The following is a 144,179-nucleotide window of genomic DNA, read 5'->3' as shown; positions in this document are numbered from 1 at the left end:
TCCATTTCTTTGTGAATGAATGGCCATTACTTAGCTCCCAGAGGACAAAAATTTTCCTATCTAGAGCGTGATTTTTCATTGTTACATGACACATTCATGAACCTATGCCCAAGGAAATTGGTGCAAAATAACCCCTTGTTTGACGACAGTGAACCATCCTATGCATAATTACTTGTTAGATTTGACCCTTCGATCAACACAGCATGGAGTCAAACGACCTTGATCCTTGATAGCACTAATGAAAGTGAGGAATATCCAAGCATAGGACACACCACCCCTGTTGAGATGTCAAGCTCAACATGAGTTGACACTCATGAGGTGCCTGCACGATTGTTCTCGACATTTACATCACTGGCGGGTTTGGTAGAGCTGGCACCGACATATCTTCACCAAAGATTCTACAGTTGGACTACACTGACTAGTCCACACCTATCCACTCCACTTAGCGTGTTAACATTATGGATCACTTGTATATCCTCTAGTATGTGTATTAGTCACTTTATCTTCTTTGTAGGCCTCTTTTGTTTTGTGAAGAAGAAGAAGAATTTTCAGCCTCTCACCTTGTGTGTTCTCTTCTAGGGTTTGTGTGAGCGTGTGTGTGTGTGTGTGCTTGTAAGAGCTCAAGCTCTCTTCTCCCCTGCATCTTTTCATGGTATCAGAGCCTAGTTCATGGTAAGAGTTGAGTGGAAAGCAAGAGAAGCACAGGAAGCGGTACGAGGGTAAGAGCTTCATCTACTCTTTCCCCTTTGTGTGGCTACTACACCCTTGTCGGGAGCTCTTCAGAGGCATTGACAAACGAACTTCGATTGAGGAGATTTCTTCACGACGGGAGCGAAGCTATAGGGCAACTATTTTGTCCTTTGGATGATATTTTTCGGCGAAAATGCATTTTGGGTGCATTTGGACCTCCGATTTTCTATTCGCGCATTCAAGGGCACTGTGGGTAAGTTTTGATTCTCTGCAGAACTCTGTTTTTTGAACTGCAAGAAGGAAAATTGGTTGTGCAGACACTGTGTGTACTGCAAAGAGGTTTTGAAGTTGCCATTGGGTGTATATATGCAAATTGAGGTTAATGGTTTGTGACAATTTGGGTGTAGTATAGTACTGTTTTGCAAAGAATACAGTAGTTTCTGCAGGTCAAACAAGAGTGTTGTTTTTGGTGAGTTTGTGTTACAGACATAATGTCGAATGATGGAATTAACCAAATTGCTGGAGAAAATCTTAAAACAAGAACAACAGTCCTAGGATTTACAATAACAACACATAGGTGGAAGAGGCCAGTTTAGAGGTAGAGGGAGTCAAAGAGGTCGTGTTAATTGGCAAAGGTAGCATAATGATACACGAGGCTATTTTTATTGTGGTAAGCCTGGACATGTGCACGAAGATTAGTATAAGAAGCATAATGACATGCAAACTGGAAAAGTGCAACAAAATAACTATGCATCCTCTAGCACAAATCATGATGATAACGAGAGGGTGTTTGTTATGCAACATGTAGTTACTGTTGTGTTTGGAAATGATATAACAACATGTAAGGATGATGTATGGCATGTTGACTCAGGTGCTTCAAACCACATGACAAGTCATGGTGAGTGGTTCAAGGAAATGAAGAATCTTGAAAGACCAGGTTTTGTTGAAAAATAGAGGATGTCACTGCTCATCTAATTGCCCGTGTTGGATATGTGCCATTGTGTATGTAAGATGGTAAGGTGAAGTACCTTGCAGATGTACTTCATGTTCTGAACGTTACAAAGAATCTAGTTTTTGTTGGCCAGATGATTGAGCAGGGTTTGAAGGTCCAGTTTAACTCTGATGGTTGTTATGTAGAAGACTTAAAGATAAGTGCAGGCTAGTTTGCAAAAGGTAACAGAGTGGCAGAATGTTTACATGAGAGAGTTGGGCATATAAATGTGCAAAGAATAAAGTCTATGCAGAGACTAAAGAAATTGTGACAGGGTTGCCTAAGTTTACAGTTGAAGGTATGCATAAAGTATGTGAAGCATGTGAATTTGAAAAGCAAACAAAGCATGTATTTCCACATGACAAAAATGTGAGCAAGAATGTACTAGATGTGCATTCAGATGTATGGGGTCCTGCAAAGGCTATGTCTATGGGTGGTTGTAGGTACTATGTAACATTTATTGTGAAGACCACACGAGGAAAGTGTGGGTGTATTTTATGAAGGAGAAGAGTGAAGTTTTCACTCATTTTTAGAATTTCAAAGAGATGGTTGAAAAGTAGACAGGGAAGCATGTGAAGTGCCTAAGGTCAAATGGAGGGGGAGAATACTTCTCCAATGAGTTCTCTTATTTCGGGAAGAATGGAGTTGTTGAGCGAAAAAATAGACACGTCGCTGAGATTGCGCGAGCATTGATGGTAGCAGAGAAGAATATGCTGCAAAGCTATTAGGCTGAGGCTATGTCTACGACAGTTTATATCATGAATAGGACTCCTACTGCAACCATACATGAATAGGACTCCTACTGCAACCATACATGATGTAACACGAGAGGAGAAGCTTACTGGTAATAAGAAACTTGATTTGTCTCACTTGAAAGTTTTTGGATGTATTGCATATGTGCATGTGCTAGATGAGTTGCGTACTAAGCTAGATCCAAAGCAAAAAAATATGTGTTTATTGGGTATTCCCTTGAGCAAAAGGGATATAAATGTTATAATCCTACTACATGTGAATTGAGGGCAAGAAAGGATGATGTATTTCATGAGATGAGTAGCTGGTATGCTACTGAAAAAGATGTTATTGGGATTGATGTAAGTGGAAATGTGGTTGCACATAATGCAAGTCAGCAATCATAGTCATTAAGTGGACCAGAGAGTCCTCATGTAGTGGTTCCCTTGGTGCGTCATAATACCGATCTTGGAAATGTAGTTCGTACATCACTTAAATGCAAAGAGAAAGTCGTTGAGCCCCTTGGTATGTCTGATATTTCTACAGGGCATTCTCTCGTTGATAGAGAGTCTAGTGGCTCGGAGATGAGCCTTGATGAGGAGCTTGGGATTCCAAAAAATGAGGACACTTGGTGTACAGAAGGCTTTGGAAGCCATGAATACAAAGTTTCAAAGATTTGGTAGATTCAACAATCTTGTTTAGAGGTTGACTTACGATGGTTATGTGGCACATCACTATGCTTATATGGCAAAAGTTGTGCAGCTTGTAGAGCCCACATGTTTTGATGAGGCTATTGGAAATGTGTATTGGCAGAAAGCTATGGATTAGGAGATGGACACATTGTATGAAAATTGTATGGAAATGAGACTTGAGATTTGGTGCCATTTCCTGAAGGCAAGAAAGCTATTGGATGTAAGTGGGTGTATAAGGTGAAACATAACAATGATGGTAGCATAAGCATGTACAAGGCTAGATTGGTAGCCAAAGGATATGCGCAGACACATGGGATTAATTATGAGGAGACGTTTTCCATGTCAGCCAAATGGCAACTTTGAGAGCTGTGATTGCGGTGGTTGTAGCTAAAGGTTAGTTTTTACATCAGATGGATGTAAAAAATGCATTCTTGCATGGTGACTTGCAAGAAGAAGTGTATATAGTCAACCACCTAGTTTTGAGGATACAGGTTATCCAAAGCATGTATGTAAGCTTCATAAGGCCTTGTATGGGCTGAAGCAAGCTCCACAAGCATGGCATGACAAGATTGCTGAGTATCTTATCACTATTGGTTTTCATATGATAGATGTAGATCACTCTTTGTATGTGCACAAGAGTAATAAGGGTATTGTGATCATCATGATCTATGTAGATGCTCTTATTGTTGGGGGTGACAAAAGAGATTGAGTATGTGAAAAGTATTCTCAAAAGGAAGTTTTGAGATGAAGGATTTGGGAGATCTGCGCTACTTTTTGGGCATTGAGGTCATTCTCACACCTAACGGTATTTGGTTGTCAACAGAGACAGTATATATTGGACATGTTGTCCAAGTATGGGATGGTTGGTTGTAAGTTGATTTCAGTGCCATTAGATCAAAATGGCAAGCTTAGTGTGCGGATGCAGGTTATGTGTTGAAGGACCCCACTATGTATAGGAAGATGGTGGTCTATGTCATGATTAGCAAGACATATTTGAGCTACACTATCGGCTTAGAGAGCAAGTTTACGTTCCACGCAAACCACATCTTGACAATGTGTGATGCACACTTCGATATTTGAGGGCCACTGTTGATTATGCATTGTTTTATGGAGCAGGTGTACCATTTAGAGCTATATGGGTACACAGATGTAGATATGGCAGGTAGCATCTCAGACAGGAGATCTACTAGTGGATTTATGTTTTCATTGGGGAGTTCTACAGTGACATGGAGCAGCAAGAAGTAGCCCACAATTGCCTTGTCAAGTACATAGGTAGAGTTTAGGTGGTAGCGTGTGATGTAGCTTGGTTACGCAAGCTACTTGTTGATTTGGGGTTGCACGTGGAGAGAAAGGTTGTCATATATTGTGACAATCTTAGCAATATATAGTTGGATAGGAACCCAGATTTTCATACACGGATGAAACACATTGAGGTACATTATCACTTCATCAGGGAGAGAGTCTTGGTAAGCGACATTGACTTGGTCTATGTCAGCACACACATGATTAGGTTGCTGACATCTTCACAAAGACCATGGGAGCTGAGAAGCTCCATAGATTTTGAGATATGCTTGGAGTTCACAAGCTGGAGTTGAGCTTGAGGGGGAGTGTTGAGATGTCAAGCTCAACATGAGAGCTGACACTCACGAGACGCTGTGTGACCATTTGACATTTACATCACTAGCGGTGTTAGGAGTTTTTCTGAAAGGTGTTTTGGGCTTGTGTACATATGGAATGCATGGCGTGTAAAAAAACTTTGCCCTGAATTCCTTGGCAGATGTATAGAGTGAGTGGTTTTGCAGTGAGCTGGTATGCGTGTTGTGTTTTTTAGGAGCAGATGCTGGAGATTTTGGAAGTTTTTATTGTAGCAGTATGGTGTGCGGTGTTGAGATATCGAGCTCATCTAGTGAGGCGGTGGACACTGATGACCCGCCTGGGGGATAGGCCCCACACTTACACCACTGGCATGGTTGGTGAGATCTTGGGTGATATGCGGCCAGTGGGATGACAGGCTATGTGATAGCCATTCTAGAGACTGGCATAGTTATAGCGCCAGCTCATTTAGTCGGGTTCACACTATAGAGAACCCGTGTATGTATTGGTTGAGTACCTTTCATATTATGAGTACTCTTATTCTTGTATATGGTGTGTTGAGTGTGGAGTAGAGAAGAAGAAGATTTTCAGCCTCTCACCTTGTGTGTTCTCTATTAGGGTTTTGTGAGTGTGTGTGTGTGCTTGCAAGAGCTCAAGCTCTCTTCCCCCCTCATCTTTTCATGGTATCAGAGCCTGGTTCATGCTAAGGGCTGAGCTGCAAGCAAGAGAACCACAGGAAGCGGTATGAGGGTAAGAGCTTCAACTACTCTTCCCTATTGTGTTGGTGACTACACCCTTGTCGGGAGCTCTATGGGAGGCACCGGCAAACAGTCTCTGATTGAGGAGCTTTCTTCGCGGGAGTAAAGCTATAGGGCAACTATACAGTTCTATATGATTTTCGGGCCGAAAACGCGTTTTGGGCGCGTCTGGACCTCCGTTTTTCAGAAAGCAGGCGATTTCGAGCACTGTGGGTAAGTCATCGATTCTCTGCTGAACTTTGTTTTAAGAACTGCAGGAAGACAGATTGACTGTGCAGACACTGTGGGTGCTGCAAAGAGGTCTACAGTTGCCATTGGGTGTATGTATGCACATTGAAGTCACTGGTTTGTGACATTTGAGAGTACTACAGTACTGCTGCAGGAAATACAGCATTTGTGCAGAAAAAACCAGAGTGCAGTTTCTGGTGAAATTGTGTGTTTGGCAAGATGTCTAATGATGGCATAACACAGATTGTGGCTGAGAAGCTGGATAAGAATAACTTCCATGCTTGGAGGTTCAGGTTGACAAATTTCCTGATGGGAAAAGGCTATTGGGACTACATAGAAGGTGAGCATGAAGAGGCACTGGAGATACCGGATATAAATCCGACTGCTGCAGATGTGAAAGAGTTTAAAGACTGGAACCAAGGAGCCAGGAAGGTTATGTATTGGCTCTCCATTAGTATACAGGACACCATGATTGGGCACATTCAGGATGCCAAGTCCCCCAAGGAGGCGTGGGACACCTTGGTAAAGCTTTATGAAACAAACACCAAGGCACGTAAGATACAGTTGAAGAATGAACTTCATACTGTGGAGAAAAAGAGCATGTCTGTGAATGACTATGCGCTGAAGATAAAGGGTATTGTGGAATCCCTTGCATCTATTGGTGTGTCAGTAGATGATGATGATAAGGTGGAAGTCTGTCTACGTGGTCTCAGGCCACAATACAAGGCGTTCAAGACGTCCATTCAGACTCGGGAAAACATTCCCAACTTTACAGATTTGGTGTCTATGCTGATTATTGAAGAGAAGAGCTTGGGTGAAGACCAACAGTCTTCACAAAGCAAAAATAGTTCAGAGCAACAGGCCTTCTACACGAGTTTAGGAAGAGGACGAGGTAGAGGAGGCCGTGGACGTGGTCAAGGAGGTGGCCGAACAGGTAATCAGAATTATGGTCAGCAGCAGTAGCAACAACAACAGTCCCAAAATCAACAACAACAACAACAACACGCAGGTGGAAGAGGCAAATTCAGAGGCAGGGGGAGTCAAAGAGGCCGTGGAAATTGGCAAAGGCAATATAATGATGCACGTGAATGCTATTATTGTGGTAAGCCTGGACATGTGCAGGCAGAATGTTATAAGAAGCAGGCTGACATGCAAAATGGGAAAGTGCAGCAAAACAACTATGCATCCTCAAGCAGAAATAATGAGGACAATGAAAGGTTGTTTGTTATGCAGCATGTCGTGAATGCCATGTCTAAAAATGTTGATGCAGCACAAAAAGATAATGTATGGTATGTGGATTCAGGCGCTTCGAACCACATGACGAGTCATGGGGAGTGGTTCAAGGAGATGAAAAACCCGGAAAGACCAGGTTTTGTGGAAACAGGGGATGACACTGCTCATCCAATTGCCCATGTTGGAGATGTGCCATTGTCTATGCAGGATGGCAAAGTGAAGTACCTTGCAGATGTACGTCATGTACCAAACATAACAAAGAATCTGGTTTCAGTTGGCCAGATGATTGAGCAGGGTTTGCAGGTTAGGTTTAACCCTGATGGGTGTTATGTTGAAGATTTCAAAGACAAGTGCAGGTTGGTTGCAAAAGGCAACAGAGTGGGCAGAATGTTTACGTTGAATGTAGACATGCTTGAAATGAGTGCTGCGATGTTTGCAAATGGTTCAGGAATTGTTGCAGACACAGACATTTGGCATAAAAGGATTGGACATGTAAATGTGCAGAGATTGAAGTCTATGCAGACAAAAGGAATTGTGACAGGGCTGCCAAAATTTAAAGTGGAAGGTATGCAGAAAATATGTGAAGCATGTCAATTTGGGAAGCAAACAAAGCATGTGTTTCCACGTTAACAGATATGTGAGCAGAAATGCACTAGATGTTGTGCATTCAGATATATGGGATCCTACGAAGACCATATCTATGGGAGGCTACAGGTATTATGTGACTTTCATTGATGACCACACAAGGAAAGTGTGGGTATATTTCATGAAGGAGAAGAGTGAGGTGTTCACTCACTTTCAGAATTTCAGAGTTTTGGTTGAAAAGCAAACAGGAAAATATGTAAAGTGCCTAAGGTCAGATGGAGGGGGAGAGTACTTCTCCAATGAGTTCTCTGAATTTTTGAAGAAGAATGGTATTCGGAGACAGTTCACATGTAGATACACTCCGCAGCAAAATGGAGTTGTTGAGCGAAAAAACAGGCACATTGCTGAGATTGCGCGAGCATTGATGGAAGAGAAGAATATGCCGCATTGCTATTGGGCTGAGACTGTTTCTACAGCAGTATACATCATGAACAGGACTCCAACTGCAGCCATACATGATGTAACTCCAAGAGGAGAGGTTTACTGGCAAAAAACCAGATTTGTCTCATCTGAAAGTCTTTGGATACATTGCATATGTGCATGTGCCAGATGAGCTGAGAACTAAGTTGGATCCGAAAGCTGAAAAATGTGTGTTTATTGGATATTCCCTTGAGCAAAAGGGATACAGGTGTTATAACCCTGCTACACGTGAGTTGAGGGTAAGCAGGGATGTTGTCTTTGATGAGATGAGTAGCTGGTATGCTGCTGAAAAAGAAGCTATTGGGGCTGATGTGAGTGGAAGTGTGGTTGCACAGAATGCACGTCAGCAATCACAGTCTTTGAGTGGACCAAGAGAGTCCTCATCTAGTGGGTCTGTTGATAGACCATGGAGTGGCAGGCTGCGTCATAATACCAGCCCTGTAAATGTGATTAGTACATCATGTAAAGGAAAAGAGAAAGTGGTTGAGCCCCTTGGTACGCCTGACATTTCTGCAGGGCATTCTTATGTTGATGGAGAGTCTAGTGGCTCAGATATGAGCCTCGATGAGGAGCTTGGGATCCCAGCTATAAGAACACCTGGTGTAAAGAAGGCTATGGAAGCCATGAATGAAAAACTGCGAAGATCAGGGAGAGTGAAGAATCCTGTGCAGAGATTTACATATGATGGTTATGTGGCACATCACTATGCATATATGGCAAAGGTTGTGCAGGTTGTAGAGCCCACATGCATTGATGAGGCTGTTGGAAATGTGTGTTGGGAGAAAGCTATGGATGAGGAGATGGATGCACTATATGGAAATGAGACTTGGGATTTAGTGCAATTGCCTGAAGGCAAGAAAGCCATTGGATGCAAGTGGGTGTACAAAGTTAAACATAACAGTGATGGGAGCATAAACAGGTACAAGGCTAGATTGGTAGCCAAAGGATATGCGCAGACATATGGGATTGATTATGAGGAAACTTTCAGCCTAGTTGCCAAGATGGCAACGGTGAGAGTTGTGATAGCAGTGGCTGCGTCAAAGCAATGGTCTTTACATCAGATGGATGTAAAGAATGCATTCTTGCATGGGGATTTGCAAGAAGAGGTGTATATGTTGCAGCCACCTGGTTATGAGGATGTGGGTCACCCTGAGCATGTTTGCAGGTTGAAGAAAGCCTTGTATGGCTTAAAGCAAAGCACCAAGAGCATGGTCTGACAAGATTTTTGAATATCTTGTCACTATTGGCTTTCATGTAGCCAATGCAGATTTCTCATTATATGTGAGACATGGTGATAGAGGAGTTGTGCTTGTTGTCATCTATGTAGATGACTTGATCATTACGGGGGACCATGATGCAGAGATCTTTGATGTAAAGATCTTGCTTAGACAGAAGTTTGAGATGAAGGATCTAGGGGAGCTCAGATATTTCTTGGGCATTGAGGTGATTAGGTCACCACATGGTATTGGATTACTGCATAGACAGTATGGCTTGGACATGTTATCCAAGTATGGTATGACAGGCTGTAAGCCTATTTCCGTGCCATTGGATCAGAATGGTAAGTTGAGTGCAGATTCAGGAGAGATCTTGGAGGATCCTACTATGTACAGGAGCATAGTAGGAAGTTTGATCTACATGACGATCACCAGACCAGATTTGAGCTATGCTGTTGGGTTGGTGAGTCAGTTTATGCAGGTTCCACGGAAACCGCATTTGGATGCAGTGAGACGCATACTGAGGTATGTGAAGTCTACTTTGCACTGTGGACTATTCTATGAGACTGGGATAGAGATATGTGTACATGGGTACACAGATGCTGATTGGGCTGGTAGTATCTCAGACAGACGATCTACGAGTGGCTTTATGTTTTCATTGGGGAGTGCTGCTGTGACTTGGAGCAGCAAGAAGCAGCCTACGGTTGCTCTATCGAGTACAGAGGCCGAGTACAGAGGAGCTGCTCTATGGCAGCATGTGAGGTAGCTTGGTTGAGAAAGCTACTTGCAGATTTGGGTCTATCAGTGGATAGACAAGTTGTCATTTTCTGTGACAACATTAGCAGTATACAGTTGGCCAGGAACCCAGTCTTTCATGCTTGTACGAAGCACATAGAGGTCCACTACCACTTCGTCAGAGAGAAGGTCTTGGCAGGAGATCTTGACCTTGTTTATGTCAGCACAGAGGATCAGGTAGCTGACATCTTCACCAAAGCATTGGGTACAGAGAAGCTCCGCAGATTCAGGGCTTCGCTTGGTGTACATGAGATGGAGTTGAGCTCGAGGTGTTGAGATATCGAGCTCATCTAGTGAGGCGGTGGACACTGATGAGGGATAGGCCCCACACTTACACCACTGGCATGGTTGGTGAGATCTTGGGTGATATGCGGCCAGTGGGATGACAGGCTGTGTGACAGCCATTCTAGAGACTGGCATAGTTATAGCGCCAGCTCATTTAGTCGGGTTCACACTATAGAGAACCCGTGTATGTATTGGTTGAGTACTTTTCATATTATGAGTAATCTTATTCTTGTATATGAGTACTCTTGTTCTTGTATATGGTGTGTTAAGTGTGGAGTAGAGAAGAAGAAGATTTTCAGCCTCTCACCTTGTGTGTTCTCTATTAGGGTTTTGTGAGTGTGTGTGTGTGCTTGCAAGAGCTCAAGCTCTCTTCCCCCCTGCATCTTTTCATGCAGGTGGTTGCCAAATGCAGGGCACCGACTCATTCGGAAGAGAGGCCGCCTTTGGAGCATGGGATAATGATCGTATTTTGGTAAGTTATGATGCTGATGATTCTGAGTTTGTGGGCAGCTTTTGTTTTGGAAGGTTGTGGGCGCCGTTGGTTCAGGGAAAATACAAGGAAAGGAAGAGCCCTTGTAGCATTGTGGTGGCCATCTTTGAGGCTTGAGGCTTTAAAAATAAAAAAAACATACACTAATTAAGTGGCCACCTTATAAAGGTCCACGTGGGGGTTTTGTTTGCTGCCACCTCCCTCGCCAGTGTGAAAGAACATGCTAGAAGGTTAATGAGGAGGCGTGAAGAGTTGGATGGACCACCGGATAGATGTAGGAAGACTGCCTTGCAGAGAGTGAGAGCAAAGAGAGGCGAGGAAAGAAGGTGAACGCCTCTGGCAAGAAAAGGAAAGTGTGTTACGTGGAGAGTGGCTGGGGGGCCGCAGAGAAGACAGAGGGGCTTTGGCCACTGTGCGGTTGCTGCTCACGACACACTAAATGCGAAGAGACGTGGGTGAGCAAGGCCCTGGTCAGTCTGCAGAAACAGACGCGTGGAAGAAGGGTGGCCGCCAAGGAGACGTGCTAGTTCTGTTTTGCAGGCGAAGACGGTTGGGCTGTTGGTAAGGGTACTGGACTATAGAGGTTGGCGTAGAGGCGACTGGGAGAGCTGGCGAGTATTGTTGCTACTACAGAGAGGCGAGGAGAGGCCTCGAAGGCAAGAGAAAGGTGAACCCGGGTCCAGAAGGAAGACACCTTGTAGAGGCGCTGCAGAGACCAGAGGTGAGGCATAGGCCTTGTGAGAGGGTAGCCTAAAGGTGCTGGAGGCCACCGCCTGGCAAAGAGCTGCAGAGGGCCTCGACGCTGGTGTGAGTGACGTGGTTGCTGATGGGGCAACTGAAACGTCGGCGTACAGGCCTTGGCGGTGATCGTAGCAGCGTGGAGCGCAGCCAGAGGTGTAGGCGAAGAGCTGAAGAAGGGTTAAAAGCCGCCTTGTGTACAGTGGCCAGAGGCGCAGGCAGGTGCAGAGGTAGCTCGGGGTGATTCGCTGGCCGCCGCAGAGAGAGAATAGCTGCAGGCATTGTAGAGATGCTGAAGGTAGCCGCCTTGTGAACAAAGAGGAGGCCTCTCGAGTCATGGTGCGCAGGTAGGTGCAGAGAGAAGAGCTGCAGTCAAAGAAGTTGTCGCCTTGCAGTAGAGGCACTGGGTGGCTCTGGTGATTCTGAAGAAAGCTGGATGCGCAAGGTTCATGAATTTTTAGCTGGCTGTGGCTGCAAGGACTGTGGTGCCAACATGTGAAGGTGCTGTAGAGAAAAGGGTGGCTGTGGGTATGTGTGTGACTTCAATTTTGAATGGCAACCTATGTGGGCTCTTGTCTATGTGTTTAATGGAAGGAGTGATTTTGTGGGTGGTTTGGGAAGGGTGAAGTGTGAAGAAAGAGTGGGTGTGTTGGGGATTGTGGTGCCCCATTGTCTATCATGGTTTCGGCTGCAGGAGAGGATACGTTGAGCCGCCGAGCTCCGGCCTCGATGACCTGGCCATTCCCATAGGTTGAGAGTGAGTTGAGTGTAGTGAGACGTGTGTGATATCGTCTCTGGTGCCCCCATATTGTTGTATTCCAAAGTTGCGAGGTGGAAGGCTATAGAGGCCTGGTGTTTGTTTCTTTTTTTCACCTCACAGCGGGTTCGGTAGCTAGCACCGACGTATGTTTGCTAGAGATTCTAGAGCTGGACTACACTGACTAGTCCACACCTATCTACTCCACTTAGCATGTTCACATTATGGACCACTTGTATATACTCTAGTATGTGTGTTAGTCACTTTATCTTCTTTGTAGACCTCTTTGGTTGTGTGAAGAAGAAGAAGAATTTTTAGCCTCTCACCTTGTGTGTTCTCTTCTAGGGTTTGTGAGTGTGTGTGTGTTTGCAAGAGCTCAAGCTCTCTTCTCCCTTGCATCTTTTCAACCCCTGACTTAGACACATGAGGATTAGCTTCCCAATGCATGGACAAACCTTTGACTCACGAGCCAGATCCAGGATTCCTTGCGCATTCACAAAGGAGTCTTGCCTTGAGATTGAGAAACTTTATCCTTGGAAACACACAATCAGAAGAGTCTCATTCCAGGGACACATGCATGGATTGTTAACGAGAGAGATCTGTCACACCTCTACTAGATCCTAGACCTGAGGTGGGGTAGGGCCCAAGTAATCCAATCCAAACTAAGCCAATGGTTTGGGGAGCCATGTCGACTGCCGTGATTCATACCAAGACCATAGGCCAGCACTAAGCCTAGGTCAAGAGCCATCTCACAAGGGTCTAGAGACCTCTTACCAAAAGAGAAAGAGCCCATCCAAAACATTCTAGCCAGCACATGGCACACATGTACAACCACTACCTGCCTTGCAGAGTGTGTCCTAGATACCATATGGATCCTTATTCCAAAGTGCACACTAGCCCACCACTGAGGCACAGTCCATAGAGGGGATACTATCCTCGAGGCCTAGCTCTTTCACCTATCATACCCCAACCTGTACTAGCCCCAGCTATGGCAGGACTAACACTAGAAATGTTGAGGATAACCATGGAAATAGGGAGAGGGTAGCTTCAGGAATTGTACCACTAGCACCTATATAGTCGGTGTAAGGGCTGAGTTTGGAAAGGAATAAACTGGTCCACATCTCCAAACTCATCACTAAGTTTGACGAATCTAAAGACCCCATACCTTATTTGGAGATGTTTGACTAGATTTTTGAGGCGTTTGGCTACATGGACGATCGGGTTAAGGTGAATGCCTTCGGCCTCACCCTTGATGGAAAATCTGAACAGTGGTTTGATCACTAAAAGGAGAAGACAAGGCTACCTTTGAAACCTTGAAAGAGTCTTTCAAAGTAGGATATTCAAGATAAGGAACTCGATGGATTTTGATTGAGCAGTTGCACAATGTAAGACACAAAGAGGGAGAATCCATCTGGGACTATATCAACTAGGTGAGATATCTTCACTCTCGCTGTAAATGATAGGGACAAGTTCTTTGACAAAATATTGATCGGTCAATTCTTAGAGGGACTTGAAGATGTAGCCTTGAATAACTCCCTATTGATCTGAGACATATCTCCTTTGAGCAATGCTGTAGAAGCACCATGGATTTCAAAGACAATTTCAAGGGAACTCATCCCAAGAATTGCACGAGGGAACTTTTGAAGCTTCCTTCAAAATCACAAGCACAAAATTAGAAGGAAAGGGGAAAGAGTCCTCTTTAGGAGCAGGTGGCATCTACATTAATGCAGCAAATGACCCAAATAATGGAGAGTAGGCCAAGGCCGTGAAGACCAAGTTGGGTAACCTCATCTTTACCCCAAGAGAGAGCTAGTATGGTTCGTGATTTGTTGAGCAAATCACACTAGTATAGAATGTCCACATTAAGACCCCAAACCACTCTCTACTGTGCTTACTGTCAAGGTGGGGCAATCATGAAACCTCAAACTACCACCAAAGAGCTGCTCAAGAAAGGGCTCTACCACAGGCCTTACTACCTAACCCGAGTTAAGCGCTCGCCTTGCCAGCCCCAACGCAACACAAATGCACCTCAACGTGGCCGTGAAGTAGCCCGGTGAGGAATCCTTAGGGTAGCCAAAGTACCCTTGCCACCCCTAGTCCTCCCACCACAACCACCATTACCCCAAGTGACCCCTGTGCATCAGTTGCCCCTAACAAAAACCTTTGAAGAAGGTGAGAAGGGAGAAGCTATCAAACCACACCATCTTCAAACCCTCTGAACCAAGCAACCCATCCCCACAAATCCTAAGTTAGTATGTGATGGAGTGTGAGCATATGTACCTCGTATACCTAGCACCAGTGATAGGGGACAAGACTTGAACAACATGTCTAAACGACCGCTTATGCAATGCTATCATTATGCTGGACCTCATCGAATAGCTAAATGTCTAATCAAGAAAGGAATGGCTATTACTCCTGTGTGAGTACTCCCACCTTAACTCCCTTATGCACAAGCTATGGGATAGACCATATGTACAAGGATTGCCCATTAAGAATGGGTACAATGGGGAAAGGAAATAAAGCTAAACCTAGGACCAACATTAACTTGCTGAATATATGGGATGGCTTCATCCACACAGTGCCTCTAAATGCCGCCACTGAACAATTACAAGCAACTAGGCACTCTTGAAAGAAAAAATCCATGAAGATCGGCAAGGGAGATAGTCATGTTATTATAAAATGTGGGTCTGACGAGGGGACAACTACCACTGTGTCATCTTCCTCATCTAGCAAAGAGAAGATACTACCATTCTCCCCTCAAGCAAGAGAGTGAATAGACCCCAGCTGACTACCCAAGAAGTTAGCCAAATATCTAAACCCAATCAAGGAGAAGAGAAGGCTGAAGGCCACTTAGGAGTTAGTCAAGGATTGCTAAGCTCGGTTGGAGGAGAAACCTCAAATAGTTCAAACTGCGGGAAGTTCCTTTATGCCCAACTTAAAACCAATCGAGGAAACCCAAGAGGTTAACAGAAGTCCCAACCACTAGGCACTTTGTGAGAACTTCCCTCGGGAGATAGACCCAAAAGCCACGACAGTCTCACACCAGATAGACCCTATTGCTATGTATTTTAAGAATTTGAGGGATGATCATTCAAGAAGAACGGACATTGAAGTTCATATCCCTATACCCTACACCTTGAAAAACCTAAGCATGAGAAGGGAGAGCTATATCCATGAACCAAAATATGGTGAATCTCCTCTTCTTATGTGGCTTTGCAGCATGCCTCCTCCTCCACTTAGGGATCAAGATGGTGTCGCTTTGGAGGGGGCATGGTTAGTGAAGGTTGTGGTTCACGGATAGTGGGAGGGATGGGGGTGCTGCCCTGGAGACAAACATGTTGGGGAAGATCCTCCCTGCCCCACCAACTGCATGGTAGAGGACTTTGGTAAGGAGCAAAGAGGCAGCCAACTTGCCTTGTGGGTTGGAGCAGACAGCATGGAGTCCCTTATGGAGTTACTCAGCCCAATTGTTGATAGTTGCTCCTTGATGGACGTGGGCAAGGGTAGAAAGTTTGCATTGGTTGAAGCAGTCGGCGGCCCGACACCTCGGACAAAGGAGAGTGCGTGGGAGGGCATGACCAACTCCCACCGTGTGATGTTTTGCCACTCCACACTGTCTTTGGTTGTTGGGCCTAAGAAGGCATCAAGCACATGGTGCATGACATTGCTATGGCATAGGTATGACTGCTCAAATTTGGGGAGTTGGAGCGCATCCCAGACTAGGTCAAGATTGAGGTGAACTGCATATGGAGTGCCCTTCGAGTCCAGCACCTACCCTGTAGCCTTGTTGGCATTGCTGGTTTGGCTATGGCAGTCGTTGCTGCTCTACGCTTGGCCTGCTGGCTGTGCGGTTTCTTCCTGTCGCCGGTTTGTGCTTCTAGCGTTAAACGCCTGTGTGTCGCCTCGCAACTGTTTGCCTAAGCACAAGCGTACTAGCCTTGGAATCCATAGATGCTAAGGAGGACGTGGATACCAATATAAGGGCAAGCATGGATTCACGATCATCGTCTCCAAGCAAGGGATGCTGAGAGCTCACGTTTTTCTCTAGCCAAAAACACATAGACTCCACTCTTTTATTAGGTAGATGCTCTTCAAATGTGCCCACTAGTGTCCCGTCACTCTTGAGTCTATAACTGGTCATTTTGGCTCCCCTCAACCCCGCCCATGCCTTGTCCGGATGGTCGAGCTCTCTAGACTCCAATAATTCCATTGTCATGGCATCAAAGTTAAAGAACACGTCGATGCATTGGAAGAGCACGCCTCTATTTTGCGTGATGAAGTGATAAGTCTCAAAGTTAACTTGAGTAAGATGAAAGCGATTATGAATCAAATGACTAACGTTTTGGTGTGCTTTGTGCCTCCTCACTACTTTTCGCTACTATATGGGACCACTTTTTGGGAGGTTTAGATGGCCTTTTGTATTGATATCATACAAACTCTCTTTGCATGATATACATTGGAGCACTTTTTGTCTCCTCACCTATTAAATTGCTATATGAACCAATTTTTTGGGGAGTTTAGGTTGCTTTTTGTATTGACATTCAAACTCTCTTTGTAATTACCTTATTAGTTAAGAGAACAAGGTTCATTAGTTGGCTGAATACATTTATCTCCAATTTCCACAAGATGGCGGCATTGATGGTCAAAGTGAAATTAGATCTCTTTCTCCCTTTCTTTGTTTGTCAGTCTTTGTTATTGCGTTGATCCTTAGCCATGTCTATGTAAATTAATGTGTATGCAAGTTTAAATCTATAAACTTCATTCTTATGTGCATCCATAAGTAAGTGGTTATAGTTTTTAATACACACATTGACACAAATATACACACATACACTTGGATAATATGTTTGTGTAGCTATGAATGTGTGGGAATAGTGGATGAGGGTTACTGACTTAGTGTTGTTCTCTAGGGTAAGATGGTAGCACAAGGGAAAAATGGATTATTTTAAGTGCATAATACTTCATGTTTAACATGGCTTGAATGATGTCATTTCTTAGATCTCACATGCAGAGCATGTTGCTCACACAACGTTACGATAGAAAGAACAATGCTTAGAAATCAAGTATCTAGGTTTACAGAAGGAAGGGTGGAAAATTGTCAGTAGGGGAGTACATGAATGTAGGGAGCATCATGAGGATGATAATCAAGCCTAGAATTTGTTAGTATAGACTTCTACAGAGGGAGTACTATTTAATCCAAATCAGTATATATTTGCTCATTTGGATATCACATGTAGAGCACATAAAAACATTGCTACACAAAGAATAGTGGTTAAAAATCATGCATCTAGGTCTACTAAACAAAGGGTGGTAGTTGTTATGTAGAGGATGAAGTGAATTTAGGGATGAACTTCACTGTAATAATCAAGGCCAGAATATGTCACTACCATAGAGAATAGTAGTAGATAATCACGATCAAAATAAAAATAAAGCATCTAGGTTTACTGTGTGAAGAAGAAGGATGGCAGGTGTTAGTAGAGAAATAAGTGCACGTAGGGATCAAATTGATAATAACAGTAAGGCCTGAAATGTGCTATGACAAAGTTCTATTGAGAAAGTAGTAGTAGTTGATCCATATCAAAATAGATTCACTCATTTGGAAGGAAATAGAGGTTCTTGCTACTCAACTTGTAGAGAGATGGTGTGCCGGGGTCAAGGGTTCCATGCCTTTCTTTTGCTTATTAATATCCTACAAGAGATGAGATAAGCCATCTAGAAACATATCCATTTGTTTTTGGTCTATGTAGTGTTCACTCATTGGGAGCTTTGGATTATTTTTGTAGTTTTTACCATGCTCAGTTATTTGCTCAGTTATGGAAAGAAGACATAAGAATGATAAGTTGTGGGGAAGCATTGTTGTGGACTAGGGAAGGTATCTTTGTTGTCCTTCGAGAATCCCCCTGAGACTATAAAATCTCTTATTCTTGATAATGATGCCAAAAGTAAGTTATTATACAAGCTTACAATAATACCTTAGCTTTTGTTTTGTTTGGTGCTCATGTTGATGAAATATTGAACAGAAATAGAGGTGTGTATATTTTTTGAATCCATGGTAGTTTGTATCATCATGTTTGAACATTGACCAAACACAAGAAGATAATCCACGATATGCATAGCTGTATGTGTATGACACATAATACGAGTTATAGAGTCATTAGATGGTATGCATGGGTGGGATCCTAATGTGTTAGCATCGTGCCATACTCTCCTTTTCTTTCCATGAGATACACGTCTCATATTAATATTGAAGTGTTCTCCACAATTGTCATTGTGAAATATCTATACAAAAATGTATATACGGGTCATGACAGAGCAATAGTAAGGATGGATAATCGCAGTGGTGTAGAGGATGGAGTTTGTAAATACTTGGATGCATGTTATGTAGTATCAGCACCATAGGCATGTTGGAGAATCTATGGATATGATTTACACGAGAGAAGTTGATATCTATAGATTGCAAGTTCCTATGCCGTTGCAAAATGACGTGATATTTCAGCACACTTATGACTTGCAAGATGTAGTTAAGGAGGATACTAATAATAAAACTACTCTTACAGATTAGTTTGTAACTAACGAGCTTCATGCCAATGCAAACAATTTGATGTATAGTGACTTTCCTTGCAATTGGGTTTGGAATAAATGCATAAAGAAGTGGACTATAAGAAAGATGGGTAGTACCATTGGCCGCATGTATAATGTTTCTCCATCTGATGGTGGCGAATGAGAGCATCATTTTTTGCATATCTTGCTTACTATTTGTAGAGATTTTAAGTCATTTGATGACTTGCATACTATTGAAAGGTCAACTTTATCTAGCTTTCAACATTACTTGCATAGCTAGAGGTCTATTAGAAACTGATGAAGAAAGGTTTACATGTATGCAAGAGGCTGCATTTCATCAAAGTGCTAGATAATTTAGATTGTTATCTATACCAATTTTGATCTTTTATGAGCTTGCATTTCCCAGGCGTTTGTTATGAAATGTTCTCATCAGATCTTTTAGAGGATATCTTCCATTGTTTATAAGGTACAATGGAAAATATTAATATTTGTTATGAAACATTCTCATCAAATCTTTCAGAGGATATCTTCCATTGTTTACAAGGTATAATAGAAAACATTAGTGATTATCAAGCTATGACAAAAAACGAGGCTTTGTTGCAAGTAGAGTGTATTCTTTAGTAGCATTGGCAAAGACAGATTGGGCAAGGCAAGAGTTTTGAATGGGTTGTTGCAAGAAGAGATAATGTTTGAATCCTATGCAATAAGCAAAAATGACCAATAAGATGCAAACGACTCTCAATAATTGTCAATGGGCTACCTTTAATCAGATTCTTGATGCAATTGATAGGAATTTTGGTGATGTATGCTTTCTTGATGGTCGTGGAGGATCTCGAAAGACCTTCCTTCGCAATTGCTTGCTTTGTTGAGTACGTGGAGATGGCCATGATGCTCTTGCATGTTGCGCTTGTGTGTGCTTCATTTGGTATCGTTACCTTGCTATTGGCTAATGGATGTATGGCCCACTCTTGATTTGAGATACCATTAGACCTAAATGCCACTAGCACTAGCAATATAAAGGTCAATAGCCAACTTGCAGAGGTGCTGAGATTGGCTAGATTTATAATTTGGGACGAGGCACTGATGATGACACATTGATATGCTTTCAAAGAATTAGATAGAACGCTATAAAATATAATGTCCAATGAAAAGCTCTTCGATGGAAAGGTTATGGTTTTCGGTGGGTATTTCACACAAATTTTGCTAGTTGTTCTAAAGGAAGGAAGAGATAACATTGTCAATTCAACATTGTGTCATTCAAAAATCTAGAGAGAGACTAAAGTGTTAAAGCTTACACCCACAGAACATGTGTGCTCTTTAGAATGCAAGTAAATCAACAGAGCGAGAATTTGCATGGTGGATCCTAGCCATTGGTAATGGGACTGTACACAGTGAAATAGAAGTAGGCGTTGCGATAATCCCTCCTAGAGTGCTTCTTTAGACAACTCATTGAATGGGTGTACATAGGGCTTTTGAGAGCTAAAGACTATGCAAGTTTTTTAAAGAGAGTGCTATCCTTGTGCCTTGAAATGTTAAGGTTGATGCTATTAATGACATTTCTCTAAGTGTAATGCTTATAGAGAACATGGAATACTTGAGTGCAGATTCTATGTTCGGTGCTGGTGAGAGTAACTTTATATATGTAACAGAATATCTAAATAGTTTTAATCTAGGCGTTAATTATCCTGCTCATTGATTGGACTTGAAGGAAAATGCTCACATTATTTTGTTATTGAATTTGGATCTTCGAAAGGATTATGCAATGGGACGAGATTAATATGTAAGCACTTCCTTTCAAAGGTTATAGAAGCAAAAATAATTATAGGTACAAATATTGGGGATAGGGTTTTCATCCCTAACTTTGATATGGGACAAAGACTGTTGCTTGTGAAGCTTGCATTTGCACCAATAGATCACAACAAGGATAAACACTATCAGTCCCAGGGTTATACTTGGTGACACTTGTATTTAGCCATGGACAATTATATGTGGGCTTTCTCACGAGTGAGATTTTCAAATGCTGTAAAAGTATTTATTTCGAATATTGCATCTTAAACTGACATGAGTACTTTCACCATTGTTTGCACCATGAATGTGGTGTTCATGGAGGTCTTGCAACAATTGGCTTTGACATATGAATGTAGAGGTAATTTGGTAATATTTTTTCTTTGGATTTGAAAAGAAGAAATTTAGGCCATATTCTTAGAGTGATACAGTTTAATTTTGACATTTCCTCTATACTTACAAAGTTTTTGGATTATTATGTCAAACATCATATATGATCAAAGGAGTGTACAACTCTCAAGGTTAAGGTGTTTGTATGGTTTGGTACACCTTACGTATATTTGGACCTTGATCAATGGATTATTACGTCAAACATCATATATGATCAAAGCAGTGTACAACTCTCAAGGTTAATGTCACTACAAGACAATGCTGCCATACACGCGTTTCATACACGCGATAAATTACGAACGCGTGTATGGTCGCGCTTGTATTTGAATAAAATCGGGCGCGTGTATTTTAGCATTTAACTTCGCGTGTATATTTGCATTTATCAACGCGTGTATAAACGCGTTTATATACACGCAGTAATACACGCATAAATACACGATAATATTCACGGGGTAATACTCGCTATTATACACGGAAAAATACACGATAATATTCACGGGGTAATACTCGCTATCATACACGGAAAAATACACGCCACTGTACACGAATTAATACACGCATGGCAGAGAAAAACTGAAAAAAAACTGAATTCCTTAACAAAATTAAAAACTATTTTCCTTAAACCATCTCATAGTACATTACAGTATACATCATTACACAATCCCACTACATGCATTTACAACAATGAAATATATTCAAAAATAAATCATGCATATGAGATGATAGAAATGTCATCAATTTAGAACATACAGTGACGGATTGGTTAGGGTTCGATCTCATCTTCAATAAGATCCATCCTTGTCAAACGATCAACATCAATATCCATTTGATCAATTGGTAAGGCTACGATTAAATTTATTCCACTATCGATATTCTGTACTCCATTGATAATGGTATCGATGTCCTGATCATCCTCATCATCATCACCATCATCCTCAATGGTAGGGTCATTCTCATGATCATGAGAAATGGCATGCTCATCCTCATTATCACGATCATCTCTTATTTCTTGATCATCGATCACAACATCTTCAATGGCATGTTCGACGTCATCTTCATTGCGGCTTGTTACATCCTCCATATGCTCCATATCAGTGAATGTATTATACATCACTTTGGAACGTGGTGCAATAGGGATGACGTACCACCATTTGATGTCATGCACCATTGGTAGATAGATAACCTACTCAAATACCCACAGTACAGTAATTAATTAGCATATCAAAAGTCAAGGGGTACGCGAGCTTAGATATATATGTACATGAAACACATTAGTAAAAAAATGCATACCTGCTCACATTGTTGTGGCAATACGAGCCTATCTTTCTTTGTTTGCCAGAACTTTGTAGAGTCAATAGTTACATATCCACTTGCATGGCGTTTTATCGTTGCATCAGGCCCTTTTTCCACCACGTTCATTTGCCATTTGACATCCAAAACATACACAAAGAAGCGACGAAAGTCAAGCCTAAATATGTCTTGGATTATGCCACAATAATCATCCATTTTTCCATTAGCTCCCTCAAAGCTACTAATGACACCGCAATCTTGTGTATTTCTCTTTTCATCAATTCTTTATGTTCGAAAATGCTTGCCTTCACACCATATAGCATTGAACATAGTGCACTGGACCAAAATAGAAGCAATATTTGTGTAAGCAATGTGAATAAATATTAAAAGAAAATCACTTACAACTAATGCAAAACATTAGTTCTATGTACCTTTGACATGCATCCTCGTGCATACTCCCATTCTTCCGCCGTGATATGCAGCCCCTCGTCACTCTCTGCTCTCTCCATTTCCTCATGCAACCAATCAACATGGATATCATTCGGAAGTGTTGCTAGATGCTTAGGGTACGCCTTCCGAGAGCCATGTTGCCTCCGAAAGAGAGCTCTTTCTGCTTGCCTTTTTGTCTTTGCATCCTCATATCTTGTAACCCATCTGCTCATCACATCACTATTAAGGATACAAGTGAAATTGAGATCATCAATCAATGTTCTGTCAATTACTTTACTCTGTCCTTTTCCTTGAGGCACAATAGAGGTCATCCTCAAGTCCTCTTCATTGCTCCATAGTCGTGGCAAAGAGCTGTCCACCTGACCAAGAAATTCTGAAATATATACAAGAGACTCTTGTATCAACCAACCCTCGGCCATGCTTCCTTCAGGCCTTGCACTTTGCCTCACAAAGTCTTTTAAGGTCTTCATGAAGCGCTCTAGGAAGAACATCCAACGTGCATGCACAGTACCACATAAAGCAATTTCGTCCACTAAATGCACAATGAGATGTAGTTGACTTGTGAGAATGGTTCGCGGAAAAGTCTCCTCTACCAAACAAACCACCTCCACTGCCATAACACGCGCATCATCCAACGTGGCTGGATCAATTGCTTTGGAACTAACATATCTGAAAAATAAATAAATAGTACGTTATACCTCATGCACGTTCATTTTGCAAGGTATAATGAAGGGTGATCTGAGCATGGGTTTTACATACCTCACAAGCTCGCCCATCTTATAAATACATTTTTTCAAACTCTTATTCGCACAATGGTCGATGCTAGTAGGTAATATGAACTGCGCACATAAGAGCACATTTATGGTTTATGGCATTACAAAATTTAATTTCAACGTACGTACAAGACTTGGAAAACACTTACTTGAAGCATCTTGTGCCAATCGTGGGACTTCAACCCATATAGTTGCTCAACGCCTCTTTTCTTAGTGGTTGTAAAGGCTCCCTTCAATGATCTCATGCATCCAGTGGGAGTACGCAAAGTGGTGATGGCCTGCTTTACCTGCTTCTCCTCTTTCTTCGCCTCGCTATGTCTCTTGAGGTGGGCAGTCTATTTTCCTTTGGAAGCATGTTTGACAATAGCCTGCATCCAATATCATCAATTATAATTAGTCTTAAATCCTAAACCTTAAACCACTAATTCAAATTTATAAGTTAGAATGCTTACTTCAACAATGCGTCAAGACTTGCATTGCTCCATCCATAAACTGTTTGTATATTAAGTAGTTCAAGGGAAGCACGTAAAACTGAGAATGTGCACCCGTCAAACACCGGTGTCGATGAAGCTTTATAAAGATGCTCTTGTTCCATATCATCGTCGTCCATACCTTTGGGATCATCCTTAAAAAGATTCCGCACCATATCATCAAGCACCTCCTCTTCCACAACTTCGTGGGGTGCAGGGCTATTGTCGTCCCTTTCCCACTCATCTCTGACATTAGATCCCGAAGCTCCAGCATCATCTCGTCGACGCTTTACGTGCTCTCGTCGCGCGTAGGGTACCATGTTAGGGTGTGGTACTGCATCCTGCTTCAATTTATCAAATTATATGTTACAACTCTATTAATTTAATTTGGATACCATGAGTCATTTGAATACCATCAATTTACATCTACTCACCTCTAAACCTGTTTGATTCCATTCTCCATACATGGAGATGTGATTCAAGGTAATTCGACGTGCTCGTACAATGCATCCTTGACATCGATTACACATACATTTGATCCGTTGTCCCAACCACACATCGCGATTACGATGACGCATTGTCTCATCTTCCCCAGAACTGCTTGAAGAGGTTGATGACATCCTGTGTACAAATCAGAAAACACAAACTCATTATATATTTTTAATGAAAGCACAAAAACGCGTGTATTCGCGCGGCTATCTCCTAAAACTTGCGTGTATAAACGCGGCTACTTCCTAAAAAACGCGTGTATTCACGCGGCTACTTTCTGCAAAACGCATGTATAAGCGCAGCTGAAATCATGTACACGCGAAAATACCTGCGTTGATAAACGCGAACATAAACGCACCCATAAACGCGATGGCATATTTAAACTGAAAACAGCCCGCCTTCCCCAAATATAGATTTTGAACTTAGAAATCAACAGTGCATGCGTTTTCGCCTGTTTTCGCCTTTTCCAACAGCAAGGAGGGAGCAGAGAAAGGAGCACACACACGGGAGAAGGAGGGAGCAGAGAAGGAGCAGAGAGGACTCACTTTTTCAGAGGTGAGTCACTTTGTCCTGTGCCTTGTCTCTTTTGTCAGATTTGTTTACTTTGCTCTTTGCTCTTTGGGTTTGTCTTTTTGCATACGATTGGGTTGCTGCATCCTGACAGGGGCGACAATGGCTGGTCCTTTTATAAGGACATTCTGTTTTTGTCGGGGGTCGGTCTTTTCGAGAAATTTTTTTCGCAGGTATCGATGAAGCTTTATAAAGATGCTCTTGTTCCATATCATCGTCGTCCATACGTTTGGGATCATCCTTAAAAAGATTCCGCACCATATCATCAAGCACCTCCTCTTCCACAACTTCGTGGGGTGTAGGGCTATTGTCGTCCCTTTCCCACTCATCTCTGACATTAGATCCCGAAGCTCCAGCATCATCTCGTCGACGCTTTACGTGCTCTCGTCGCGCGTAGGGTACCATGTTAGGGTGTGGTACTGCATCCTGCTTCAATTTATCAAATTATATGTTACAACTCTATTAATTTAATTTGGATACCATGAGTCATTTGAATACCATCAATTTACATCTACTCACCTCTAAACCTGTTTGATTCCATTCTCCATACATGGAGATGTGATTCAAGGTAATTCGACGTGCTCGTACAATGCATCCTTGACATCAATTACACATACATTTGATCCGTTGTCCCAACCACACATCGCGATTACGATGACGCATTGTCTCATCTTCCCCAGAACTGCTTGAAGAGGTTGATGACATCCTGTGTACAAATCAGAAAACACAAACTCATTATATATTTTTAATGAAAGCACAAAAACGCGTGTATTCGCGCGGCTATCTCCTAAAACTTGCGTGTATAAACGCGGCTACTTCCTAAAAAACGCGTGTATTCACGCGGCTACTTTCTGCAAAACGCGTGTATAAGCGCAGCTGAAATCATGTACACGCGAAAATACCTGCGTTGATAAACGCGAACATAAACGCACCCATAAACGCGACGGCATATTTAAACTAAAAACAGCCCGCCTTCCCCAAATATAGATTTTGAACTTAGAAATCAACAGTGCATGCGTTTTCGCCTGTTTTCGCCTTTTCCAACAGCAAGGAGGGAGCAGAGAAAGGAGCACACACACGGGAGAAGGAGGGAGCAGAGAAGGAGCAGAGAGGACTCACTTTTTCAGAGGTGAGTCACTTTGTCCTGTGCCTTGTCTCTTTTGTCAGATTTGTTTACTTTGCTCTTTGCTCTTTGGGTTTGTCTTTTTGCATACGATTGGGTTGCTGCATCCTGACAGGGGCGACAATGGCTGGTCCTTTTATAAGGACATTCTGTTTTTGTCGGGGGTCGGTTTTTTCGAGAAATTTTTTTCGCAGGTCGCGTGTACGAACGCGTGTAGGAGCGCGTGTAACCTGTCTGCAGAGTTTTTCCACGCGCATATACACGCGTTTTTTGCCGGGTATATACACGCGTTTTTTAACGGGTGTATACACGCGTTTCTGCAGACAGAAAACTGCGGCGTTTCAGATTTCATGGTTTGCAGGCATTTGACTTGTGTAATGACAATGTGTGAGTCAATGATGTACATGATGATGTTTGCTGCAGGTTCTTTATGGATATTCCAGGTTCTTCATCCGATCCATTTGCGTATAGCAATTGGTTGATGGAGATGATGAATCACTTTGGGCGCCAACCTGGTCCGGTTGAGCTTACAGAGTATATGTATGCTCATCCCCCTCCTTCCCTGCCTGGTGTCTATACCCCTACCGCGAGTATCCAGGGCACTCCAGTGCCGTCTATTCCTCCGAGTCCGACGAGACGGCATGCAGCTTCTCCTCTTCCACGTCCACCGAGGAGACATACCTCGTCCCAGACGCACTCACGTACACCCTCACAGCCACCATCACGTGCTCCCTCAGAGCCACCGTCACGTCAGGGCTCACAGCCACCGTCACGTAGACAATCTCCCAGTCGTGACTCCACCCGCAGCAGTAGGAAGAGTGGGAGTGGAGGATGCGGCGGGTGCTTTGGTGGGGGAGGTGGGGGAGGTGGGGGAGGTAGTAGGGCACGGGATGAGAGAGGAGATAGAGGGAGAAGAGTTAGAGGAGACAGTTCGGAAGAGGAGGAGATGAGAGAGATGGAGAGAGTGGTTTGCTATGATGTGACGGATAGGGGCGGGATAGTGATGGATGCGAGGGGGAGGGAGGTAATGGAGTACATGCGTGGGGTAGTATCAAACTCATATAGAAATTGTTTTATTAAATTTAAAGATCAAAATAGCCGATTAGTTGGGGAGGTGATAGAGGCTGTACACAGTCGGTACCCCAATCCCCCACATGCTACATTCTCGGATGTATGGGGAAGGACGCGAATAAGGGAGATCTTAAGTAATAAAAGATCTCACCTTAAAAAACTCGCGTACGATGACCGGCTAAATGTAGCTGCGGGTGGCTATCCTGCCGAGAAACCTGCCACTGCGCACAAACGCGAGTGGAAGGAGGCAAAGAAACGAGCAGAGGGTGGCGTGAAGAGCAGGCAGCATGTGGAGGCACGACGGATCCAGATGGAGACCGTTGGATCTTCGCATTTCGGATCTGGCGGCGTCGAGTCATGGGAGGCAGAGTTCGTAAGTATCCTGTCACTTTATTTGATTGTTTACTTAATTCATTGATTCTATGAATTGTTTTAATCTTACAAATTGTGTTGATTATGATACAGCGACGGGTTACGGGGAGGAAGCCCACAACCCACGATACTGCGTATGCTCGCCGGCATAGCAGACGTGACACGTGGGCCATCTTCAGAGCCGAGGGACGTATTACGGACGTGCAGTTTGAGTTGGCCATGAGACCATACGGTCGACAGGTACTTGAAAATTCGTAACGAATGGTTTTGGTTTATTGAATTGCATATATATATATATATATACTTATATACTATATATTACTTGAACAGGCACAAGCTGCTGATGATCCACCGGCCGCCGCTGCAGAGGGTGGACGTGAGCACTACTCCTCGGACATTCCGACCGATGCGAGCTCATCTGAGCATGAGGGGAGCACCGAGTCATCATCTGGGTCTGAGTAGTACTCAGATTTGTAGTATCACATTCCATATTTAGGATGTGATTGTATATATTTTTTTGTAAACTCAAGCCATGGGCTACTTCGAGATATGGACTCCCTTGTATACATGTATGAAATTTTGATAGTAATATTGAATTGATTGATCGATAGTATTACATTCATGGCTGTCTTGAATCGTGTAATGACAATGTATGCATGCATTCATGTCGTTCTTGTCTTAATCTCCCTCGTGCATATGTTCTTCGTGGATGGTCTAATGCACCAAAAACCCTAAACCAGAGAGTGCTATTGGGTGCTGGAATGCTGGAACAGTATTCAGGCACCAAATAGCACTCTCTGGATTTTTTTTTTGCTCTCTGTTCGCGTGTATAAACGCGTCAAAACTGCTAAAAATTGCGTGTATCTGCGCGGATACACTGGAAATTACGCGTGTATAAACGCGTATAAACTGGCAATAACGCGTGTATAAGCGCATCTAAATAAAAGAAACGCGTGTATAGACGCAAGTAAAAACGCGTCTGGGACATTGGGACTGAACAGGATGCGGCTATACACCCGTGTATAACCGCGTCTAATAGAATAAGAAGCGTGTATACTGGCGTGTATTAACGCGTCTGCAAAAAAAAACGCGGCTACACACCCGTGTATACGCGCGTCTGAGAGGTATTGTACATGCGTTTTTACACGCATGTCTCTGGCCGCGATTATACACGCGCTGATACACGAGCCCGCTACTTTTTTTCACAAGTCATTTTTAGCGGCTAAGAGCGCGGGTATGAGCCCAATCCCTTGTAGTGTGTGTTTGTATGGTTTGGTACACCTTGCCCATATTTGGACCTTCATCAATGGATTATTACGGCGGCAAACATCATATATGATCAAAGGAGAGTACAACTCTCAAGGTTAAGGTGTTTGTATGGTTCGGTACACATTGCCCATATTTTTTACTTGATTTAATTTTTGTTGTAAGCGGCCTTTATGAGCACGCATGTGTTATGAATCAAAACTTGAATTTGATGTGTGAAGAACCCTTGAGAAAATATGGGGACAAAACCATTGAGTCATTCGCAAACAAGGAGAGACCAAGCTTAAAGCTTTTGAGTTTTAAGCAAAGAACAATCAAGCAAACATCATGCCGAAAGAAGAGCCAAATGAAGGGGCTTCCCGGGAAGGAGGCCAATCATTATGGAAGATGGCATTTCTCTCACCTTGTGTTTATACCTAATCATTGTATTCCTACCCTTGTGTAAAACTATAGACTTTAAGCCAACATTGTAGCCTATGAGGTCACTGATAGACCACTCTAATAAACGACTAAATGTGTAGGTTCAGAGTGTGTATGGTGGTAGTAGTTTGTCACTTGAGGGGATAGTATGTATGGTGGTAGTAGTTCATCACTTGAGGGGAAGTGTTGAAATATCAAGTGATATGGGGTAAAGGTTTGGAGTAAAGGGGAGTGGTATGGTTACATAAGTCATTGACTATGGTTCAAAGGATTAAAGGGAGCCCAAAGATTGATGAAAGATGGTTACATAAGTCATTGACTATGGTTCAAAGGATTAAAGGGAGCCCAAAGATTGATGAAAAGATGCAATGGAGGCCAAAAGCAGGCACCTAGAACAAGTGGAAAGGGATGCTTTTTATGGGTGCTCACTTCTCAAGGGAGATGGTGCTCAAATCTAGAAAAGATTAGGGGTTGCTTAAGCAAGCTTATAGGCCATGATTAGTGCAAATTGGAGATAGTCACCCCTATAAAAAGGCACTCTATCTAATGGATCAAACAAGTGAGCCTTTTACTAAACCTCTTGTCATTATGCTCTAGTTTTGTTAATAACTCATTAGCCTTAATCTCTTTTCTTGCATTTCTTATATGTCAAGATGTTAATGCTGATCCACTTCTACATTCCTTAATCCACCATAGCCAAGATTTTATGGCACTATTTGATTCTACTTAAATGTATTATATCTTTTTATATATGAATCTAGTTTACAGTCATTGTATATGAGGTTTTTTGGTGGTCCTTATATAGGTTATGATCATACCTTTCTACGTGAAACATTTTGGTTACCACATTTTAGTATAGTCTATTATATATGAGATTTTTTGGTGACCACTATATAACTTATGGGGACTTTTGTACATGGAGCATTTCGGGGCACCACATTTTCGTATAGTTTTCAAATGTATATATTTTTGTATGTTCATTCAGGTTTCTAATTATCGTTTTGTGCTTTGTACATTTTGAGAGAGAGAGAGAGAGAGAGAGAGAGAGATTGTCAGAGATGGCGGAATTTATGTGAGAGAGTGGATTACCTATTGAGTTGGAGTAGATTTGTGCCTATGTTCAACCCATCGTCATGGGATGAACCCAATAAATTAGTAGTTTGGCTACACTAGAGTGAACATGTTGCATAATTTGTTTGAGGCTTGGTGATATAAGTCAAGTTGTGATCATTGATGTTATGATACCCATCATTCGTGTCCCAAAGTGTAAGCTTTGGCGGGACATTGGCATCGGATAGTAAGGAAGTTGTGAGATTGATGAGAAGAAGGTAGGGAGATGCATAGGCCAATATAAAAAGGGGCATGGAGATGTGCTGGGCAAACTCCAAGTCCGGCAAAATCCACATTCCACTTCGATGAGCTACATTTGAGTGGAATTGTGCCCAGTCCCTACTGGGTGAAGACTAGTAAGGCTACTCGTGTTCTTAATTTGTTTTGAAAATATTTACTATAAGAATCGTGTTAAAAAATCAAGTTTTAATTTAAAAAAAAATCACAATTCATGGTTGGTTTTTTATTTGTTAAATTTTAATATGAGAAACTCAGCAAGGTGGTAAAAAAATATACAAGCGCTAAAAAGAAAGCAAGCAGTAGCACTATTAGAGCATCTCGGGTTGATGGCCAAGGTCCCGTAGTTGGCAAGGAGTGGAATGCTCCACTAAAACAGATGTGCAGAGTTGGCGCAGCTAATTGTTGTCGCTGTTGCGGTGAGAGCTGAGAGATGTGGACGGTGGCCTTCCGTCGACTGATCAGCAGGACCAGCTCTACCTAATTTTTGCTATCGCGGTGGTGCAGCGCCGCTAATTCATGTAGAGGCCGCACGCACAGTGACGTGCTTCCGCGTTTGTACGACATGCACCTCCTGCATCATATTGCCCGTCACCTCTTCTACTGCAATGCTCCTCTATTTGCACTCAATTGGCCATGGCAATCGCCTGCAAGTGATCCGGCATGATCATGCTGAACAACGTCTCCGATAGCATCGTGGGCAGCCTCCACTCCGGCGCCGACCACCACCGGCGGCCGGGCAAGGTGGCGCGGACTCCAGCGGCCGGGCAATCCATCAATGTCCAGATGAACAAATGGGTCAATGTACAGATGAACAGATGGGTTCTCTCTCCTCTCTTTTTTGTGCTGTTCTTTTCTATTGTGTAGCTCATGTTTTGAGTTATAAAATAGGTGCAATATCTTGTATGTGCCACTATAACCCTTGTCTCCAGTCATGTGTTTGAAGCTTTTAATTCTTGCATTTTTAACCCTTTGATCGTGCATCTTTATTGTAGTGGTCTTTTCCACTCTTTAACTAACTTAGAATGGTGAATACCTTAGGTGGTCAAATTTATTTAATATAACATTAATGAGTATGTGTAGCATGATGAGAATTAGGATCAAGGTGAAGAGAATGTAGAATGCTACTCTCTCCCTCTTCTAATAAGTAATGTAAGTACAGATATGTAACAGTGTAAGAGAAAATCCATTCTAAGAATACTAAGAGTGATTTTACAATGTTTCATGTTATGTAACACTGTGACATTCAAAGCTCAAAAGAGAACAAAAAATTTCATGCACTTTTACACTCTGGGCCCTTGAGAACGTGGCTCAAGGCGAGGAGGAGGAGGAGGAGGACGGCAATCGAGCTGGCATGGAACGACGTGGAGGATCGAGAGAGCTCAGGTTGGCGTGAAAGGGTCGTTAACGGTTAGCCCACTAAATGTAAAATTTAATATACCAAGTCTTTGCCTTTCCCGCTTCTGAGGCACCGACCAGCAGCCCAACCGGCCAAAACAACAGCACAAACGGGGCCCCTCTTACCCAGCTAGACAGAGCCCCCCTTTAGCACACATCCCCTCCCATGGCTCCTTCAATATTCTCATCACTGCTCAAACCCTCCTCCTTGTCCACAGTGCCCACATCCCACCCGATCTTCTCTGCAAAGAACCCTCTATTGCATTTTCTGCTGCAGCCATGGAAGACCCACATGTGGAAATCCAAACCCCATTACTGCAGCGTGACAGCCAGCCAGCCTCTGCCATGGATATGGCAAAGGATGATCTTCATGTCGATTTGGATGATGATTATGACGGTGACTATGAAGATGACTATGAAGATGATGGTGATGATTATGACGGTGACTATGAAGATGATGGTGATGCTGACAATACCATACAAATAACTTGTGATCAAGTTGAACAGGAAGCAGATTTGCAGGCCCCAGGTAATGTTAGCCCCATAGAATCCTCTACTGCTGAAGAGCCATCTATTGAAAGCCTGGATTATGACCCCATCCATAGCACTGTCTATGCAAAGACAATGAAACAGCCCCAAATAAGGCGTATATATGGGTAAGCCAATCTCTCTTTTTGGCTGTTTGTGAGGTATTTTTGTAGGTTTTGTAGGGATTTGATTTGAAGTGTGACATCAAAATGCACCTCGTCGTTATGATTCGTGTGAATGCGGTTGTTATTGTTCTTACTTACAGGTATACTGGAGTCACGTTCACCAAATGGGCTTTAACTATACTCATTGGAATCCTTGTTGGTAATGTCTCCAACCTTTACAATCTGGGAGAATAAATGTGTTCTGTGATGTTCCTCTCTCTTAGTGAAATATGTCAATGCATATAATGCTGAACCATTAAGGGACAAGAGATCACGCAGTATACGGAGAATAAATATATCTCATCAAGTAGCTTATATTCGATACACTAGGACAGGAATACATTGAGAAGGCTTTCCAATTATGTAGACCTTGTAATCATTACATGGCTGCCTGCTGGTCCACCCAGCAAACTTACTCTCCAGCCAGCGTTGGCCGCCCCAATTGCCTGCCCATGGGCATCCTAGCCTGTCTTTTGCTAGCCTAGATTTTTCCCAACGAGGGTTGCTCTTCCTGATCTTGCCTACACCCTTCAAGGCTGCTGGGCCCTGCATTGGACCACAAACCAAGGTTCAAGTCTTTAGTGGAGATTAGGCTGGAGGTGCACATGTGACCTGTGTTGCATGTGAGAGTCAGCCAACAAAGTGGGACAGTTGTAAAAGAACCCTTCATTTCAGTGCATGATCTTATGTATGCCCCTATCTTGGGTCTTGACTACTTTTGCTTGTGGTGAAGCTGTACAAACAGTGGTAGCAATGGGGCTGTATAGTTGGATTGTACAGCTGTTGAAGAAGGGAGCTGGTTCCACTTTAGGGTATGTTTTCTTTGGAACAAAAGCCATTTTTATAGTACATGAACTGCCAAGCCTAGAACCAAATTTTGCACATACCGTATAGAAGTCCTAAATGTGGGGAGATGGACTTGACGCTTTGCTAAGTAGGATGTATGCTTGTGTGGGCTATGTGATTGTATTTGTGAGCGCTGTTCACAAACTGAGGATACACTGTTCTTGGGTTGCGGGGCCCGTTTGAGGGTCCGGATGGTTTCAGATGGGCATGGGGGCCGTGTAAGTCCTTACATGGAAATGTTGTAGTCTAATACAGTCCTAGCAGGATGATATGGTTGGTCATTTTGGACTGATACAATATATGGCAAAGCCCCACACCCATGTGCTCATGTAAATAGAGCTGTGATGGCTGATCTGAAATTGCTAAGATGGAGGCTGTGTGTATGATAGTAGAACAAACTCATAGTGATGATTGATGAGCTTTGTGGAGAAGGGGTTGTTGGTTGTGTATCTATGTAGATCTATATTACTATAGTCAGTTCACTAGGAGGGAGGAGTATTCAATTTTCGAATCCATGGTACCACCTACCTAGATGCTTAGAGTGGAACCGTGGCTGGACTTGGGCTCACAAGGGACCAATTACCACTCCAGGGTCTGCATCCTGCCGTGCAGATATGTCCGCGTGGCATCCAAGTGCAAGTGCAAGGTGCACATGACAATTGATTCTTACTATGGGGTGTTTCACTTGTTGTGCCTTTGGGCAATCCCAAAGGCAACAACACTGTGAATCTTGGAGGGTCCCACAACAACTACATGAAGCTGAAAGGTCTACAACAGCTAAATATGTGCCGACCGCAATGTTGAGGTGAGTGAGGAGGCAAAGAAAGAGGGTAATCTTTCAAGGCTGAAAGCTGTCTGAGAGTTGATGCCAGAAGTCAGAGAGAAAATTGGGGGAGAGGCCATCGGGGTGAGGCTGAGCCTACTAACTAGCCGTGGCAGTCGAGGTTCTATGGTGGCCCACCAAACATATCATGTGAATCCTGGAGGGTGCCAGCTGAAAGGTCTACAAGAGCTAAGTATGTGCCGACTGCTGCAAGGTTGCGGTGAGCGAGGAGCCAAAGAAAGAGGGTAATCTTTCAAAGCTGAGCTGTCTGAGAGTTGATGCCAGAGGTCTGAGAGAAAACCGGGAGTTGATGCCAGAGGTCTGAGAGAAAACCGGAGGAGTGGCCCTGGGTGGCGAGGCTGAGCCTACTACTAGCAGTGGCAGTCGAGGTTCTATGGTGGCCCACCAAAAATATCATGTGTACAAAGTGTTCCGCAAATCTTTTTGCCCCGCAAAGTCCAATTCAATGTTGAGGGTGTAGAACCAACAATCAATAGCTATAGCTGTACAATCAGCCCTGCTGAATCTGCAGTTTTTACAGCCAAACCCTGAACTGTATGACCATAACAGTAAATGTTGTACCACCATTGTACCAAAGCTGTACAACCAACTCCCGGTGGCCTCTGTACACGTGTTGGGACCCTGTCGTACAACTGTACGGAACAGAAGCTTGTGCATGCTGTGTTGTTGGAACGCCTTATACCTCTCCCGGATGCCCTGGATGAGCCCTAGATGATGGCGATCAGCTCGTACGTTTGCAAGAGAGTAGTCGGCTAGCCTTCCTCCAAGCTCTCAACTCTTGAATGCTCAAATCAGCAATAATTTGGGTCATGCTTTCTGTTGCTTTTCTTGTTTTAAAACAAGTGCAAGTTTTTGATAAACTGCTCCCCATGCCGGACTTTTAGGGGAGGGAAGGCGGCAGGCAGACGGGAGCCTTGTCAGCAACGCCCCCCCGTCCCATTGGTGGCAGTTGCTTGGCCTCCTGTGTGTGCGTCTGCCTGGTGGTCCTGCAGTTTCTTGGGCGCCTTGGACATGGCAGCCCTGTTGTCCTCTGATGAAAGCAAGGTGTGGTGCCTCCCATGTGTGGAAAGTTGGACAAAGGTTTTGCCTATACAAAGCAAGATGAGGGTCATGATTGAGCATTCAAGGTTGGATATGCAAGCCTCAGCTCAGATCAACAGTTTGCAGCCATATCTTAGCTGGTTCTAGCCCTTTGCAACTTAGGAGTAGCAAAGTGTATGGATCAGTAGTTAGCGCACAACTAGATCTACGAAATCATGGTACATATTCATTCCTATGGTACATCCAGTAGATTAGGTGACATTCTCTCCCATCTCTGTGTATTTAGTTTGCGCATCGATTTACATTAACTGCATCACTTAAGTAAGTACACTTCCACTTTGCATGCAACATTGGTGTAAGAGCTATTGATTGTGATTTAAGTGCAACCAATTTATTTTTTCTTGTGGATGTTTTATTGAGCTTCGAAGAATACCTATAAGAGCCACTTACAGTATTAGTGGATGGTCAAAACACGCTTCGGAAAATTCGTTGAGATGGGCACTATGAGTACTAGGGCACAGAGCAGTATTTTGGAGGATACTTTAGAGGATTGATCGCCTGTGGAGGCCACCCTAATCACCCCCAGCACTACACCAGCAGAGGTGAAACCCATAATGCAGAGTATGGTGAAGAGGTGGGCAATGTTCATGAACAAGTTCCCCCGGTGGGCAATGTACATGAACAAATTCCCCAGGCCCCACAAATGAACAGGGGGAACAACAGCATTGATGCATGATCGAATGCGTTTGGTGTTCGAAGCTGACAGAGAGCAGAGAAAATGCGATGCCGAGAAGGCTAGGCTTGCTGAGGACCTTGGGAGGCAAGAGGACGAGGCCCACTGAGGAACATCACTGTCGAGTTTTATTCCCTCCAACGAGTCCAGCAGGTGCCCTCAACATGGTAGAGACCCTTTGCATGGGTAGAGAGTGACCTGCAACTGCCAGCCCCCGGGTATCTGTCCAGGACCTCTCCATGAGAACATCTCCCTATTTTTATGGCACAAGCAGAGTTGTTGGAATATTATCGGAGGCCAAGTTTGTCACAGTTGAGAGTAATCTGCATTACAAATCTGCTATTTTGTGGAGAAAGCAATAATTTTAGCACTTTCTGGACCTATCTTGCATGTTCTTTTGCTTTTGGCATTCATGAATCACTACAACAGCCTGGCTTGTCCCAACACCTTATGATCTAGTTTTCACTTGATATAATTAGAGGAACACAAGCACATGCTCTGCTAGTCTACGTGTATTCCATAGGTTCACTTGACTTTGAATGTTGATATATGTACCATAAAATATTTATAACTGACAGAATACATAAGTCTAAAGATGTAGTGTCCATTTAGCCATGGACTCATGTATTACAGAAGCCTCAAAGATACGTCCTTTACATCTGGCTTGAAGCTATGATATTTCGTGGAACTGCTTCCATTGCTTAAGTTCTTCTGTTAAACCCTATATTTTGTAGAAATGGTTTGGTGAGCTTTAATTTAATCAATAATTAGACTCTTTTTTTAAAAACTTTTTTGTACTTACCTACCAAGCAGGATGCATGGCGTACGTCATAGCATATTCACAGGAGATTATAATAAATTACAAAGTGAGTGTTTCAAGATATGTCATGTAGTGTATGCTTTTTTCTGTGGTCATGAAGAACACATCAATCACCAACTGTGGTTCCTATGCAGAAAAGCTGGACACAGAGTACCATTGAGCAGGGGCTCTGGATTGCATTTATAGGTTATGCAGGTTTTGGCATGCTGTTGGTGGCTGTGTCAAGTTGTCTGGTCTTATTCTGGGCCCCAGCAGCTTCTGGTGGTGGGGTATGCAATGGCCTTACATCTTTCTAGGTGTTCTGTTCTTTTTAAAGTTAGTTCTGGCCCCTGGGCCTTCTGCACATAAAGATTCACACATTACAATCATCTATGGGTGCAGGTAACGCTTGTCATGGCTTATTTAAACGGGAACGAAATTCCTGATCTGTTACAAATCAAGACACTTGTGACAAAGGCCTGTAACACTCTCTTTTGTCTACGTGAAAGTGAGTACTTTTTCCTGTGGAGAATGCTCTGACTGCTCAATTTAAATAAAAAATTTCACTTGTGTCTTGCAGATTTTCGGAACTGTTTGTACAGTATCTTCTGGACTACCTGTAAGTTATTTCTTTTTTTGGGGATTTTTCTAATGGTCTCATTTAGTGGCTAGGTACCTGAAATACATGTCTCTTGCACTTAGGATTTCCTATAATGGGAGATTTGTGTTCCGACTATAGACTTTCTTTACCATACCAGGTTAACCAGTGACCGCTTGCTAGAATCAGTATTGATGCCACCTTTTTTTGTGATCAAGACCAAACCATACTCTACCTCCAGAAGTTTCCTTGATCTGAAGGTGTAAGGTTCACATTGCAGATTTGCACCAGTCAATTATGCTCCAGATAGAACGTACTTCTCACTTATGCAGACTGTAGGGTCTCCATTGAGGCCATGTGCATTTGAATATCTACATGAACCTATCTTGAGCTTACTCATCACAAACGTGAAGACCATGGAGGTCTAGAGCTGAATTTGCAGTACTGAATAGGAAACACCAAAAGGAAAATAAAAACCCTATTAGCTAGCTGATTGAACTTGTGATGTGGGGAGGTACATCAGCTACACCAAGTGAAGACTCCATTGGTTTTGGCTTGCAAAAATTCTCGATAAGGTTGCCTGTAAAATTTTATGGTGGATGAAACTGTGAGATCATTAGGCAAGGACTAGAGGACGTCTCATAAACTCACAAATCAGTAGAGGAAAACAAGCTAGAAGATGATACATAAGAGACTAATTTTACTGGCCTATTTTTCTTCATAGAAGGGTTGCAATTTATAGCCTTACGTAAAGGCATTTAGATCCTCTTTTTTCTCCTACATTGAATCCTCAACTCTCTTTATTCTTATCTCCTCTAATTTCTCTAGCTTACAATCCCCCCCTCTGGTATTTTATTACAAAGGGAGAATTTGTAAATATTGCTTGTTGGTGATATCCAAAGTTTCTAGTATAACATTATGAAAACAAAGATCAAACAAGAATGTCAGTGAAGTGGTTCCATTGTGATCTTTTGCCAGCCACCTTCTGGGGAAAAGAGTATCTCTCCCTCAATGGATACCTTGGTTCTCCTCAAGTTCTATCCACAAGCCTGTCTATGCCTTGGGAAAACTCTTCCTTGGGAAGGCAGCCTCGTTTAACTTTATGTCACAAGCCTTTCTGTGCCTTTGGTAATCTCCTTCTCTTCTCAGATAGCTTGTTTCTCCGAAGATTAAGGGCACAAGCCTGTCCATGGGTCGAAGAAACATGCTTAAGCAGTTCTAATAACATCTTGCTTTAGTTGAGGCCGATAATATGAAGGCTTGATGGCGGGAGAAACATGCTTTAACAGATCTAATGACATCTTTCTTCACTTTGAGGCCAGTAATACGAATTTGTCATTAACTTGTAAGCCTTATTCTAGGATGATTGGCATAAGGCGCTTCATGATGTTTCTTTGATCAACTTCCACTGAAAAAATATTTGGCTGAAGAAATATATCATGTGGAACACATCTTGTTGGGGTAATATAACAAGCCACCACCAGGGAATATGCTGCATATACTCGTGGCATGTGCCCTTTCAGAAATTCGATATAGTGCCTCAAAGTCTTTATCATCTAGATACTTGGATTCAAAACAAGCTGCAATGCCGATGGAGATAACAGTAATAAGCCTTAGTTTCGCTTGAGGAAGACAGCTATGAGCATCGACCACCACTTCAGGCTGAGCTCTCTTCAGAGCTTCAGTTTTATAGAGATCTGTTTATGAGGATTAATGGGACGGATTCATTGAGAGGCATATATATCTCCACATATGTCTCATGAAATGAGAATCGCCATCAGCCATCACCTTTGGATTGAGATGGCGAGAGCAGAGAGCATCTACAGACGGATATGCAGATCATGTAGCACTGAGGGGAGATAGAGTCAGAGGAGCACTACATGTTTCAATGCTTAATTTCCTATGAGATATGGGAATGCTTTCACCATCTCTTCAGGGAGGAGTTTGGGCCTTTGTCACAGGTGATGCATTACAAAAATTTGAGATGTTTGGAGCTGTACTTACTAGATCTGAGTCATCACAAAGATGATAGACTTGCAGCAGGTTGAGAGGCAGGACACACCACAGACATCCATCACAGATCCCCCTATTGACCCTGACAGAGGCAGGACACTACACAGACATCCATCACAAACCCCCCTATTGACCGTGAGATATAATCAGCCCATGTGACATCAGAGGGGACAGATTTCGGGTGAGACATCCAAGCCCATCATCAAGGTCCACTCACTCCTCATGCATTGTGCAGTCCCTTCAAAGATACAGACACTTTGCCTCTCAAGATCCCGTCCATCCTCTTGTCAGCTCTAGATTGGGACTACACTCAAGCACTGCAAAGCAGCACCTCCCAATGCAGTGGACATTTCCTCCCTGTATGATGTCGTCGAGGAGGACACATGATGATGAGTCCCATTCATCCGGGATATTCTTTAGTAGTATCAACGAGCATCTCCTCTCAGCTTGTGGACATTGATCCCCTCTACAGTATCAAAGGAGAGGATACATGAGGTTTTAATGCTGACTCCATTGTACGTGCAGGGTCAGTAGAGTATGCTGGCCTATTTTCCTTTCGGCAGTTAGTTTCTTTTTCATGTTCTTGACATACAATACTTTACTCATGGATCACGTGTAACATCTTTTGGTCTCATAGACTCTTTGGGTCTTTTGTAGCCACTGAGCTATGCAGAGCCTGACACCCCCGACATAGTGGCCGCCACCCACGCTCACATCACCTCAGGAGGATCAGAGGCATCATTTCCCACCAGTGCAGGACTTTCTCCCGCTGGCTCAGCCTCACTACATTGGGTACCATGTTGCAGCGCAGACTGCGAGATATTCTTGGCTGATTCAAGAAGGGAGGTACAAGACAAGGATTCATGCATTTAGGTACTGGAACAGCAAGATTAAACGAGATGTGGAGGATGTGGAAATCAGCAAACACCAGGTACTTGCAGCCGATGTGGAGCAGCTAAGGCTGCAAATGACAAGCTGCGGGAAGAGCTACAGACCACGAAATCTGACTGGATAGAAGTGGTCAAAAAACAGAGGCCCCCACAAGCTATCATGAATGAAACCCTGGAGGAGGAGAGATGCAGGAAGGTGAGGGCCCTACATGTGCACGTCCGAGGGTTACAAACAAGGGCATCTCCCAAGGCCTTACCCTATGCGAAAAACTCGGGATAGATGGTACCCCCTTTGTAGTGCGTGGAGAACCAGGAAAGACATGACATGTGAGAGGCCTCTTCTCATCCGCTTCCTTGACACCACCAGTTGACAGGCCTTCCTAGATTGACGGGCTGCCCTCAAGGGCACACAGAAATTCATGGGGGATGATTTGACTCTCGCACAGGTAGCACACCGTTCAGAGGCTATGGTGAATGTACAGGAGGCTTGTGAGGTGGGCAAGTGGGCTGTCTACAGAGATGGATGCATCATCATCACCGATCGTTGCCCCAAATAGGGGCATGGGGTCTATGAGACCACACAGTTGAGGCTAGATATATGGAACTACAACGGCACACTGTGTCTGACCCAAGAGGGATGAGTGAGACCCTCACAGGTAGGGACATCATCTTCTACACAGAGATGCACCAGAGCCCCGAGCGGGGACTGCCATACATAGCGGGTTACGAGTGGGAGTCAGCTTTCCGGGGTGAGACTCGCAGGCTTGGGAGGCGTTGCGGTCCTCGGACCTCCAATATGCTATTTCCCACCGAGCCACTCCCGTTATGTTGATCAGCATGGCTAGTCCCCTTTCCTACCACTCTACAATGATATCATGGAGTTCTCTTGCCTGGGTGAAGTCCTTCTATTGGGAGACTTCAATGCCAGGACTGGGAGCCGCGAGGTTCTTGTACTTGATTTGGATGACCCCGTTAGAGTGCAGGAGCTGGACATTAGTGTCACGGGCCTCATGAGATCATCACAGGACAGGAAGGAGATACTTCCTGGAGCTCAGAGTTGCACACGGTCTCGTTATCTATAACGGGATGCCAAGTTGGCGCCCTCCTTCATGAGGCTCTTTGGCTGTATTTTTGGCACTTTCTCCATCCCAACACCATATCCAAGCTTTCTAGTGTGTTTTCCAAGCTTCCAAGAGTGTTTCCAGGTGGTTTTCACTCTCCTACACACTCCCAATGACTGAAATTCAGCAAAACAGCCCTTATAATTGCTGTAATTTCCTGTCTTTTGGCTGAAAATCTTAATTTTAGCCTTCCTTTCTCAAGTGAAATCATAGGGGAAGCTTTCCCAGGGTTCCCTTCATCCACTTGAAGACTTTTGTCGTGAAGGATCACGACAGATTGAAGATTTCAACACTCCAGACGCTTCCACCGTGAAGACTTCCGTTGTCATCGACTCTACTTGCAATTGGTAAGATTAAATGCTCAATTATGGAAGCAAGTAGTAGGACTCCATGTTCACATACCCTGTGTAGTGCTCTCTTGTTCTACGTGCTCTTTTGCAGATTGTTTCTACCATGTGTGGGTAGAACAATAGAGAGAAGATGGTAGGGAACATGGGCACTTGAGAGGGTAGTGTGAGTTGCAGATCTTCACTAACAACCATATTGTTTGCAATACTGTATTTATATGCATTGGTATGGAAATCTGGTCACAAATGCCCATGACACTATGTACTTCATTCTCCCAAGATCAATAAACATTATTTGAGGGAGGGTCTGGCCGTTCCAGCTCATTGTGCGTCTCTTGTCAATTTAACAAATTACATCTTGTATTGTGCTTGTTGTCCGTTAAATCTTGGTGTATTGATTAGCATTGTGTTCAACCAAGCATTTCACACCAACCGATGGAGTTACATTGGTATCAGAGCATATGGTTCTCTTTCACTTCTATTGTGAAAGACGATCACCACGAGCACTAGCTATATCTACACTTTGAACACTATGGACAGCCGTACAATGAATGTTGAAGATGCCAACACAAGAGGCGGGGACAATGAAATGCATGCTTCCAATGCTTCATAGGAAGAACAAACTCGTGTGGTGCATACCAGGGAATATGAACATGTGGGACAGCCGTACCGTGGTAAAGAGAAAATGTAGCAAGAAGAGTTCATAGCCTTAAGGGCTAAACTTACTCGTATGCAAGTCCTTCTTTGTGCACAACAAAAAGAATTGAAGCGCTGCCGCTAGAATCCATTGGTACATGATCGTTTGAAGGCCAATAAAGATGAATCTTTTATGGATTATGCCATGGCAATGATAGCTCAAGAGTTGTACATGCAACTGAGGAATGTAGCACGTGCATAATTGGCTCGTACCGAGGATGCCTATGCAAAAAAGGCAACCATCCCACATGTCTTGGTATCCCTTATAGCTGGTTGAATAAGAACATATGTCTAAGAGGATGAATCCTCATGCTATTAGAGAGGAACCATTGGCCGACTTAACACCATTGAGGTGTATCTTATGTAGCTCTTGAACGATGCAATGTTTATGGCAGTGGTCATAACATATGTCAAATGCCATTGCCGGCTGAAAATGTGCATGCACAACACATGCAACATGGATTGAAATTTTCTGTTGATGCAAGTATTCCGCATATCTCTCATGCTACTCATGCCCTCGAGAGTATGATCGTGAAAGGAGAAGTTATGGACGAAAATGCACCAATGTGTGTTGAGGGGCCAGCCTTGCCTCGTGCTTACAGGGCACATGTTTCTATGCCTAATGCATCACCTTTTGTTTCTAAAATGATTCGAGTCTCACAGGGGCTGTCCCAATGGACATATATGTAGGAAAATATGTTGAGATGCAGGCTAATGCATCAAAGTCTCGTGCCTTCAAAGCCGGAGACAAATCTATGAAGTTTCATACATATCATGGGGAATATGATGCATCAAAGGCACTTGCTTTTATTGCCTAGTTTGATATTACTTTTAGTGATGAGGATTTCACTCAAAAATCTATGATCAAGCATGTAATCATGTTCATGAAAGGTACTGCTGCTTATTGGTGGCTGATTGAGAAGCTTTTCCCAAATCTTGGTAGATCATGGGAAGAATTCAAGGAGAGGTCTCTACAAGAAAAAGGCTTGTCAGAAGTTCAACACGTAGAGGGAAAGAGAGGAGAATCTTCTCCAAATTCAGTAGAAGTCTCTGTTTCTTCTGAATTTATGGACAAGCAAGTAGCACTCTTTGCCTCTTGTGGGTTAATGTTATACTGTACAGGGAAGGTTCTTTCCAGACATGAGATTAAGGACTGGCTAGAAAAGCAGATTCTACAAGCACCCGTGGTTAGAGAGATCTTCTATCTGAAGAAAGGGTAACTACAATGTTCTTCTAGCTCATCCCACTTGGGTTCCCAAGTTGCTTGCCAAGGCCCCGCTGTTTTTTATGAAAAGCTTTATCCATGTTTTACCATGGGACCCATGCTTCAATGTGGACAATGGGCTCATTAATGCTTGTCCGGTCTGGGTGGAATTTGTGGACCTTCCACCTTGGCTATGGCCCTCTATTGGAGATTTTGCGAAAGCTCTTGGAAGACCCCTGTTTGTTCCCTCTAATCCATCCCTTGGAAAGGGATCAAACAAGGTTTGCATTACTTGGGATAGAGAGGTTCCCACCCCCTCAGAAATGAATATAAACCTAGGTCAATATGGTAAGCTAAGAATCAGCTTACAATTTGGTTCATTTGTAGGGGCTTGTTTCCATTGTGGGAAATTTGGTCATTTTGCCAGGGACTGCATGAAAGCAAAAGAACAATTACAGGCTGGGCAAGTGCAGGCTAGACAAGTACAGGCTGGGCAAAGCAAGCACTTAACCCCAGAGCAAGGACAAATGAACAAGGAAAGGAAAAACTCTGATCAACATAAAACAGCACAATTTCTGACATTAGAGCAGACGTACTACAGGAGAAGAAAGACCTCTTTGCTTACCTATGAGGTTCCATCATCCAGCAGGGATATTGGCAAGATAGGAGAACAGAAAGGCAAAGCAAAGATGGTGGATAAGTTTCAGCCCCGCTTAGAGGAAATGGTAGTTAAAGGATTGAATGCTAGACATAAGCGGGATGCATTTTGGGATCACATAAATGAATGGGGACTGGATGCTTGTATGTTGTAGGAGCATAAACTCTATGGTAAGAAAGCTAAGAGGAAGCAGAGATTCAAGAGAATGAAGATTTTTTACGGGGGGTTGGAGTATGGTTACAGTGGGGTGATGATAGTGGTACATAATTCATGGAACCCCACAGTGATCGCTAACCATCCCTCGGGCAGAATCTTGGTTATTGAAGTGTCCAAGGGAGATGAACAATTCTGGCTAATTAATGTGTACGGAGCACACTCATCTAAAGAAAGAAAGGAGATGTGGGAATGGATTTGTGGTCTTGATAATCAGAAAGCATGGATCATGGCTGGGGACTTTAACATGGTGGTCAGACAGAGGGATCGGTTAGGGTCTAACAATGTAGTTCTGGGTTCGGAGAAAACCAAATGGGAAGAGCTTATTATGCAAAAGAGGCTGGTGGATGCTTGGGACCTTGGGGATTGGAGTTCTACACCGGGACATACATATTTCAGCTTGCAGTATATTTCTAGCTCTTCCAGGATTGACAAAGTTTATTTCAACAAGGATGCAGAATGGATCCCTCACACCTTTAAGGCATGGGTTGACCACGCAACCACTTCTTCTGATCACTTTCCCCTGAGGTGGGTTTGGGAGAGCAATAATTGCTGGGCTGAGGATAGATTGCCTTTTCATAAGAGGAAACTCATTGTAAATAATTCTCTTATCAGGGAAGATGCCATTGTGGATGGAACTAGAGTTGCAATTGCAAGGTTGGAAGTAAGGGCTTATCACGATGCCCAAGCATGGGTGAAATTTGTGGGAGAGATGCAATGCTTAATCAGAAAAGTGGGAAAGGACATTGCAGCAAAGAGGAGAAAAGAAGAAGAAGCACTGCGGGAGGAATGGGATGCTTTGATTTTGATTAGACAGTTCAGACCCTTGTCACAAGCAGAGTTGAGAAATTTTATCAAATGTAAAAGTATGTGGGAGGAGATAGAAAATAGGAGAGCTCAAAAAGGGAGATTATTGTCAAGAAAGTTGTACTTTGGTCAAGCTCAAACCCCTTCGAAATTCTTCTTCAAAGCTCTCAAAGAGAAGAGGGATAGAGAATACATCTCCAAGGCTAGAGATAGCAATGGTAAAATGATCTCAGGCCCCAAGGATTTGGTTGCGGCCTGGAGTGCATTCCTTGGGGATACTCTAAGCCTGAAGGAGGATGAGTCCACGGAAAGATTCCGTGCTGAAAATTGGCTTCTGGACATTATCCCTCAGGCAGTGGAGCTGGACCAAGCCAAATGGATTGAGAGGAACTTCCAGGAAGATGAATGCTTGAATGCTTTCACAGTAATGGGAAGGATAAATCCCCTGGCTGGGATGGCCTTACTGTGGAGTTTTTCCTCGAGTTTGTGGTCATATTTAAGGTTCCAGTTACCTTCATTGTGAATAAGGCCTTCAAGCATCAACAATTGGAGAGTAGTGTGAAGGAAGGGCTAATAAAACTGATTCCTAAACAGGTGGCCTGCGAATGTTTTTCACATTGGGGGCCAATCACCATGCTTACAGTCTTGTATAAAATCATAGCTAAAGTTGTGGCAACGAGAATGACTCCATTATTGCAAAAGGTGATTTCCCCCAGACAACATGGCTTTTATTAAGGGGAGATCCATAATGGACAACATATATGCAACCCTATTAGGGAAAGAGCTTGCAGAGAAGAAGAAGCAAAAATGCATCATGCTGCAACTGGACCTAGAGAAAGCATATGACAGAGTCCATTGGTCATTTCTTAGCAGAGTGCTTGCCAAGTTGGATTTTGGACCCTTAATCTCAAACATTATTTATGTGCTCAGCTTTGGTGCTAAGTCAAGTCTTATGCTCAATGGCTTTGTGGTTGGCTCATTCAACCTTAAAAAGTCGGTCAGACAGGGCTGCCCTCTTGCTCCATTGTTATTGCTATAATTTCTCATTCTTTGATTCTAGCTCTTGAGTTGGCAGCTGCTGAAAATCAAATAAAAGGTTTACAAGTGAATGATGAACTGCAGATGGTGATTCAATGCTTTGCTGATGACTCACTTCTCTTCTTGGATGCATCCAATGATAATGTTAGAAAGGCTTTGGCAATTGTACAAGTCTTTGCAGATGCTTCTGGCTCGAAATGTAACATTCACAAGTCAAGGTTAATGAGTTTAACCGAGGATAAATCCTTTGATGTAACCAGATGGGAATGCCAAGTTGTGAACAAGGCCAGATCTTTAGACATTTGGGATGCCCCATGGGAGTGGATGTTTCAGGTAAAGACATAGCGGACTGACTTATGGACAAATTCATAGCCAAATTTAGAGCTTGGGACAACGTATTTCTTCCCTTTCATTCAAGGGTAGTAATAGTAAACATGGTGTTGTTGGCATGCTTTCACTTCTTCACTCCTTGTATAGATTTTACAGCATGCCTTTGGAAGAGAGCTTTAAGCTATGCTAAAGCTTTTCTATGGAAGAATAAGCAGGGCAAGAGACCATGTTCCTTCTTGGCATGGCAGAAGGTGTGTAAATCCAAGAAGGATGGGGGAATTGGCATCCTAGACATGGAAACACATGCAATGGCGAGAATGCCAAAAATGTTGACCTCCTTTCTACAAGCAGAGTCAACCTTGGACTAGGATGCTTAAAGAGCTTTCTCTGAATATGACTGTGAGTTGGCAAGGCAAATGGAGGGGACTCTCTTGGATTGATAAGATCTTTTCCCATGCTTCTCTTGTCTTTAAAAATATGCCCTTTGCTGAATTTTTGATTAAAAAATGGAAGAGGATCATTCCCCTCATTCAATGGCAGGTATCTCCCAGAATCACGGAAATTCATTATTCATGTATAATGTTTGGTGGTCCCCAGTTTTTTCCCCCCCATTAGCCCTCATTGAGCCCAAAGTGAGCAAAAGACTCAACAACAAAGGGATAAACAGATTTGAGGATTTCTGGGATTGTCCTCTTTTGGGGTGGAGAGATGAGGATCAGCTATCTGTCATGTATGGTCTCTCAAGATTTGATAAGAATCATGTGCATGTAATTATTGGTAAGCTCAAGACGCTAACTATCAATACTTCTAAGCTTACGGAAAGGTGGATCAAAGATTGGGGGTGGACAGATGGACTTCCCCTTGGTCGGGAATCAATTTTATCAGATATTAATGCAAGAGAAGAGAGATTTTAAACATTTCAATACAATATGGAAAGTAGCTTGGCCGGACAAATGCTGGGAATCCAGATGCAAAAGAATTTGGGGATCCAAACTGCCAACACATGCTCAGACTTTTTTGTGGAGAATCATGGTTGGGGCTCTTCCGTTAGGCTGTAAGCTGATGATCACAAATATGGCCTCATGGATATGCCCAAGATGCAAAACAGCCATCGAGGATTTCAAGCATGCCTTTTGGGATTGCCCGGCATTAAGATCCTTTTGGACACAACTCTCTAAATGGGGGGGGAACATTTTTGGGCTGCAATGCACATGGTCCCATTGGGTTTTGGGTAAAAAGATTAGTCCAGCAGAGGAGAGTAATAGCCTTTTTGGATTTGCAAGATTTACATGTCTGTGGGAGATATGGTCTACGAGGAACACTCTGGTCTTTGTTAATGATGGCATGCAAAGTGTAGATCCTAAGAAAGTTATTTGTTTAGTGAAAGCTAACATTGCTAGTCTGGTGAGTATAAACAGACTGGAGTCAGTTGCAATGAAACTACTCACTAAGAGGATTTTGGATTGAGCAGTTTCTGTGGGTAGTTCTTCTCTTGATTGTTTGAGAAGACTATCCCACAATTTATATGTACTCTTTTCCTATTATTAATAAAAATACATCTTTACTAAAAAAAAGAATTCAAGGAGAGGCTCTATGCTTAGTTCTTGCCTTCCAATGCATTAAATGAGATAACAATGAAGTGGGATTGGGTGAAGCAGAATGAAGAGGAAACAGGGAATGCATATGTGCACAAGTTTTGGAAAGTGCTTTTGGAGGTGTCTCCATTTATGCGTGTTCCAGAGGGGGAAAGGAAGAGAAGGTTTCAATTGGGATTACAACCCGTGTACAAAGCGGGACTACAAATGTATCTTGGTCACACCTTACAACAACTAATCGCAACTGCCATTGCCACGGATGAGCAATTAGAACTCAAGTTGAGTCGATCCAATAAGGCTAAACCCTCATTTCAAGACAAAGAGAGGGCTGTCCAAAACCTGAAAAATAGTGGTCAGGCACCTAAAAAGGATCAAAACCAAGATAAAAATGGTCCAAAGGTTAAAAATAAGTCTATCAAGAAGCTGTCAGAATTGGTGCAGCGGAATACACACACATACACACGTAGAGAGAAAGAGAGAGATGGCGCAGAGAGTTGACGAACGCAGGTAGGGAGCGAAAGAGAGAGAAAATGCAAGGAGATAGAGAGTTGACGAACGCTTGACTTGATATAGCAATGAATAAGATTGAATTTACAATGGGGACAGATGCTCTTTATATATCCACGTGTAGAAGATGGCCGACCACCACCACACTTTGAGATACATTAATTTAACACCCTCTCTGTAGCTCATAGTGGGCATAGATGAACAAGCCAAGTTGATGTAGATGCAACCATGGACACCTCAGTACCGGCCGGATACCGAATACACCTCGAAAAATGCACCAAACAACCTGTCTCCTCAAGGAATGCCATCTTGAGCTTCAGCTGCCACATAGAATAATGAATTGCAGACAACTCCACATCCATGATCCTGAGAACACACACGTCCAAAAGATCTCCTGAACATTGAACTATCGACACATGACGCCCAAAATTCTCTGACAATGAACTAGGAACTCACCCCGTCCATAATGTTACCACAATGAACTGCAAACAAAAGCACGTCCATAGTGTTGTCAAGCCATTCTTCTTGCCAGATGCATGTGCTTTGAACTCCGTCACACGGTTCCAATACACCCAGAAATTGAACTCCGACACACGGGTCCAAGTCATCAAAACGGGAGCACAGACTGCCCCTCTCTGCCACTCACATGCCTCTCTCTGGCTGAAGCACGTGGTAGCATCCATCCACCAAGCTAGAATGCTGGAGCATGTGCCAGTGTAGTCCTTGCCACACCGGCAGACGCCGTAGCATCTCTGGTAGAATCACTGTCACTGTCATCCTCGTCAGCTTTGCCTTTGCCTTTCATTCGTCGAGCCTTGAGCTTTAGCTTTGGATTTGCAATCCCGAGCCAAATGCCCTCGCTTTCCGCACTTATAACAACGGCTCCTAGACTTCTTATTGGATTCCGATGCAGCATGTGCCGATTCTACATCATTCGGAACTCGAATCTTGCCTTGGGAAATGAGCACTGCTTCCTCCTCAATGAGAAAAGAGCTGAGATCATCAAATTCCAGCTTTTCCTTCGTGACTTGTAAGCGTAATGCCCTCGAGACCATCTCGTACTCCTCAGGCAACTTCGTAAGAACCAAGGCAGCTAACTGGGTACTAGTTAACGCACTATTCATAGCCGATAACTGATCATGGATAACCTTTGCCTTCATTAGAAATGACTGCATAGAGGTCCCGGCTTCAAACTTGATGGAAAACAACTGGCCGAGAAGGGTTACTGCTCGCATTGTTGAGTCTCGATCAAACATTCCTGCAAGCTTTGACCACATTTCCTTGGCAGTCTTTAAAGTCTGAATGGCAGGGGAAATTTCCTTGGTGAGAGATTCTGCAATCGCCGACATCGCCTTCGCATTGTGAGCATCCCAATCCACAAGAGATTTGAGAAACTCCTCCTCCTGAAGACGTGTGAACCGATTGCTATCCCTTCGGGGACGTTCCTCCGAGCCATCAACAATGTCCCATAAGCCTTTTCTGCTAAACCATAGCCTCATGATCAAGTTCCAATGCGCATAATTGTCGCCATTCAGTTTGTCGTCCTTGCTCGAACACGGGAGTCCCATCTCGAAAACTCCGTCCACCTCTTCTCAGTCGACCCGGTCTGCTCGCCTTGCTCCTTACTGCCTTCCTCTGCGCATCACCACCGGCGCTGCCTTGTAGCCGCTTGTGGTATTCACCCAAGCACTGCTTTACTCTTTGTTCGGCTATGCTGGCTGCTGCTTGCAAGAAAAAAACGCTTGTGTGCTCTGCCTACAAAAACGCGGGCCCTTTCAACACAGCTGCCCTTGCGCTAGACTGCACACCTAGCTCCAGCCGCCTCCTTGCTCACTTTAGTTGGCTGCTGCAGATGCTCGCTATTCCCAGCCTTCACCTTCCTCTTCGTGCGGAGTGCATAGCCGAGGATCACGAGCGCCTACTGCTCTGATACCATGTCAGAATTGGTGCAGCGGAATACACACACATACACACGTAGAGAGAAAGAGAGAGATGGCGCAGAGAGTTGACAAACGCAGGTAGGGAGCGAAAGAGAGAGAAAACGCAAGGAGATAGAGAGTTGACGAACGCTTGACTTGATATAGCAATGAATAAGATTGAATTTACAATGGGGGCAGATGCTCTTTATATATCCACGTGTAGAAGATGGCTGACCACCACCACACTTTGAGATACATTAATTTAACAGAAGCGTCCCTTCAAAGTTAAAGACTATAGTCTCCTGCTGAGCATAAAGAGTAGTATCTGAGCAAGGGGTTGTGGTAGCACTGAGCATATTGCAAAAGCATGCCCAAACAAGAAGAAACGTGATAATGTGAATGCACCAAAGCCCAATGTGCATATGGTTCCGATTGTGCAGGGGAATACTTCACATGATAGCAAAGACAGGGTTGTATGTAAAGCTTGGGAACAGCTTAACGATCAGCCCATTTTGTTCATGTTTGATGATTGTGTAACTGATAACTTCATATCTACACATATGGCAGCTGCTTTGGGTATTGAAGTGGGGAACTTGGGTCCTCAAATTGAAGTAGGGGTTGCCTTTGTTGGTAGAGAAGTGCAGGTTAGGCCAATTATTGGTAAGTTGCACATACACATTCAAGGCTATGGAGATCATGAAAACTTTATTGTAGTGCCTTTGAATGGTTGTGATGTATTCTTGGAAAGCCTTGACACTCCGCACAAGGCTTACAAGACCAATAGAATCATCTTTATGTATAAAGGCCGAGAGCATATAATTGATGCTGGTGAAGAGGGTGATACCATCCCCATTGTATCCTATGCACAAATAAGAAAGTAATGAAAAAGAGTATTTTTGTATACTTGATCTTTGTACGGGATCATGTTGAAGAAACTAATCTGCATGTAAACACTCTTAATAATGATAGATTGAAATTCTTGCAAGAGTACAGTGATTGTTTTACTAATGAGTTACCAAATGAGTTCCCACCCGTACGACCGGAAGATCGTTGCATTGATCTTGTGCTGGCTAGCTCACCATCTAATAGGCCACTCTATCGTGTGAGTGCATCCCAAAGAGAAGAGATTATGAAGCAGGTAAATGAGTTTTTTGAGAAGGGTTTGGTTCAGCCAAGCTCTTCCCCATATTGTTCACCCGTCTTCTTGGTTCAAAAGAAGGATGGATCATTTCGTATGTGTGTGGATTATAGAGCTTTGAACAAGCTCAACATTAAGAATCGGTTTTGGATTTCACGCACAGACGACATCCTTGACAAGTTGAATGGATCGGCATGCTTTTGCTGAATCGATCTCAAGAGTGTATCATCAAGTGCGTGTGGTGCATGAGGATGTACATAAAACTGCTTCCAGGACAACATTTGGGCTTTATGAGTATCTTGTTATGCCTTTCGGTCCTACAAATGCCCCGGCGACATTCAATAGAATGGTGGATCGCATGTTCCATGGATATAAGAAATTTATAGGTGTCTTCTTTGATGACACCCTAGTCTTCTCCAAGACCAAAGAAGAGCATAGAGCTCATTTGGCTATTGTTTTTAAAGAACTCCGTAAGCATAAACTCTTTATAAATGCAAAAAAGAGTGAGTTCTTCTTGTTAGAGATACACTATCTTGGGTATATTGTATCCAAAGATGGAGTGTGGATGGATCTTGCAAAGATTGGTGTGATTCAGAATTGGCTTGAATTGAGATTTGTGGATGGATCTTGCAAAGATTGGTGTGATTCGGAATTGGCTTGAATTGAGATTAGTGCATGAGATCTATAGTTTTCTTGGATTAGGCTCTTACTACCGTAGGTTCATTCAGCACTTTGCATGGATTGCTTCTTCTTTGCATGACTTGACAAAGAAGAAGGTTGTATTTAAATGGATTGATGTAGAGAGAGATGCATCCTTAAATTGAAAGATGTAACTACACATGGTCCAATGTTGATTATTCCGAATTTGCAAAAGCCATTCAATGTGGAATGTTATGCATCTGGAAATTGCATAGGAGCTGTCCTAAATCAAGAGGGACATGCTGTGGCTTACGAGAGCCATAGATTGCATGATGGAGAGAGCTCTCTTGGCATTTATGAGAAAGAGCTCTTGGCTATAATTCATGCACTAACCATATGGAAACATTACTTTCTTGGGGCTGATTTCACTACTATGAAGACAGATCACTAGAGTTTGAGGTAATTTTTTACCCAAACTAAACTATATAGTCTTGTGGGTTGACTACCATGAGTATATAACACGCATGTTCCTAAAAGTTGAATTTAGGCATGTTCATGGATTCATCTGGGTATATAATTCAGCCGTATTAGCGGACATGCATATTTCACATTGTGATGTTTCCGTCCGAGTTGCGGCCAGTTGATATTATGCTTATTCTTTCTATCTTTAGCGGTGCATCTGTCCTATCAACTAATTTGCTGTACTAGTTCTTTCTATTTGCTACTTCCCTTAGTGCTAGGCTTCATTATGGCCGAGTCTGCCCTACATCTTCGGAGGTTTGAGAGAAACTCAGTACGAAGGGCTTTGTGTGAGTATATACTCTTATGTGTGTGTGTGTGTGGAGTGCGTGTGTGAGAGCATATCTTGATATAGAGTTCTATACCCACTATTGGGCACTGATGACGTTAGTGGGGATACTATGCATAATGGAGTTGATGGTTATATAGTCTTGTGGATTGACTACCATGAGTATATAACATGCACGTTCCTAAAAGTTGAATTTGGGTATGTTCTTGGATTTATCTAGGTATATAATTCAGCCGTATTAGCGGACATGCAGATTTCACATTGTGAAGTTTTCGTCCGAGTTGCAGCCAATTGATTTTATGCTTATTCTTTCTATCTTTAATGGTGCTTCTGCCCTATTAACTATTTATTTGCTGTACTAATTCTTTCTATTTGCTACTTCTCTTAGTGCTAGGCTTCATTATGGCTGAGTCTACTCTGCATCTCCGGAGGTTTGACAGAAACTCAGTACGAAGGACTTTGTGTGAATATATGCTCTTATGTGTGTGTGTGTGTGGAGTGTGTGTGTGAGAGCATATCTTGATACAGAGTTCTACACCCACTATTGGGCACTGATGACGTTAGTGGGGATGTCGTAGTATCTAGTCTATACTATGCATAATGGAGTTGATAGTTTTATAGTCTTGTGGGTTGACTACCATGAGTATATAACATGCACATTCCTAAAAGTTGAATTTGGGCATGTTCTTGGATTCATCTAGGTATATAAATTGTCAGAGAAGCATATGAGGATGGTTAATTTTCTCTCTATGTTTCATTTTCAGATCTTGCATACCCTAGAAAAGAAGAATGTAGTGGCAGATGCATTGTCATGAAAGCTGTATGTAGCAGCTATCTTGGCTACCTCTCATGGAGACTTGTCTGCCATGCGTGATTTGTATCATACGGATGATGATTTTGTCACTATTTGGGCTGATTTTATGGTTGGTTATGCACATGTCTCATATGTGATCAAAGAGGGTTATCTTATGAAAGATAATTGCTTATATATAGTGTATTACATGAGGTAAAAGGTTTTGGATGAGTGCCATGTGCCTCCATATGTTGGTCATAGAGGCATAATGCCTACTACGCACATGATTGAGTTGTATTTCTTTTGGCAAGGTATGTGGAAGGACATAGAGGCACATGTACGTGCATGTATCACCTGTCAAAAAGTGAAATTTGATAGGCAAAAGGCACCGGGATTGCTTCAACCATTGCCTATTCCCACGTAGTCATGGGAAAGTATTACAATGGATTTCATTATGGACTTGCCAAGGAAATTATAGTATTTGGACAATTGTGGATAGGTTTAGCAAGAAAGCTCACTTCTTGCGGGTCAAGAAGACCATGAAAGTTGAGCACATGGTTAAAATATATCTTGCACAAGTGTTTAAGCATCATGGAATGCCGAAGTCCATTGTAGGAGATAGATATCCTAGGACTACAAGTCTCTTTTGGCGGGTCTTATTTGATAATATGGGCACCAAATTGGACTTCTCATCAGCTTATCACTCTCAAATGGATGGGAAAAGTGAGGTTGCAAATTCAGCCATGTTGGACCTCTTGAAATGTTATGTGGTGGAGCAAAAGCCTTCTTAGGAGAAGTACTTACCGCTTGTGGAATTTACATACAACACATGGTGCATGCATCTACGGGAAATGCCCCGTTTGAGATTGTTTATGGTAAGGTGGTTTTGCCACCCATTCTTCGCACAAAGGATAAGTATGCAAGAGACTTGGATATTGCCTTTGCTTAGGTACGGACAGCCATTGTAAGGTCACAAGACAAGCATAAAAAGGCCGCCGATAAGAATAGAAGGCAATTTGATGTCAAAGAGAATGATTGGGTATTGTTGAAATTTGAGAAATAAAGACTTAATAAGAGGCGTGACAAAGAGGGTGCACACCCTAAATTGGCAACCAGGTACTATTGGCCTTTTCGAGTGATTGAGACTCTCCCTCTCTCTATCTCTATTTCTTGGATACGTGGTTAAGTCTGTCACAGCACGCCTTGCTGGGAGAGAGAGAAGGGTTTAGGGAGCTTTGCATAGTACACACACACTGAGCGGGGATCAGGCCCCGCTTCCTTTTAGGAATTTATTCAAGAACAATCCACAGGCACGCTGGCTAGGATCAATACAACAATGAATACAAAAGCAAACAAATATGCCGATGTAGAAAGTCGATGTCGAGGCACGAGATCTCTGATGCCGAGCACACCATGAGGATGACCCACAAGATTCTCTCACAACCGGGATAGCACCAGTATCTAGTGTCCGAATCAAATCCCAAGAAAGATCCAAGAAATCTCTAGCTTGTATTCCTGGGGCTTTAGGTAAGCCTAGCAAGGCGTGCCGTGACAGATTCAACCACTTGTCCAAGAGATAAAGATAGAGAGGGGAGAGAGAGAAGGGTACAGGGAACTTACATATTACACCACACTGAGCAAGGAACAGGCCCTGTCCCCTTTTAGGAATAATCCACGGGCTTTTCCAAGCCAGGAACAATACAATCAATGAATACAATATCAAACAAATATGTCGATGTAGAAATCTGGGTCGAAGTCAATGTCGAGGCACAAGATCTCTGATGTCAAGCACACCACAAGGACGACCCACAAGAGTCTCTCACTGGGCTAGTACCAATGTCAGAATCTGATATCAAATCCAAATCTCAATGATGTCCAAGAAAACTCAATACCCAATTTGTAGAAAATCCTGAAGAAGCTCCTCAAGAAAGCACACACCAAGTTGGCGATGGAACCTTTAACCTGGACGGCGGATCTATGAAACTGGAATCGAACCTCTTGCTGAAAAGGCTGAAGAGTATATGTGGCAATGCCGGCGGCTGAGGGTGGTGCTGGCGGTGCTTCTTGCAATGTTGACGGTGCTGCTGGGCAGGGACTGAGGGCGGCAGAGGCGGCGGTAGGGAGCAGTACAGGCAGCAGAACTGGGCAGCGGCGGCAACTGAACTGGGCGGAGCAGGCACTGTAGCCGGGCTCAATCATTAGGGAATTGTGTAGCGTCACCGAATTGTGAATTTTGGGCACATAACATGTACAATATAATTGACACCCATAGCTTCTTTCTCACAACCTTGCTTGCAAGAGAAAGTTGTGTGTTGCTTGAGCAGAGGAACTTACAAATACTGAACAAAGAGTTAAAGTGATGATTTTAGGTGACATTAATCTCTTCTTGGCAGCCCAAATACTGCACTGTAGTGCTCTTTGGGCACCCAAGTGATGCCTTACGGGTCCTAACTGAACGGCAAACAGCTTCCTGGTGGTTCACATGCAGCTGTGCTTGTAGTGTCAAGCTGGAAAGAAACACACATTTATATGATTTATTTGACTTTTTCTACTTGCTTTTTTGGAAGGTTGATGTATCCGAGGTTTTAAATTGGATTTTTGCTTACAGATCGGCCAAGAGGGACCTATGGTGCATATTGGTGCTGCTGTTGCTTCCACTTTAACATGGATGCATTGCGGTTATAGTTTGCACAAAAAACAGAAGCCATCTGATTCAAGAAGATGCCTTGACAATCTTAACCTAAGACCCTTGCCATTTGTCAGTACTTTCATGCCAGTACGACTTCATTATTTGAGGATTTCTTTAAAATGTCTAAATTGTAAATTCTTTCACAGGATATCTATAACGACAAAGATCGGCGGGAGTTCATCTCTGCTGGTGCTGCAGCAGGGTATTCTATTTGTTATTCTGAACTTGATTGGAAGATCTGTTTGTACATGGATTTCTTACTATTTTCTCACATTTTGCAGCTTGGCTGCTGCCTTTGGGGCTCCAGTTGGTGGTGTTCTTTATTCACTAGAAGAAGCTTCGAGCTTTTGGTCCAGAAAGGTGGAAGCCCAATGTGGTAACTTTTTGAAAGTCCTCTGGAGTTGAACTGTTTTGGTGTTTGAATAGAAGGTAAAGCATGATGACCTGTTGATTCCAGGTGATGTGGCGATCATTAGTATGTACCACAGTTGCAACGATGATTCTGTCTTGGCTAACTGAAAAGTATGTTCAGTTTTCTGAAGCATAAATCAAGTATGCCAAGCCTTTTGTTGATAACCTGACTATCCAAAGTTCTTATGATGCAGAGCGTTCTCTTTTTCGCTTCCTGGAACCTTATCATTGCATGGACTTCAGGTTAATCCTATCGCTTAAAGTGCTTAATTGTTGTCTCCGTTGGAAAGAAATGAAGCACTTTTTTTGCAGTTTTTTTCATGGTTGGACATAAACAAAAGCTTTATTTTGGCAGCCTGAATTTGTCCTTAGTGATTTTCCACTGTTCATAGTCACGAGTATTGGTGCTGGAATCCTTGGGGCATTGGTGAACATTTCTCATGGGTGGTTGGCTCGTATAAGGCCAATGTCTTCTCACCGTTTTGCGAGGTTAGGCAATTGGTAGTGTTTTGGGTGATGTATCTTTAATAATGCAACCCAGTTGATCTTCTGATACTCTTTTCTCTGATTTGTGTTTTGCAGGATACTTGAGGCTTGCTTCCTCACATTGTTGTGTGTGGCTGTGATGTTTGTATTGCCTTTGTTCTTTGGACATTGTCAAGCAGTTCCAGAAGGGTGAGTTTAAACATTTTATAAATGTGTGCGTGCGTGCATGTGTGTGTGTGTGTGTGTGTAGCGCTATGTCTTTTGAGACGATCTTTGGTTTGTACTCCTAAAATGCATGGTGGATTAAATATACTTGATCTACATTATCATCTCTTGGCAAGAAAGGCAGGCCACCATGATTCTCACTTTCTTTCAACTTCAACAGACACGGGCCATAATGCTTGCAGGCATGTGTGCTTCCATCAAGACTAGAGCTTATGGCAATTGGCACATTTCTTGCTGGGAAGCAGTGCTTAGTAAATTTGAAGGAAAAATTCTTATGCATCTTCTCTTCTTCGTAATTGGAAATTAGCTTTGTCTTCTATTCGCTGGCATGGTAGAGATGCGTTGACTGGGAATTCTTTTCGATTGGAAAGCATCCATTGGTCTTCAGTGTTTCCTCGACCACTTGTAGTTTTGGAACTGCAAAAGGCATGCTTTTTGGCCTCTATTGGAGTTACCACTGTGGCGGATGTTGTCACAGATGAGGGATTTGTGATGACTTTCCCAAGCCTGTTTAAAACAGGACTTGCATTTGCATCACAGGAGAGTGTGGAGAACTATTACTATGTTGTTGCGGCCTTTTGAACCCATCCCACCCTTGGATGATCAGGACAAAGTTCATGATTGGCAACTTGTTGGTCATACTAGCTCTCTTCGATTGAATGCGCTTTTGCCAAAGTAATGTGTACAAATTGTTGCTTCCTTCACCCTGGATTCAGCCTCATGTTGATACTTTATGGGGCCTGCAAAAGAATACTTAGTGGTGGGATGTGTACAAATTGTTGCTTCCTTCACCCTGGATTCAGCCTCATGTTGATACTTTATGGGGTCTGCAAAAGAATACTAAATGGTGGAAACAAAGGCTTTGAATAATTTGGGGTTATAAGCTGCCTCTTAAACAACGTCTATCCTTATGGAGATGCCTTGTGGGAATGCTTCTAGTTTCTACTTTTCTAGCAAAACAACATATCTCCAGTGATAGATGTTGTAGATGTCGGCGACATGCAGAGTCTGTTCCTCATCTTCTTTGGCATTGCACGGTGTCCAAGAATTTCTTGCAAGTGTTGACTCACAACCTCGAGGATGTTTTCCATCGTTCAAAGGAGGAAAACCCTTCTAGATTTTTGGTGTTCTTCCATCTTGCATGGCTGGATTTGACACTTTCATCATTTGGATGGGCACTCTGGACTATTTGGAAGGGTAGGAACCATACTATGTTTCGACAGCCTTGTCTAGATGCTTATGCTTTCTTTCGTGCCAATCTTCGCCAGTCCCTACATGATTGTTAACAGTTGGAGGCTATTGACATCCCAGAGTCTGAAGTCAGAGTTTGAAGTCTTTTTATACTGTCTTTAGCTTTCTTCTTTCGATGACTTCTCTTTGAAGTACATCCTTCCCATGTATATTGTTTCTCGGTAAAAGAAAACTGGTTTTTACTTAAAAAAAAGTGTGTGATATGTGCGTGTGTGTGTGTGACAGTGTGGGTGCGTTGACATGTGTCTAGTGTGTGTGAGAGAGTCAACAGATTGAAAGATGTCCTTCATTATGGGCTGCACCCTGCTCAATATTGTCTTGTGCCTAGGCGACAAATCATGGATAATATCGCAAATGCCTATATAGGCATTGAATATGCTAAATATACGAATTAGGATGTACTAATTATGCAAATAGATATTGAAAAGGCTTTTGACAGTGTTCAATGGCAATTCATAGCTCAAGTGATGGACAAAATCTCTTGTGTCTGCTCCTGACTTGCCGTCTTTGCTAGTGGCCAATCTGCCATCTTTGCCAGCGTTCTTAGTGCCTTTTGCTCGCGTGTGTGTGGTCGTGGCTGCTGTCTTCGCCAATGCCACGTCTGCTGTCTTTGTCATTTTCCTGTTAGCCTTGTGCTCACGCACGCTCGTGTGTGGGCTGTGCTCATAGGCTCTAGCTAGGTCCTGTTGTGGTCGGTGTAGAGGGTTTTGGCCATTTTCTGCTTCTGCTGCTATTTGGGTCGTCGCCTGTATTCCTCTTCTGCAACAACTGATCTCTTCCCGTATGCTGCCTTTGCTTTTGCACAACCTCTAGGCTTGTTTTCGTGTGTATTTGTGTAAGAGTGTGTGTGTTCATGTTTCATCATGTTTTCGGGCATTTTCAAGGCTGCATTCATGGCTGTCCTTTTTCTACTCGTTTGCTTTCCGATTGGCAGCAGCTTTTGCCACATTTATCTTGGTTTGGCTGCCCTCCGGATCCGGGAAACTCGCTTCCTCAGCAGAGTCTACATTGGAGTCGGGTCTTTGATTCCCCTTTGGTATTTTTTCAGCCTCGTAAGGCTTATTTTCTACATTGCTTGGCCATTTCTCTAGTGGATGATGTAGTGGATGACAGTGGCTGCACATTCTCTTTTCTAGAGGCCCGGACACGGTTTCATCTGGGGATGCATCACCAACCTATATGACGTGCTATCGTTGAGTTGCTACAGCCTTTCCAGGCGGTGCCTCGCTTGTTTTCTCCTCTTCCACTACTTGATTGGATGTTTGATCGGGGGCTACTAGGTTATTCCACTTTCTTTTTTGTTGATCTGTCTGCCAAAAAAGCCTACTGTCTTCTTCTTCCGCAACCATGGATTCAGGAGCATGGCAATCGTTTCTGGCATTTGGACAGGCCGCTTGGGTGGTGGAAAACATGTCTTCATCATATATGGAAAAGTAAGCTTCCCCTCAAGCAGCGGGTCTTTCTGTGGCGATGTCTGGTGGTTGCCCGACGTATTGCCTCCTCAGTTTGCCCTACTTGTTCGCATCCGCGCGAGACGGTCTTGCATCTTCTCTGGGCTTGACCTGCCGCTCGAGATTTCTTGGCTCGTTTGACAAGTCTTCTCCATGCCCGGTTTCCCAGCCTTTCCTTTGGCATGCACTTTTGGTTGTTTAGTAGATATTCCTCTAACCCCGATTATGCTCTCTTTTTTTCGTGGTGCCGTTATTGGGCCTTATGGAGTTTATACCATGCCCGCAACACTCAATTGTTTGGGCACACTTCGGTGGATGTCTTCGCCTTTTCTCCTTGCTCCAGTCTCTCCAAGATGCCCACTTTCTTGGAGACCTTTCCACGGCCCAGTTAGACGTGTTTTATCACTGTTTCTAGTTTTCCCGTAGTAGCTGTTCCATGTTGGGGCAGCTATGAATGTACATTGCATTTATAATGAAACGGTGGTTTTCACCAAAAAAAAGAGAGTTTGTGTTTCATCATGGGTGATTCTAGCAATCAAGTTTACTCTTGTCATGATGTAGAACACATGAATAAGCAGCTATGTACAAACAAATTGGTCAATTCAGATGTGGCTCTTTCTCCTGAAGAGATACATTCTGGTGCCTTCGATTGTCACCCCTCTCAAGTGTTTTTCTGAAAATGCGGTGGTGATTTTCTTCCCTAGGAAAATGTGTTAAATATTAAGAAGTGCGCAGTGGTTGATATCAATCCTGCAAGGGGGTTCTGTTGATGGGGTACTAGGCTTCTTGTGGTTTTTTTGAAGTGCTTCTCTCAGATAGCGTACATCGTACTGCACTTTTGGAAATGTTGCCGTTGATGTATTGCACACAGATGGTTCATGTATTGCCCTGTCTGTGACTTACAATGTTCAGGGCCTGTGTGATCCAAATAAATGGAGGCGTTTTTGGCACACACTTCTCATGCATCTCATATGCTGGTGAATAAAAGACATGAATGGCAGAATTTCATTCTTCAGACGGATGCTAGTGATATGTGGTTGGCCAATATGGTACATGTACCTGGATTTACTTTCAAGCATAATGCTATCAATCACTATTGGGCACGTCTTGATAGATGGTACATGCTAAATGCTCGGCAGTATGATGCATTCACATTTAAGCTATGGGTGGATTATGTTGCTCAATTGTCTGATCATGTACCTTATGGATGGGCTTGTATTTTCAAATGCTTGTCCACGAACCTCCATTGTAGCATCAACGCTTTTTGATTGTTATCAACAGCTATCTTGCACATAGCATATTTTAGGCAATGGTGAAGGATGCTGTTGCGCCACGTTGGGGTGAACTATTAGAAGATTTGGATGTAGCTTGGTAACGCTTTGCTCTTCGCATGCAAATTGTTGTTGCAAACTATGGTATGAAAAACAAACAATACAATCATTGTCTCAACTTAGCCATTGTCATGCATTATCAGATGTCCAACAGATGATATTGTGTGAGGGCATTACTTATGATGAGCAAAGGAAGATACAAAAATAGTAGGCAAGGGCACACCACAAACAAATAATAGACAAAGGTTTCTCTTCCAAAGCCTTCTTTAAGAGTCTACATGTGGATAGATGAAGGCAAAAGATTTCTCAAACTAAAAACGCTAATGGTCATTGGATGAGCACAAAAGCTGAGCTGGCAGACACACGTGTGCAACATTTCGCTTAGATTTTTTAGCCTCCTTCACAAATCACAATAGAAGTTGAAGTTCTAAATGCAAGGCATGAATTCGTGGCATGTGTAAATCCTATAGTGACTAATAGTAGGGATGCCATATGTTTGGATGCATTGTTTAGTGAAACTGAACTAGAAGATGCATTGAAAGACATGGGTCAATGGAAATCTCCTCGATGGGATGGCCTGACGTTGGAAATCTTCCAGACATTCTAGGAGGATCTAAAGAACCCAATTTTGTATATGATTAACGCTTCATTGGTAAGAGTGATGAAATGCTAGCATCGTGGAAAGAAGGGTTGGTTACATTGACTCCTAAAAAGGAATTGTGTAAAACGCTTGAATGAATGGCGCCCAATCACTTTAATGCCTGCGATATATAAGCTCGCCACCAAAATGATAGCCTACTGCCTAAAGATGTTTTGTATGATGGATTGCATGGATTGCATCCTCAACAATATGGTTTTCTGTCAAGAAGACAAATAATGGATAATATTGCTATGGATTATGCCAAATATACAAACAAAATCTGCTGATCATGCAGGTGGATGTGGCGAAGGCATTTGACATAGTGCAATGGGATTACATAGCTGATGTAATGGTTGCTCTGGGATTCGAGACAAAAATGTGGCATGTAATCTATTGGTTGTATAGGGATAGCATTGCCCAACGTATTCTGGGTAAGGATCTCTCCAAACATTGGACATTGGGAAGATCGGTAACACAAGGTTGCCCTCTGAGTGCATTACTATATGGAATTGCTATGCATCCTTTGCTCTTGTACATTGACAAATTGATGCAGATAGGACAGCTTCATGTCATGCAGAAATCGGATGGAACTCATTTTATGGCTAAAAATGATCCAACTCATCTCACATGCATCATGAGTGTTTTAGAGTTGTTTGGTAATGCCGCAGGACTTTATATAAATTTTGAGAAGTCAAAGTTGATTCCGTTACATTGTATGGATTGGCATTGACTTCTATGGCCAAGACAAATAGTTCAGCCAAATCAAATCGTTGGGATGGGATATGATGGTTGAGAAGGCGGCACAATGGGTATTGCACAGGTTCAAAGCGAAACTTGCTTATTGGAAGCTCTCTACGTGGCCCTTGCATGCGAGATTAATCACACATTGTACAATCAGTGATCATTGCCTATGTTCAATTACATTTGCCATTACTTGTTTGGAGAAAGAAAGATTTGCATGCTTTCATGTTTGAAGCTTTGGAATTGTTTTGGAAGACCAAGACAAACAAAAAGCCCTGAGATTCTTGCCATGCAATTGTGTTTGTTTGCCAAAGATGCATGGTGGTTTGAATATTCTTAACATTCACTACCATGTTTTGGCTTGGAAAGCTACCACGATTCTAGTGTTTTTTTGGAAAGAGCAGGCTTGGGCAATCATGCTTGCAGCTATGTGTACAGGCATGAAAACTATGGCCTATGGAATTTGGGTGAATTCACATTGGGAAGTGCATTGTGGGTGGTCCATATGCTACTTAGCTTGAGTCCATCTCCTATACTGTACATAAGTGATTGTTAGTAGATGCATGGTTTTCACAAAAAAAAGTGTGTGTGTGTGTGAGGGAGGGAGATGAAGTCAGTGTAAAAGGATTATATAAGATGGAGGGCAGCACACGTCTCCCATTGTGTAGGATGTGCTATATTTACCTGAGTGACTTTTATGCAGTCATAAGTTACGTCTGAGCTATATATTGGTTTATGTGATATTGCAAACAATGACAGTGATACAGAATTCTGGTTTACCTACAATTGCGAACAGGACTCCACGGAACAAGTTTACAATGATTTAGCCACTCTTTTCTTCTCTGTTCCACATCAGGTATGCTTCCATAGAGTTATTTCATTAAGTTGAGTTTGTGCGTTGGTATACATACTATTAGTCTGCTATCAATTTAGGCAAGAACATAATGGGTGTATTTGGCTATCTATTCAACTGTTTCCGGTGTCAAGAAATGGATGAGATTTTCTCGCATCTATACCTAGCTGTTGTGGTTGATCTTGGGACAGACAATCACGCATCTCCTGCAGCTTGGAAGCTCATCTGATGTATACTTCACTGTGAGCAGCCTGGCGATTCATGCAGGGTCCTTCTTTCTGTTTTTCATTCTTTCCTATGGTGTCGCTACACCTGGCGGTATCTTTATGCCTTCAATGATGGTGAGTTGATCTGGCACTCTAATGTCCTCTCCAAGTGTAACCCTTCCAAGGTTGAAATATTTGGGCCAAGTGAACTTCAGGTGGGGGCATCATTTGGAGCATTGATGGGGACCATCTTCAATGATGCATTTCCAAGGTATTTCTATTTTTTCACTCAAATTTTAAATAACTGGAGGGTGAAAAATACAAGTTGACTGGTCAACGTAGGGTTGACATTATTAAGAGACTAATGGACTCCTTAAGCATAATTGATGAACTTGGCAGTGGGAATATTCAGCCTGGGCTTCACGCTCTAATAGGAGCAACTTCTATGCTAGGTGGACTCTTCCGCTCCACCATATCCTTGGTAAGCTTAACACAGTACTTTAAGAGAATGTTTCAACGCATGTAATCCTAGTAAAGAACACTTTTGAAGAAGAGCCTAGTAAAGGAAACTCTTGGACTGTATGACAATACCTTCTTTGCTTTTGATATGAATGTCTGTTGTATAGGTGGTTATTGTTGTTGAAGGTACGGGAGACATTGAATTTCTACTCCCAATTATACTGGCTATTGTGGTCTCAAATTGGGTCACCCACCACATTCACCAAGCTGGTGCATATGAAGCAGACTTGGAGTCATTAGGTACATTGACTGATTTTCAGTTTTCTTAAACTGCCAAAAGAACATTTCATATAGTGTCTTAATCAGAAAGAGAACCCCTTAGATCCGTTCATATCGTGGTTACGGTGGCTACAGGAAACATACATTTCTTGCAGAGCGAACCTCCTCGACAGCTCATCTCACTGACTGCAGCTGACATCATGGCTCCAAATGTTCTCGGGTTTGAGGAGGTAATCTTTAAGATCTTAATACAAAGCTTACAAGTATGTCTGGAAACTGAAGATATTCAACTTTACACTTCAGATTGCACCAGTAGCAGAGGTTATTAAGGTTCTACGAAGCACTCAGCACAATGGGTTTCCCGTCTTTAGATGCTCGGGAGGTGACGAAACTGGCAGGGGAGGGAAGCTGGTGGGATTGATTTTGAGGCATCAGCTCCTTGTTTTATTGGAAGAGAGGTCCTTTCTTGAAATTACTCCCATCATGCTCAAGCAGTCTGGGCTCATAAGGCAATCTCATCTAGGAAAAAAGACAGTGCAAGAACTGCAACTTCTTGAGAACACAATGCAGGTGTACCATCATTGCCATAATGGTCACCGCAGAGGTTTATCTTCACTGCCAGAAGCCTTGAGCAGGTTGGGAATGGATGAGGTAGGAGAACTACAAACCACAGAAGCATCAGGAGGATTGGATTCAATTGAGAAGGTGCTCACACTTGATCTACGCCTTTTATGAATCGAGCTCCATTGACTGTAAGTACTCAAAGGATATTTCATGTAAAGAACACAAAAACATAAAATAAAAACAGATGCAAGTTGTACAAAAATAAGTCTTGATGATTTATAGCTTGACAACTCCCGGGGGAAGGGAGGAAAGTGGGGGGGGGGGGGGGGGGGGGATTTTGAGGTCTTACTATCGAAGCTGCCTTACCATGACATGCACGATGCTGGGAAAAAATATTTTTTTATCGGTAACATTAATTCTGGTAAAAACACTCTACCTGATTGAGAGGTAAAATTCAAGGGAATTTTTTTCGTTGTGTTAAGAAACATTTTTTAGGATCTTGAATGGTCTCCTGTTCTGAACTAGGATTCTGACTAGCCTGTTTTTTGTAGTTGTGTGCACTCTTTTAGAAGGAGGTTATCAGTCTTTATAATGACTGAGCATGAGGTACTGGAGTTTAAAGTAGATACTCTCAATATCTTCCCGACTCCCAGGGGTAAATGCCCAAACATCTAGGATCATTGCACGGGACAAAAGACAAAGGAAGTCTAAAACCATGTCTGAAGAGGCAATGATAGTGTTCCCTAATCTCGCAGTACACAAAGTCTGAAAAGAAAACGTTTCTCTTGTTTTTTCCCCCCAATGAAAAGATCTTCAATCAGTAGAAAATTAAACATCCACTAATGAGCAGATGACATGCGTTTGAGGAGGTAAAACATATAATGCACTAGAAAGAGGGAAGGGGGACTCTTCCGTGGCTGGCCACTCTTGGAGAGAGGCTACAATGGAGGGAGAGCTACATTGAGAGCCTGCAGTGCCAAAATACGCCCCCTTGCTTGAGGAAGGGGCTTGGGTTCAAAGTGCAAAGGGAGGCGACCCAATGCTGTTACATGCACTCCGAGTCATCAGTCAAGTGCTCCAGATATGCATGGAGAGTGTGGATGAGGTCCATCCAGATAGCAGATGGTCTCTTCCGGGGTGGGGCGGCTGTGCCTCAGTACACCGTGGCTGCCAAATTTGCTAGGTTGCGATGCTGCTGTCAAGCACCGACTGCTGGTCAGTGTGGGTCTAGGGGGTCTACGATGTGCTTGGTTCTGTGTTGGCGCTAGTGGCAGTGATCTGGAAATGGCTGCACGGCCCACGTGATGACGCCCGAGGACATACACTGGAAGACGTGTGGGTTCGAAATAAAGAGGCGCAAGATCGGCCAACCAAATCTCCTGCACCTTTGAGTTCGTAGGGAATGTCGCTGGGTCTCTTGAAGATCACCGCACTAGTGGTAGGAAGCGCGGCAACTGGAAATCGCAAGACAGATGCCCACGGTGAGGCTCCTACTGGCTACCAACAACCACAAGAAGACTGTAATCTTCCCCAGCCGGAAGCTGTCTCAGAGTCCATTCCAAAAGTTGGCGATGGGGGCGCCGCCCGGGGGGGGGGGGGGGGGGGGGGGGGGGTTGTTACAGTGGGCCCACCAATGAACAGCTTCTGTGGGCATGCTGTTCATCCCGTGGAGCTGGATAGGGGGGGTGTATTGTGGGCCCACCAATGACCCTGGATCTTGGTTTGTTCTATCCCAGGAGGGGCAGCTTGCAGCTTTATGCATACTGTGATTCAGATTGGGCTGGTGATTATGATACCATGCAATCCACCAGTGGGAATTGTTTTTTTCTTGGCAGTTCATGCATATCTTGGTTGAGTAAAAAGCAACCCACTGTTGCCACATCTACTTGTGAGGCTGAGTTCATAGTTACAGTAGATTGTATATGGTTGAGGAGATTATTGGCTGATCTTCGTGAGTGTCAACAGACACCCACCACCATTCTCACTGATAGCCAGAGTGCTATGGCCGTGGCACGAAATCCAGTATTTCATGCACGTACCAAGCACATTGAGATTCATTATCACTATGTCAGAGAGAGGTTACATGCAGGGGAGATCAGTTTATCTTACTGCCCTACACAGGATAGTGTTGTAGATCTATTCACAAAGGCTTTACCTCGAGAAAAGTTTGAAGCTTCCCGCAAAGCTTTGGGCTTACTCTCATACAGAGAGTGATCTGCTACCTTGTAGAGGTTCACACTTCCACTACAGGGGGGATTTGTAGGCATATGCTCACTTATGGTAGTGCTATGTGTGAACAGGGCTTAACCAAGGGCACTTTTTCCCATGTGGTTTTTCCCCTTGGATATCATGTGTGAAAGGACACTCTACATATAATATTTTGTACTTCTATATTATATGGATGTGACACACATGCAAGGGTTGACTTGCATTTTGTGGCTGCCACACTTTTGGCTCTCTCTCTCTCTCTCTCTCACATTTCTGTGTGAGCTTCTCCATCCTGCACCTAACCCTAATGTGCAGGTTTGTGTGTGTGAGTGTGTGAGTCCAACACCAACATCACCATTCATGCACTTTCCACTCATAAGTCTGCTATAGGAACTAACTAAATCTGTAGCCATTGTTCCTACAACTATCTAAGTGGAACTAAAAATAGAACAAATCGAACTCAGAGTTGTGAGGAAAACAACAATCCCTGAATCTAACCCCTAAGGAATGAACCATCTACTGAAATGTTGCCGGAGCGATGACTGAGCTAGCGAACTGTGCTCCCCCCCTCTAGCTTTGTGTCACTGTCAGCGCCCCTTCCCCCCCTCCCCCTTTCGCCAACCCTCGCTCTGTTCCTGCACTGCCCCCTACTCGCGCCTGCGCCCCCTTTTCCCTTGCGCACTCCTTGCTCCTGCCCGCCTTCAATCTTTGCTCCCGCCATCGCCCCTTGCTCTTGCTAGTGCCCTTGCTCCCCCCGCCCCCCCCCCTCTTCCGCGCTCTCATCGGTGCCCCCCCTACCCTTGTTCTTCCGCCTGCACCCCTTCGCCAGCCCTCTCTCTATTCTTTTGCCCCCCTCCCCCCTCCGCTTCCACCTGCGCGCCCCCCCCCCCCCCCCCCCCCCCCTTTTTCCGTCGTTGTCGGCAACGCCCTCAGCTAGTGGGCTGTTCCTTATTTTTGGCAAGTTTTAGCCTCTTCTGGTCTTCGCTCCCAAGAGGACTCCATGGCAGCCGCTTCGTCTCCCCTGACCGAGGCCGCTGTTCTGGAGCGGACTTGTAGCTTCCCGTTGCGATTGTCGCATCCCTAGAGGCCTCCACTCTGGTTTGCAAGATTGTTGGTAGCCGCCGTGCACGTGGCCAACTTAGAGATCTCCTTCAGGCTAGCCTTCTAGGTGCGCCTGCAAAGATTGCAGATATACATCCATTGGGGCGGGGCTACTACGAGGTTGAGTTCGACTCACCAGCGGCATCTGATCTTGTCATGTAGCTGAGCCGTGTTGCATTGCGTACGGCCTAGGCCTTCTATACTCGGTGGCAGCATGGCTTCAACCCGACATCTGATCCTCTAGCTAGAGTTTCAAGCTTTCCCGTGTCAGTCTGCTTTCTAGGCCTCAGGAAGGAATACCTTCCTCTTCTCCTAGTGATTGGTGGTGCCATCGGGAGAGTGATGGAATCCCCCCCTCACCGCTGCTTCGGCCCTCGCACGAGCAGTCGGAATTCCATCTCTCCGCATCTATGTTGCCTTGCTGGATTCTATGCCTCACATGATATCTCTTCCCAGCCTTCGGGGCAACCCCATTATGCAGAGAGTGGAATATTCCGGCCTTCCAGGCCAATGTTTCATTTGCAGGCAGATGGGTCATCTAGCTAGAGCTTGCCCTCGGCGTCAATCTAGGAGACCGCCCCCGTTTGTTCCCCCTCATACTTCCCGCTCAGATCTGCACTAGGGGGCCGAGGGAGGCACAGGTTCCTAGGCCGCGGAGCACTAGGTACCAACCATGAATGAGTGGCGGACGGTTGGCCCCCGCCCGGGTTGCCGATCGAGCACCAGAGTTGAGCGTTGCCACCGTGCGCGCTAGGCTGGCAACATGTAGGAGGATTCAGTTGTTGGTATAGCTTGCTAACTATGGTGGTTCGAAGGAGGTACAACCTGCTAACTATGGTGGTTCAAAGGAGGTAGCCATGGCTATGATGGAAGGGGAGAGAGAGAGTGAAAGAGATGCTAAAGTGAGAGAGGTTGCATGACAAGGATTTGATTGATTGATAATATTAAATGAAGTACAAGGCCTGCATATATAGTCCTTTCAATATGCCAAACCCTTTGATTGATAATATTAAATGAAGTACAAGGCCTGCATATATAGCCCTTTCAATATGCCAAACTCTTTGACCCTTATTTAATGCACCCTTATCCATGTAAGGGTGGGTTCACACACTATGACACACTTACACACATCTAAGCCTTTTGAGGGGCTGTTCACACACGCTGAGGCACCGATATATCCCAACAATCCCACCTTTGGAGCGAAGGTAGTGAGACCCGAAAGCAAAAGAAGTTGCTACCACCTACCCCATCCACCCTACCTCACCATCTGCACCTCCCATGCCATGATAGTCAGGGTAAGACCGAGGTAGTGAGACTAGCACTTAGTCACCCCCCTTGTTCCTAACTGGGATATAGAGAAAAAGGAAGCCTTTTATAAAACTGAAGGCAAACACACATAGATACAATCAATTTTATGGGGACTACCCAAGGTAGAGAACCCTTATTTGATACACACATTGATAAAGGCAGCTAGAATGCCCACTCATCGTCTACCTCAGCAAGGGAGACTTGCGCCGTTGCTGCAAATATGTTCTCCTCTTCAACAGGTTCCTCTTCATCTTCAGCAACGAGATTTGCATGGTGTTTCTCTTGCTCTTTCTCCAGCGTTTTGAAGCAATTGGCCTCCTTATGCCCCATTCTCTTGCAGTACCTACATTGAATCTTCTTGTTGGTCCTCCACTTCTGTTCTCCCACAAAAGCTTTGTCATAGTTTACATTGCTGCTTGCTTGACTTTCCTTGTTTCTTTTGTCTTTTTCTAGCAGCAAGGCTACCATATCTTCAAATGATGTTGAAGCTATGTGCATACTTTTGGTAAGAACTGCTACCTTGTCCTCATCATCAGGCTCACACTTATGGCTAGTGAGTTGTTGAACTAGTGAGTAGAACTCGGCAAGGTGATCACTTAATTCTTCATTATCTAGCATTTTCAAATCATAGAACTTCAACTTCAAGAAAACCTTAGAATTAGTGATTTTGTTACCAAAAAGAGTCTCCAATTTGTCCCAAATTTACTTGGCGGTTTGTGTGAAGTCTATGTGATGAACAAGAGTGTTTGCCAAACTCTGTCGTTGCCTTGTCGCCAACAGCTTTTTCTTTGCTAGCTCCTTGGCTGCTGGGTAATCGTCATCTCTAGAGATTATGCCCCAGACGCCCTCCCTCATTAAGAGAAGGTGCATCTTGGTCTGCCAGGTAGGAAACCCAGCACCAAAGGACCTATGGATTGTAGTGGTTGATAGAGCCATAATGTCGTTGAAGGGTTTGTAGAGGCTGATTTTGACAATCCCCAAATCTTTTTTTTTGTTTTTTTTGGTTTTTTTGGGTTTTTTTTTTGTTTTTTTTTGTGCAGAGGATTTTCCTCGCTGGGAGCTCAAATGTGTTGATTTTACCCAAAAATCAAGAAAGCCGTAATTGTTAGGCCTTCAATGTGCTGAATTTGGGCCAAAAATTAAAAACCCCCCCTTAAAGCAATAAAATGTTATCCTTGTCAGGGCTCGCATGCCTGATTCATCGTTTCTCACAGCCGGTGGAGATGACCATTGCGGCCTCACCAGTGAGGGCTCTCCCACCTGAGTCTCCAGGCGTTCCCCCCCCCCCCAAGGATCTTGGGGCAGCCTGTGGATTATAGTTTCTTCCGGTGTCTTCTGATGGAAGGAACAAACAAGTTTGAGGAGACTGTAGCCCCTATTCGGGTATGTGTGGTCTTCCACCAATCCAGATCCTCTATGCAAGAGAATGGCGCGATGATCTTCTCTTTCCCCTTGAGCGCAGCCCTGGGGATAGAGTGGGATCCAGAGTCGGTGGCCGCTACCATTCTGGGTCAGGCAGTTGAGCTATCGCAGCATCTTCAAGATCTCCGCATCACCTACGTTCTTACTCATCTATGACCCTTGGCTAGGATGGAGCTTGGTGGATTAGCCCACAGAGACCAGGGAGGGGAGATGGTCACCTCCAGCCTCGAGGTGCTGCCTTTTGTGTTCATGCATACCTCTATCGCAGTACCTCTCCCCCCTTCTTACAGATATCTTCATTGTGATCAATGGAGCACGGAGTATGCATACTCTTGTGCTCGGGCAGAGTGGCAGTACATGGAGGGAAGGATCCACGCCCACTTGGCATGACTTCACACCAAGACAGATTGTGACTATTCCCCGTCTAAACCCGCGCCCAAGACTCTTCGAGTGGAGGGCAGTTCCGATAGTTTTGCCTCACACAGAGATTGATATGAGGATTATCTCGTGGGACATTCAGGGTTTAGGGGGGCCTCAGTGCTTTCAAGGAAGAGGCGTCCTTAGAGGAAAGCTTTAGCGAGCTATGGTGGGGGGACCTATTGACATTCTTTTCCTCCCGGAGCATCACCTTATTGAGGGGCACACCCACTACTATGGGAAGATTCTACCAGGTAGGAGTCATACTTTTTGTCCCCATCCTTCGGCCCTTCAGGGACGCAGGGAGGAGTGTCTCTCTGTCAGTGAGCAGCTTGTGCCGTCTGTGACAGGATTAGAAGTCATAGTTATAGGACGTGCTCAGTGGGTTACCATTCTGATTGGTGAGGAAAGCGTTGGCTTCCTCAACATTTATGCCTCGATGCTGCTGCAGGTCGAGCTATCTTTTGGAGCACCGTTCGATAGACCATGTCCCAGGCTGATTTTTGGTGCATGGGCGGTGACTTCAATATGATAGAGGCAGCAGAGGACAGACTTGGAGGAGGCATGATCACATTCTTAGGAGCGGAGTAGTCTGCCTTGGAGGAGATGATACTGATTCTTAGGGGACAGGACTCTTGGCATCTTCCAGAGTTTGGGCGTAGCCTTGGGAGTCTTAGCTTCTCTCGACTGGATAGGCGGAGCACTGGCCCCACCCTCTCTCGGTTGGACAGGTTTTATGTCGATGAGTGGGCTTGCAGCCGTGGAGGCATTGTTCGGCAGTGGAGACCCATCACCCTTCTAGGGACGGCCTATAAGATTTTGGCCAAGGCCATGAGCAGGCGACTTCAACCTTTTCTCCCAGACTTGATCCACGACACTCAAACTGGTTTTGTTTAGGATCGGAGCATCTTGGAGCATCTTGGACAACATCTTTACCTTTCGGGAGGTGACAACTTCGGCCAGGATGCGGCAATAGGACCTCATTGTGCTACTCCTAGACTTTGAGAAAGCTTATGACAGGGTGGACTGGAGCTTTCTAGAGGACACAATGAGCCGAATGGGATTTCCCATGGAGTGGATTCCTGGAGTCTCAGGACTTTATTCAGCATCACATAGCCAGGTTCTCATTCAGGGAGCCTGAGGCGATAGATTCTCCCTTTCTTGCTCGGTTCGACGAGTCAAGATCCTTAGAACTATCTGAGTAAAGAAGCTTTACCTAGCATCTGGCAAAGCATAACCGATGACCGCTATACCCAAACACATGTGCGAAGCAAAGAAGCTTCACACCTAGCAAAGCATAACCACTTTACCCAAAACATAGACATAATCATAGTCGCAAATACTACGCAACTACATAACAATCTCCGATCATATGTCATCCTCTATCTTGTTCTTCCTTCCTTCCTTCCTTCTTGTAATTGATTGCTCAAATCAACTGCCAGTCCAAAAATCCACCAAATAGGATTATAGATATATCCAGAAACCATGCATCTAGTGGATCCTAGCGTCCCATACCACCTAGATACAGTCTATACAAGACCCCCTTTAGACATAAAATTAAGTCAAGAGTGATCAATTCCTTCCCAACCCTACCTTGACACAACCAGACTCCCACCTGAAGGACACTTACGTTCAAGTTAGCCCACCACATCAATTTACCATATATGATATACCCCCTTACTTCCTCCCATAATTCTGTGGCTATCATAAATATAGAACACTCATCTATGGTAATCTTGCCCCAAATAGAGATCACAAGGTAGTCGTAAGTGTAGAACACTCATCCACGACAATCTTGGCTCAAGTAAAACTGTGTCTATAGCAACTCAGTGGCCCAAAGCATACCTACATAAGGCTGGCCAGATCTTGACTATGCTACCACATGTAAACCCAATGAACCTGAGTTCAAAACTTAGGAGGATAGTCTTAGAGAATGATACCTTTACCCAAAATAGTACCGTTTCTCGAAAGAAACCATAAATCCCATACGAAGTTGCTAAACTCTCCCAAGGAAGAAACCATAATACCCACTTCCACCTTTGTATTTGCGCACCAAAAAAGAAACTCAATCCCCATCCAATAGATAAAATCCCTGGATAATTAACTCTATCCAAGAACCTCATCGTACATGCAATAACTGAGAGCCTCTCTCATCTCGAAATTTGAGATGAAACAAAGAGGTATCCAAAATGCTCCCTACGGAAAACCTGCTACCATTACAGCATGTAAGAACTCCAAAACAAATGGCATCCAACATTTGCTATGATCCTGGGCTAGAGTACATATGTGAGCCAAAGATATTTGGAAATCAAGTATAAGTCATACCATCAATTCTATGTATATCACACATATGCATATCGTGTCTCCCTTGGGTAACATCTCTGGTACTAAAACCTAGTACTAACCCAACTCCATAAGATAAACCTGAATCTAGGTCTATAAAGAGATGTCTACTCTATAGAACCCAAATTTGCACATTCCAAAAGTATCACTAGTGCACCTCAAGAAAAATATGACACAACAGCCTATCCTGACCATGCTAACAACACTAAGTTAGCCATGGTCATAGAGAATCCTCATCAATGTAATCTTCTTGACAAAAGTCAAGACATGCTTCCCTCGTGAGTCAAATTCATCAGAAATAACTACCCACATGAAGCTACATTGAATCCCTAGCTTAAAGCCGAAACATCTATGGAAAAAGATGATTGAATAAAATGTCCCTGAGATCTTGTGCACTACATCCAAGAAATGTGCTCAATCAAATACATGATCTAAGGTTCCTGTTGGTAACTCTAAATAGGCAAGATCAATGATCGTATAGGAAAGTAGTAAGTACTAAAAGTAGTCACAAATGTGCTCGATCAAATACATGATCTAAGGTTACTGTTGGTAACTCAAAATAGGCAAGATCAATGATCGTATAGGAAAGTAGTCACAAATTTGGTCACTAGCACTCGGGTGCGACACACACGGATTGCAGTCAAAGCAAATGCCTGACAAAATTCCCTCATCGAAGCTTCTTGATCAGCGTCTATCTTTCTAGGACTAACCAATGTTATTCCTGGATGCATGAAGGAACTATCGATCATGACAACTTTGCCGGAAAAATAAAATTAGATAAGTGCATAGTATACATAGCACTATCAAAGTCATGCTATCGATCGTTCGCATCCTCTATTGGTTCACACTAGGTAGCCTACAATCACTAGGATCCCCACAAAAGACATGGGTTCCCACTTTGGCAACATACGGGTCATGAATAAACGCCAAAGTACATCCGCATCCAAGAGTTCATCTAAACAAACTCAAGGTTACCTTTGCAAGACCAGCCAAAAAAGGCTCTTTGGTCCCCCAAGTCAATGGTCTCTGCAACAAATTTTTCTCTATATGCAGGGTTGTTTCCCATAAGGAAATCACCCTTCTACAACTAGACCCACTCAAATATCCAGAATAATAATGTGTCAGATATCGCGTACCAGATGGGACACCAAGGTATATGTCTCCAAGGTGTGTATCTCCATCTGAACCTCCCAAGAGATCAACTACTCTTGGGTTCCTCTCTCACCACCCCTACATATCTAGTCCTTCAAATCAGGCTACCATGAATTCGAGTAATCAAGGAGAATCCTGGTCCATGTTGTTCAGCTAAGTACAACTCAAGAAGCTATAAAAAATCTGCTTCTTAGTACTAATCCTAAAGATTAATATTAGGTACGTAACAACTTGTGCATGAGATCTTATCTACTGCTGCTTTACGGCACAAAAGAATAATTTTAAATCATTCTAACTATATATTCTTGGATATGTATCATTAATTATATTCAAGAATAATTTGTAAAAATAAACAAAGGAAAGAAAGAAAAAACTAATGGAAACATACATTGTGTCTGATGCTTTATTGTAGGTCCGAGGCGAGTGCTCAGCACAACGAGTTTATGTCATTTTTCGAACACTCGGACTTCGACATTTGTGTGTAACAGATGCTAACAACAAGTAAGCTTGTTTCTCATTGGATATTGGAAAACCTGGCTCTGGTTTCCTTTTGAAAGGTTTTTTGTGTTCATGCTTAAACTTCAACTTTTGGTCATTTTAAACAACCTGCTGAGGCATCAAAGACTTGTCAATCGGTAGCTTTTTGCTACTCTAAGCCCTCTTACTACATGCCCATGACTTAGTGCATACTTGTGTTTCTGTAATGTGTTGCATACTACTTATATCTCTGTAACAGAGAGTCCTATTGCCTCTGTTGCCCAAGTAAGAAATCAGTGCTAGGGACAACAGCACACACTGGTTCACTTGGGCAAGACCCTTTGAGTTCTCATAGTCTCTCCAGAAAACTTCCCCGGACAGCTCGTGGTTCTGCAGCTGGATGGTTCTCATTTCCAGAGAGTGTTTTGTATGCCACTAGATGGGCCATATTGCGCATGGTTGTCCTTGAGGTTGCACTGGTGGAGGGTGGATGGTGTGCACCTCCGCAGGATTTTCCTCCCAGAGATCACCCTCCTGTAGCATACACACTAACATTTTGGTACGTCACCATCAGCCCCCAGCTTCTATCCCACCCCACAACTCCCCATGGGCGGGTGGCACCTCCCCTTAACCAAGCACAGGTGCAGCAGTAGCAGTAGGTGGTCACAGAGCCAGAATTGCAGATCCCTAGCCACTGTCCGTAATGGCGACAAGCCAGGTGGCACAGACTCAACTTCTTGGTGCAGAGCCCAAGGTAACTATTCTAGTAATGGTGAATCGTTACTTGCACAAACACAGGATCTCCCAACAGCGCATCCAGAGATAGACATCTTGGTGGGCCAGGGGGCCGCTCCCACTTCCTCCAAGGGATCCCCTACAGGCCCCCTAATCCTGCTTTCTGAGGGTCAAGTACCTACATTGCAAGTGTAAGTGGTCTGAGGAGAGAGAGAGAGAGAGAGAGAGAGAGAGAGAGAGAGAGAGAGAGAGAGAGAGAGAAATGAAATGATATATTAACGTCTCTAAGAGGCCATAGTGGCCTATGAGACCAAAACTGAGAGTACATCTGAAGTTGATGTCTCATCAAAGAGAACAACGAAATGAGACTAAAAAGTACAATAAACTGATTGTCCTACAGTTATAAGAACATAACTGTAACACTCCGAGATGATATTGAGTAGAAAATACTGGAAAATACTGAAAAGTGTATATCAGGTAGATCCATGTATGCTGATCAGTTGAAGTGTTGCCCTCTCCTTAGATCAAGTATCTCCGCAATGGGGCTGTCTAGAATGGAGAGGTCGTAGAAGCGAGTAGGCGCCTCCGATGCCGAGCAATAATGGCACTGATGGATCTGGCGATGGTGAGGATGCCGTGGTCGGGATCCTACAATGAGTATCTCCATCCTCTGCTAACTGTATGGATGAGGTCAATGCCAATCGGGAGTACCTCTGCTGAGGGAGCTCCCATAGCCGTTGTAAAAAGGTAACTACCTGGAATAGGGCCTCAGTTACTACTGGTGGGGCACCCAGCTCAGCCCGAACAATCTCATGTGGTACTGATGATTTGCTCTGAATCATGCGGGCAATCATCATAATCAGTGGTCTCTCCATTTGCCTCCATCCCTCATCTGTCCCTCTCTTAGATCTGTGTGACGAATACTGTGCCCCCAAATTGGAGCTCCGTACAGGAGGGTCGGTGTGACAAGCGTATCAAATAGCCACAATTTGGTGCGTGGCTCTTGAAACTGTATGTGTGCACACTACCTCTCAAGTGCCCCCAAGGCTGCATGCCCTCGAGCTAATCTAGCTGTTGCTGCCTCCTTTAGGGAGAAATGCGGTCCCGTGAAAGTAACTCCCAAGTAGACATATGACCTGACGTACTCCACCGGCTCCCCTCGGAAAGTGAACTGAGGCTCTGATCTCGTCACCCATGCCTGTGTGGTGTTAAACACCATAACCTTGGTTTTCCCAAGGTTCACTGTCAGTTCTCTATCCGCACAGAAAGCCTGTAATGCATCCAGGTGGCTCTGTAATCCCTCCGGAGAGTCTGAGATTAGAACAATATCATCAGTATATAACAAGATGGGTATCAACACCCTTGCGAGGCATGCCCCTGGGCCTCCCAATCTGTCTACGTAATCAGAGACTGCATCAATGTACAGTCCAAAGAGGGTGGGCGATAGCGGGCATCCCTGCTTCACCCCTATAGTGCTAGTCACCCTATTAGATAGTCCGCCTGGAGCTCGGACTCTGCCTGTCAAAGACTCATACAAAGCATATATCCCCCACTGCATATCCTCGGGTACCTCAATGTCATGCAATCTGTGCATAAGCCTGGCACGTGGTACGGTATCGAAGGCTTTGCAGAAGTCCACAAAGCAGCAGTATATCCTTCTCTTCTGTGCCCTGCCCTCTTCAATAAGTGCCCAAAGTGTCAGTATGTGATCCAAGGTAGTAAATCCTCTCCTGAAGCTAGCCTGTCCATGTGCTCGATGACCATGCCTCTCTGCCCATCGGCTCAGCTCCGACTCCAATATAGAGCCATATAATTTGGCCAAGTAATGACCAATCATGATCGTCCTGTAGTTGCCTGGTACCATGGGGTCCCCACTCTTAAAGAGTGGTAAAATGATATGCTCTGTCCAGCTTGTCGGGAAACCCTCACAAATGGCACGATTAAACACATGTATGATGAGCGGAGCCAAAGTGTCTCGTGCATATGAGAAGTGCTCTCCAACTAGCCCATCATGATCCTGTGCCTTTCCATTCTGTAACCTGTCTATCGCATCTAGCACCATCCGCATAGTAAAAAAGGTGCTGCTAGCCGGTCTAGCTCCCAGTGGAAGGGGGGGTGGGGGGCTGTCTTGGTGCATCATATAGCTCTCTAGCATAAGTATGCCATGCCTCAAGTGCAGTAATCGGAGTACCAGGCTATCTCTCCTGAAACATCTTCCATGCCCTCTTGCTGTCCTTCCCCAAGAAGAGTTGGTAGATCTCCTCCTCTAGCTTAGCCAGATAGGCTTGTTTCTTCCTCCGCACAAGGTGCCGAAAGATCATCCTGGCCTGTCTATGCGTGTGAACCCCAATGGCAATCTTACGCTGTAGCTGTGCTCGTGTCTCACGACACTCATCATCATACCAACTGTTATGTGGGGCAACGTTGCGGGGGTGGGTGGAAGGGATCATAGTGCAGGGAAACGCATATGAGGCGGATGCATGTAGTACACCTGCCAATCCTCTGGTGATCTCGTCCAGAGGGCTATGCGGGTCTAAAGCGAACAAGCCATCAGATACTGCATCTCGATAAACCCCAATTGTCTCACGTGTAAATTGATATCTCGGGTACCTAGGTAGATGAGTGGTTGGCCCATCTCTCGGGGATCTACCTACTAGTGTGAAACTCAGGTATGCATGATCGGCTGCTATGCCAATGGGCCTACTGGAAATCGTGAAACCCTGCACATCAAGTATCAATGAAGGAGATTCCATCAAGTAGTCCACTGTGCTCGCTCCCCCTTTAGAGTTCCAGTGTGTGAGAGCATCTGGTCCTTGCCATCTCGGCAAGCCATTGTATATGACCAACCCATGTGCACTCCCGAGTGTGAGAACATGCCTGCCATAATCTGTAATCTCCTCCTCATCCTGTGCTGATCTCTGCAACCCTACATCCTCTGGCGTGATCTCCTGGTACATAGCCTCTTGAGTATCATATACAACTCTGTCTGCTCTGTGCCTGTACGTGCATTAGAGTCTCCCAACAGTAATATGTCTCCCATGCTGGCAAACCTCATGATATCATCATATAGTGGTATATAGGGCGACTCGCCTGATGGTGCAAACCTGGAGTGGGCTAGGGGAAAGTAGCATACTGCCACACATAGCTCGCGGAGCCCCTCTCGCCATATTCTACCCACATGTACCTCGCATCTGCATCTCTATGTACCACATGTATTTTGTCACGAAGCTCCTTAAGTATTGCCACTCCTCTAGATCCTCTGGTACCTCCCACTGTGCGTGGCTGAGGGAGGAAAACTGATTCCCATCTACAACCCTGGACGTCAGGAAGCCTCTTGTTTGTGCACTGATGGGTCTCCGTATACATAGCAATATCACTTTAAAGTATCCTCAAAGTATCTTGCATCTGTTCTAAGGGCTCCGTTGCAATTCCACACCGTGAATCGCAAGGTCTCATAGGCCGCGTACCGTCAAGCGGGCCCCCTCTCCGTAATGATGACTTGGCCATCTATGTATACCGCCCATTTCCCCTCTTTCCTTGCCTCAAGCACACACCGCATGTGTTCCTTCCGGTGTGCTATCTGTGCTCGTGTAAGGTCCTCATCCAAATAAATCTTTTCCCCCTTAAGGGCCATCCTTTCGGAGAGGAAGGCCTTCTTCTTCTCCAAGTAACCAAACCTGATGATCAATATCTTCGCCCAGGTTTCATCTCTGCCTACTCACCATGCTCCGGTAATGGGTACATCAATTTTTGTTGCAAGAGCTCTTGCATCCTCTTGGGGATTTCCCTTATCTTCCCACCCAACTACACGTACATGTAAGGCACGTGCCCGTCTCTTGGCTTCCTCTTCCAATGTAGCATTCATCACCTCTACTTTATTGACTGGTGTATCCTTCTGTTTTTTTACTACTTCAATCCATGGGTTGACTTCCTCAATTTGTTTCTTTGTGGCACTGGCAATTTCAGCCCATGAATGCATTTCCTTCTCTCCTGCAGCCACTTTTGCCTTAGATGATTCCAAAGTGTTTTGCATTTCTGTGATGTCTTTTTCGCGGTCAGCCATACATATCTTCAAAGTGCCTTCGTACGATGCAACTGTTGTGCCAATCTCCCGGAACATGTCATCCTTCCATTTCTACATCTCTTTTTTCATTTCCGTGTGCATCAAGGCATGGGCTAATTCCATCTCAACCCATACTTGGGCTTGCATTTCTCCCTTCAATTGGACATATATCTCTTCCTTCAGTGTTTCGTATATCACTTTCCTTCGGGCATGCACATGGTCGGTCGATTCCTTTTCAAGCTCCTGTCGCATGGTGTTCATCTCTTATGTGAAGCTGTAGCTCCTCATAAAGGGCCTCATCTCGTCGGGCCATCTTCATAATCCTTCGTGAGCCAGGGGACATGATTCCTTCCCTCAGTCTTCTGTGGTAGGCATTTGGTGCCTTCGTGGGGGTGTGAAAGGTTGTCTCACCATTCTGTTCCCCCTCGAGGGGTTGAGACATGTTTTCCCCTACTAGTTGTTGCCTTGGGGGCCTGAGCAAGGGTGGGTGGGAAAAGGGCATGAGCAAGGGTGGGTGGGCCCTGTGACTTTCCAATTTGCTGGCCAGTGACTCAGCAACTCTACACGCCTTCGACCCTCCTCGGGTGTGTCTTAGCTCGCTTGCTCGTTTGTGATTCTGCTCGCCTGATCGCCTGCGACCTACTCGCCTTCATCTCTGTTCGCCTGCGACTTGCTCGCCTGAGTCTTTGTGATGTGTTCGCTTGTTCGATGTGCGACTTGCTTGCCACCTCATCTGCTCTCTTGTGTGTGTGTGTGTGTGTGAGAGAGAGAGAGAGAGAGAGAGAGAGAGAAAGAAAGAAAGAAAGAAAGAAAGATTTTATTAACGTCTTCCAAAAGACCGAACTCGGCCTATGAGACAAATCGGAGTACCTGTATGGGGTATCCTCTGTCATCCCAACAAAATGAAAAAGTACTGAATAAAAAAGCTGAATCTGGGTGTGCAGGGGATGGAGCTCTATTACTAGGAGAATGCAAAGCTATATGCATGGAGTATACAATCATGATATGCAACCTAGCTAGCTCAATCCTGTACCATACTGGGGGTATAAAATGGTATACATCAGTGAAGGGGGTGTCCACAGCTCCCTGAAGAACATGCCTGGGTGTGCTCTGAAGCGAGCCAGTCGCTCCGCACCCTCTCTGTGAAACTGAGCTCTGATCTCTGTCATCTCTCTCTGGTATAGGCGTGGTGTCCGAAAGCCAGGTGTCCTCTGTCTCCTGCGGGCTCTAAGTGTCTCTGCTCTCTGGAGAGTAATTCCCTGCCGTGTAGGGGCTGGGAGGGGTATGGATCTCTGAAAAAATGTAGTAATCTGTGTCTGTCGCCCCCCCTCTGGAGCTGTCTGAGCCTGTAATAATGTCTCTCTGTGGCGCTGTATGTCTAGAATGTATCTCCCCAGTATGCGCTGGTCTGCTGTCTCAAAGATCTGGCGTAGGGAATGTGGCTCTCTGAATAAAATGGGATATCTCTATCTGATGGCTGTATATGCTCTGCATCTGCATACATAATGCTCCTCACTCTCCACCTCCTCTCTGCACAATCTGCATACCCTCTCCTCTCGGGGGATCCGTGCTGCTCTGCCAGTCTCAATCTCCAATCGGTGTGATGAAACTCTGAGCTGACCAATAGCCACTCGGGAGCCGTGTGGTAAAAAGCCCTCCATGTATCTAGGCCTCTCTATAAATCCATCATCAGTGATACTCATGAAGTGATCTCTGTAGTATAGCATCTTCGGTGGAAGAGGCTGTGTAGGCGATATCCATGTCTCTCGTGTATAGAGCTGCCATAGATCCTGTCTCAATACTCTGTTCCTCTCACTATGAGAGAGACGGATATGTGGTGCATCCCTGTCATACTGGAATGGTGGTAGATGATCCATGTCTAGGCCATGCTGTGAGAACCAATGTGTGACCTGTGCATACCATGATCCTCTGTCTCCTGCCTCAGCCAACTGTCTAGATGCCTGAAAAGCTCTGTATGATAATCTGTCCTGTGGCATCTCTCTGAATCTGTCTAGCAGGCATATAGTCTGAAATATGGCCTCTACCATCATAGGAGGCGCAGCAAACTCTGCTCGGATAATGTCATGAGGTACTGACGGTTTGCTGCGTATCATGCGTGCCATCATGAGGGCCTGTGGTCTCTCTATCTGTGTCCACCAATGAGTAGCAAGGCCTGGCGCCCATACTGCTGCTCCATACATCAATGCCGGTGTGACTAATGTGTCAAATAGCCACCCCTTCGTCCGGGGCTCCTGAAAATGCGCCTGGTGGCACTGTCTCTCTAGCATAGCCAATGCTGCATATCCCCGTGTCAATCTAGCTCTGGCTGCTGAACCCATGGTAAAGCGTGTGGCTGCTGCAGAGAAGGTAACCCCTAGGTACACGTATGATGTCACCACCTCCACCTGGCATCCTGCGAGAGTGAATGTCAGCTGACTCCTGCCCTGTCTCGATGTATGAAAGACCATAACCTTGGTTTTCCCAAGGTTCACAGTAAGACCCCTCTGTGTGCAGAAATCATGGAGTGCATGTAGATGCTGCTGTAGACCACCTGGGGACTCAGACACCAATACAATATCATCAGCATAGAGCATAATATGTACTGAGGTACCTGCTAAATCAACTCCATCTCCGCCTCCCCGTGTAATGAAGTCAGCCACCTCATCAATGTATAACCCAAATAGCGTGGGGGAAAGTGGGCATCCTTGCTTGACACCAATGGTGCTAGCAATAGTCTCGGACATACCTCCTGGACATCTGACTCGCCCAAAAACCTGCTCATATAATGCATAGATGCCCCATGTCATATCTGCTGGTATGCCAAGAGACTGCAGGCGCTGAAAGAGCCTCTCTCGTGGTACTGTGTCAAATGCCTTGCGGAAATCCACAAAGCAGCAATAGAGCTTTCTCTTCCTCACTCTGGCCTGATCAATCATACATCTCAAAGTGAATACATGGTCAATGGTAGAGAAAGCTCTCCTGAAGCCTGCCTGCCCTGATGAGCGTAAACCTGCTCGCTCAGCATATAAGCTAAGCTCCTGCTCCAGCACTGCACCATAGAGTTTGGCTAGCACGTGGCCAACCATAACCGTCCTGTAGTTGCTCGGATCGAGCATATCCCCTGTTTTGTGAATCGGCACAATGGTGTGCATCGTCCACTCCGCAGGCAAACCCTCTGCTAGTGCCCTGTTAAACAGGTGTGCAAGAAAAGGAGCTAAAGAATCTACTGCATATATGAGATGCTCACCCTGCAGGCCCATATGGTCGGCGGCCCGTCCATGCTGTAGGCGGCGGATAGCTTCCTGTACCATCGAGTGGGTAAAGAAGGTAGCTGTGGTAGGTCGAGGCTCCTGTGGCTGAGGTATAGGTGGCTGCTGTGGGGCATGGTATAGACCCTCTGCATATGTGTGCCATGTCTGTGGGTCTGCAATAGGTGTCGGGGTCCGGGGCTCTCTGAAGTGCCGCCATGAGACAGGGCTATCTCTACTCATGAAGAAATGAAAGATCTCTAGCTCCTGTATCTCTGCAAAGGCCCGCCTTTTGCGGCGAGTAAGTCTCCTCATCTCTCTCCTCGACTCCTGCTCTGTGATGGCTCCCAAGGCTCTCTGTATGCGGAGTCGTGAGTATAGGGCTCTGCACTCGTCATCATACCATCTGTTCTGGGGCATAGTCCCAGGTCTCGCAGGCTCTCCTGAGTGTACACGATGTGGGAAGCTCTATAATGCAGCCGTGTGTAGGAGTGATGCGAGCTGGGCTGTAATGGTATCCATAGATGCTAGGGGATCCATGAGTAGGAGCCCATCCTCTACTCTGCCAGTGTATATGTCTGCCATGTCATGTGTGAAGTAGATGGTAGTGTGTGGCGTCGGTATATGGGGGGCTGGTGATACTGGTGATCCGGCTAGTGAAAATGCCAAGTATGTATGATCTGCCCCAATAGGACGAGGTGGAATGGAGAATGAGGTGACAAGCTGTGATGCCTCCAAAGACCCCATAATGTAGTCTACCACCGTGCCTCCGGTCCGTGTATGACCCCCATGTGGGAAGCATGTCAGCCCTCCTGATCCCGGCCACTGTAGCATCCCGTTATAAATAACGAGACGATGCCTGGCTCCCAACTCTAGTAAGTGGTCCCCATAATGCCCTCTGTCTGGTCCAGTGTCCTCTGATGCCCGACTAGCCCCTATCTCCTCTGGATCCACAGGGTGGAGGATCTCCATGTCATCATAGTCATACACCTCACACTGTCTGCTCTGTGTGTGGGCATTGAAGTCGCCCGTAAGAAATACTTCCCCTAGTGTAGAATAATGCATAATCTCCTCTGACAAACAAGTGTATGGCGAGGCTCCTATCTCCTCCTCCTGTGGCATGTCCTCTGTAATGACGTAGGAGGATCCTGATGGAGAAAAGTAACATAGAGCTATGTATATAACCCTGTCCTGTGAGAGCTGTAAGCTGATCCACATGTATCTGGCCTCTGGATCCTGTGCTACCACTCTCAGTCTCCCCTGTAGCTCCCGTCTGAATAGGACTGCTACTCCCCCCGACCCTCTCGAGGTACCCTGGCGTGTGGTCCTCCTGTATGCTGACTCCCACTGGAATCCCTCTACTCGAGGTAGCCCTCTCTCTGGGCTCTGATGTGTCTCTGTCAGAAGTATGATGTCTCTCCCCACCATAACATGCTCCAGTCGTCCAGGCTGCACCCATAGTGAACCATTACAGTTCCATACTGCTATGTGTATCTCTGTCAGTGGCCTGGTCTGTGTCCCATAGGCCCCAAACCGCTAAGAGAGAGAGAGAGAGAGAGTCTCAACCTTTGAGGATGAGCCAGCTTAGGGGGAGAAAAGAAAGAAAGAAAGATATATTAAGCGTCTACCAAAGACCCAATGGGCCTATGAGACCAAAGTGATACAATAATGTCCGTGGCATATCTCCTTCTGGAATGGAAAATAAAACAGAAAGAAAACATAAACATAGCTATCTCACTGGGGTGATACAAAACTGTCCATGGAAACTCATCATGGAATACTAAGAACATAGAAACATGAGAGCAACATCAGCTTTGAGTAGATGGTATACCGCTCTCCAAAATATCAAGCATGGGGCTAATGAGTATAACCGAGAGGTCTCCCTCAGCGATGTCACGTGGAAAGGTAGCTCGATGGCAGTGGAGCATGTCCTGGATCTGGAGCTAATGAGGTGATCGTGGCCAACCGGGGGGGGGGGGGGGGGGGTCGAGGGCGTCGGGCATGCTGGAGTACAGAGGCTCGGTCCGAGGTAACTCCTCTCCGGGCGAGGTAGGTCCAGAGCAGCTCGTGAAGGGTCCACAAGATCCACTATGTCGGTGTCCTCCACCTCCTGGGTCCGAAAGAACGGTGATGGTTGGCTGGCAAGGGAGGGGGCGGGGTGGCTAGGGCCGAGGCTCTCTCAAGAAGGTGTCCCTTTGTATGTGGAGCTCAAGCAGGAAGAGGCCCAGGCAATGCTAGTCCTAGAAGTCAATGATCCTGGAGACTGGACCGAATCCCCCATGAAATAGACAGTGAAACCTCCCGGGGATCTCATAGTATACTTGGCAGCGGCATATGTAATGCTCCTCCATCTCAACCTCTGTGTGGCATAGTCGGCAGATCCTCTCCTCTATGGATCTCTGCATGAGCTTCCTGGCTCTGAAGATGCGCTCGGCTCTACCTGTCTCCACTCTGAGGCGGTGGGATGAAACCTGTATCTGGCCAATCGCAATCCGCATGGCATGGGACATGTGAACACTCAAGTAGCACGGCTGCTGGATGAATCCATCCTCAGTGAGTGTGAGGAAGTGATCTCTGTAGAAGTGCATCTTCGTGTGGGGAGTTCCGGAGGTGTGATCCATGTGCAATGTTTGTAGAGGCTGAGAAGATCTAACCGGATAACCCGGTTGGTGTCCTCGTGAGACAGCCGGAGAAAAGGGGAGTCCAAACTGTACTGAAGGTGGGGTAGGCGATCCATGCAGAGCCCATATATTGAGAACCAAGTGGAAACTAGTGCATACCATACTCCAGAGTGCCCCTCAAGTGCTAGTTGTCTGGAGGACTCCAGGGCAAGCCTCGGGTACTTGTGGGGATCCATGTCACTGATGCAATGGAGGTATGTGACTGTCTGGAAGAGTGCATCCACTACCATCGGCGCTGCAGCAAACTCTGCCTGGATAATCTGGTGTGGAACTGATGGTTTGTTGCGGATCATACAGGAGAACATCATGACCTGGGGCCTCTCAACTCGCTGCCAATCCTCATTGGATAAATTTGGCCCCCAGAAGGCTGCTCCATACATCAAGGCTGGTGTGATGAGGGTGTCAAAAAGCCAGCCCTTCGTCCTGGGCTCTTGGAAATGTGCCTGGAGGCACTGCCACTCAAGTAAACTCAAGGCTGCATATCCCCGTGTCACTCTAGCATGTGTTGCGGGAACCATGGTAAAGCGTGGGCCACTGAAAGTGACACCAAGGTAGACATAGGATGAGACAATCTCCATAGGATCCCCTCTATATGTGAAGCTCAATCTGGATGTGAAGGGGTGAGAGGTATTGAAGACCATTACCTTGGTTTGACCAAGGTTAACAGAGAGGTCTGCTGAGTGCAAAAGTCATGTAAGGCATCCAACTATCTCTGAAGCCCTTCGGGCTGAGTCTGAGAGGAGGACGATGTCATTTGCATAAAGTAGTATGGGGATCAATATGCCTGCCAGTGTGGGACCAGCCCCGCCTAATCCATCAATGAAGCTCGAAATCTCATCAATGTAGAGGCCGAAAAGAGTGGGTGATAGAGGGCAGCCCTGTTTCACCCCAATAGTGCTGGAAATCTCCTGTGATGTACCTCTTGGGGATCTCACTCGTCCGGCGACGGACTCATAGAGAGCGATGATGCTCCAAACCATGTCAGATGGGACTCCGATCTCCTATAGATGGTGTAGGAGGCGGGCTCGGGGTACAGTATCAAAAGCTTTGCGGAAATCCACAAAGCAGCAGTAAATCCTCTGATGTCGTGCTCTACCCTTCTCGATGATGGCACGGAGGGTGAAGATGTGGTCAAGGGTAGAGTAGCTCCTCTGAAAGCCAGCCTGTCCTGAGGCTCTGCATCCCTGGCTCTCTGCAAATGAACTGAGCTCCACCTCTAGCACTAATCCATAGAGTTTGGCCAATGTGTGGCCAATCATGATCGTCTTGTAGTTATTAGGATCAAGTGGATCTCTGGCTTTGAGGATGGGGTGATGGTATTGGTGGACCAAGAGGGTGGAAATCATTCACAAAGGGATCTATTGAACATGTAGGCTAGTAGGGGCGCCAGGGTATCATCTCGGCATGCGAGATGTACTCGTCGGTAGTGATTCCCTCATGATCCTGGGCTCGCCCATTGCGTAGTCTACGAATGGCCTTGAGTACCATGCCCTTTGTGAAGAAGGTGGAGGTGGTGGCACGGGGATCTAGTGGTGGGGGTAGGGGTGGCTGATAGGGGGATCTGATAGAGGGAGCGTGCATAGGAGTGCCATGTGTGCGGGAAGGTGAAAGGTGTGGGAGGGCGATGTTCTCGGAGTTTCCTCCAGCCGGGAAGGTGATAGGTGTGGGAGGACGATGTTCTCGGAGTTTCCTCCAGGCCTCTTTGCAGTTCGGCCCTAAGAAAAGTCGGTATAACTCATCCTCTTTCTGAGCATAGAACTCCTGTTTCTTGCGTTGGGTGAGCCGTTGAGCAATCCGATGTGCTTGGTGCTTCGTGATTTGCCCAATCCGTACCTCATGCTTAAGACGGGAGCGTGTGGCCCGTCATTCGTCATCATACCAATAGTTCTGGGGCATGGAACCACAAGGTGGCTTGGAGGTAGACCGCTACGTGCAAATGAAAGAAGCAGTGGCGGATGTGTGGAGTATGGTGGTGAGCTGTGCTGTGAGGGTGGACAATAGGTTCCACATCCTGGAGTTGGCGGTGGATGTGGTTGGAGTAAACAAGGTCAAGCTCGTGATCAAAAAGGACCTGAGTGTAATGTGAGATGGGGGGTGGTGGTGGAGGGACGGGTGGTGTGCAGGTAAGAGTGAAAGAGAGGTAGGCATGGTCAGCTTCAAAAGGGGGTGGTGGAATGGAGAAGTCGGGGAGAAGGTGTGCTAAGCCGGAGATCCCGTAAGGTAGTCCACAATGCTAGTACCTCCTGAGTGAGGGAAGGAGGTGAGGGCGCTAGAGGAGGGCCAACGGGACATCCCGTTATAGATAACGAGACCATGTGCAGCTCCCAGCTCTAAGAAATATCTCCCATACACTGTGACGTCACGGTCTTGTGATGATCGCTGCAGCCCTGTGTCAGTGATGTCCAGCTCCTGTAGTCTGATAGGGTCATATAGATCATGTAGTGGGACCTGCTGACCTCCCGTCCTAGCATTGAAATCCTTGAGCAAGAGGAATTCCCCCAGTTGTGAGAACTCCATGATATCCCCATATAATGGTAAGTACGGTGACTGGCCATGCTGTGCGACGTAAGGGGAGTGGCCTGATGCAAAATAACACACAACAATGTGGATGACTCTATCACTGCTAAGCTGTAGCCGCACCCAAAGATACCGTGAGAGGAGAGAGAGAGAGAGAGAGAGAGAGAGAGAGAGAGAGAGAGAGAGAGAGATCTGGGTGTGCAATAAGTACAATGAGTGGGGGAGGGGATGGCGCTCTACTACTAGGAGAATGCAAAGCTATATGCATGGAGTATACAATCATGATATGCAACCTAGCTAGCTCCATCCTGTACCATACTGGGGGTATAATTGGCGCAAGAAGGTCTTGCAATGATGGGAGATGATGGCCCGGATCCTCCTGTGGTGGCGTGGCCGTGGGCGAGGGCCATGGGGTCTGGGGCATCGAGCTCTGAATAACTCAGTGGCTCTGTCGAGTGTCACCTCCTCTCAGCCGAGCTCCTGCACTAGCCTATGGTCTCGCTATGATGGGTGGATCGGCACTCGGAGTGCTGGTATGGAAGAAGTCGGTGAGAGCTCTCTGTGATGGTCCTCGAGCAAGTACAGCTGATCTGGATCTCACTAAGGACACCGTGTGTCTATGGAGCTCTAGAAGAAAAAGTCCTAGGCATCTCTAATCCGCGAATTCCATGATCCTGGAAAGTGGTCCGAACCCAGCTCGGAAGAGGCAGTGGAACCTCCCCCGAATCTCATAGTATACAGGGTAGTGACATATGTAATGATCCTTTGACTCAAGCTCTGTGTGATAGAGCTAGCATATCCTGTCCTCTGGTGCGGCCACCCTAGGCCCATATCTGGCAGTCTCCACTCTCAGCTGGTGGGACGAGGTGCGGATCTGGCCGATCGCACATCTCACCCCAAAGGATAGGTGTGTGTCCATGTAGTGTGGGCGGATGATGAACCCATCCTCTGTCAGGCATAGGAGGTGATCTCTGTAGAAGGACATCTTCATCCTAGTGGACGACTAGGTGAACTCCATGTCCTCTGAGTATCCAGTCTGACAATGTCCTTCCTGATAACCCTGTTCCGCTCTGTACGACTGAGAGCAAATGACGGGGCCTGTATGCTCTTCTGGAACGGGGGGAGTGCCTCCATCTACATACTGTGCATGTCAAACCAAGTGCCTACCTGTGCATACCAGCACTTTGTATCTCCCTCAAGTGTCAATTGTCTCGAGGACTCCAGGGCTAGCCAGGGGTATCTATCAAGTGGAAGCTATAGCCACAGAGAGAGAGAGAGAGAGAGAGAGAGAGAGAGAGAGAGAGAGAGAGAGAGAGAGAGAGAGAGAGAGAAGAGAGAGAGAGAGAGAGAGAGAGAGAGAGAGAGAGAGAGAGAGAGAGAGAGAGAGAGAGAGAGAGAGAGAGAGAGAGAGAGAGAGCTGTATTAACATCTACTAGAGGCCGAACTCGACCTATCAGACAAATCAATGTACAACTATCAATGTCTTTTGGATGTCCAGAAAAAAAAGGACAAAATGAACATGAAATAAACTGTGAAAGTACTGAGCTAGTGGGGGGGTGTGATGGATGGAGCACTACTGCTAGAGGCTCAGTATGCAACCTATGTGCACAGGGTATACAAGAATGCAATGCAGATCTGTCTAGCTCCAACCAGTACCATAATGGGGGTGTAATATGTGATACATAGGCGATGGCGAGGCAAAAATACCTCGGAGCATGATCTCCGGGTGTGAGTGTAAGTGAGCTAGTCGCTCCTGGATATGGTGCTGATGTCGAGCACGTATCTCTGTGATCTCCCTCTGATGTAGTCTGGGAGTCTGGTAGCTTGGTGCTCTCGGTGTCCGTTTGGCTCGGAGGTCCGCAGCGCGCTGAAGTGTAACCCCTTCCTGTGTCAGGATAGGCACTGGGATAGATCTCTGGAAGAAATCAGTGAGCTGGACCTGTCGCCCACCTCTCCCTGTGGTATGAGTCCGTAGCAGTGTCTCTCTATGGCGCTGTGTCTCTAGCAAGAACTAGCCAAATCTGCGCTGGTCTGCGAACTCCATGATCTAGCGGAGTGAGGGATGTCCGCTGAAGATGGTGGTGTATCTCTCTCTAATGACACTATATGCTCTGCATCTGCATACATAATGTTCGTCACTCTCACTAGCATAGTCTGCATATCCTCTCTGCTCTGGGGATCCGTGCTGCCCTACCTGCCTCAATCTCAAGCTGGTGTGATGACACTCTAAGCTGGCCAATCACCACTCGGGCAGTGTGAGGCATGTACACATCCATGTATCCAGGTCTCTGTATGAATCCATCTGCTGAGATACGCATAAACTGATCTCTGTAGTATAGCATCTTCGGCGGTAGAGGCTGATTGGGTGTAATCCAAGTCTCTAGAGTGTATCGCTGCCAAAAATCTTGCCGAAGGACTCTGTTCCTCTCACTATGAGAGAGCTGGATGTGTGGTGCATGTATATCATACTGGAAAGGTGGCAGGTGATCTATGTCAAGACCATGCTCAGTGAGCCACTATATCATCTGTGAATACCATGATCTCCTATCTCCACTCTTTGCGAGCTGCCTGGACGCCACAAAAGCTCTATGTGAGAGTCGATCTGATGGCATATCTCTGATCCTCTATATGAAGCAGATCGTCTGGAAGAGGGCCTCTACTAGCATAGGAGGTGCAACAAACTCCGTCCGGACAATGTCATGTGGGACGGAGGTTTGCTACGGATCATCCCGTGAGAGCATGAGAATCTGAGGCCTCTCTATCTGAGACCATGTGGAGGTGGTGAGCCCAGGTGCCCATACTACTACAGCATACATCAAAGCAGGGGTGACTAGTGTGTCAAACAACCACCCCTTCGTGCAGGGCTCCTAGAAGTGTGCTTGGTGACACTGTCTCTCTAGCATGGCCAGAGCTGCATAGCCTCGTGTGAGTCTATCCCTAGCTGCTTGTGCCATAGTAAATCTTCCTGGCGGAGTCGTAAATGTAATCCCCAGGTACACATATGAGTCTACCACCTCGACCTTTCCTCCTCCTAGTATGACCGGCCCTGAGGTGTGGAAAATCATGGCGTTGGTTTTCCCAAGGTTCACTGTAAGCCCCCTCTGTGTGCTGAAGTCATCGAGTGCATGGAGATGGTGCTGTAGTCCCATCCGCAACTCAGAGACCAGAATAATATCATCTGCATATAGCATAATGTGGACTGTGGTACCTGAGATGTCTACCCCGTCCCCACCACCATGACCAATGAAGTCAGCCACCTCATCGATGTATAGCCCAAATAGTGTAGGAGAGAGTGGGCATCCTTGCTTCACACCTATGGTGCTAGCAATAACATCAGATAGCCCCTCGGGGCATCATATGCGCCCGAAGACCTGCTCATATAAAGCATAGATGCCCCAAACCATCTCTGATGGGATCCCCAATGACTGTAGGCGCTGGAAGATTCTCTCTCGTGGCACCGTGTCAAATGCTTTGCGGAAATCCACAAAGCAACAGTATAATCTCTTCTCCCGCGCCCTAGCCTGGTCAATCAGACATCTCAAAGTGAATATATGGTCAATAGTGGAGAAAGCTCAGAATCAAGCCTGCCTTGGTGCTCACAGTCCCTCCTTCTCTACATATGAGCTCAACTCTGCCTCGAGCACTGCGCCATAAAGTTTGGCCAATGTATGACCAATCATGATAGTCCTATAGTTGCTGGGGTCTAGCATGTCTCCCGCTTTGTGGAGAGGCACGATGCTGTGCATAGTCTACTCAGCTAGTAGGCCCTCCACTAGTGTCCTATTAAAGAGGTGAGCAACAAAGGGTCCCATTGTGTCAGCTGCATAAATAAGATGCTCACTTTGTATACCTGTGTGGTCAGCCGATCTCCCATAGTCGGAATATCTCAGAATTAGGACAGATCGCATGGTATATTTCCCTGTGGGAGATACATTTGGACAAGGTTTGTCGGATGTGTGGACACGTGTGAATTATTTCACTGTTATTCTTGTAGGGCGGACGTGTGAATTATTTCACTGTTATTCTTGTGGGGCGGACGTGTGAATTATTTCACTATTATTCCAATGGTTTACTTGTAGGGTGGACCGTGACATGGGGTGGGGATGTAGTGCACCAAGGCTTAGTCGGGAAAGGATTGATCACCCTGACTTGACTTTACAAGTCTCAAGGGAATTTTATATGGTGTGTATTCTAGTGGTATGGGATGCTAGGATCTGCAGCATGTAGAGTTTCTCGGTGTGTTTATATTTTCTAACCTTGCTATGTCCTATCCATATGAGGGGTAGTTACCCTGCAGTAGACAAAGTTACGCAAGACTTGACAAGGAAATCGAAAGGGTAACTTGGATGGGGTTGCTAGGATTGGGTGGGTGAATCTTTTACCCACTTTTGTGCTAACTTGTATGAATCCTTGAGAGGGTATGTTGGGCCGATGGGCATTTCATTTTCAGTATTGGTAGTAGATCCAAGCAAGGAGCTCCATTAACATAGACCAAGACTCAAGGATCATTCCACTTACTAGGGTGGAAGGTAGTCAGTACCACATTCGGACCGGTTGTGGTTCCGTGATGATTCGGTCTGTACACCGAATTGTGCTGAGACCAAGGGAGAGATCCTCGAAAGGTATTATGTTACAACTAGTAAATATTTTTTTCGGCTAGCATGCATTTGTTTTGGCGATTTCACGTTTCCAATTCCATGAGGAGTTGAGGTTTGAAGGGTGGTTCATATACTTCACGGATCTGAGAAGATTCTGTTTTTGTCTTGTTTCCACAGTCAAATCCCCTAGGTACGAGGATAGGTATTATGTTACAGCTAGCAAATATTTGTTTCGGCTAGCATGCATTTGTCTAGGCGATTTCAGGTTTCCAATTCCATGAGAAGTTGAGGTTTGAAAGCTGGTTTATATTCTTCACAACCTAAGAAGGTTCTCTTTTTGTCTTGTTTTCATAGTCATACAACAGCTTTAATTGAGTTGGTTCCTTGATATGTGGCTATGTGGATTATTTAGACACGTGTAAACCTAATTCCGGAGATAGTTAATGCAGGTAGCTGGTTTCTTCTTCATGTATTTCCAAGAGTGGAAATGTTCTAAGTGGGGAGAAATGTTATGTACCTAGCACTAACCCTAGAGGTTAGGGACTGATACAGCATGGTTACAGGAGCGCTAGGATTAGGGAAAGCAAGCTTGGATGGGTGGCTAAGGTTCAATATTAATAAATCCAAGTTTATTGGCTATTTATGACTACATTGTTATTTATAGCAACAATAAGCACTAAATATGTGAGTCTTAGGTTATTTTTTAAAATTCGTTGTGGCGTGGACCTGGACCAAGAGGCTTACTCTTGCCATGGATGCGACGGATCACAGGAGGTCTTGCCGAGGGTCCCTTAGGACAGGCTCTAGTGATATGGGACGCCAGTACTGACTAGCTTGGCCTATGGAAGTGGAGCCTTATTCCTTGGCTCAGAGGAGGTTTGCGGACGCGAACCTACGGTTGGGTGGTGAGCTTGCCTGCACCCCTTTTATTTGGTTTCTCTAACCTTGTTTGTGCTTGTGTATTAGGTTGAATCCTAGAGGGATCCCACACTGTTCCCAATCAGCAGCATTGCATCCACACAAAGTATGAGCACAACTAAAACCTTATGATCCTCTTTAGCATAGAGGGTAATCTTAGTTGGACTGTTTCTGAAACCCTAGATAGCCTCCCAATGCTCTGGAGAAGATCATGAGGAAATGGGATAAGATAGAGCAGAAAAACAATCAGTATGTGCAAGCTTATGATGTGAACAAATTTTGGAAGATCTATTTGGAGGTCTCACCATTTTTGTTCGTGCGTGATCCCAAGAAGAAACGGAAGTTCAAGTCTGGGCTTCAACCAGTTTACAAATCCGGTCTTGATACACATCACAATGCTATCTTGCAGGATCACATAGTAGCCGCTCTTGCCATAGAGTAGTAAAAGCACAAACTGCAGCGTTCCGGTAAAGGATATCATGTTTTCAAGGGCAAAGAGAGGGCTGGTTATGAAAAAGGGTTGACAACATGTTGAACCTTATGTGAAAGATGCAAAAAGTGGAGGGAAGGCTGTAAATTCGCAGCCCAAAGACGCCTCTCAGAAAAAGCACAAGTTTAGCTTAACCCCAGAGCAAAGAGAGCAATAGGCCGAAGAGGGAAAATGCTTCCCATGTGGCAGCCAGGATCACATGTTTCGTGAGTGTACTAAACGCAAGAATAAGGACAATGAGAAGCACTAAAAGGTTAATGTGCATGCCATTCCTAATGTGCAAGGGGATACAGGGAATGATGATAAAGAGAGGGTGATTTGCAAAGCTTGGGGATAGCTTAAGGATCAGCCCGCACTCTTTAGGTTTGATGACTGTGCCACATATAATTTCATCTCTGTGGAGATGGCAGCCACATTGGACATTGATGTACGGGACATGGGATCCCAAATTGAAGCAGAGGTCACCTTTGTGGGAAAGCAAGTGCAAGTGACCCCTATCATTGGGAAGTTGCGCATTCATATATAGGGGTATCGTGATCGTGAAAACTTCTTTGGTGCACCATTGCATGAATGTGATGTATTGTTGTGAAACCCATGGCATCACCGCATTGAGCCACGCAAGGAGTATAAGACAAACATGATTACTTTTATGCATAAAGGCCACATGCATGTTATTGATGCTAGCCAAGAGAGAAGCTCCATCATTCTTGTATCTCATGTTCAGATTAATAAAGCAACGAAAAAGAGAGTTCTGTCCAACGGGGCGAGCAGGTCACACAGGTCGAGCGGGTCAACAACATGCGTACATACATGATACTACATACTACAATACATCATCGATGGGCTAGAAGGAAATAGATGCCCAATGCCTAGAGAGCTATAACATATCAAAAGTCTACATCATCACCAACATCTGCATGATCATCAACATGATCACTACTAGAGTGTCCATCAAGAGAGTTCTCTGAAGAGGACTCTTCGAAGGTGGACGAGACACTCTGGGGATCATTCTCGCTAAGTAGGTTGCCATCATCATCAAACAAGGGCTCTCTAGGCAGTGGGGTATCATCATGAGGGGGCAATGGAATATCATCATGAAGGCGGGGATTGGAGCTCGAGGATCCCCGCCTCACATATGTGCGAAGGCCACCCTTTGCCGATGTCGAAGGCGGAGGCCTATGAACTCCAACTGCTTGGCCCCGTTCATGCTGACTCCTGGTGCTGTGAGTATCTGCTGCCACAAGCTCACTATAGAGCTCCATGAAGATTGCCTCCTCCTCCTCATCAGGTTGTTGATTGACACTTCCAAAGTTTTCACTCGTCAACGTGAAAGTGTCAACATTGATCTACACATTAAGGCACAAAAGTTAGAGTCTGTACAGTGTACACAAAACTTAAAAGTTATGAGTCATGACAAGTTAGAGTCTAGACTTGTCACTTACCTGCTTGGGACTACCCATACTAAGAATGCCCTGCATCATGCGCAAGTTAGTGCGACAGTAGACCAACCGCTCCAACTGTCGTGTGCTCAGTCGATTGCGTATCCTCGTGTGTATGAGAGAATAGGAACTCCAGTTCCTCTCACATGCACCCGTAGAACAATCCTGGGCTAGGACCCTTAAGGCTATGGGTTGGAGATGCTCTAGTCCATACCCAAAATTGTCCCACCAAAAAAGGGGCTTCACAAGTGACTCCCTCCTCCAGCAAGTGGGAGACGAAAAGGAGGTTTGACCTCTTTGATCAACATAGCAGCCCAACTCCTCTAGAAAGGCATTGTGCTCATCAACTGGCACAGCTCGAAGCATATATGCATCCCGATCGGATGTACCAGTGCTGCAAACCCGTGGATTGGTTTGTGCATCCACCTCGATCTCTTCTGTGCAATCTCCATGATTTGTGCTCGCTCGTCAAATGTAATGTCTGTGCAAGCCTCCCACTCCATAAGGGCAGCTCTAAAGAAGTGGACAAGAAGGCCCATGGTGGACCCCTTGCAATCTGTCATCCGCAAGCGCCTATAGAATGGATTCATAGCAATGACAATTGCTCGGACTCTAGTCCAAAATCTCTCCTCTAGGCAAAAGCGTTGCATGGCTTTGGCCTCTTCAGTGACGTGCTCATCCCATTCGTTCCACATGGTGGAAACAACTGTCTAGCGAAGGGCGGGCCTCACATCGTATAGACGCTCCAAAACCAGCCACATGTAAGCAAAGCGGGTGGCTGATGGCTTCTTCAAGTCAAGCTTGCTATGCTCACGAAACATAGCAAGCACCTTCTCCTTTAGCATGAAGAAGTTGACAATAGATGTAGCTTGTTGCACAATCCTCTTCACCCACCCGAGCTTCGCTACATCCTCCATGAGTAAGTCAATGCAATGACTCGCACATGGAGTCCACACAATGGTGGGGAATTCCTCCTCAAGCAAGCGGCCCATGCATCGACAATTTGATGCATTGTCGCGGTGATGACTTGCACCACGTTTTGAGCCCCAACCTACATGGTAGATAAATCATATGAGTTGAGGGCTTTGCACAAATGACAAAATCAGCCACACTTAAGTAAAATAATGCTTACCTCTATGATCGCTAACCTAATATGGCAATGGCAAGTGCACACGCTCCTGACAAACAGCTCCCTATAGGCTGCAAAGGGCGATGAATGGCTCTCTAGAAGACTGAAATTGCTCCACGCAACAACAACAACAACAACAACAACAACAACAACAACCCCCCCCCCCCCCCCCCCCCCAAAAAAAAAAAAAAATCATTTCGTACGGTACCGTACGAATCCGTACGGTGCCATACGGTACGGCAGGTATGTACGGTTTCAGCCGTACGACGTACGGAATCAACTATGGGTGTACGGAATCAACTATGGGTGTACATCCAGAAATCTAAGACAAGAAAAAATCCTTCCAAGGCTCAGTGCCTGGTAGGAAACCTCTGACCACAAGTTTGCAAAGCAACGCCCTGCACTGAACATCCGGATCGATAATATTCAAGCCCCCCTCTCTTTTGGGTTGAATAATTGTGAGCCAAGCTACCCTGGCGCATGAGTGTCTGAGGTGCCATCCAAACCTGACCAGAGAAAATTGCGGATCAATCTCCGCAATTGGCCAATGCACGGACGAGAGAAGCACCAACAAGAGGCAATAAACCAAGCTTAGGCAAGCAAAACTTGATTAGCCACCAAAGCTCTGGAGGCTAAATCTAATCTCTTGGAGCTCCAATGGTGGAGCTTCTTCCGGATACTCATAAGTACCGGAGCAAACTGCTCTGCAGGAGAAATATCAATCCCAACTTGGCATCCCAAATATCTAGCAGTGCATCCTTTGCTGATCCAAGTAAAACCAAGCTCTGCACCCCAATCAACTCTCGGTGAATCACTAACCCAAAAACCAACAAATTTGTGCCAATTAATAAGTGCCCCTGCTGCCAAACAAAACTCGTCTAGTGCTATCCGGAAGGAACATAAGCATATATGTGAAGCCTCCCAAAACAGGGCTGTGTCATCAGCTAGCTCAGAGTCAACCAACTCCTCATGACTACGAAGAGGCAACCTCAATCCTGAATCACCAGCAGTGGAGTGGAGAAAGATGCTCATGGCCTCTGCAACTATGATATATAATAAAGGGGCTAATGGGCAGCCCTGTCATACTGAGCGAGAAATCTGAAACTGCTCTCCTCTATCACCGCAAGCAAGAACTCTACTGTGGGCATCACGATACATGCATGAAACTCCCTTGATCCATCTGTGAGAGAAGCCCATATGACTAAGAGTACCCTCAAGGAAGTCCCAATCCACTCTATCATAGGCCTTCTCAAAATCCAAGAGCAGAATGGCTAAGGGCTGATTGCTCGCTTTAGCCCATTCGACGGCCTCCCAAAACGAGAAAATGTTATCAAAGATGCTCCTGCCGTGTAAGAATCCATTCTGGGTATCATGAATAACATCCTGCAAAATTGGCTGCAACCTGATGCTCACTGCCTTAGCAAGAATCTTATTGACAATCCCAAGTAAGGTGATAGGTCTCCACTGGCCAATCAATGTCTTATCCCCGCTCTTAGGAATAAGATAAATAAGCCCCTCAGTGAGAGAAGAAGGCATAGAACCTGTGTCCCACATCTCCTACAAAGCCGATGTTATCTCAGCCCCAATCTCATCCCAAAAAGTAGTGAAAAAAACAGGGGAGAGGCCATCCTCCCGTGGACACTTACCATGAGGTAAGGCATGAAGAGCATGACTGAACTCCTGCATAGAAAAAGGGGCATCCAGAGCGGCACACATCTCCTCGGTGATCAAATGTGGCAATGCATTCCAAACCTTCCTCCGTGCCCTATGTCTCATATCAGAATGCAGCTCAGCACTAAGAAGCTGGCATAGAAATCCGTGGCAATCTGTCTAACCATAAGAGGATCTGAGTGAAGAGTGCCATGTGAATCTTACAACTACCTGACACTATCTCTCGCATGAGATGGGCCGTGAGAAGCAAAGAAATGTTTGTTACATCTGCCACCCATCTGTGTCCAAAAGGATTCTTGGGCATGGAAACGGTACTCCGCGCGCTGCTCAAGAGAGTGATGAAGTTCTGCTCTAACAGTACATAAAGAATCTGCAACCCATTGAGCATGAGGATGTTTCTCGTGCTCTTTTTGCAAGGTAGCCAATCTACGTCTAATAGCCCTTTCTAAGTCCAAGGCCTCTTGCCTCTTAGATAGGGCACATGTGTGATAAAAGTCACTAATATCACAGAGAGCAGAGGCTAGGCTTTGAGAGGCCTGTAAGAAGTCATGAGATCTCTAAATATCAAGCATACGATGCGATAGTTCTGCATCTGAAAACAAATGATCAGGGATGTGTACATGGGGTGCTGATCCATGGCAATTCGGATCTCCAATACATAAAACCATTGGGCAATGATCCGATTTGGAGGTGCCTGTAGCAATCAAAGTATGTCCACCTCTGTCAAGCATCCAATCATCCACATAAAATCTGTCTAACCGTGCATAGATACATCCTACATCTCTTCTCCTGTTAGACCATGAATAAAGAAGAGTGGATGGACTCCTCAAAATGTCATCCTCATGCCAACAATCTCTACCATGAATGGAGAGTATAAACCTCTCCCAAGACGCTCTTTCAAGAGGATGCACCAAGCCCTCATGTCCACCTCTTTTATCTGTTGGCATCTCAACCATGTTAAAATCCCCACCAATAATGCAATGGTCGGCAAGAGGCATCAATGTAGTGAGAGATTTCCAAAAGGCAATCCTCTCACCTCTATGGTTAGGAGCATAGAGGTTGAGAATACCAATGCGTGTAGTACCCTGCATAAGAAGGATCCACTGTGCTCTCGCAGGCAAAATGACACCGTGTCCAATGATGCAAGGCAAGATCAAAGCTGAAACAGAGATACAAACACCACCCTTGGTACCAACAGCCAGTGACCAAAAGGTGTGTCCCGAGAGAAGCTTGCCTGATCTCCCACACTGACTAGCATCCAGTTTATGCTCTTGCAAGAGCAATATATCCATAGGTCCACCTGTGACTGCACAATGAAGCTGGGTTTTTACAATTTGTTTCCGTCCACGCGGAAAAAAACCCCAAAGACCCTGAATGTTCCAAGAGACAATCCTCATAAAGACTCAGAGTAGGAACGACCAGATCTCGTGGTCAACGAAGGACCCCCTTTAGAGGCGGAAGTACGTCTCGCATAGGTAAGGGAGGGAAAATCTGACAATGTAAACCTTACCTCTCTCTCCCACTCCGGGAAAAAGCCAGGGCTAGTCCTCAGAACTGGAGAGGTACCATGACAATGCGAATGTGCACCATCATCCTCAAGGGTGCAATCATCCTGTAACTGTAATGCAGCATCCTCCTGTGAGGGATTCGGATCATGTGCCTGCAAGGCCTCATCCTCCAAAAAAGGATCAACATCCTCTGAGGCAAGAGCTGCATAGGGGTTAGGGTGCTCCACAGGGGGTGTGGGTGAAGGGACAGGTACGGGGGTCCGAGGGTGCCTGCCATCCCTAACCACAACCCAACGCTGTGCGGTCTGCTATGGCAAAGGAGCAGCTGGAGTCTCGGCATCTGCAGAAGGCCTCTAATGGGTAGGACCACGCCGCCTCCTAGCATGGCCCCTCGATCTGGGACCATAAACACTTCGCTAGAGTGTTTGAAGAACTTCGTAAGCATAAGCTCTTCATCAATGCAAAGAAGAGTGAATTTTTCCTCTGAGATTTTCACTTGTCGTGTGCATGCACATGGACATGCCTAATCCCATGCTAATCCCTAATTTGCAGCAGATAAAACATCAAGATTAGCAGTAGCAACTGTCAGAGGCATGAGGAGGCATGATGTGTGGACCAGAACCCTATCGGCCAGTAGTTTAGCAATAATCTGATGTGATCGGTAGCATAAGGATTTATTCATGTCCATGGAACTGGCCGACAACAATTCGGCTAGATGATTACTCCTCCAAAGGCCTATAAAAGGCACCACATTGCTCATTGTTAAGTATCTCACTCCCCAAGGAGCAAGGTCATAGGAAGGTAGTTTAGTGCCTCTTTTGGAAGGCCAAAGGCCATTGAATACATGTACCTTTTTGTACTATATGAATATATAGAATACTGTCACGTGCATCCCGCACTTGGATGCCACGTAGACATTCTGTACAGAAGGTGCAGGACCTGGGATGGTGAACTGGTCCCATGTGAGCCCAGTCCGGGACGAGTCAGCCAGGGATCCATCTCAGTCGTCCGAGGTCAGGTGTGCATTGTCCTGCACATGAGTCCAAGGTCAGGTGTGCATTGTCCTGCACATGAAGCAGTGCCAGTCCGCGCTGTGAGTCTCCCTCTGGAATGATGTCAGATGTGCTGAGTATCTGGTTTGCAACTGGATGCCAGGCCTCTGTAAGCATGTAGGTTGCATGTAGAGATGGGGCCAGCCCATAGGGCTACCCCACCAGTGTAGGTGTTTGCAATTGCATTGGTAGAATGGGCATGGGGGAGGTATAGAACCACCCCCAAGGGGCCAGGAGGGCCCAAGCCTTGCCCACCAGCCAAGGCAAGGGCTGGAAGGGCAGTCGGCCAGTCCTAGGGCTGCTGGACAGGCAGCCGACAGGGGTAGAATCCCTGCCCAGCCAGTCGGCCAGGTGTGGGAGGCAGTCCCACACCCATGCGCATGGTGGCCAGTAGTTAGGAGGCTGTCCCAGAGTCATGCGCAGGCTGGACAGCCATCAGACAAGTGTGAAAACACTTTATTAAGTGTGTGGGAATTTTAATAAAATTACTCAGTCGTGGGCTGTCCTGAAGCCAGCCGACTGGATGCAAGAGGGGGTATAAATACCCCAGCCCATAATCCCATTATTCATCTCATAATTCACCAAGAGCCTCAAGCATTCAAGGGCCAGGACAGCCAAGGGTTTGCTAAAGCTAAGGGGTGAAGGACTGAAGGTCAAGGGTAGGTTTTCCAGCCAAGAAAAGGTCAAGTACTTTGTATTTGTTTCAGATTTACATCATTCTAATAAAGCAAATACACCATCCGTGGTGGGGGCCCTACAGAGGGTAATTGGGACCCAATACTGTGTCCTTCTCCATCTCCCCCTTCTCTCTCTATTTCTGCACATCGTCTTTCAGTTTTGTGCGTTAAATCCGTCGCGAAAAGAGTGCTGTTTTCTGAGTTTTGAAGTACCGATCCTTCTCCGAAGCTTCCGCATATTACAGTGGTATCAGAGCCTACTTCAAGGACGAAGATTCAGCAAAGAAAACCAGAAAATTTTTCGCTCGTGTGGTTGGTTTTTAGACGCCGGTGGACTACCCCTTTCGGAGTGACTCCTGTCCCTCGAAGGACGGTTGGTTTTTAGCCTCCGGAAGCCTCCGGAAGTCTCCCACACAGATAGTGGATGGTTAGACTGCGTTCCGGAAAGGAACTGCATATTCCCGCTATGGCGAACTTTGGCGACGAGAGAGAACCAGAACCATGGGACTAGAGTGCACCAGGCAGCCCAGCTAGGGCACCCGGCTTGAGTGTACAAGACATGTTCCAGCAGATGATGCGAGCAATCGCAGACCAGACAACCAAGTTGGACGAGCAGAAGGCGCGGATTTTGGCTCTGAAGGAGCGTTCTCGCTCTCCAGCGTCGCGTTTTCCATCTCCTCCTCCCTCTCCTTCCGTACCCCAGATACCAGATCCTCGTCACAGGGACCCTCTCGAGGGGTCACAGCCGCAGTCAAGCTCCTTGCTTGAGATGCAGATACGGGCATTGGAGATTCGACAACGAGAAGACGAAGCCATGCGACGAGTGGAACACGAGCGTTACCTCCGAGCTTTGGACGCCAGATTGACACCGGCGGCGCCCTCGAATCATTTTCCCGAGAAAATGAACTTCAGTAAGTATAATGGTAAACTCGATCCCACTACTCTGTATTCATGGTTACATCAATTTGAAGCTTACTTTGCCGCAGTTAGGAAATCAGATATTGACAAAGTGATCTTAGCCAGTTGGTATTTGGAAGGTGAGGCCATTCCTTGGTGGACTCAGTGGGCTCATGCCCACACCAGATCAGGTATGGCAGCTTATGGGTGGGACGAGTTCGTCCGTGACCTTAAGCAGCGGTTTTTACCGCCCCACTACCTTGAGCGACTCGAGGACGAGTTCAGGGGTGCGCGTCAGAATGCGCAACCAGTCCTTCAGTTTGCCAATAGAATTTCGACCTTGTGTCTACAATTAGGCTTATCTGATGCGGACAAGAAAGGGCAGTTTTTGTATGGCCTGGACACGCACATCCAATGGGAGGTGCGTATGTTTAGACCAGCCACCTTTGAGGACGCACTCTCGCTTGCGCAGAGTGCAGAAATGAAACACAATGGTGGCAAGCCCAAGACTTCCCAGCCCGCTTCTCCCAAGGCTAACACCTCGGGGGGCAAAAGCCAGAACCAGACGGGGTCTTCCCCAGGACAGAGCTCGGGAGCCTCTGGCTCCAAGAACTCGAACAATGCGTCTAAGCTTACTCCAGACCAGAAAGCAGAGGCAGGCAAGACAGGTGGCAAGTTGAGTGCTGAGGAGCTTGCTCAGTACAGGAAGGAGGGTAGATGTTACTTTTGTCACACAAAAGGACATACTTCTCGGGATTGTCCGAAGAAGCCTCCAAAGCCCGCCGCCGCCTCCACAGCTTCCGTGGTGAGCACAGCTCCCACACAGACCCCAGTGGCTACCCCTAGTTCTTCAACCCCCGGTGCTTCAGTTGGAGCAATTATTAGCTGGGAGCTCGAAGATAAGCAGAAGGGCGCCCATGACCAGGAGTATGAGCGCAACGAATTGCTCAAGTCCTTTGGCTACATAGGTGGCCAGAGAGTCGTTGTCTTGTTTGACAGCGGCAGCACGGAGGATGTGATCACGGAAGAGGCCGCTAGGCGTGCCCGTTTCGAGCTCACTCCGGTGGACAAACAAGTTGAGGGTTTTAGCACAGGTATGACTACGAGCGTCAAGTATGAAGCTCTAGGTGCTAAATTAGTCATTCAGGGCATAGAGTTTGTGCGTGATTTTATGGTTGCCCCTCTTGTAGGAGCAGACATAATTTTGGGGATCCAGTGGTTTCACAAGTTTCTCCCTGATGTCAAGTGGGACAAGCACACGTTCCAGATTGATCGGAATGTGTCAAACACCCCTGTGACCATTAAGTGTGAGCCAGGTATTCCAAACTTTCCGCTCATAAGCCACTTGCAGGCTAAGCGAGCAGTCAGGAAAGGCGCACAGTGTGCGATGATTTACATCCAGACAGCCCAGACGGTGGGCAGTGCTTCCGAGAAGTACTCGGTTCTCCATGAAAAGTTCCAGAAGATTTTTCTTCGGGACAGTCTCCCTCCCCAGCTTCCCCCGTCCAGACCGGAGGATCACAAGATTGATCTCCTCCCAGGCTCGGAACCCCCGAGCAAGTTTCCGTATCGCCTTTCTAAGGCAATGGAATCGGAGTTGGACCGCCAACTCCAAGAATTGTTGCAAGCTGGCTTCATCCGCCCCAGCGTGTCGCCATTTGCAGCACTGATCTTATTTGTCAAGAAGAAAGATGGGTCTTCTCGGTTGTGTGTCGATTATCGTGCACTCACCAAGCTGACGATCAAGAGCAGATTCCCGATGCCTCGAATTGACTATATTCTCGAGAGGCTGAATGGAGCTAAGGTGTTCTCTAAATTGGATTTAAAGAGTGGGTACCACCAGGTTCGGATTGTTGAGGGGGACATCCCCAAGACAGCTTTCCGTACAGAACGGGCCCACTATGAATTTGTGGTCATGCCATTTGGTTTGACGAACGCCCCAGCTACATTTAACCGCATGATGATGCGTATTTTCCGGGAGTTGATTGGAGTGTGTGTGTTCATATTTTTGGACGACATACTCATATTTTCAGCTACAGTTGAGCAGCATGACATTGATGTGGAGAAAGTCCTTAAGTTGCTGGAAAGCAACGAGCTCTATGTCAATGAAAAAAAGTCAGAATTTTATCTGTTCCAGGTGCATTACTTGGGATATATAATCAGTGCCGAAGGCATTCGACTTGATCTGGCTAAAGTGGCCGAGATTGTTAACTGGGAAGTACCTCAGACTGCTTATGACATTAGATCATTTGTGGGTATATGCCAGGCATATTCCACCCACATTGACAAGTTTTCTGATCTCTCGGCAGACCTCACCGATCTGCTAAAGGGAGTGAAAACAAGGAGGCAAAAGATTCGAATGACTCCACGAGCGTTGGAGGCATTCCAGAACCTCAAGGTGGCTTTGTCAGAAGCGCCTTGTCTAGCCCTTGCCTCGTGGGACGAACCATTTCAGGTGATCACCGATGCGAGTAACATCGCAATTGGAGGTGTGTTGCAACAGAATGGTCATCCAGTAGCTTACATGTCTCGTAAGTTACTGCCCGCCGAAAAGAATTACTCAGTCTACGATCGTGAACTCCTAGCAGTCATTCAGGCCTTGAAACATTGGAAACATTTCTTGTATGGCCGTGACTTCGAGGTCCGCACTGACCATCAGGCATTGCGCTGGATTCAGACGATGCCAAGTGCACAGTGGAGTGATCGACAACACCGCTGGAGTCAGATATTCCAGCAGTTTGGTGGCATGATTGAGTACCTTCCAGGAAAGGCCAATCCAGTGGCCGATGCTTTGAGCAGGAAGGGACAAGTATCTGCGATTCAGACCACTAGACTTGACCTTGTTGGTACAGGACTAGAAGACATGAAGCACACGTACTCGGATTCTGGGGAATTCGGTACACAGTGGGAACAGGCATTGGATGCCACAGGACCATGCCATTTTCTGATACGCGATGGTTGGCTTTACTACAAAGGCCGACTGTGTGTCATGAAATCATTCTGGGCAGCTCTTCTCCATGATGCCCATGACGCCATTACAGGTGGTCATAGGGGCATGAATTCGACTCTGGAGAAGTTAGAACGGCAATACTATTGGCCAAAGATGAGGCGTGATGTGTTTACATGTGTACAACGCTGTGACATTTGTCAAAAGGTGAAAGCTCCTCGTGGAAAGAAGATAGGGTTGTTACAGCCTTTGCCAATTCCTGAGGGTCCTTTCCAAGACATTTCGATGGACTTTGTCACAAATCTGCCTCCCAGTCCGAGTAAGCGTAATACACAGTGTTTGACTATTGTTGACAGGTTCAACAAATTTGTGATGCTTATTCCTTGCAGGGCCAATGTGACCGCCGAGGATGTTGCCCAGCTATTCATTCGGCATTGGTACCCGATTGGTGGGATTCCTAGAACCATAGTGTCAGACCGAGATGCCAAGTTTACCAGTCATTTTTGGAGGGCATTGTTTGATAATTCTGGTACTAAGTTGAATTTTTCCAGTGCATTCCACCCACAGACAGATGGCCAGACAGAGATATACAACCAGTTGGCCTTTGATGTGCTGAAGTGTTATGTCCACGATCAGCAAGGTAAGTGGGAATCGTTTCTGCCTTTAGTTCAAGCTGTTTTGAATGACTCTTTTTCTTCAGCTATTGGCAGGACTCCATATGAGGCAGCGTTTGGAAGACCTTTCCAGTCGTTGTTAACCAGGACGTCGTCTTCAGTACCGGAGGCGAACAGAGTGACGGAGTCTTACCAGGAGATCCTAGAGTCCGTCAAAGACAGATTTGCTAAAGCCCAAGAGGCCTACACTCGACAGGCCAATAAAGACCGAAGGGACATGAAGTTTTCGGAAGGAGATTGGGTATATCTTCGGATTATGAAGCAAAGATTAAAGCAAGTGGGCAAGCGATGCCCAAAGTTGTCTTTCAGGAGCTTCGGACCATTCCCCATCCGGAAAAAGATTAATGAGGTGTCTATGCAGTTAAAGCTACCTCCGAGTTGGACTATGCACGATGTATTTCATGTCAGTTGGTTAAAGCCATATGCAGGTCCACCCCCTTCAGAGGTCAAAGACGAAGCGGAACCAGACATCATTGATGAAGCTGAGGTAATGGTTCCAGAACAGATCCTTCTGCACCGTTTCAAGCATGGCTCAGGCCGAAGACTACGCCAGTTCCTCACGAAGTTTCAAGACCGAGGAACTCATGAAGCGGTATGGCTCGACAAAGAATTTTTCGAAGATTATCCGGCTTTATTGACGGATTATTTGGAGGCTATGCAGCTTCCATCAAGTTAAGCAGAAGGGGATGTCACGTGCATCCCGCACTTGGATGCCACGTAGACATTCTGTACAGAAGGTGCAGGACCTGGGATGGTGAACTGGTCCCATGTGAGCCCAGTCCGGGACGAGTCAGCCAGGGATCCATCTCAGTCGTCCGAGGTCAGGTGTGCATTGTCCTGCACATGAGTCCAAGGTCAGGTGTGCATTGTCCTGCACATGAAGCAGTGCCAGTCCGCGCTGTGAGTCTCCCTCTGGAATGATGTCAGATGTGCTGAGTATCTGGTTTGCAACTGGATGCCAGGCCTCTGTAAGCATGTAGGTTGCATGTAGAGATGGGGCCAGCCCATAGGGCTGCACCAGTGTAGGTGTTTGCAATTGCATTGGTAGAATGGGCATGGGGGAGGTATAGAACCACCCCCAAGGGGCCAGGAGGGCCCAAGCCTTGCCCACCAGCCAAGGCAAGGGCTGGAAGGGCAGTCGGCCAGTCCTAGGGCTGCTGGACAGGCAGCCGACAGGGGTAGAATCCCTGCCCAGCCAGTCGGCCAGGTGTGGGAGGCAGTCCCACACCCATGCGCATGGTGGCCAGTAGTTAGGAGGCTGTCCCAGAGTCATGCGCAGGCTGGACAGCCATCAGACAAGTGTGAAAACACTTTATTAAGTGTGTGGGAATTTTAATAAAATTACTCAGTCGTGGGCTGTCCTGAAGCCAGCCGACTGGATGCAAGAGGGGGTATAAATACCCCAGCCCATAATCCCATTATTCATCTCATAATTCACCAAGAGCCTCAAGCATTCAAGGGCCAGGACAGCCAAGGGTTTGCTAAAGCTAAGGGGTGAAGGACTGAAGGTCAAGGGCAGGTTTTCCAGCCAAGAAAAGGTCAAGTACTTTGTATTTGTTTCAGATTTACATCATTCTAATAAAGCAAATACACCATCCGTGGTGGGGGCCCTACAGAGGGTAATTGGGACCCAATACTGTGTCCTTCTCCATCTCCCCCTTCTCTCTCTATTTCTGCACATCGTCTTTCAGTTTTGTGCGTTAAATCCGTCGCGAAAAGAGTGCTGTTTTCTGAGTTTTGAAGTACCGATCCTTCTCCGAAGCTTCCGCATATTACAAATACACAGCCATCTCTCTCTCTCTATCTCTATTCTCTGTCTATCTTGATTGTTCTTGCATATCAAGAGTTCCTATGCATCGCTTAGGGCTGAAAGAAGACTACCCAAAGCTTCCGCACGTTACAGAGCATTAGGATTAGCTATGCTAAGTATTGTTGGTGTCCTAGAAGAAGTGCACAGGTCCAAGGAGAATAACTCAACATCTAGTTGGGAAACAAGGTCTCTCTCTCTCTCTCTCTCACACACACACACACACACACACACACGCACGCACATGTATGTAATGGGTCTCATAGGCCACTTTGGCCTTCTGACGCAGATGTTAATAGAACGCTCTCTCTCTCTCTCTCTCTCTCTCTCTCTCTCTGTGTTCTCAGTATATGCATGCTCAACATGAGCATCCATGCACATATAAGCTTACCATGAATCCTCAAGCTTAATTTGAAGTCATTGGCTTTCAACAGTATGCATCAGAGAGTGGACTACACAACATGAATGTGGTGAAAGCTTAATCAAAGCTTTTGTCATGCCGACTCTTCAATGGTGATCAAGGTTCTTTCTCTCTGGATGCAAGGCAAGCAGGCAAGGGGACAAAGTGGAACAGCTGCACAGATCTCTACATCAGATTTGAAGTGGATTGAAAGACATAAGGCAAGGTTTTCAGTGAAAAGGTTGCCCGGTGGGGAAGGATGACAAGTATGGGCATAGTCACAAGAAACGGCCGTTTCAGTACCTAGAAACGCATTTCTCCGTTTCAAGACCCCATCCGTTTCCTTGGCCGTTTCTCGTTTCCCCAGTGATATTGTCACAAGAAACGGCCGTTTCCACCCCTAAAAACTCGTTTCCCTGTTTCCATTCCTCGGACGTTTCCGTTCACATTTTCTATTTCTGGTGACTATGAGTATGGGAGACCATATGTGGAGACAGGGGATGATGATAGTCATCCAAGGGCAAAGGCTGGAATCTTGTCATCAAGTTTAGTAGGAGGGGACATCATGTGCATGCACATGGACATGCCTTATCCCAGGCTAATCCATGATTTTCAATAGATAAAACATAAGGATTAGCAATACCAACTTGTCAGGGGCATGAGGAGGCATGATGTGTGGACCATGACCTTGTTGGCCAACAGTTTAGCAGTAATCTGATGTGGTCGGCAGCATAAGGATTTATTCATGTCCATGGAACTGGCCGACAGTAGGTCGACCAGTTGATTATTCCTCCAAAGGCCTATAAAAGGCACCACATTGCTCATTGTTAGGTATCTCATCCCCAAGGAGTCAGGTCATAGGAAGGTAGTTTAGTACCTCTTTTGGAAGGCCAAAGGCCACGGAATACATGTGCCTTTTTGTACTATATCAATATACTGAATAAACATCCATCTATCTCTCTCTCTCTCTCTATTCTCTGTCTATGTTGATTGTTCTTCCATCAAGAGTTCCTATGCAATGCTTAGGGCTGAAAGAAGACTACTCAAAGCTTCCGCTCGTTACATCACTATTTGGGCCACATTGTGTCGAAAGATGGCGTCAGGATGGATCCTACAAAGATAGAGGCCATTTGCAATTGGCCTAAGCTATCTTCCGTACACGAAGTACGACGCTTTTTGGTCTATGTTAATACTACCGGCGATTTATCGGGCTACTTTGCGTGGATTGCTTCACCACTGCATGAGCTCACTAAGAAGAAGGCAGTCTTCAAATGGACAATTGATGAGAAAGAGGCTTTCTTTCACCTCAAGGATGCCAGTATGAGTGGGCATGTGTTACTCATTCCAAACTTACATAAACATTTCTGTGTTGAGTGTGATGCATTAGAAAGTTACATTGGAGCTATTCTAAATCAAGAGGAACATCTTGTAGCTTATGAAAGACGTCGTTTGCATGATGACAAGCTTTCTTTGGGCATATATGACATATGGCCTTTGGCCCATTTGTCTATATGTATAGAACGTGCCACTTAGTTACATTTATTACTTTTTGCATAAAATCAACGTTTTTGATCATTTTTAGCATAGTAAAATGCTAGAATCTCTAGATTTCGGTCTAGCATGACCCTAGGAAGGCTAGAAAGGATGTAGAAGTCTAGGGTTTGGGTTTGTGGATTGCTTACTACAAAAAAACAAGAAACTCTTTGTGGCTGCATGACATGGTGTCTGAGCTGCCACATCTTGAAGCCCCTATCAAACATGTTTGTGAGGGCTGTATTCTTGGAAAAATGCAATGGGCATCATTTCCCAAAGATGGTTCAGTTAGAGCTGTCCAAAAATTGCAGCTTATACACAATGATGTATGTGGTCCTATGAGGACACCATCTATTGGGACCTCTATTTTGTCACATTCATTGATGATTATTCTAGACATACCTGGGTATATCCATTGAAACAAAAATCAGAGGTTTTTATGTGCTTTAAGCACTTCGTTGCTATTGTTGAAAATGTTTCTGCATGTAAGATTGGTACCTTGTGTACTGATCAAGGGGGGGAGTATATGTCTAAAGAGTTTCATGTATACATAGCTGATCATGGGATAAAACACCAATGTATTGTGCCATATACACCTCAACAAAACGGTGTAGATGAACACAAAACAGGTCTCTCATGGAGATGGCACGTTGTATGGTTGGAAGTCAAGAGTTACCTCATGGTTTCTGGCTAGAAGCAGTCATATGTGCAACATATGTTTTAAATAGGTTTCCTACAAACGCAGCAAACTGCCAAAGTTCAAGTGACCAAAGTGTGCATACCACAGCTTAGCATTACCCATTGTCTTTGTGGCAGAAACTATACATACAGCATGCTTTTGTCTTTCATATGCATCTAGCCTATAAAGGCCATGAGATAAAGTACCATAAGCAACAATTGTATTGCCATCACTGCGATCATGAACAATATATCTGTCATCCACAAACTAAACCACTGAGCCAGCCTTAGTAATGGCAGAGACAGATAACAAGTTCTTCTTGATTCCTGGTATATATATTATATATGAGAGCGTGACTGTTCCACCATTTGCACCAATGAGAACAATTTTACCAACTCCTTTTACATGATATGAGGAGTTATTTGCATGTGTAACAGTGTTTCCTTGTGGAGCAGATTCAAGTGATAAGAACAAACTACGATGAGAAGTAATTTGTTTACTAGCACCACTGTCAAAATACCATATATGTATATTTGTAACAGCCATGCATACATCCTTATGCGAAGGGTCAAAACTGCATTGCACAATGAAAGCCCAATCATCATGTATATAGTTTGCAAATTTGTTGTTTTCTGCATTAGATGTTGACACATCAGCTACAGCCGTACCTGAGTCTTTCTTTTTCTCCTTCTCCAACTGCTTCCTATACTCATTAATATAGTGACCAAGTTTCCTACAATAGTTGCATTTGCTCTTTTTCTTTGGCTTGTTACCTTCCTTGTCTGTAGGCTTGCTTGATGACTCTGATTTCGGCTTGTAACTACCCTAAGGAAAGGATTTACCTTTGCCTCTTTGTTGACTAGCAGTAAAATCTTGATCTCTTGTACGCATGTTACATCTATTTTGTTTGGATTGCTCTTCTCGCAAGAGCACAGAAACCAACTCCTTTGGATTACCTTTCATGAGTCTGAGAGTAGAAGCAAAACTTTGATACAAGTCCGGCAACGCATTCAAAACAGTAGGCACCATTGAACTGTCAGAATATACTTTATTAACATTGGCCAACTTCTCCTTAAATCCTTGATTTTTGTAAGGAAACTATCCATGGAGTCTCCCTCATTCATATGCTCTGACTCTAATTCCTTGTGTAGATAAGCAACACGTGCTTCATTACGTACCTCGCACAATGATGCAAGTGCATCCCAAGCATGTTTGGCAGTCCTACATGACCGAATGTGAGGAATGATACTCCTCTTGACTGACAAAGCAAGCAACGCATGTACCTGCACATCTCTTTAATCCCACTTTGTTTGTTCCTACATAGGAGGTATACTATCCTCTGGTAACGTACCATGTGAAACTGATTCCGTGTCTGCAGATGTGTCTTCTGCAACATGTTCATTAGAGCCTAGAGGAACCAAGACGTTTCTCAGTACCAACTACAACATTCCATAGCCCTTTGGCTACCAATAATAGGTAGTTGGTCCCATCAAGCTTATCCTCAGTGGCGGATAACATCCGAAATACATCACTACCTTCCATTTCTGATAATACCCAAGCAAGTAATCACACAACCTGCAACAAGTGCTAAGTGATCCTTTGATGCAACCAAGGTGGCTAGTAATAAGGCCACTGACAATAGAGACTTGTAAGGTGTAAGAAAGAAATGTAGAGTAAAGTGAGTAAAAATGTAGGCAGTAGCAACAAGGACGAGGAGTGTATGCTCTGATACCAAATGTTGGAAACAGGGTTGCAGGAATGCACGCGGACGTGCACACATAGTGAACAAGCTCAAGGGAGAACATAATGAGAATGATAGATAGATAGATAATGAATGTATGTTGTACAAAGATGATAAGTATACCCCAAGATGGGTGTATACTAGCACGGGAAAAAAAACCTCCTAAAGAGAGAAAAAGTGCCCTGGCTCTTCCTAGTATGTTCACACACATCACTACCAAATATGGCTACATGGCAATTCCAGAACGGCTCGGATCCGCCAGACTCTGGGATCAAATAATCTTGTGATCAACCAACCGTCCAGTTAGAAAACCACAACTCACTCAGGAGAGAAAACATATGCAAAACCGCGCAATGATGCTCCTAAAGGAGTGTCCCCCAAACATCTAACGTAACTGTTAATAAACCATCCGATCAAAAGGGTACCAACACATTTAAATACTTCATACCAAATATACATTATATTATGGAGTCCTGCTGTGTTACAAGAAATAGAGAGTGGGACCACAAAATCTCTCTTCAAAATACTGGAGCATCTTCCATTACAAAGGACAAACATTACCCTATCAATCTACATGGACATATAACTCTGAATATATATTATCATTGAGACACACGCTTGTCCCAGATATGTCCAAGTCTCATCGCTAGGTTTCGTCACTTGCAACTTCTGCACATGTTTGGCATTAAAGAAGTTGTGAGTGCAACTGGGGTCAAAACAGATATGCACTCTCTCCCCTAACACCAACTTATACATATGTATCAAGTCGTTAGGACCGAAGACTGCCACGCTGAAACACATTCCATGCAAGCACTCTGACATAACTAATAATATCTACGAAAGAACTTGAGGGTTACCTGAGACTTCGATCAAATGAGCTACCTTGGTCTTCGCCTTCCGACAAGTCGCCTTCATATGGCCCTTCCAACTACAAGAGAAACACCTGCCCTCTTGAAGAGCTACTGATGCTTCTGATCTTTCTTCAGACTAGGCTCACCTGAAGACTGGTTTTGGACTTATGGATACTTCTCAAAATTGAACTTCCGTTTACGCCTGGAATCCTGCTCAGAAGTTCTCGTGGTTTGAGGTTTCTCAGAGACGTTCTTCTGAGTCTGGCCAGCCATTCGTCTCTTCATAAATCCTAGCATACCGGATGGCATCCTTAGTGTCTTGCTATGATTGTTCTTAACCTGGGAACGCGAGAGGAGTGCTTTTCTACCTCCTAGTTGGTGTGCAAAGGCTGCCCCATGGCCACTTTTTTCTCTCTTTGTTGAGAGGCCATGAGTGGATTCTTACGAGTGCAAGACACAAGTCTTGAGGGGGCCTTAGTCTTCCCATCCTAAAATAGTTCTAGATCTCTTGAGCATGTCATGTGAGACAAACATATTAAAGAGAAATAGATGATGGTGTTGATGGCTCACTACTCAACGATAGCTACCCTGGAACATCCTCGGGCTATGAGACTAGACCAAACACCGTAACTATGCTTGTCACCTTGCCACAATGTCCCATCCCACCTCTCTAACGTGTATGGCTAGAGCCAGTCCTAAGCCTTGCTTGGATCCTTGATCTCCTTCATGAGTGTTGGCTCACTGGAACCTAGTGTTAGGGTTTGTGGGGCAATGTAAGCTCACACACACACATAGGAAGCAAATCAATCGAGAGAGAGAGAAATGAAATGAAATGATATATTAACGTCTCTAAGGGGCCTATGAGACCAAAACTCAGAATACATCTGAAGTTGGTGTCTCATCAAAGAGAACAACTAAATGAGACTAAAAAGTACAATAAACTGATTGTCCTACAGTTATAAGAACAGAACTGTAAGACTTCGAGATGATACTGAGTAGAAAATATTGAAAAATGTATATCAGGTAGATCCATGTATGCTGATCAGTTGAAGTGTTGCCCTCTCCTTAGATCAAGTATCTCCGCCATGGGGCTGTCTAGAATGGAGAGGTCGTAGAAGCGAGGTAGGCGTCTCCGATGCCGAGCAATAATGGCTCTGATGTGGCAATGGTGAGGATGCCGTGGTTGGGATCTTGGTGGGCGTGGCCGACAAGCACGACATAAGATAATTGCTCTATCAGTGGTGACTCCCCGGGAGCGTGGTCGGTGCCCTGATGGCCCAATGGAGGAGGTATCAGGAGGTGTGTGGGCTGGGTTGTTGGTGCTGGTGCCGAAGAAATCTGTCAGGGTCCTCTGTCTAGGTACATCATGGCTCGGCCTCCTGTCTGCCAAGAGGGTCTCTCTGTGTCTCCTGAGCTCAAGTAGAAACAATCCCAGGCATCTCTGATCCTCAAACTCCATGACCTTGCATAACGGCCCAAAACCCTCTCGGAAGAGGCAATGATATCTCCCTCGGATCTCATAATAGACTGTAGAGAGAGAGGGAGAAGTACTTGCACACATATTCACACAATAATATCATATGTGACGAGTACATGTGATAATAATAAACCTAGTCTAGGTGTTTTTTTTCACACCAAATGTCCAGGGGGAAAAGCCCGTAGAGGACAAAAGTGTCCGTGGAGTTAGTGTGCATGTTCACATGCAACGCTACATATATATTATAAGCATATGCCCTCAAATCCCCCTTGTAGTGGTACAAGGATGCAGATCACTTTCAGTAGGAGAGTGAGCCTAAAGCTTTGCGGAAAGCTTCAAGCTTCTGCTTAGGCAATGCCTTGGTAAACAGATATGCAATTTTCTGCCAAAAGCTAAAGGCTCAATTCCAGGTCTGCACCCCAATAGAAATGTGAGGGATAGTGGGTTTATCAGTGTCCCACAAAATACAAAAACGATTTCCATTTCCTGTGGGTCTAGGAGGGTATATAACCTTACCCAGCGATGCTGCTATGCCTTGGAGATGAGCCTTGAATTCTTGCGGGAAGTGAAGCACTTCCACCCACATCGGGCATTTATGTCTGATCACATTATGATAGTAGTCAGATCATTGAATATCCACTTAAGAATCTTGTTGATGAGCCCTAGCCACCCGATGTGCTGCCACGCAACACTCATGCAAGCACTTCAATTTTGTAGAGAACCAGCAGGCCTCTTCTAGAAAATCGAAATTGTAGAGATACCCATCCAGAACAAGGCTGAAGGGTAGCTCCGTGCACAGAATACTACTCTCTGCAACTAGCTCGACAAAGAAGAAGAAGCCAATCACACTCTCCAAGCCCGTTCTGAAGCAGACGAGCTCTGTTCATGGTAGCAAGGTCTAGCCAACATCCTTCAACCCCTCCAGTAAATGGCATCCCGTTCTGCACCCTCACTTCCAAATTGATCCTTCACCCTCTTCCGCCAGCCATGGTCCCCCCCCACAACCTCTCCCTTTCAGCTTATGGCACACAAGCTGAGCCAGTTTAGTGACTGTACGGGGCTGGTGACAAATCAGATTTGGGCTAGTAAGAAGCAAGAAATGTTTCAACCTCATTTGACTAACACCCTAAAAACGGCATTTTATTAGCCACATTGATGTGTTTGGATCAAACATGAATTTAATGATGCAACGATGTTTTATTTTCTATTTTTAGGTAAGGTGCTTGGACCATACATGTATTTAATGTAAACATAATTTGATAGTTTTGGGATTTAAATGATATTTTTTTAAAAAGGTGCGAACAATATCAAAAAGAAAAAAGGTAAGACAAAAGACAAAATTACATCAATGCTTTTTCTGAAGAAGCATAACCTCCACTTTTAGGCTAACTCATTTCTCATTGCTGTGAGGTTGAGGACCTAATTTTTCAGTTCAGAATCTTTGATCAGCAATTCCACTTCTTTAGTTGCCACTTGGCCGTCTTGTTCCAAGCACTCTTTCTGGATTTGACTGATTCTTTCGTGAAAATCTTCCTTGGATTTGTCCATCAGCAACATCTCTTCCATAGCATTCTTCGTGTACTGCTCTTCACATGCTTTCATACTGGCTTTGTGTAGTGTTTTCATCTGCAAATGCAAATCAACTCTCACACCATGCATCACATTGGTATTGCATGATTAAACAAGCAGTTATTTCTACTTATCCAGATAGCCCACAAGTATTCGCAACACGTATAATATTCTATAGTTTTGCAGAACATTTGATTTGGTGACCAAAAATAATTTCCTGCCATGACAAATCCCAATTCTGGATAGGGGATATACACTGATTCAGAAACTTAATTGCTTCTGAGTTATGGGCACAACCTATAAACAAGTGATCAATTGTTTCCGATGCTTTTTTACACCTTGGCATAATCCATTTCCATAGCTGATGCTCTGAGCTCGTGCATTGGTCCATAGGGCTTTGTGCATAATCAGCCATAGCAGACAAGATTTTTTGCAGAATGATTGCGACCATATTTTTGAGAATTTAAATCCCCACTGTTTTCTGCCCTGCCCAAAGCAGATTCCACCTATTATTCAATTTACAGTGTAGCGGGGGGGCTTGAAGAGGGGGGTGAGGAATTGGCAAGAAAGTTATGTTTAGATTTCCACGAGAATGCTTTGTGCGTAAGAGGTCCTTTGAGTTGGATCAGCGCCACTCTGTCATCAGGCCATAACTGCATCCTGTCCCGGATGAGTTGCAGGTCATCAGCAGACAATCTGCATATTGTTCTGAGCTCTTGTTTAGATCTCGACCTGTAGTACTCCATGCACCATACATCATCCCAAGTCTGAATACCCTTAAACGCATGTTTATATATCTTTGTAGAGATATTGTTCACCACCACTGCTATGGAGAACCAAATGAGATACAAGATATGTGCATGTTTTCTTATTTTGCAATGCAGCTTGATTTTCGGTTTGCATCTGTTCCACGCTTGCCATATAGCTTTGACCAGAGGATTGCCCTATGGTTTGATTTTGATTGAATTGAAGAAGAGCGTCAACACTGGAAGTTTTTTCCACTGAGGGAAGTCTACAAGACTGTAGTTTCCTAGGTTGCGGTTAAGAAGAATTGCCCAATCGTCTTGAGGCGTTCTGAAGATCCATTTGGCAGCCATGAGATCTGCAAAGTCAACTATGTTTGGTATTCCTAGGCCACCATGCTTTTAAGGTCTTGCACATACATTCCATGCGACTTTGGGAATTTTCGATTCATCCGTGTTTCCCGACCATAGAAAATTCATGTATATTTTCTCTAGCTGCTTTAGGTCAGAATTTGAAGGGCGCCAGCATGACAAGAAGTAGATGGCAGTGAGGAAGAGGATATGTTGTAGCACCACAATTCTGCCACAGCAAGACTGTGCAGCATGCCAGTCCAACATTCAAATTTTCTCTGCACTTTATCAAGGACCCATAGCCATCGTTGATGCATAGACACCCCAAAACCCATTGGGATCCCTAGAAGTCTAAAGATTTGACCTTCTTTCAGGATTTTGCATCCTTGGTCCAACAGCCACTGCGGCGGCTCAGATAGCACTGTTTTGATTGGAGTTTTAGAGTGATTGATGATAGATCTTGATGCCATGCAAAACAGGTGAAGGCATTCCTAGAAGATACAGGTTGATGTAGAATCATTGTGTATAAGGCCATTAGTATCATCTGCAAACTGTTGAAGACAAGTTTGACCGTTGTTCGGTAGGTAAATGCCCTGCATGTGTCCCTTTTCCATAGCATTGTGGACCAACCAACCAAGTGCATCAGCAGCAATAGCAAAGAACATGGGAGCTAATGGACAACCCTGGTCTAATAGATCTGCTCAACTCAAAAGGTTCAGTGAGGTTACCATTGAGACTGTGACCCTGGCCATGGCGTTCCCAAAAAGTACTTTCACCATTTTTATGAAGTTGGGTCCCAGCCCCGTGTCCTTGAGGTGTTGTAAGACAAAATCCTATTCTAACCTGTCATATGCTTTGTCAAAGTCTATTTTAAAGAAAATAAAATCTTGCTAGGTTTGTTGGGCATGTTCCACTCCCTCCAATAGGGCTATAATGGCATCAAGAATATAGCTTCCATTAATGAACCCTTTTTGCTCAGGTCTTATCCATTCCTTCAGGTGACCAGAAAGCCGTCTGGCTAGAGCTTTGACATATGTTTTGTAGGCTGTGGTAAGCATACTTATTGGTCTCCAATTAGAGATTTCCTCTTTTGGAACCTTTCTTACGGATGAGTTTGATAACCCCTTCGTTTATGGTAAAGGGTAGGGCACCAAACCTTACTGACTCTTTCCACACCTCAAGAAGGGGGTTAAGCAACAAGTTTTGATAAGTTCTGAAGAACTCTGCCAGAAGGCTGTCTAAGCCAGGGCTCTTACCATTTTTCATGGCCATAATTGCTTCCTCTAGCTCTCTCCACAAGTAAGATCAGTTTCTAGAGTTCCTACAAGACTCTGAGAAACCGTTTTTTTCCTGCATTTTGCTATGGCTTGCATAGCTAATCGTCTTTCTTCTGTGGGAACTTTTTTGACAGTGAAGATATCAGAAAAGTGATCCTTTATAATTTCTACATTCTCAGCCTACTGACTCTGCACAGATTCCATTTCTATTTCTGAGCATAGGGATGTGGTATGCCGCTGCCTTCTTTTTGAGAATGGAGAACATCTCCTTTGAGGGTCTATCTTTCTAACCTGCCCACCACTCTCTAAAGAATAGTTTGATGTGTTGGCACTGAATTTCATCTTCTTTATTTAAATCCTCTCTTACTTTGTTCAGACTTCCTTGAAGGTGGACTTGGCCTTGGTTTATTCTCTGCTCTAGAGACTGAAGCTCTCGGCATTTCGCAGCCCTTCTCTCAGCTCTAATTTTTATAACTTCCTTTTTTATGCCTACAAGCATTTTTTGAGAGTCTTGGGGGGCAGTGTATTCCATGTGATTATCTTGACGGTGACATTTTGGCTTGTGTAGAGTTAATTGTGTGGTGTTGAGACGGGATTGGCTTGCTACTCCTTGCTGATAATGCCGGTTTGCATCAGTACGGTTCTCAAGGAAGCTAGTTTCGAGCCAACACTCGGTTTCGGGTTCCCAATAGAACCGACTGAGGTCCCTCTGGTTGTGTGGCCATCGAGGCACGGGAAGGCCCTTCCCCTCTTCTCAGCTTGTAACCAAACCAGAATAGACGTGATAAGAGAGAGAAAAAAAAAGACTGACGAAACCCTAACTAAAACTTCCGTACATTCTCTCCCTCTCCTGTTTCTGCTCCATTTTCTTCTTGGATTTAAATTATATTAATATTTGTAATTTTTAGATGTAACTTAGCACAAATATGTGGCGAGGATGATGGACAAGAGTGATTAACCGAGTAATACCAAGTACACCTTATTAGGTGGCTAGGGCAATACATGGACCATCTATGTGCCATATATCAACGAAGACATTTTCAAAAGCGTAGTACGCTATCTGAGAGCACTTCAAAAAAAATCACGAGAGGCTTAGTACACCCCATCAACAAAACCCTCTTGCAGGACTGATTTCAACCACTGTGCCACTTCTTGAGCATGAGGCATTTTCCCAGGGAAGAAAGTCACCACTGTGTTTTCAGAAAAATGCTTGAGAGGGGTGACAATTGACGGCACTGCAATGTCATAGTGGTGCTCAGGCACTGGATGTTTCCCTTGTTTTTTGTTATCCACAAAATCTTATGCAAGCGCATCATAATTAAATTGCTTTAGGAGAAAGAGCCACATTTGAATTGACCGATTTGCCTGTATATAGCTTCTTATTGCTGTGTTCTACTTCACGACGAGAGTAAACTTGATTGCTAGAATCATCTATGATGAAACATGAACACGCACATACTCTTACGCAAACACACACGAAAACAAGCCTAGAGGCTGTGCAGAAATAAAGGCAGACGGGAAGAGATTAGTTGCAGAAGAGCAATACATGCGATGACCCAAAGAGCAACAGAAGCAGGAAACAGCCAAAACCCTCTACACCAACCACGGTAGGAATAGGATGAAGCCTGTCACGTGCGCGCAAAAGAGGCATACAAGCGACAATACAAAGAGCAATAGGAGGAGGAAACCCTCTACACCAACCACAGCAGGAATAGTCTGGAGCCCATCAGCGCATCACGCACATGCACACACACACACACACATGCACGCACGCGCATGCGCAAGCGCAAGGTAGACATGAAGATGACGAAGATAGCAGATGAGGTGTTGGTGAAGACAACAGCCCATGACCACACAGAGGTGAGCGCAAGGCACTTGAAGACTTAGTCATAGGGAATGGGCATTTTTAGACTCGGAGATGTTGGGGATGACAGTATCTTCCCGTTCCCATTCCCGTCCCATGTCACTCTATAGTCATAGGGAATGGTCATTCTCAATCTTCTCTGTCCCCGTTCCCCATCTCCATTTCGTGTCCCATGTGACTATGCTTGAAGACACTGGCGAAGATGGCAGATGGGCCGCTTGCGAAGACGGTAGGTCACGAGTAGACATAGGCGAGCACTTCCCTCACACACACACACACGCATGACACGTCGACACACACACACATTTTTTTTTTTTGGTGAAAATCACGGTTTCATTTTAAATGCAATGTACATTCATAGATGCCCACTTTCTTGGAGACCTTTCCATGGCCCAGTTGGAAGTGTTTTATCATTGTGTCTCACACACACACGCACACACACATGGAGAAATGAAATGAAATGAAATGTTATATTAGCGTCTTCAAAAGGCCATAATGACCTATGAGACCAAAAAGAGAGAGAGAGAGAGAGAGAGAGAGAGAGAGATGAAATGAAATGAAATGATATATTAACGTCTCTAAGAGGCCATAGTGGCCTATGAGACCAAAACTGAGAATACATCTGAAGTTGGTGTCTCATAAAAGAGAACAACTAAATGAGACTAAAAAGTACAATAAACTGATTGTCCTACACTTATAAGAACAAAACTGTAAGACTCCGAGATGATACTGAGTAGAAAATACTGGAAAATACTGAAAAATGTATATCAGGTAGATCCATGTATGCTGATCAGTTGAAGTGTTGCCCTCTCCTTAGATCAAGTATCTCCGCCATGGGGCTGTCTAGAATCATTTTTAGACTCGGAGATGTTGGGGATGACAGTATCTTCCCGTTTCCATTCCCGTCCCATGTCACTCTATAGTCATAGGGAATGGTCATTCTCAATCTTCTCTGTCCCCGTTCCCCATCTCCATTTCGCGTCCCATGTGACTATGCTTGAAGACACTGGCGAAGATGGCAGATGGGCCGCTTGCGAAGACGGCAGGTCATGAGTAGACATAGGCGAGCACTTCCCTCACACACGCACACACGCATGACACGTCGACACACACACATTTTTTTTTTGGTGAAAATCACGGTTTCATTTTAAATGCAATGTACATTCATAGATGCCCACTTTCTTGGAGACCTTTCCATGGCCAAGTTGGAAGTGTTTTATCATTGTGTCTCACACACACACACACACACACACACATGGAGAAATGAAATGAAATGAAATGTTATATTAACGTCTTCAAAAGGCCATAATGACCTATGAGACCAAAAAGAGAGAGAGAGAGAGAGAGAGAGAGAGAGAGAGAGAGAGAGAGAGAGAGAGAGAGAGAGATGAAATGAAATGAAATGATATATTAACGTCTCTAAGAGGCCATAGTGGCCTATGAGACCAAAACTGAGAATACATCTGAAGTTGGTGTCTCATAAAAGAGAACAACTAAATGAGACTAAAAAGTACAATAAACTGATTGTCCTACACTTATAAGAACAAAACTTTAAGACTCCGAGATGATACTGAGTAGAAAATACTGGAAAATACTGAAAAATGTATATCAGGTAGATCCATGTATGCTGATCAGTTGAAGTGTTGCCCTCTCCTTAGATCAAGTATCTCCGCCATGGGGCTGTCTAGAATGGAGAGGTCGTAGAAGCGAGGTAGGCCCAATGTCGAGCAATAATGGCTCTGATTTGGCGATGGCGAGGATGCCGTGGTCGAGATCGTGGTGGGTGTGGCCGACAAGCACAACATAAGATAATTGCTCTATCAGTGGTGACTCCCTGGGAGCGTGGTCGGTGCCCTGATGGCCCAATGGAGGAGGTATCAGGAGGTGTGTGGGCTGGGTTGCTGGTGCTGGTGCCGAAGAAATCTGTAGGGGTCGTCTGTCTAGGTACATCATGGCTCGGCCTCCTGTCTGCCAAGAGGGTCTGTCTGTGTCTCCTGAGCTCAAGTAGAAACAATCCCAGGCATCTCTGATCCTCAAACTCCATGTCCCTGCGTAACGGCCCAAAACCCTCTCGGAAGAGGCAGTGATCTCTCCCTCGGATCTCATAATAGACTGTGCATCGGCAAATGTAGTGTTCCTCTGTCTCTACCTCTTGGTAGCATAGCTGACAAATGCGGTCATCCAAGATCTGATGCACATATCGCCCTGTCTCAATCCGCAGCTGGTGTGATGAGGTTCGGATCTGTCCAATGGCACAACATATCCCATGTGATAGGTGTACATCCATGTATGCCGGGCGGGTGATAAAATCACCCGGTGAGAGGTGTAGAAAATGGCTCTTGTAATGAGCCATTTTCGTGCCCAAGGGCTCAAGGGGACTAGTCCATGTCCTCTCTGTGTCCACTCTGATGATATCCATCCTATCACGCGGTTTTGCTCTGAGCGGGTGAGATCCAAAAATGGACAATCCAGACTGTGCTAAAAGGGTGTTAGTGCGTCTATCGCAAACCATGTAGGTCAAACCATGATCTCATCTGAGCATACCAACAATGAGTATCTCCATCCTCTGCCAACTGTATGGATGAGGTCAATGCCAATCGGGAGTACCTCTGCTGAGGGAGCTCCCATAGCCGCTGTAAAAAGGTAATTGCTTGGAATAGGGCCTCGGTTACTACTGGTGGGGCACCTAGCTCAGCCCGAACAATCTCATGTGGTACTGATGATTTGCTCCGAATCATGCGGGCAATCATCATAATCAGTGGTCTCTCCATTTGCCTCCATCCCCTCTCTGAGATCTGTGATGTATTCTGGGCCCCCAAATTGGACGGTGTGACAAGCGTATCAACAAATAGCCAGAATTTGGTGCGTGGCTCCTGAAACTGTATGTGTGCACACTGCCTCTCAAGTGCCCCCAAGGCTGCATGCCCTCGAGCTAATCTAGCTGCTACTGCCTCCTTCAGGGAGAAACGCGCTCCTGTGAAAGTAACTCCCAAGTAGACATATGACCTGACGTACTCTACCGGCTCCCCTCGGAAAGTGAATTGAGGCTCTGATCTCGTCACCCATGCCTGTGTGGTGTTAAACACCATAGCCTTGGTTTTCCCAAGGTTCACTGTCAAATCTCTATCCGCATAGAAAGCCTGTAATGCATCGAGGTGTCTCTGTAATCCCTCCAGAGAGTCTGAGATTAGAACAATATCATCAACATATAACAAGATGGGTATCAACACCCCTGCCAGGCATGCCCCTGGGCCTCCCAATCTGTCTACATAATCAGAGACCGCATCAATGTACAGTCCAAAGAGGGTGGGCAATAGCGGGCATCCCTGCTTCACCCGTATCGTGCTGGTCACCCGTATCGTGCTGGTCACCCTGGAGCTCGGACTCTGCCTGTCACACAGACTCATACAAAGCATATATCCCCCACTGCATATCCTCGGGTGCCTCAATGTCATGCAATCTGTGCATAAGCCTGGCACGTGGTACGGTATCGAAGGCTTTGCGGAAGTCCACAAAGCAGCAGTATATCCTTCTCTTCTGTGCCCTACCCTCTTCAATAAGTGCCCGAAGTGTCAGTATGTGATCCAAGGTAGTAAATCCTCTCCTAAAGCCAGCCTGTCCATGTGCTCGATGACCATGCCTCTCTGCCCATCGACTCAGCTCCGACTCCAATATAGAGCCATATAATTTGGCCAAGTAATGACCAATCATGATCATCCTGTAGTTGCCTGGTACCATGGGGTCCCCACTCTTAAAGAGTGGTACAATGATATGCTCTATCTAGCTTGTCGGGAAACCCTCACAAATGGGAGGATTAAACACATGTACGATGAGCGGAGCCAAAGTGTCTCGTGCATATGAGAAGTGCTCTCCAACTAGCCCATCATGATCCTGTGCCTTTCCATTCTGTAACCTGTCTATCGCATCTAGCACCATCCGCACAGTAAAAAAGGTGCTGCTAGCCGGTCTAGCTCCCAGTGGAGGGGGGGTGGGGGGCTGTCTTGGTGCATCATATAGCTCTCTAGCATAAGTATGCCATGCCTCAGGTGGAGTAATCGGAGTACCAGGCTGTCTCTCCTAAAACATCTTCCATGCCCTCTTGCTGTCCTTCCCCTGGAAGAGTTGGTAGATCTCCTCCTCTAGCTTGGCCAGATAGGCTCGATTCTTCCTCTGCACAAGGTGCCGAAAGATCATCCTGGCCTATCTATGCGTGTGAGACCCAATGGCAATCTCACGCTGTAGCTGTGCTCGTGTCTCACGACACTCATCATACCACCTGCTCTGTGGGGCAGTGCTACGGGGGTGGGTGGAAGGGATCATAGTGCAGGGAAACGCATATGAGGCGGATGCATGTAGTACACCTGCCAATCCTCTGGTGATCTCGTCCAGAGGGCTATGCGGGTCTAAAGCGAACAAGCCATCAGATACTGCATCCCGATAAACCCCAACTGTCTCACGTGTAAATTGATATCTCGGGTACCTAGGTAGATGAGTGGCTGGCCCATCTCTCGGCTAGTGTGAAACTCAGGTATGCATGATCGGCTGCTATGCCAATGGGCCTACTGGAAATCGTGAAACCCGGCACATCGGGTATCAATGAAGGAGATTCCATCAAGTAGTCCACTGTGCTCGCTCCCCCTTTAGAGTTCCAGTGTGTGAGAGCATCTGGTCCTTGCCATCTCGGCAAGCCATTGTATATGACCAACCCATGTGCACTCCCGAGTGTGAGAAAATGCCTGCCATAATCTGTAATCTCCCCCTCATCCTGTGCTGATCTCTGCAACCCTACATCCTCTGCCGTGATCTCCCGGTACATAGCCTCTTGAGTATCATACAACTCTGTCTGCACTGTGCCTGTATGTGCATTAAAGTCTCCCAATAGTAATATGTCTCCCATGTTGGGCAAACCTCATGATATCATCATATAGTGGTATATAGGGCGACTCTTCTAATGGTGCAAACCTGGAGTGGGCTGGGGAAAAGTAGCATACCGCCACATATAGCTCGCGGAGCCCCTCTCTGCATATTCGGACCCACATGTACCTCACATGTATTTTGTCACGAAGCTCCTCCCCATAAAGTATTGCCACTCCTCGAGATCCTCTGGTACCTCTCCGTCAAGCAGGCCTCCTCTCCATAATGATGACTCCGCCATCTCTGTATACCGCCCATTTCCTCTCTTGCCTTGCCTCAAGCACACGCGGCATGTGTTCCTTCCGGTGTGCTATCTGTGCCGGTGTAAGGTCCTCATCCAAATAAATCTTTCCCCCCTTAAGGGCCATCCTTTTGGAGAGGAAGGCCGCCTTCTTCTCCAAGTCACCAAACCTGATGATCAATATCTTCGCCTTGGTTTCATCTCTGCCTACTCGCCATGCTCCGGTAATGGGTACATCAGTGGCTCCAGTTTTTGTTGCAAGAGCTTTTGCATCCTCTTGGGGATTTCCCTTATCTTCCCACCCAACTACACGTACATGTAAGGCACGTGCCCGTCTCTTGGCTTCCTCTTCCAATGTAGCATTCATCACCTCTACTTTATTGACTAGTGTATCCTTCTGTTTTTTTACTACTGCAATCCATGGGTTGACTTTCTTAATTTGTTTCTTTGTGGCACTGGCAATTTCAGCCCATGAATTCATTTCCTTCTCACCTGCAGCCACTTTTGCCTTACATGATTCCAAAGTGTTTTGCATTTCTATGATGTCTTTTTCGCAGTCAGCCATACATGTCTTCAAAGTGCCTTCGTACGATGCAACTGTTGTGCCAATCTCTCGGAGCATGTCATCCTTCCATTTCTGCATCTCTTTTTTCATTTCCGTGTGCATCAAGGCTTGGGCTAATTCCATCTCAACCCGTACTTGGGCTTGCATTTCTCCCTTCAATTGGACATATATCTCTTCCTTCAGCATTTCGTATATCACTTTCCTTTGGGCATGCATCTGCTTGGTCCATTCCTTTTCAAGCTCTTGTCGCATGGTGTTTATCTCTGTCCTTATGTGAAGCTCTAGCTCATAAAGGGCCTCATCTCGTCGGGCCATCTTTGTAATCCTTCGTGAACCAGGGGACATGATTCCTTCCCTCGGTCTTCTGCAGTAGGCATTTGGTGCCTTTGTGGGGGTGTGAAAGGTTGTCTCACCATCCTGTTCCCCCTCTAGGGGTTGAGACATGTTTTCCCCTACTAGTTGCTGCCTTGGGGGCCTGAGCAAGGGTGGATGGGAAAAGGGAGATCGTTTGCTTTAGGGCTTGTTCAGGCGGACCAGGGCAGTGCTTCTAGCACCAAACGGTGCTTCTCCAAGGGGAGTAATGGCCAGCAATGCTGTGTTGTTGCAGCAGCAGGCGGAAATTCTGCACAGGACAGGAAGAGGTGAAGAGGCGCAGCCAGGCAGTAGGTAAGGAGAGGCGCAGTTGCTGGGCAGAGAGCAAGTCGTAAGTCGTAGATGAGGAGGCAAGTATGTCGCACGTTGAACAGACGAGCAGGTCGCAAGAAACAAGATGGAAGACGCAGAGAGCAGGTCAGAAGTCGTAGATGAGGAGGCAAGTAGGTCGCACGTTGAACAGACGAGCAGATTGTAGAGACTCAGGCGAGCAGGTTGCTGTATTCCGCCAATCTTGTGCTTCCAGTCTCTTCGACCTTGTTTGTCTGCGACCTTACCTTGTTCACCTGCCTGTGTTCGCCTGCAACCCTGTTCGTCTGTGACCTTGCTCGCCTGCGACCCTGTTCGCATGTGACCCTACTCATCTGTGAATGTGCGTCTTTGCTCGTCTGTGACCTTGTTCGTCTGCGACCTTGCTCGCCTACGACCTTGTTCGCCTGCAACCCCGTTCGTTTGTGCCCTTGCTCGCGGAAGAGAGAGAGAGAGAGAGAGAGAGAGAGAGAGAGAGATTAAGCGTCTTCTAAAGACCCAATGGGCCTATGAGACCAAAGTGATACAATAATGTCCATGGCATATCTCATCATGGAATGGAAAATAAAACAGAAAGAAAATATAAACATAGCTAGAGAGAGAGAGAGAAGAAAGAAAGAAAGTTGTATTAACGTCTTCAAAAGGCCAAAATGACCTATGAGACCAAAAGGTTACATCATATCCATGAGGTACATCATCCTGGGTAGATAGAGAGAGAGAGAGAGAGAGAGAGAGAGAGCTGTTTTGTATGTTTTTATCATTGCTGTTTTGTGTTTGAAGAAAGTAGATAAAATAGTTGTTATATATCTTATGTAACTTTTGTCATTCCACTTTAACATATAGTTTTATTATGGTAACTTTATGAAGCAAGGTTTCAATTCTATTTAAGACTTTTTTTTCCTTTTTTTTCCCCCTTTTTTTTTTGCATACAGGGTCATAGGAATGATCACAAGAAAAGACATATCACGTGCTTATAAGGAAGGCAAACTATTGGAGAAGAGAGGATCCATGGCTCTCTCAGACTATTCTATGCAAAGCTTTTATGATAAGGATGATAAAACAAGCTTAAATATATTGTACTCCCTTCCATAAATGAATAAATCTTATATTGTACTCCCTTCCATAAATGAATAAATCTCTCTCTCTCTCTCTCATGTGCATACAAGCTCGAATTTTGCATTTATTTTATGAGTAGTTTGTTATACGTAGTTGTCAGCTATTGATTCTATTATTTTCATGTTTTGTTGTTCCAAGTCTTTGTGCATTATAGTGTGCAGTCATAATGAACATACGTGGTCAATTGGCTTGGCTGTGATGTTAAAACTCTCTCTCTCTCTCTCTCTCTCTCTCGTAATTTTTATCGTAGCAAAAGACTATCCAGCGGCTCCCCCGAAGGATCAACTGAAAAATCCTCTCGCCCAAAACGTAGGCAATACGTCTAATAATTTCAATAGCATTGCCTCATTAATACTCTCAAATAAGTCCCCCATCGAGCGGGTCCTTGAGGCTTAACAAGATGGGTCTTATTCCTTGATTAATGACGTGACCTGCTCTAGATTACTATCGTCCCTATCACAATGAATCCCGTGTGTTAATGTTTTTTGGGTCAAGATCCAAGTTTGGTTTTATTTGGAAAGCACCTGCAACTCGGGTCCACCTTGCCATCCACTTTCTAGTGGTTTATCCTTTCAGGTCCTGCCACATCCGTAGACTTAGCCTAACCTCGATCGACACCATGGGTTAGCTTACCCTTCCCAACCACTGAGTGTACAGATTCGGCATTTACGCACGCACCCATAATTGAATCGTTATTTACTCATGGTCCAACCAATCAAAGTTCCCATAATTTAGGAATTTCATCCCCTTATCCAATCCGAAATTTTCCATCAAATTCCACTTTGCAAGGATTCCTCCAAATCCCAATCATTTTCTCAAATACTAATCATTTCTCCACATTTTATCTCAAAGCTTCTTCTTCTTCTTTTTCCTGGGAAAAAGATCCTTCAATTAGTTAAAAGAAAAACATCCACAAAGGGCTAGATACAACCGCGAAGGGCTAAATACAAATTCGCCTCATTCAAGGGCAGGAATCAAATGATGTAAAGGAAGAGATGCTTCTCCTCCGCGCTAGCTGCTCTGTGAGGAGAAGGCTATCTCATTCAGGGGGAGGAGGGGGGGGGGGGGGGGGGGGGGGGGGGGAAACAACCACACAGGTGGTCTATAATGCTATGTAGGGTCACTGCCTCTATCTGTGAGGAAGGGGCCAAGCCTCCAAAGTCTCAAGAAGGCTCCTTGTAACTTCCCCCACTGACCGCGGAGGGTGTGAATGATATCAAGCCGTATGCTCATGATGGTCCCAGTCGGCGGAGTGTGGGTACCCTCGATGGCCTCAATGCATCTAGCACGCAAAATGTGCCAGGCTGCTACGCTACTACAAATCTCCCATCTATGGCATGAGCCTGGCCACGAGTCACCTGTAGGTGGGGCTGTGACCGGTACTGCTGCAATACGATGGTGGGAGACCTGAAGGGCTAGTCCTCTCGTGTCCTCCTCATAAGTCCTGACCACTCCAACCTCGGTGGCCCAAGCGACAGTGCCCCAAGTGATGATCCGGGTCGATGCTCTGTCCATAGCGAAGATGCAGAGAATCCACTACCAAATCTGTTGGTGCTTTAGGCAATCCCAAAGGCAATGTTGCTGAGACTCCTGGGGGTGGCCGTGCACCACGAGCAAGCTGCTGACCCCGACCTCCAACTGCTAGCCAAGTACCGACCGCCAAACTCCTATGTGCCATCAGCCAAAGAAAGAGAGTGATCTTCCTAGGCCGAAAGCTGTCCCAAAGCCTCTTCGAGAAATCTAAAAGGAAGCGCTGTGATAGGTCCTGAGACTGCCAGTGTGCTACTACTGCCGGTGTGCCATCTATCTCAGGCATCTGGATCCTGCGGTCAAGCCGCGCTGTATATGCAAAGAAAGGGGCATTCAGAGTCTCCTCAGGATCATGCCAAGTCCACTCTCCCGGGTCCCACTGCAGCCGCATGAGAGGTCGGCACTCCCAAATCCATAGCCGCCATAGTCTCTCCCTGGCCACCTTGGCCGGTGTTGGATCTATGTGCTATTCTCGTGCTTGAAAACCAATCACCCTCACCCTCTGCAAGGTGCATCCTTTGAAATCCTCCAAGGGGAGCTTTGATCCATCTAGTCTGCTATGGGATCCAATAGAAAAAGTGAGCAGACCGTTGTCCTCATCTGCTCCATGGACTGCCACGAGGATATCGTGTCTGGTAAACATGCCTAACCACACCAAGGGTCGGGTCTGGAATAGGAGTCAGTCACTCCTGAGAAATAGCTGAGTCAATGTCGATGTTGGGCATGTCTCTACCCCGGATCCCTATCAAGCCTCTCTCTTGCTCCTCCTGAGGTAACTGCCTATTTGCAATCAAATCTCTGAGAGATCTGGCTGGTCCTATGCTCAAGGCGCCTCAAGATACATGCAGTCAGCCCCCTAGCATGTGCACTGGGTAAACGGATCAGGGGTTCCAGACCAAAGGCTGCCAAAGCTGCTCCTCCGAGGCAACTAGAACAATTTGTTTGAGGGCTGGCCTGAGATGATCCCAAGCACGAAGTAAACTGGATGAGAATCAGTAAAACCAGAGGCTTGCATCTCTGTGAAGATCCATCTAGTACTCTACGGCCACGGGACCCCAAGGCTCGGAGTGCGGGCTGAAATGCGGGTCAAGAGGAAACCTTTCCAAGGCTCACCACTGGGTAGGAGTCCTCTGACAATCAGCCATGCCCAGCAAGGCATGGCTCTAGATAGCGGGATCGATGAGTCCAAGCCCCCCTCTGCTACATGGCTGAATGATCACTCTCCATGCCACCTTGGTCTTGGCTGGCCTCCCATCACTTCCGGCCCACAAGAAGTTCCGGATCAAGCATTGTACCTGGCCAATACATGCCCGAGAAAAGGCCCAACATGAAGTGATGTACCACATGGTGGCAAGCAGTACCTGGTTCGCCACCACCACTGTGCCTACTAGGGATAGCCTCGCTGAGAGCTCCAATATAAGATCTTCTTCTGAATACTCAGAAGAACTGGAGTGAGCTGCTACTCGGGAGAGATATCAATGCCAACCTGGCAACGGAGGTAGCGGACTGGAGTGCCCATCGAGATCCACTGGAAAGCCTCAATTGGGCGCCAAGTCGGGGCGGGTGCTGAACCTACCCAAAAACCACACGACTTGTGCCAGTTGATCTGCGCTCCTGATGCGCAGCAAAAAATCTCGATCGCCTTTGCGAATATCTGGAGATTCCCAACATCTCTTGCACAGTAAGCTATTGTGTCGTCTACAAACTCTGAGTCTAGCAGCTCCTCCTGCGTGCAGAGGGGAAGGTGTAATCCCTGATGTCCGGTCTCTTGGGCGGAGAGAAAACTACTCATGGCCTCGACGACAAATAGGAAGAGGTACGGTGCCACAGGACAGCTATGTCGAACCGAGTGGGAAAGGGGGAATCTGTCGCCTCGGGCTCCCTGAATGAGAACCTGGCTATGTGATGCTGAGTAAAGTCCTGAGACTCAACGAATCTAGTCCATGGGGAATCCCATTTGGCTCATTGTGCCCTCCAGAAGCTCCAGTCCACCTTGTCATAAGCTTTCTCAAAGTCTAGGAGTAGCACCATGAGGTCCTGTTGTCGCATCCTAGTTAAAGCTGTCGCCTCCCAAAAGGTAAAGATGTTGTCCAAAATGCTCCGACCCTGAACAAAGCCAATTTGAGTGTCGTGGATCAAGTGTGGGAGAGAAGGTTGAAGTTGTCTGCTGATGGCCTTGGCCAAGATCTTATAGGCTGTCCCTAGGAGGGTGATGGGTCTCCACTACCAGATATTGTGGGCTTGGAAGAAGAGGAAGGGACAGATGGAGCGGTTGTGGGTCGAGTCGGTGGCGAGGGTAGGGGAGGGGGGGATGAGGCAGGGGAGGTGGTGAGGGGCAGCGGGGAGGCTGGAGAGGGACGTTGCTGAGAGGCATCCATCGGAGAGGAATGCTACCGGGGAAGGCTCGACGGAGAGAGGGTGGGGTCAATTGGCCCCACTGGGCACTGAGGGCTAGAAGAGGAGTCGCGACAATGAATCGACTGCCAAATCGGGGGGGGGGGGGGGGGGGGGGGGGGGGGGGGGCTCTACGTGACTAGAGGGGGCCCGCCGTCCCACGGGCGGGTGCTGAGATAAGTGCTCATAACGGTTCTCTAACAGAACCGAATCCTCCTGCATGCTGCTAGCCTAGAGGCTGGCGCGCACGGCGGCAACGCTTAGCTCTGGTGCTCGGCTTGTGACCTAGGCGGGGACCAACCGTCCGCCACTCTCCGGCTGGTGGGTCATCCATGGTTGGTATATGGTGCTCAGCTGCCTCGGAATGTGCTCCTCCCTCGGCCCCATAGTGCAGATCTGAGCAGGAAGCGCCGGGGGCGGGGGGGGGGGGGGGGGGGGGGGGGCAGTCTCCTAGACTGACACCGAGGGCAAGCTCTTAGATGACCCATCTGTCTGCAAATGAAGCATTGGCCTGGAAGGCCAGAATACTCCACTCGTTGCGTAAAGGCTGGGAATAGATATCATGTGAGGCATAGAATCCGGTGCATAGAATCTGGTGAGGCAACACAGATGTGGAGAGATGGAATCTTGGCTGCTCATGTGAGGGCCGAGGTAGCGGGGGATTCCATCACTCTCCTGATGGCACCACCAATCACCGGGAGAAGAGGAAGGTATTCCTTCTTGAGGCTTGGAAAGCAGACTATCACGGGAAACCTTGAAACTCCAGCTAGAGGGTCGGATGCCAGGTCAAAGCCGTGCTTCCACCATGCAAACAAGGCCTAGGCCGTACGCAATGCAACGCGGCTCAGCTGCATGACAAGATCAGACGCCGCTGGTGAGTTGAACTAAACGTGGTAGTAGCCACGCCCCAAAGGATGAATATCTGCGATCTTTGCAGGCACCCCTAGGAGGCTAGCCTGAAGATGATCTTTGAATTGGCCACGTGCGGGGCGACTACCGACAATCTTGCATGCCAGAGTGGAGGCCTCTAGGGATGCGACAGTCGTAGCGAGAACCTGTAGGTACGCTTCAGAAAACAAAAGGTAGGTAACGGCGGCCTCGGTCGGGGGAGACGGAGCGTTGCCATGGAGTCCTCTTGGGGGCAAAGACCAGAAGAGGCAAAAACTTGCCGAAAATAAGGAAAAGCCCACAAATTGAGGGTGTTGCCAATGACGATAGAAGGAGGGGCGACAAGACAAGAGGCAGGATGAGGAGAAAAAGAAGGGGGGAGGGGGGGGCATAGTCACAGGGGACGGAGGGGACGGATGCTTGGAACGCCAGGACGCCGATTCGGGGACAGTCGGATGTCCCCTTGGAGGCGTCCCTCATAGGGGTAGGAGACGGGGACGGGGACGGGGACGACTGTAGGAGACGGGACACTCTGGGGGACGGCTGGGAGCCATTGCACGCTGTCCTAGCTGTTTTTTGCCTGTTTTTTTGGCCATTTCTAGCCGTTTATGGCTGTTTGGGCCCTTGCCTCTCTCTTGCCTTGGCCTTTAGGCTTGGGCCTTGAGGCTTGGCCCTTGCCTCTCTCTCTCTCTTGCCCTTGCCTCTCTCTCTTTCCTATCTAATATCTATATAAGAACAAGGCTACAAGGCTACAAGGCTACAAGCACACACACACCCTTCAACTTTGAAGGCTTCAAGCAACTCTCTCTCTAGAGTCTCTTGAGTCTTGAGTCTTTGGCACTTTGCAAGTTTGCTCATTGCTCAAGCCTCATAGAGCAAGCGGCGGACAACACAAAGCGACAGTGGGAGAGGAACGGAGTCTCCCTCATTGTGGATGGATGGACTGACACCCGCAAGAGGAGTATTCATGGCGTGGTTGCATATTCCCACGGAGAGATGTACTTCATCTCATCTCATGATGCATCCAGCACCGGGAAGAGCGCGGATGTGCTTGCGGCGGAGTGGGCTACCACCATGGAGATCATTGGCCCCGAGCATGTAGTGGGCTTTGTTGCGGATGGGGAGCCTTCCAATAGGGCGGCGGGAGCTATCTTCCAAGGTATGTATGGACATGTCACGGTGTCCTTTTGTATGGCTCATTGCCTAAACCTCCTCAAGGACATAGGGGCATTGCCATGGATCAGCCCGCTCATTAAGGAGGCCAACACCATGGTCTCCTTTGTCCTAAACCACCAAAGACTTCGGCATGAGTTCAACAAGAGGTCCTCTCTCTCTCCTCAAATATTTCGACACCCAGTTTGCCTACAACTTCCTCATGTTGGGCCGGTTGAATGATTGCAGCGATGCTTTGAGGGGGAGCGACGAGTTTGTCGACATGCAAGAGTCCCGTACAAACACTGGCCAAGAGTGTAGGTTACGGGTGGATGACGCCTCTTGGTGGGAGCGTGTGAAGACCACAAATGCTATGGTGAGGCCCATAGTCCACCTATTGAGGATTGTAGACGCTGTGCAAGGTCTACGAGGCCATGGATCGCATGATAGAGAAGTTGAAAGATTTCGTGCGTGACGAAGACAGATACGAGGAGATCCATGCCTTGTGTCTAGGAAGGTGGAATTCCTACTACTCTCCATTGCTTGCGGCAGCTTACAAGGCAACAAGTAGGAGAGCGACTGGGAGGTGAGTGTTGGATGGAGGATCATCTTGGACCATGTTGTGCTTGGTGCATCGGTTAGGCGCAAGATTAGGGACCAACTTTCCATGTACAGGTCATTTCATGGCTCCTATGGCTGTCATAATGCACAGATCGACCACTCCAAAGTTGGTGCTGCTCTATGGTGGGAGGACTTTGGTTCGGATGGACCGGAGCTACAGCAGCTTGCCATCCGCATACTTAGCCAGGCCAACAGCTCCTCTTGCTTGGAGCAACTTTGGAGCACCTACAGCCACATTGCCTCTAGGAAGAGGAACCGACTCGGGGTAGAGCGTGCCAATGACCTTGTCTTCGTCAGCGCGAAATTGCGAATGCTTTGCAAGAGCGTGACCAAGAAGGCAGATCCCTTCACCGAGTGGGAGATGAGTCAACAAGAAGAGCAAGAAGAGGAGGTGGTGCAGGAGCAGCATGCCAGTGAGGATGAGAGTGAGGATGAGCTTGATGCTCCTTTGGAGCAAGCTACACATGACCATGAGGCGAGCACTTCACGTGGATGATCATTCATGGATCATGATTCATGGGCCTTACTACTTAGCTCTAGCCTCTAGCCTCTAGGCTTTAGCACTTTTTGTCATTGACTACAGACCTCGGCTGCATAAAGTAGGTTCACGTCTGCACTAGATCCAGGCTCCTGCCCATAGAGCTCTCGTAAAGACTCGCAAGGCACTATGAACCAACTGACCAACCTTGGCCACCCTTTTATAGGCTCTTGGCTGGTCACCGAGCATCCACACTCGGGCGCCTGCCCGTCCAGTCTAGCCCAGCTTGCCAATCAACCTGCCTAGCTCCAAGCTTGCCAATCAGCCTGCCTAGCTCCAAGCTTCCCTAAGCCTCAAAGCTAGTCTTGTGTGCGTGTTGCACACGGTGGATACACTCTGTGCATATGACATCTCTCGAGAATGTGGAGTGGTGTCTAGACATCATTGGATGGGAGGAGTTAAAAATGATGACCTTGGTCTTGTTGGAGTATGCACAGTCGGAAGCATAGACAAGGAGAGAGAGAGAGCACTTGTTAACAAGATCACCTTTATTATAGCATGAGGCTTTTACAATGGCAATAGCTAGCAAGAGAGCATTACAATGTGCTAGGATTGGATGACACAAGTGATTATGAGAAGACCCTTTATATAGGGAAGCAAGAAGGTGGCCAACTGCTCCATGACCTACAAATAGTGAGAAAAGTGGATAAAACCCCAATAAAAAGGCAGGGTCCCCACACACTGAGATACACAATATTCTAACACCCCCTTTGCAGCTTAGTGTGTGCAAAAGTCTGAAGAAGATAAGCTAATGAAGATGCAGCCATGGACCCTCCAGTACTGCAGATATCAGAATCACCTCGGAGAGAGCACCCACCAACTTGTCTCGTTGAAACATAATGCCACTACGAATAGCAAAGAACAATGCTTGGCTCCGAATTCCCACACCAGCGTGCAGTGAACTCGAAGAATAGAATGATGAGTTGCCGGACACACCGCGCCCATTATCCCCCAATAGTGGATTGTGAACACATGACACTAACAAATTGGGCATGATTATCTTATCTCCATAAGGATATTCAACCACTCTATGACTAATAGAAGTTTTTGATTTGTCCCTATGTTGAAGGTAATCATAATTTTAATTGTCTTTATAGTCATAAGTCCTTTTTGGTAATAATAATAATAAGATGGAATCCAGTCCTCATTCCATCACTTATCGAACTGAAAGTCCCTGAGTAATTTTACTATCATGGGTTTACCATAAATAAATTCTGAAATCATGTCTCTTTTTCTTCTAAAGAACCTCATATGAGTATTTTAAATATCTCATAGGAGCATTTTTTGACAAGAACCTTAAAAACATTATTTACCACAGAATTAGTTCTCTACTTAAAGACTTCCATCCCGAGTCTCCATAGTTTGGCTTAATTTTTAAGGTTCATGCATAATGGTAAATCGGTCAATTGGTCATTTTTCTAAGGTAACCAGAAGCCTAGTGCTTATACCAAATGTAAGACCCCTACCCTTTTATTTTATCTAAAATATACAGTGAAAGACTTATTCTATCGGGTAGGGTGACTCCTAATCTAGAAACCCAAAGTGAAAGTTCCATATTCTATGTTATATGGATCAAATGGTTTAAAATGGCTATGATAAAGGTTTTCATACCATCACATAGGTAATAAATGACCCTATGTATCCTCCCTTCTCATTCATTTGTGGCTGACAAGAAAAGTGGATAACCATACAGACATGTAATTCCATTGTGATATTTGGATAGAGAAGCGAGTTTTAGAAGACACTCCATTGAAGGGGAAGCCTAAGGCTAGTTCTAATTTGTAAAAGGATAAAGAAAAATGAAAACGATAGAGCCTTCATAATGTCATTAATGATAAGATCATAGTCACATGGGTTGGATGTGGACACTTTTAGGTTAATTGAGAGAATTAGGAAGAAGCTTAAGATCTCTGCTAACGGATTTGTTTTTAACATGCAGCACTTGAATAACTTGAGTCTATAGTTGCATTCATAGTGCTCGACTTAAATTGGCAAAGATAGTTTTATTGTGGCATCATTACGTTGTATAAGTGTCTTTGTGTAAGATCAATACACAACTTGCAGCCTCGTACAACTAGTCAGAGAGTGCTTAGAGTTAGGGTCAGGAGTGTCACTTTCTGTCATCTCTAGTGCCGTCTCCTAGTGGTGCATACATGCCGAGAGGGTTAGGTACAACCCCTATGGTAAGTGTGCCAACGATGTGTTAGAGTTGGAGTTGGAGCAAAGGGTTGGGCACTTGGTCTCTGCACATGCATTGAATCTACCACAAGAAGATTCATCATCATGCAAAGGTCTGAGTGAGACAGCTTTCACATCACAAGTGATGGTCTCTATTTTTAAGAACGGAGGATGAGGCACCTTAGCATCGTCGCTTTCTTATGCTGACATATCTTTTGGTCCTATGGATGCAAACACCATGCAAAGACTTCACGAAGCAATAGCTGCAGACCTTAAAGCGACGAAGGCACATCACGCGGATGACCCACAATCCTCAACCAGCAAGAAGGTGTTTAACGCTAGGGTTGCGCTCCATATTGACAAAGTATGCCTTAAATTCAAGAAAGCTGCTGACTGTAGTGCCTACCTGTACTTCACGGGGCGCATACCCTCAGAAGAAGAGTTTAAAAGATGGTTTGGTGCGTCTTTCGAAGGCAAAGCCACACTTGTCCACTTCCACTTTGCGGAAAGGGGCTTCTTTTAAGTGTTGGTGGATCCCCAACCAAGAGAGACACCACTTGCACCCTGGTCCCTAGCTACAATGGGAGCCTTGTCCACCTTATTCTGTGATACCCGGCCAAGGTAGTTTCAAACGTACGAAACAGCACGAGTTTAGTAAACGTTGCCGACCGATAAAGTACGTCAAAAATGTTACATTCTTTACAATGTTAAAATCCTATATATGTGTGAATCATATATATGTGTGTCTGTGTGTGAGATATTGGTCAAGAAAGCTCGAAGTCTATATCTAATATCCTTTGATAGACAAGGAGTGATGTGTCAACACATGTCACATTCTAGCATTTCAGCTTATCTAAGAATTTCAAAATTAACTCACAACATAAGCAATGTCTAGACATACCCAAATACACCATGATTGGATTTTGACAATTCAAGTAGATAGTAGAAACAAATGATAAATCAAAATCAAATGACAATGTCCCATCTGTCTGATGTCATGAGCGCAAACGGGCTATACAAAGCGATCACCGAACATAATAAATAGAAAAAAGGACATGGGGGAAGAAACCAAAACACACATGTTTTTTAAGTTTGAAACGTTTGGAAACGTTCGGAAGTCCAAAAAGTACTAAATAATAAAAAATGGGTTTTAAATGCAACCTTGTACCCGGCTTTCAAGCTGGAACATGTGCTTCAAAATGAATGCCCAATATGGGTCAGTTTCTCGGATCTCCCATATTATTTATGGGCTAAGGTACCCATAGTGGCGGGTGTTCTTGGCAGAGTATTATATGCCCCTCCATTGGAGTTTAATGGAGATCACGGGCCTAGATGCTGCTGCATTCTCTGGGATAGGCAGAGTGACATTCTCGACATTGTCTCTCTGTCAGCCCCAGAAGGTATTGAGCTTACTGTTTCTATCAAGTTTGGAACCTTCCAAGACTCCTGCTATAAGTGTAAACAAACAGGGCACTTTGCCAAAGATTGCTTGCAACAAGGCTGCGCATATAGCTCTGGTGGCTCGGTATTTGACTCCCCTGCAGGAGAGTCCTCGTGCAGCCATTTAAAAAAACTCTCGGACTCGTCAGAACCCATGGCCACACCATTGACACAGCCAACACCAGCGGAATCCCCTCGCATGCGAGAGCGCGAAGTTTCCAGAGAGCAGAGCTCTAACTCAGGAGGTAAGGCTACACTCTCCCGTTCTCCACTTCAACCCAAGGACACCAATATTCCCCCTCAAGGTCAAGGAAGAGGCTCTCTCAAGAAAGAAGCTCGAGCTAAGGGCCAATCACTCATACTGGGAAACAAGTATGAAGCTCTGGCCATACTTGATCCTATTGAGCCTATGATGCACCCTAAGATACCATCATCCTTGGTTAACATGTCCATGCACACCACAATTAAAATACTGTCCTGGAACATCAGGGGACTTTGTTCTGCCAGAAAGCAAAGAGAAGCCCTAGCTCTGTTTGATAACTGGCAAGCTGACTTCTTATGTTTACAGGAGCTGAAGACAGGAGAAGACTGCCCTCTCAATCTCGAGAAGGGTGGAATTTCTTCCTTCATTAATGCTCCTAGAAACCGGGCTAGAGGAACTGCGATCTAACTCAGAGCCAGATGGAGATGCACAGAACAGTATAATGAAGAAAATGATTATGCCCTTATTCTCGAGGTAAGAAATATGTCCGTCACTCTGAACATTTGCTCTGTTTATGCTCCGAATGACTCTTCGGGACCACCTGAGGGAGATCCTAGACGGGGGAGAGGCCATCGTGGTTTGGTAGATACTAAACACATGGACGAGTCGAGCAGTGCATGCACATACACATGGTCTAATATGCAGACTGGCAGAGAATGGAGGGCGGCTCGCCTAAGCCAAGGGTATGTTTCTAAGGGCGGATGGTGGGTGGCACACTGCCTTGGGCCACTCGGTCTTTCTCAAACCATGGTTGCTTTGATCCTGCCCCCATCCTTGGGCCACTCGGTCTTTCTCAAACCACGGTTGCTTCAATCATGCCCCCGTCCTTCTCTCCCTTGCGTTGTCGGGCACAGTACCTCGAAGCTCTGGACCTCCCCCGTTCAAGTTAATCTCCCACCTTGGGAAGGAGAGCTTTGATGCAGGGATTGCTGTGGCATGGGGTGCTGCCAAGACCCATGGTGGGTCTCCCACTGAATGCTGGGACAGATGCATACGTTATGTTTCCAATTTCTGCAAAAAATTTGGCCGAGAAACAGCTCGGCAGAGGAAGGACTAGACCCCATCATTGCACCCTAGTTTAGTGATGTGGACACATACCTGCATGCCCAGGCTTGAATGAAAGAAGATGCACTAAGAGTCCGAGCCCACATCAAATGGCTTTCTAAAGGCAATGCGCCTACCAGTTTCTTCTTCAAGCAAGTAAAAGAGAAGCACCAACAAGAAAGAATCAGCAAGCTTCAGTTGGGAGATGGTTCCATCATAGAGAACAAAAGGATATTGCTAGCTACTTCACTACCCATCTTTCCTCGATAAGTGGCTCTGCCCCTATGGTGGAGAACGGATACCTTGAGAAGTTGGATATTTTCTTGGCACGGATCCACAGACAAGTGGAGTACCCCTCCATCCCCGTGCTGAGCCGAGCCTTCATGGTAGATGAACTCAAATTTGCTGCTGGTAAGATGGGCAAGAACAAGACCCCAGGACTTGACGGGCTCCCCATTGAATTATTTTGGCAATTCTAGCCCCTTAGCGAGGATCTGTGCGCTATGATCAATGTGGTGTGTCACAGAGGAGAGCTCTCTTCTGAGGTCAATAAAGGACATATCAAACTAATCCCCAAGAAAGCAAACCGACTCACAGTTGGAGACTGGTGGCCGCTTACAATGTTAAACACTTCATACAAAATCTTTGCCAAGGCCATTGCTCTTCATATAAAATATGTCCTACCAAAGGTGGTGAACCTAAATCAGTTCAGATTTGTACATGGTAGACAAATCCATGAGGCTATACTCAATATCCAATGTGGGATTGATTATTCTCTAGCTCTTAACATACCCTATATGCTCCTTAACCTGCATCTAGATAAAGCATATGATAGACTCAGATGGGATTTTATGCTGGCAGTGCTTGACAAGATGGAATTTGGATGTACTCTCATAAGGATGGTCAGAGCCCCTGTTGGGGAATGCCAATTCAAAGGTCATTATCAATGGGGTTGCAATTGGGGAATTTCCAGTGCGGAGACCCGTTGCACCCTTAACTTTTCTCGATGGTAATGGAACCCTTTCTTGCCAATGTGCGGTATTTCCACGAGCGAGGACTCCTTAAAGGCCTCCCTCTCCTGGGAACGGACCACGAAATGACCACCCAACTTTTTGCTGATGACAATAGCTCTATTTTGGATTATGAAGAGTCTAACGTTGACATGTTTAGTTGATGAGTTCTATCAATTATCCGAGTTGGTCAACAATACTGCAAAAGATGAAGCCTTTCTATTGGATCGAGGTGATCGAGAACAATGGGACCTTAAATATGGGTTTAATTGGATACCTCATGGCACACCTCTCACACTATCAATAGGGACTGATGTAAGCAATAAGCAGAGATTTGATTGGTTTTACCCCAAGTTGCAAGGGAAGATGGCATTCTGGGATAAAGCTCAGCTCTCATTTGCAAAGACGCTGGTGATCCTCAGACATATCTACACTTCCTACATGGTATTTATAGCATCTGTGTGCACTTTTAGCTGCAGTATGAGCTGAACCCAGCTGCTCTGGCAGTTCTTCAAATGGTTGACGCTCTCTCACCAGCATGGCCCACTGCAACATACATGAATCTGTCAAATTGGATGGTAAACTGCTGACAATGATGAAAGGAGCAGACCTGACGAATAGCCATATCAATTGGACAGAGCTGCTCTCTCAACGTTGGGGCACCCATGATTCGGTGACACAGTGGCTACATCGGACTGCTGAAGTTTGGAAGACCACACCATGCTTCTTCAAGGTCAACGTATTCCTATGAAGGGTGCTACACCAGAACCTAGCTACTGGGGGGACAGGCTTGCTAAATGGACTCCGGTTTCACACTTGTGCCCCATTTCACAAGGAATCAGCATTTCACAAGGAATCAGCATTTCACCTTTTTTGGACATGCTCCCATTTGCCCAAACTCTATGGACTGGAGTTAAAAGGTGGCTCATAGTGAAGGGCACGCAAGACCAATTCACATGGAAACAAGTCATTTTAGGGGAAAGCAGGAACCTAAACCTGGCCCTCATGAGTATATGAGGCCATGGATTCGCTTTCATGTCATGAATTAGCCATGTGGCAGCTCGAGTATTTCATGTCTGAACTTAAGAGTCCTTACTAGTCCTTTTAGCTCTGAATCATTGAATGATGCTAAGAAAGTCTTGCTCCAGTAATGGACCTGTATTCACAGGCGGTTTCATCTTTTTTGTAACTCAAACTTCTATAAATATAATGTCATACCTTCTTTGCCAAAAAAAAAAAGTGTCTTTGTTATGTTGCAACAATATTCACACATTTTGGGTGTTAAGTTTGTATCATGAGAAAACCGGCGAACAAGGCTAAATCTATGTAAAAGTCGTAGAACTAGCAAATGGGTACACCCTCATGTCACTTACTCCTGGGCCACCTAGTGATAAGTGACTTATGAAGCATATTTTTTCAATTCAATTGGTATGTCCACTTGATTTCATTATTTTCAACTCGAGAATATGCTTTATCTTGTAAATGCTCTTAGTCTTATTTTATATCCATTGAGACATTTGATGTTCTTAAGTTTGTTGATATGTGTTAATCTATCTCAAATTCACTGTATCTTGAACTTGAGCTTTGCATGTCCTTTGATGTTGAGTATTCTCAGGTATCTCACTAAAGGAAAGAACTCATGAAAGAACTTCATAGTTTTCCTTTGGTACTTGAAATGTTGTAAGCCACCATATGTCTTCCTCTGATTAACACTGATTGAACACAGTAGAGTGTTTAAATAGAGAATAGGCCA

General features: G+C 45.4%; 1 protein-coding gene across 5 annotated transcripts; it reads left to right on the top strand.

Moving 5' to 3' along the window:
- Window positions 1-31,823: 31,823 nt before the first annotated feature.
- On the top strand, window positions 31,824-129,405 carry LOC147613327 (uncharacterized). 5 transcript variants are annotated; one of them, XR_015263407.1, is made up of 22 exons: window positions 31,824-32,689; window positions 32,827-32,885; window positions 37,003-37,055; window positions 37,144-37,278; window positions 37,391-37,465; window positions 37,569-37,607; window positions 56,911-57,060; window positions 57,138-57,193; window positions 57,273-57,351; window positions 57,449-57,513; window positions 57,597-57,645; window positions 57,758-57,891; window positions 57,985-58,077; window positions 64,287-64,383; window positions 64,572-64,721; window positions 64,802-64,857; window positions 64,986-65,067; window positions 65,213-65,345; window positions 65,460-65,554; window positions 65,628-66,076; window positions 76,252-76,340; window positions 129,186-129,405. XR_015263407.1 is itself a non-coding variant. In XM_086782622.1 (22 exons), exons 1-22 carry the CDS (start codon window positions 32,313-32,315, stop codon window positions 129,343-129,345), a joined length of 2,628 nt encoding a protein of 875 aa, XP_086638748.1. In that variant the 5' UTR covers window positions 31,824-32,312; the 3' UTR covers window positions 129,346-129,405. The 5 variants fall into 5 exon arrangements, 4 of the variants coding, with proteins under 4 accessions (XP_086638748.1, XP_086638750.1, XP_086638751.1 ...); XM_086782622.1 differs by having other exon boundaries at window positions 65,628-66,029; XM_086782624.1 differs by lacking the exons at window positions 31,824-32,689; window positions 32,827-32,885 and adding an exon at window positions 35,113-35,221 and having other exon boundaries at window positions 65,628-66,029.
- Window positions 129,406-144,179: the final 14,774 nt, after the last annotated feature.

The sequence above is a fragment of the Cibotium barometz genome, chromosome 44 (assembly GCF_041138505.1).
Source record: "Cibotium barometz isolate CiBa-2024 chromosome 44, ASM4113850v1, whole genome shotgun sequence".
NCBI lineage: Eukaryota > Viridiplantae > Streptophyta > Polypodiopsida > Cyatheales > Cibotiaceae > Cibotium > Cibotium barometz.
The sequence above is the reverse complement of the archived record's forward strand: the minus strand, read 5'-3'. Positions and strand labels throughout refer to the sequence as shown.

Excerpts from the sequence above, each read along its gene's own strand:
- LOC147613327 (XM_086782622.1), top strand. The coding sequence starts at position 32,313 with ATGGAAGACCCACATGTGGAAATCCAAACCCCATTACTGCAGCGTGAC. Across the intron at positions 37,466-37,568 it reads TCAAGACACTTGTGACAAAG|ATTTTCGGAACTGTTTGTAC; the intron begins GCCTGTAACACT and ends TGTGTCTTGCAG. Across the intron at positions 57,892-57,984 it reads TCTTCTCACCGTTTTGCGAG|GATACTTGAGGCTTGCTTCC; the intron begins GTTAGGCAATTG and ends TGTGTTTTGCAG.